The sequence below is a fragment of the Coturnix japonica genome, unplaced genomic scaffold (assembly GCF_054131305.1).
Source record: "Coturnix japonica strain WE unplaced genomic scaffold, WE-NBRP24 Scf049, whole genome shotgun sequence".
Lineage (NCBI taxonomy): Eukaryota > Metazoa > Chordata > Aves > Galliformes > Phasianidae > Coturnix > Coturnix japonica.
Genome location: NW_028188952.1, coordinates 1,381,313 through 1,489,615, shown reverse-complemented (window position 1 = coordinate 1,489,615; position 108,303 = coordinate 1,381,313). Strand labels below are relative to the sequence as shown.

At 58.2% G+C, this 108,303-nt stretch overlaps 16 protein-coding genes and 1 long non-coding RNA gene across 46 annotated transcripts; 5 read left to right on the top strand and 12 right to left on the bottom strand.

Annotated features, from left to right (window-relative positions):
• Nucleotides 1-1,045: 1,045 nt before the first annotated feature.
• On the bottom strand, nt 1,046-2,988 carry CSF3 (colony stimulating factor 3). Its single transcript, XM_015885560.3, has 5 exons — nt 2,843-2,988; nt 2,521-2,684; nt 2,136-2,243; nt 1,880-2,026; nt 1,046-1,803 (listed from the first exon to the last, which is right to left on the bottom strand). The coding sequence occupies exons 1-5, from the start codon at nt 2,856-2,858 to the stop codon at nt 1,633-1,635; spliced, it is 606 nt and encodes a 201-aa protein (XP_015741046.1). The 5' UTR covers nt 2,859-2,988; the 3' UTR covers nt 1,046-1,632.
• A 1,433-nt stretch (nt 2,989-4,421) lies between these two features.
• On the bottom strand, nt 4,422-8,762 carry PSMD3 (proteasome 26S subunit, non-ATPase 3). Its single transcript, XM_015885945.3, has 12 exons — nt 8,559-8,762; nt 7,678-7,868; nt 7,228-7,365; nt 6,912-7,048; nt 6,643-6,833; nt 6,388-6,491; nt 6,177-6,291; nt 5,785-5,904; nt 5,601-5,704; nt 5,236-5,391; nt 5,012-5,062; nt 4,422-4,923 (listed from the first exon to the last, which is right to left on the bottom strand). Exons 1-12 carry the CDS (start codon nt 8,731-8,733, stop codon nt 4,846-4,848), a joined length of 1,560 nt encoding a protein of 519 aa, XP_015741431.1. The 5' UTR covers nt 8,734-8,762; the 3' UTR covers nt 4,422-4,845.
• Nucleotides 8,763-9,717: 955 nt separating this feature from the next.
• Nucleotides 9,718-14,384, bottom strand: GSDMA (gasdermin A). Of its 2 annotated transcripts, none has more exons than XM_015885981.3 (10): nt 14,212-14,384; nt 12,561-12,801; nt 12,239-12,470; nt 11,640-11,805; nt 11,463-11,556; nt 11,165-11,212; nt 10,744-10,898; nt 10,367-10,517; nt 10,116-10,189; nt 9,718-9,982 (listed from the first exon to the last, which is right to left on the bottom strand). In XM_015885981.3, the coding sequence occupies exons 2-10, from the start codon at nt 12,772-12,774 to the stop codon at nt 9,770-9,772; spliced, it is 1,347 nt and encodes a 448-aa protein (XP_015741467.2). In that variant the 5' UTR covers nt 12,775-12,801; nt 14,212-14,384; the 3' UTR covers nt 9,718-9,769. The 2 variants fall into 2 exon arrangements, with proteins under 2 accessions (XP_015741467.2, XP_015741468.2); XM_015885982.3 differs by having other exon boundaries at nt 12,239-12,449; nt 14,212-14,379.
• Nucleotides 14,385-14,815: 431 nt separating this feature from the next.
• Nucleotides 14,816-21,644, bottom strand: ORMDL3 (ORMDL sphingolipid biosynthesis regulator 3). Of its 2 annotated transcripts, none has more exons than XM_015885895.3 (4): nt 21,568-21,644; nt 18,646-18,841; nt 17,837-17,988; nt 14,816-17,745 (listed from the first exon to the last, which is right to left on the bottom strand). In XM_015885895.3, exons 2-4 carry the CDS (start codon nt 18,817-18,819, stop codon nt 17,610-17,612), a joined length of 462 nt encoding a protein of 153 aa, XP_015741381.2. In that variant the 5' UTR covers nt 18,820-18,841; nt 21,568-21,644; the 3' UTR covers nt 14,816-17,609. The 2 variants fall into 2 exon arrangements, with proteins under 2 accessions (XP_015741381.2, XP_085388681.1); XM_085532555.1 differs by lacking the exon at nt 21,568-21,644 and adding an exon at nt 18,930-19,044.
• Nucleotides 21,645-23,625: 1,981 nt separating this feature from the next.
• LRRC3C (leucine rich repeat containing 3C) lies at nt 23,626-28,433 on the top strand. The gene is made up of 2 exons (XM_032440916.2): nt 23,626-24,459; nt 26,370-28,433. Exons 1-2 carry the CDS (start codon nt 23,769-23,771, stop codon nt 27,230-27,232), a joined length of 1,554 nt encoding a protein of 517 aa, XP_032296807.2. The 5' UTR covers nt 23,626-23,768; the 3' UTR covers nt 27,233-28,433.
• A 2,904-nt stretch (nt 28,434-31,337) lies between these two features.
• ZPBP2 (zona pellucida binding protein 2) lies at nt 31,338-35,228 on the bottom strand. Its single transcript, XM_015885968.3, has 8 exons — nt 35,108-35,228; nt 34,688-34,762; nt 34,184-34,309; nt 33,529-33,690; nt 32,795-33,013; nt 32,201-32,286; nt 31,576-31,753; nt 31,338-31,461 (listed from the first exon to the last, which is right to left on the bottom strand). The coding sequence occupies exons 1-8, from the start codon at nt 35,211-35,213 to the stop codon at nt 31,361-31,363; spliced, it is 1,053 nt and encodes a 350-aa protein (XP_015741454.1). The 5' UTR covers nt 35,214-35,228; the 3' UTR covers nt 31,338-31,360.
• On the top strand, nt 32,729-55,226 carry IKZF3 (IKAROS family zinc finger 3). Of its 8 annotated transcripts, none has more exons than XM_085532545.1 (9): nt 35,940-36,774; nt 37,236-37,398; nt 39,352-39,405; nt 39,612-39,722; nt 44,403-44,660; nt 45,305-45,472; nt 46,764-46,880; nt 50,274-50,390; nt 53,027-55,226. In XM_085532545.1, exons 3-9 carry the CDS (start codon nt 39,366-39,368, stop codon nt 53,698-53,700), a joined length of 1,485 nt encoding a protein of 494 aa, XP_085388671.1. In that variant the 5' UTR covers nt 35,940-36,774; nt 37,236-37,398; nt 39,352-39,365; the 3' UTR covers nt 53,701-55,226. The 8 variants fall into 8 exon arrangements, with proteins under 8 accessions (XP_015741450.2, XP_085388673.1, XP_085388671.1 ...); XM_085532546.1 differs by lacking the exon at nt 35,940-36,774 and adding an exon at nt 36,843-37,033; XM_015885964.3 differs by lacking the exons at nt 35,940-36,774; nt 37,236-37,398 and adding an exon at nt 32,729-33,117.
• On the bottom strand, nt 53,957-59,928 carry LOC107325277 (retinol dehydrogenase 8). 7 transcript variants are annotated; one of them, XM_085532548.1, is made up of 8 exons: nt 59,715-59,928; nt 59,479-59,640; nt 58,878-59,057; nt 58,711-58,804; nt 58,457-58,640; nt 57,707-57,910; nt 57,346-57,523; nt 53,957-55,247 (listed from the first exon to the last, which is right to left on the bottom strand). In XM_085532548.1, the coding sequence occupies exons 1-7, from the start codon at nt 59,815-59,817 to the stop codon at nt 57,368-57,370; spliced, it is 1,083 nt and encodes a 360-aa protein (XP_085388674.1). In that variant the 5' UTR covers nt 59,818-59,928; the 3' UTR covers nt 53,957-55,247; nt 57,346-57,367. The 7 variants fall into 7 exon arrangements, with proteins under 7 accessions (XP_085388674.1, XP_085388675.1, XP_085388679.1 ...); XM_085532549.1 differs by having other exon boundaries at nt 53,957-54,126; XM_085532553.1 differs by having other exon boundaries at nt 59,479-59,609; nt 59,715-59,849.
• A 148-nt stretch (nt 59,929-60,076) lies between these two features.
• GRB7 (growth factor receptor bound protein 7) lies at nt 60,077-65,336 on the bottom strand. 6 transcript variants are annotated; one of them, XM_015885865.3, is made up of 15 exons: nt 65,246-65,336; nt 63,324-63,468; nt 63,098-63,242; nt 62,873-63,029; nt 62,653-62,774; nt 62,498-62,575; nt 62,215-62,352; nt 62,030-62,140; nt 61,824-61,922; nt 61,582-61,662; nt 61,379-61,495; nt 61,241-61,301; nt 61,059-61,146; nt 60,740-60,833; nt 60,077-60,665 (listed from the first exon to the last, which is right to left on the bottom strand). In XM_015885865.3, the coding sequence occupies exons 2-15, from the start codon at nt 63,458-63,460 to the stop codon at nt 60,519-60,521; spliced, it is 1,575 nt and encodes a 524-aa protein (XP_015741351.2). In that variant the 5' UTR covers nt 63,461-63,468; nt 65,246-65,336; the 3' UTR covers nt 60,077-60,518. The 6 variants fall into 6 exon arrangements, with proteins under 6 accessions (XP_015741351.2, XP_015741352.2, XP_032296779.2 ...); XM_015885866.2 differs by having other exon boundaries at nt 61,379-61,492; nt 65,246-65,316; XM_032440888.2 differs by having other exon boundaries at nt 62,030-62,077; nt 65,246-65,316.
• A 48-nt stretch (nt 65,337-65,384) lies between these two features.
• MIEN1 (migration and invasion enhancer 1) lies at nt 65,385-68,083 on the top strand. 2 transcript variants are annotated; one of them, XM_015885867.2, is made up of 5 exons: nt 65,385-65,490; nt 66,124-66,350; nt 66,919-67,016; nt 67,150-67,226; nt 67,317-68,083. In XM_015885867.2, the coding sequence occupies exons 1-5, from the start codon at nt 65,461-65,463 to the stop codon at nt 67,398-67,400; spliced, it is 516 nt and encodes a 171-aa protein (XP_015741353.2). In that variant the 5' UTR covers nt 65,385-65,460; the 3' UTR covers nt 67,401-68,083. The 2 variants fall into 2 exon arrangements, with proteins under 2 accessions (XP_015741353.2, XP_085388670.1); XM_085532544.1 differs by lacking the exon at nt 65,385-65,490 and having other exon boundaries at nt 66,214-66,339.
• A 147-nt stretch (nt 68,084-68,230) lies between these two features.
• On the bottom strand, nt 68,231-77,775 carry ERBB2 (erb-b2 receptor tyrosine kinase 2). The gene is made up of 27 exons (XM_015885863.3): nt 77,598-77,775; nt 75,360-75,511; nt 75,097-75,265; nt 74,581-74,718; nt 74,427-74,495; nt 74,044-74,156; nt 73,649-73,790; nt 73,452-73,568; nt 73,102-73,228; nt 72,950-73,023; nt 72,769-72,859; nt 72,188-72,387; nt 71,970-72,102; nt 71,787-71,877; nt 71,536-71,696; nt 71,410-71,457; nt 71,186-71,324; nt 70,992-71,114; nt 70,819-70,917; nt 70,563-70,748; nt 70,341-70,496; nt 70,191-70,266; nt 69,971-70,117; nt 69,799-69,896; nt 69,555-69,725; nt 69,175-69,430; nt 68,231-69,102 (listed from the first exon to the last, which is right to left on the bottom strand). The coding sequence occupies exons 1-27, from the start codon at nt 77,680-77,682 to the stop codon at nt 68,759-68,761; spliced, it is 3,705 nt and encodes a 1,234-aa protein (XP_015741349.2). The 5' UTR covers nt 77,683-77,775; the 3' UTR covers nt 68,231-68,758.
• Nucleotides 77,776-78,838: 1,063 nt separating this feature from the next.
• Nucleotides 78,839-82,606, top strand: PGAP3 (post-GPI attachment to proteins phospholipase 3). 2 transcript variants are annotated; one of them, XM_085532543.1, is made up of 8 exons: nt 78,839-79,062; nt 79,871-79,968; nt 80,056-80,208; nt 80,319-80,381; nt 80,459-80,520; nt 80,717-80,853; nt 80,988-81,192; nt 82,470-82,606. In XM_085532543.1, the coding sequence occupies exons 1-8, from the start codon at nt 78,864-78,866 to the stop codon at nt 82,486-82,488; spliced, it is 936 nt and encodes a 311-aa protein (XP_085388669.1). In that variant the 5' UTR covers nt 78,839-78,863; the 3' UTR covers nt 82,489-82,606. The 2 variants fall into 2 exon arrangements, with proteins under 2 accessions (XP_085388669.1, XP_015741440.3); XM_015885954.3 differs by lacking the exon at nt 82,470-82,606 and adding an exon at nt 81,423-82,081.
• PNMT (phenylethanolamine N-methyltransferase) lies at nt 82,291-84,241 on the bottom strand. Its single transcript, XM_015885957.3, has 3 exons — nt 83,939-84,241; nt 83,639-83,846; nt 82,291-82,836 (listed from the first exon to the last, which is right to left on the bottom strand). The coding sequence occupies exons 1-3, from the start codon at nt 84,090-84,092 to the stop codon at nt 82,401-82,403; spliced, it is 798 nt and encodes a 265-aa protein (XP_015741443.2). The 5' UTR covers nt 84,093-84,241; the 3' UTR covers nt 82,291-82,400.
• An 829-nt stretch (nt 84,242-85,070) lies between these two features.
• On the bottom strand, nt 85,071-86,401 carry TCAP (titin-cap). Its single transcript, XM_015885958.3, has 2 exons — nt 86,212-86,401; nt 85,071-85,651 (listed from the first exon to the last, which is right to left on the bottom strand). Exons 1-2 carry the CDS (start codon nt 86,358-86,360, stop codon nt 85,396-85,398), a joined length of 405 nt encoding a protein of 134 aa, XP_015741444.2. The 5' UTR covers nt 86,361-86,401; the 3' UTR covers nt 85,071-85,395.
• A 762-nt stretch (nt 86,402-87,163) lies between these two features.
• Nucleotides 87,164-104,002, bottom strand: STARD3 (StAR related lipid transfer domain containing 3). Of its 4 annotated transcripts, none has more exons than XM_085532367.1 (15): nt 103,544-104,002; nt 100,443-100,723; nt 97,760-97,837; nt 97,426-97,503; nt 97,281-97,334; nt 97,051-97,168; nt 95,846-95,944; nt 95,144-95,199; nt 94,384-94,476; nt 93,124-93,186; nt 92,038-92,133; nt 91,437-91,516; nt 90,979-91,083; nt 89,652-89,745; nt 87,164-87,932 (listed from the first exon to the last, which is right to left on the bottom strand). In XM_085532367.1, exons 2-15 carry the CDS (start codon nt 100,656-100,658, stop codon nt 87,828-87,830), a joined length of 1,335 nt encoding a protein of 444 aa, XP_085388493.1. In that variant the 5' UTR covers nt 100,659-100,723; nt 103,544-104,002; the 3' UTR covers nt 87,164-87,827. The 4 variants fall into 4 exon arrangements, with proteins under 4 accessions (XP_085388493.1, XP_015741346.1, XP_015741345.1 ...); XM_015885860.3 differs by having other exon boundaries at nt 103,854-104,002; XM_015885859.3 differs by having other exon boundaries at nt 103,951-104,002.
• On the top strand, nt 94,724-97,022 carry LOC146752255 (uncharacterized). Its single transcript, XR_014940776.1, has 3 exons — nt 94,724-94,859; nt 96,678-96,782; nt 96,895-97,022. It is a non-coding gene; the product is annotated as an uncharacterized LOC146752255 (long non-coding RNA).
• A 155-nt stretch (nt 104,003-104,157) lies between the features above and the next one.
• On the bottom strand, nt 104,158-107,776 carry PPP1R1B (protein phosphatase 1 regulatory inhibitor subunit 1B). 5 transcript variants are annotated; one of them, XM_085532372.1, is made up of 8 exons: nt 107,570-107,776; nt 106,790-106,849; nt 106,326-106,364; nt 105,726-105,798; nt 105,367-105,495; nt 105,080-105,145; nt 104,619-104,759; nt 104,158-104,545 (listed from the first exon to the last, which is right to left on the bottom strand). In XM_085532372.1, the coding sequence occupies exons 1-8, from the start codon at nt 107,648-107,650 to the stop codon at nt 104,466-104,468; spliced, it is 669 nt and encodes a 222-aa protein (XP_085388498.1). In that variant the 5' UTR covers nt 107,651-107,776; the 3' UTR covers nt 104,158-104,465. The 5 variants fall into 5 exon arrangements, with proteins under 5 accessions (XP_085388498.1, XP_015741348.2, XP_085388495.1 ...); XM_015885862.3 differs by having other exon boundaries at nt 106,326-106,348; nt 106,789-106,849; nt 107,570-107,760; XM_085532369.1 differs by having other exon boundaries at nt 106,326-106,355; nt 107,570-107,759.
• Between the last annotated feature and the right edge of the window lie 527 nt (nt 107,777-108,303).

The window sequence follows — 108,303 nt, the reverse complement described above, 5'->3', positions numbered from 1 at the left end:
GAAATTCCTCCGTGTGAGTTCACCCCACGACCCCGCAGTGAGCACAGCGGGCAGTGAGTAACAGAGCAGCGCTCAGCTGCCCCACAGATTGACACCAAAGCCCCCCACCTTGGGCAGCTCTGAGCCCCACAGTGGGGTTTGCAGCCCCCCGGTCCCCAGCACGCAGTGGCACTGACCCCCCCCACACCTCTTTACCGTTAACACGGAGCAAAGAGCAGCTGCTCCATCGCTCTGTCAATATTTGCAGCCCTGTGCTCAGCTTTGGCCCTTCCCAGCGCTTCACCTTCCAGGAAAGGGTTGGAGCCGGGAGAAGGGGTTTCCTGTAAGCGCTGATAAGCCGGGGCAGGAAGGAGCGCTGCTGCTGTTGGCTGAGGGCTGGTGGGGCGCAGAGTGAGCTCAATCCGTGCTGGGAAGGGGGGCGGGGGGGGGTTGGAACAGGGGACCCGCAGCTCAGCCCCGGTTCGGTTCGGTTCGGTGCGGGGATGGCGACGGTCACAGGATGTGAGCACGGGACGGGCACGAGGCAGCGGGTGGGGATGCAGGGACAGCCCGCAGTGAGGCAGCAGCCGCGTGGTGTTGGGGAGCGGCCGGGGATGCCCATGGGGGGGTTTGGGGGGGCTCTCCCGGCCCCGCTGTGCGCCCTCAGCGCGTCCCCGTGGCTGCCCAGCTCCCTTCTCTCCCTGATGGAGCATCCACAGCGGCTGAGGGGCAAAGAACTCCCGGGGGGGAGAGATACCACCATCACCATCACCATCATCACCACCATCACCGCCGCTTCCCCTGCTGCAGCCCGTCCGGAGCTCACAGCTGCGGTGCTTTCTAAGAACCCTCTGCCCACGCAGCAGCACAGGATGGGGAGAGGAAACAGCCCCCGGATCACATCCTGCGCCCCACGCGTCCCCTCCCCGTTGCCACACCAAGATCTGGGCTCAGCCCTTTGCTTTGCCCTCCCCACATCCCCGGCCCCGCTGCGCTCGGGGGACTCTGAGACATCGGGGGGTCCCGGAGCCGCAGCCCTGTCCCATAGAATATCACCCAGCTCAGCTGTTGGAGCCCAAATCGACTTTATTTCCATCGTTGTGACATATATAAAAAGCAGCACGAGCTGCTCTTGGGGCCGACCCAGCTGCAGGAATAAATACAGTACGAAACAGCGCTGGGAGGACCGGGAGCAGCCGGGAGATTCTGAGACACGAATGTAGGCGTAGGAGGGGGCACAAATAAGTTACGCTGCAATAAATAGGAGCCGAGTGCGGGCAGAGCGGAGCCTCAGCCCCAACGGTGGGACCCCACCCCGGGCCGTTCCCCTCCTCACCAACAGCGGATAAATTCCGCTCCTAGAAACGAGCCCGACGGCGGCGACATCGCGGCCCCGTCGCTGCATCCCCTGGCGGTGGGTGAGGGATCCCGGTGGGGTCGCCGAGCTCAGCCCGGCTCAATCCTCGTAGCAGAGATACGCTTGTGTTTAAATATTAAACATGGCTGGTGCTGCACAGAGACCCGTGCACGGACGGCGGCGCAGGGCCGGCACCCTGCGTGGGGGCTGGGGGGGGGCGGCGGGACCCCAACCCCCCCGGCCGGATAAATATTAAATAGCCATAAATATTAAATAAGCGGGGAAGGGCGGCGGGGTCAGAGCCGGGCGAGGTGGCGCAGCGCTCGGTACGCCGTCTCCAGGAAGCGCTGGAAGTTGGCGAGGATGAAGAATCCTCCGACCTGCTGCTGGAAACGGGTGGAAAAAGCGGGCGGGGGGCTGCGCTGCTGGGCGGGGAGAGTCACCGTGTCCAGGCCCAGATCCTCCATCTGCGGGACACAGAAGCGGCGTCACCGACGGCTCCGGACCGTCCCCGTGTCCCCCCGTGTCCCGCCCCGTCCTCACCTGCTGCTGGATGTTGGACGACAGGTTGGCGGCGTCCAACTGCAGCGTCTCCACCAGCGCCGTGTGCTCGGGCAGCAGCTGCAGGACGGTGCCCAGCGAGTCGTGGTACGAGTGTAACCCGGCTCGGATCTGACCGAAACAAACCTCCTGCGGGGGAACGGCGATGGATTTGATTTGGGGTGGGGGGGGGTTGGTGATTAGAGCCCAGCCGGGCTGAGGCCGGGGCGGCTCGTTACACGGGTGGGCGCCCACTCACCGCCTGGAAGCCGCGTTTGTGGCACTGATCCAGCGGTGCCTGCATGAGGGGGGGGTCCGGCCGGACCAGCTGCAGCTCTTCCTCCGTGCACAGCTGGAAGGTGTCACACTGTGGGTGAGGATGAGTCAGAGCTGCAGAGTCTGGGACACCCCGTGAGGCTGCCAGGGCACAGCGACACCCCCGGGGGATGCGGGACCCCCCCCCAGCTCTGTGTGTATGAGCTCAGGGCAGCGACCTGCTGCTCAATGCAGGGATGGAGAGCAGCGTGGGGAGGGCCGAGCAGTGCAGGGATGGATGGGATGGGATGGGTGTGGGGAGGCCGCTGGTCAGAGCCCCATAGAGCCGATAAGGTGGGAGGGGAAGGTCGGGTTATGGGGCCACTCACCACCACGCGCTGCAGAGCGGCCACGTCCCCCCTGATCTTGCGGGTGAACTCCAGGTTCTTGTGCAGGAAGAGCTGGAAGTCGTGGTCCCCTGAGAGCTCGGCCAGAGGAGCCCCATGAAGCGCCTGCCACAGGGCGCCCAGCACCAGCGCCAGCGCCAGCACATCTGCAGGACAGCGGGTCAACACAACGGAGCAATGGGGACCCCCCCAATGGATGGGGGTACAAAGGAGAACAGGGAGGGGATGGAGGAGATGCTGGGAGGGTGGAAGGGCTGCGGCCCCACGTGCCCCCCGGTGCCACCCATGGGTCTGTGGTACTCACGGGTGAGGCAGCACATGGTGCACAGCTCCGTGTCTCCTCCTGCAGCACAGCCCGGCCCGGCTCGGTGCCCTGCCCCGCTCTGCGCGCCCTCATCGATCGGGGCATTTTATAGAGGGCTGTGGGGATTCACACCGATGTGGCAACAGTGCTGATTGCTTCATTGTCTTAATCACCAGCATGCAAATCCCGGGCTCTGGGTGCTCCTGTGCTGCGCTGCAATGGGGCTTTCCTGGTGCTGCAGTGCCACCGAAGCACAGCGGTGCCCGGCCGAACGCTGGTGGTGGGCAGTGCTGGTGCTGCACCAGTGCCCGGTTACAGCTGGTCACTCATTAACCAGCTCTGGCAGGGACGGTGGCTCTCAGCCCATGCGGAGCCCCTCACCGTGGTGTCAATGTGGCTGCGGGACCATCATGGCCACAGGACCCAGGAGAGACCAGCCCTGAGTCCCCTGGCAGCACCAACACCGGGCAGCACCGTGCCCGGCCCCCACATGAACCCTCCCTGCCGGCCCCTTCGGGGAAGCAGCGCCCAGGGGCAGCCCCGGGGGGGTTGGCCGGTCCCAGCCCCCCCGTAGTGACGTGGGTTCTGGGTTGGGGCCAGTTGCAGTGAGTGATTCCAAGAGGATCTTATGGGCCGACGCCAGCTGGGCCAGCTGCTGCCGGGCACTGGGACCCTGCGCTGTCTGGGTGCTCACAGGGTTGGGGTGCAGCCATGGATGGGGTCACCCCACACAGCCCCCAATAGGAGAAGCCAGGAGGCCTCACCCAGCACAACACAGTGTTAACTCTGAAGCCTAATGATGCCGGACCCCCACCAGCATAAAGGCTCTGCCTGAAGCTCGTGGTGCTGTGATCCCATCTGTGTGCTGGATCCCTCCAGCCCCACAGGGAGCAGCCGGGGCCGTTCTCAGCACAGCGGATGTTGTGTGATCGCCGTTCCTCGAGCAGCTCTGCTGCCTCAGCAGGTCAGTGCTGGGCAGGAATTGGGGGCTGCTTCAGGGTGGGGTTGAATCAGCACCCACGGGGCCCAAAGCCCCCACCAGGCTTCCAAGGAAGGAAGTGGCAGCCGGACCCGAAACCCCGTGGGTGGCAGCGTGGGGTCAGCACAACGTGCTGCGGTTCTGCCTCGTGGCCGCTCTTCCTCTGCTGACCCTCAGCCCCCTCCCAGCATCCGCCAGGAAGTCACCACTTCCTGGGTGTCCCCGCAGGCTGCCGGCCCGGCTCACAGCCCCGTCCTGACCCACAGACCCCACCGTGTTCCTAGAGCAGGGATGGGGCTGTTCCCATTCCCTGGAGCTGCTCCATGCTGGAGGCACAGCCCCTGGCTGTCAGCCCAGCATTGGAGTGCTGGGACATCCCCATGTTTCCCCCCTTCCATTGAGCACAGCTGCTCCCAGCTGCCAGCAGCACCCGGCCGTGTTGCCCCCATCCCATCTCCATCCCCATCTGTTCCCTGTGGGACACACAGGCCCCACTCCATCCCCTTTCCCATTGGGAATGGGAGGATGGGGCAGCGTGGGGTCCCAGCAGAGCTCCTCCCTCTCCAAGCACAACAAACCCACGGCAGGAGGACAGGGGGGTGTTTTTCCAACTTTTATTTTAAAGTCATAATTGAAGCTTAACAAAGTCTGACCCCTCGATCAGTGCAAGAGCCGCGGGGGGGTAACAGTGATGCCCAGGGAGCCCAGCTACCGCAGCCCCAGCCCCAGCAGCTCCCACTCTCTGGCTGTATTGTGCTCCTCGCGGGGCTCAGCAACAACTGACCACAGGCGACCTCAAAAGAATGTTTGTTTTTTGGGGGTTCCCCTCTGTGGGTGAGGGAACAGGAGCTCAGGGCCTGTGGTTGGGGGCTGATGAACCCCGCGTGCCCCCCGCTCCCAGTACAGACATGCAGGTACTTATAAAAGAAAGGCAGAGGGGGGGACTGGGGCCGCGTGGGGCAGCTCTCCCTCAGACAGCATCTTCCTTAAGGACAAATAAAAAAACACAGAGCCAGGCCAGAGGTCACGGGAAACCGTCGTCATCGTCCTCTGCCATTTCCTTGGCAAACTCCAGGTCCTGCTGCTCGCGCTCCCGGCGCTCCTGGAAAGCAAAGGTCAATGTTGGGGATGGGGCTGTGAAATGAGCCTGGTGCCCTCATGGTCCCGACAATGAGAGGGTGAGAGCTCACCTCTGCAGATTCCAAGTCCTTGTTGTAAGATTTGGGAGGGAATCTCATGGCCTGGAAAGCCAAACAAGAGAAGCTGTGAGCTGGGAAGTGCTTCCGCTCTGCCCCGCTGTCCTTCCACTCACAGCAGCTCTATTGCAGACTGAGCCAAACCGCCTCCTCCTTCTGTACCACCCCTGTGCCCCCTCAGCCCCCCCGGGGTCCTCATAGAGCTGCTCCGTGCTCACCTTGACTGACATGTTGTGGATGTCGAGGCAGAAGGAGATGCGCTGGTGGAACGCCAGCTGGGGCTCCCGGGTGGAATAGATGTCAATCATCTCCTTTGACTGCACGTAACCCTTCTCGTGGTTAATGCTGGCCTCAATCACGCCGTCCCGGATGGCCTGAGAGCCAGAGGGTGAGTGGTCAGGGCAGCAAAGGAAGGTGTTGGGGAGTGGTGGGCTCAGGACAGTGCACAGAGATGGGAGTTGGTGCCCTCAGCACCCCCAGAGCAGCACAACTAAGAACCAGCAGCCCTGGGAAGGGAATGTGTTGGGGAAGGGCAGGAGAGGCCCAGCAGGAGGCAGAGGGATGAGGAATCCTGCACAGATACCTTGGCAACAATGAACTCTGCATCCTCGGGGCTGTCCAGCTGCAGCTTCTGGGCAATGTCAGCCAGGGAGATGCGGGAGTAGGAGAGGCTGATCATGCGGACACCTGGGGGGGAGGAAAAACAGGAGTGGAGCCCCACACCATGCAGAGCAGGGCGGCTGCCTCCCACCCACCACCCCTCCTACCCGTCTTGATGACGTTGTGCCTCAACCGAATGATCAGCGTGTAGGTGCCGTCAGCCTGGAACTTGTCCCCAAACTGATCCAGGACTTGGTTGAACTTGGCCAGGTTTCCAGTCCTGACGGCTGCAAAGGGGGGAAAGAAGAGAAGAAAATGTGTGAGGGAGGGAAGGAGGGAAGGCCGGGGTGTGGTGGGAAGCACAAAGCTGCCATCAGCCCCCTCCAAGAGGAAAGGAGAAGCCGGCCCTTCAGAAACTGCTGACTGCTGCAGCAAACTGGCACCGCTCAGACTGAGGAGAGGAACCCCCGACACCCCCCCAAACCAGCCACGACTTTCCTCGAAGTGGAGCACCCTGTGCCAAGGGATGGGGGCAGGGGAACAGACAGCAGCAGCGTACCCTGAGTCAGCAGGAAGTACGGCATGAGCGAGCGCTTCAGGGACGGCTGCCTGAACTGCAGCCTGTCCGGGATCTCCCCCAGCAGCAGCTCCACCACGATGAGCAGCTTGTGCACCTTGCATAGAAATAGGAACAGCCCCTGAGCTCCCAAAGCTGGGAGAACCCAGGGGCAGCTTCCTTATGGAGTGTGGGACACCAGGTTCCTGCTTACTGTCTGCTTGAAGCCAACAGCTGTGTGCTGCGGTGCCTTCCGCAGAGCATTCGTCATGGTTCTCCTGGCCTCCGAGTACTCCAGCTGAATGGCTTTGATGCGCCCTGGGAGAGGGATGGGAGTGTTCACATGGGGCTGGAGGTGTTTGGGATAAGCAGATCTGACCGAATGGGGCTTTGCATCCTGCCTGAAAGCTCCATCCCCAGCTGCTCCAGGGGGTTCTCAGTGGGACCGCAATCCTGAGCTGCATCTCACCTGTGTAATAGAGGTACCGGGCCCACTCGTTGTTGTTGGCCTGCTCGGGAAACACCGACTTGGAGACGAGTTTCTCTGCTTGGTCGTAGAGGTTGTAGTGGAGATAATTCCTCAGCAGCAGGTTGAGCAGCGTGGCCTGACCGTCTGCATCGTGGCGCAGCGTGGCCGTCCGCAGCCGGGCGTGTAAGAAGCTGCAGGGAAGGGACAGAGTGTGCAGGGAGGGGGGGAGAGAACACAGGGAGAGCTTGGCCTTGCGGGGTTGGCCGTACCTCCTGACCACATCGAGTTTATTCAGGAACTCATAGATGCGGGAGTGGTAGTAATAACACTTTGCCACCACCAGGTCAAGGGCCCGGCGGTTCTGGGAGCTGATCTTTTGCATCAGGTCGTCAGATACTTTCTGAGCCTGCGGGAAGGAAAATGAAGTCAGAGAAAAGGAATCGCAGCCCAGGAGGAGCAGGAGGAGCCCAGAGGCTGCTCCAGGCTGGAATAGATGGGAGCTGCTGAGGGAGGCAGGTCCCTGAGGCTCCCCCCTTTTGCCACACAAAGGGCTCAGGTTTGGAGCTGCACCTGGGGGCTCCTCACCTCTGGATATCTCTTGCTGTTCATCAGGTAGATAACGAGGAGGAGCTGCAGGTAAACCTCCACCTCTGGCAAGAGAGGAGCTGAGGCCGCTTTCCCCATCCGAGGGCGGAACTGCAGCTCAGCTTCTGTGTCCATGGGCTGCGGGGGGGAGAGAGACGCTGAACATCAGCCTGGCCCAACCAAAACCCACATCATGTCCTACTCAGCCCTGTGCCCTCATTACCCCCGTGTCCCTCATTACCCCTCTATCCCCCTTGATACCCCCCTATCACCCTCATTACCCCTCTCACTGTCCCCCTATCCCCCTCATCACCCCCATGTCCCCCCCATTGCCCCAAACCCCTCCCCTCATTGCCCTCCCTGCCGCCCTGTCCCTCCCATTGCCCCCCTGCCCCACACAGCAGCGCTGTATTGGCTCCCTATGGGCACAGCTCCGTCCCATCGCCTCACCTCCTCCAGGAAGCTGAGAAGGAAATCCCTGACGGTGCTGTTAGAGGTGAAGAATCCATTGACGGCCTTATGCAGCACGTTGGCGTTCAGGCGGCGGGACGTGGACGGCAGCGCCCGCAGCGCCCGCAGGACGTAACGGGGCTCCTTCCCGGACACAGCCTTCTCCAGCTGCTTCACGTGCTCCTTAATGTCTGCAGGACACAGGGGGGGGCACATAGGGTCTCATGGGGTCTCAATGGGTCCCAATGGGTCTCAGTGCATCTCATGGGGTCCCAATGGGTCTCATAAAGTCTCAATGGGTCCCACAGGATCTCAATAGGTCTCATGGGGTCTCAATGTATCTCATGGGGTCTTAATGGATCTCGTGGGGTCTCAATGGGTCTCATGGGTCCCAGTGGGTCTCAATGGGTTCCAAGGGGTCCTAATGTGTCTCATGGGGTTTCAATGGGTCCCAGTGGGTCTCAATGGGGTCTCGTGGGGTCTCAATGCATCTCATAGGTCTCAGTGGGTCTCAATGGGTCTCAGTGGGGGGTCTCAATGCATCTCATGGGGTCTTATGGGTCTCAATGGATCTCATGGGTCTCATAAAGTCTCAGTGGGTCTCATGGGATCTCAATGGGTCTCAGTGGATCTCATGGGGTCCCAATAGGTCTCAATGGGTCCCATGGGGTCTCAATGCATCTCAGTGGGGTCTCAATGGAGTCTCAATGCATCTCATGGGGTCTTATGGGTCTCAATGGGTCCCACTGGGTCTCATGGGGTCCCAGTAGATCTCAATGGGGTCCCATGGGGTCCCAATGGTTCCCAATGGCTCTCAATGTGTCCCATCCCCGTTCCCCCCCGTTCCCCACAGGCCCCATCACCCCGCTCCCCCCGCTCACCCTCCAACGTGACGGCATCCACCTCCCGCTGTGGCTGCCGTTCCCCTCCCGTTTCCCCCGCCGTCCCCGTGGCCGTTTCCTCCTTCATCTCCACATCTGGCGGTGCTGGTGGCGGCCCGTCCGGAGGCGCCTTGGCCTTGTCCCCGCGCCGCCGGGCCGCCCCGTCCTGCTTCATGGCCGGTGACACTGCAACACGCGCGGGGCGAGTCGGGACGGGGCAGGAGCGATCAATCGCCGACCGAACCTACCGGCCAGACATGAGCGATCGAGAGCCGAACTCGGCGACTCTCGGGTATTTCCGGAAAGAGAGATCGGGAAGTTCCGGAAAGCTCTCGGGTGTTTCCGGCTGGCTCTCGGCTTATTCCGCCGGTTTATTGGGGCTGTGTGTGGCTGGCCGGGCTGAGCTTTCAAATAGGGACAAATAGAGATATATAGGGACTCAAATAGGGACAAATAGAGATATATAGGGACTCAAATAGGGGCATATAGGGACAAATAAGAGACATATCGTGACATATAGGGACAAATAGGGACATATAGGGACAAATAAGAGACATATAGTGACATATAGGGACAAATAGGGACATATAGGGACAAATAAGAGACATATAGTGACATATAGGGACAAATAGAGACATATAGGGACTCAAATAGGGACAAATACGGACTCAAATAGGGACATATAGAGACATATAGGGACAAATAGGGACATATAGAGACATAGAGACATACAGGGACAAATAGGGACAAATACAGACTCAAATAGGGACATATAGGGACAAATAGGGACATATAGGGACTCCAATAGGGACATATAGGGACATACAGGTTCTCAAATAGAGACATATAGGGACAAATAGAGACATATAGGGACGTACAGGGACTTCAATAGGGACAAATAGAGACATATATGGACAAATAGGGACATATAGGGACAAACAGAGACTCAAATAGGGACATATAGGGACAAATAGAGACTCAAATAGGGACAAACAGGGACTTAAATAGGGACACAAGCACTGCAGCTCTGCACTCTGCTGGTTCCGCTCCCTTAAGCCTCCTTGGAAATGAATGAGAAAAGCATCACGAAGCTCTTAAATCAACCAACCAACCAACACCCCGCCGTGCTGTGCGTGCAACGCGAATCAACTCGGCGCAATTGCTTTTTAATCACCTTTTAATCACCTTGCAATCAGCAGCACCCCCGGCCCCTATGGGGCAGTGCAGTGCAGGCAGTGCAGCGCATGCAGGGCTGCATACAGAGCTGCAAGGGATGGGAAGCTCAACTCTTTGCAGTTCCCCTGCAGTTGCACCCCGCTCAGCTCCAGCTCGGCCGCTGTCAGATGCTGCTGCTGCTCACTGAAGGATGAGAGCAAACCGGCTGCATTGCTGCTCTCCCTGTTCTGCTGCAGGATGCTCCTCACCTTTGCAACAACAGAAAGCAGCACGATTACACCACGCTGTATCTGCCACCTGCAGGCAGAGCCCTTCCCATCATAGGGAGGTTGCTTTGCTGGTACCACGCTTTGCTGTGAGCCAAGCTGTGTATTTCCTCACCACTTTAAGCTGTTGGGGCACAATCTTCTCATCCCAAGACTCCAGCAATAGCAGCAGCTGAGCCTCCGTGAGCTCTGCAGAATGGAAAGAGATTTGTGCCACGAAGGCAGCAATGGGAGAGGTGAGAATAGGGACCGTCCTGCATTGGATGCTCGTGTGCTCAGCAGTGCTTTGGGCACTTCAAACTGCATGCATTGCATGGCACCCCTGGGGGATGAGTGAAAGCATTGCCCTGTGCCTGCAGCCCTTACCATTGAAGGCATCCAGGGTGTAGGAGATGGCTTCTGTCAGGCCGAGGAGGTCACAACGTGCAGAAGCCTTAAGTGTGCTGAGCAGGGCTGCTAAGTCTGGGCTCTGTGTTGTCAGCTCGCAGTTCTCAGGGTCATCCAGGATGGTTTCCATCTGCGAGGGAAAGGGGAGGAACCCTCAGGGCTTATGGAAGGTCCCACGAAGGGTTTTATTGTGATACAGAACTAAATAGGTGGAGAATCCCATCATCTCTGTGACTGTGGGTGGTGATAAAGGGCAGGTGAAGGTGGTGAGCTGTGCCACAGCTGCCTGCACAAAGCACCTGCTGATGTGATAACAGATAACACTTAGAAACAGATAACTTAGAACCCCCCCTTGCCTTCTCGGTCAGCTCCTCCAGGAGGTTCCTGTCTCTCATCACAGCTTTGATGGACTTTACAACGATGACGTTCAGCTCATCGTCCAGCTGGGACAGAACACCACACTTCTCCTTCACTTCTTTCTCCAGTGCCTCAACTTCTCTGTGTGCAGAACCTGCAGGCCAGAAAGTGCCCAAATATCCCACATTTAACCAAGGCAATTGTGCAGTGAGTTCAATGCCAGCCCCATCTTTAGAACCTGAAACACTTTGAATATCAACAAAGCAAAGAATGCTCAGCTTTGGGTTGATGGTTGTGGCTCAGCTTGTAGGCAGCAATCAGCAGCCAGCACTGCTTTGGGGCTTTGTGTGTGTCCAAAGAGATCCCATCATCCCCAAATGGGATGCAGTGCAAATGGAAGTACTGTAATACAGCACTTACCATCAGCTACAAACGTTGGTTGTTTGTGCTCTGGGAGATGGTTGAGACCTGTAACAAATAGAGATGGAACTGCTGGCTTAGGAAACACTTGGTGCTGGTTCTGGGCTGGAGGTTCAGGTTCTGCCCTGAGCTTTGGGTCAGCTCTGGGTTGACCAAAGGATGCATTAAGGCACGTGCAGATTCAAACTGCTTCTGTCACAGATCTGTGTTTGCAGACGAGCTCAGCACATCAAAGAACCCCTCTGCTCTGCTGCAGTGTTTCCTGGATGGAGGATTTGGGGGTTTCTGTGTCTCTTACCCCACGCTGCATCCTCAATGGTCAGCTGTATGGCCCTGAATGCCAGCGTGCAGCCCCTGGGTATGGTGATGCTCTGTTTGCTCCCAGTGATGCCCTGGTCAGTGAGAAACCCATTACTGGGCTGAGTGAGGTGCAGGGTTGGGGAGGATGGGATCTTGAGTAGAGGAGAAGGCAAACCTTAGCAGAGAACTTGGCATAAAGCTGAGCCATGAACTTGGCCTCTGCCTCCGTGGATTCCTCATATCTGGCCTCCTCTGAGGTCTCGATGGTCTCATGAATGACATATAAGTTCTGTCTCGCCTTCCTGAGCTGCTCAATGAAGGTGTGCTTCGTGTTGATCTTCCTAAAGGAGAGGAGGGATGCAGAACCTGCTGAACACGTCACATCAAACATGGGTTGTGTCGCAGCAGCGTAACCTGCTTAGAGCTGCAGCCTCGTGGTTGTGTTCCTTGTGTTCTACAGCATGGAAATGCTGCAGCGGGGGGGTCTGGGAGGGGAAAAAGGGGTTCAGAAACAGGCTGTAATTCCTGAGGGGGCCCACGAGGAGCTGTGGATGATCTGCATGGAGGCGTTCTGCTTCCTGAATGCAAAGCTGCCAGCAGTACAGGGCTGTGCAATGGGTCTGAGGGCTGGGATGAGAGGTGATAAAGTGTGTGTGGTTACAGCAATGCACGGCCTGTTGGCTTTGATTTTGGCTTTGGCTGTTGGAAAACCACCGTGTGTGTGATGGAGAGGTGTAAACTGGGGGGTGCAGTCTGCCTTTGTGTGTTCCTTACCTTTCTTCTTTCAGTGCCTCAAGTTTGGGTACCAGGATGTGCTTCTTTTCCAGCTTGATGTGCCACTGCTTGGACGTTGAGGCAGCTCCTCCCAGTTCTACTTCTGCAGGGTCAATGGGGATGCTCAGGGTCCCATCCACTCTGTCTTTGATGCTTCCTGTGGTTGTGAACTCCCGTGGGCCGTGACTGTCTGTGCTGGGAAGGAGGGACTCTGCAATGGAGCCCCGTGTTACTGCAAGAGTGATTACAAGGACAGCCATGAGCCCTCAGTTGGCCACAGAGAGAAAGCAGAGTGATGCAGAATGATAAACATGGGCTTTACCAGCACCATTCTCCTCCTGTCCAGGCAGCAGCACATCATGGAACCTGTATTCTGTCCGTCTGTACGAAGGAAATGGATGGAATCTGGTTTTCCTTTTCTTTCGAACCAGGCACAGGAGCCTGAAATGGTCTTGGTCCGAGATGCTGTGGACAGGAACCAGATCCCCTGTGGGATCCATTTGCTTTGCCACTTTTTGGGTGATCTTTTTAAACATTCTGCAGCAGCTTTATGGATTCTCAGCCTTAGGGGAGAAGATGCACAGGATGAGGATACGAGTAGGAAGTGACAACAAAATATCTTCCAATATTGGAGGATAACAACCCCCCCCCAACCAAAGAATACAACCTGTGTGAGGTTACTCTCAGAAGGCGCATGGAGAGGTCCTGCTAGCAGCTATGTCTTGCTAATTAGCCTTATTCAGGCTCATCCCCATATGGGGATGGAGCTTTGTAGTTGGAGCCCATGGCTGCTCTTCCAGCAGACCCTTTATTGGTCATGTGCACCATCACACAGCACAACAACCTGAGCTGGGCACAACTGTTTAACCACCTGCTGGGATCCCCAGTGCTTTAATGAATGCATTGCTCTCATAGAGGCTTCAAGAAAGCAGATATTGAGCAACCTCTTGCTGTTCTGATGTTGTTGCTTCGTTGTGCTTCTGCATTTCTCCCCGTGTTGGTGCCCGGCAGATCTCTGTTGTTTTGAAACCAAATGTTGGGAAAACGATTTGGTCAAAGTCTTTAAGGAAGTGAAAGTGATGGAGGTGATGGGCTGAGGAAGGAGGAGCACTTGTTCTGTGCCAGAATGTTCCTCAGCATTTTGGGGATGGATGGATGGACACCAACCCCCCCCCAGACCCCAACATCCCCACCCCTCTCCCTGCATCCCTATGGGGCGGATGGGAACTGCTGTTGCATTATTAGTTCTCCAAGCAGAACTTTGGTTCTGCTTATTGGCCTTCAGTGACACGTCAGTAGAAGTGAGATAAGCTTTGATTTACGAGCAAAGCAGCTTCCTTTAACTAAGGAGGAAGATGTGCTGTGCTGTGCTGTGCTGTGCTGTGCTGTGCTGTGCTGTGCTCTGCTGTGCTCTGCTGTGCCTTCTGTGTGCTGCTGCTTCACTGTGTCGTGCTCAGAAGGAATGGATCCCATTCAACACCAACAGTTTGCTCTCCTCCCTCCCTAAAGGAGCACATTGTCACGTCCTGCCCGGGGAGGGTGACCAGATTCACAAACCCTCTTGGTTCCATTAAGGACACTCAGATCCAAATGCAGACGTAACCGGTTCTCATTAAAGCTGACTGTAAAAGTATTGGCACTCTCAAAGTTCTGTCTGTCAGAGCTGTGAGGATAAACTGTGACTTTATAGGAAGTTGAAATAAGCCTCGGTTGCTTAACTTTATGAGGAGAAAGAAAGACAAAATGGGGGAGGAAGGAGAGAAGAGAAGGGAATGGGTGGAGAGGGGAACCGTGGGTCTGTGCTCCAGCTCTGATTCAGATAATGGGGGACTTTGGGCTGTGGGAGCACTCAGCCTTAAGTCTCAAAGTTCTCAAGTCCCAGGAGGAGCTGGGGAGGGACTTTGGACAGTGGGAGAGAAGAGTGGGGCGGCAGAGTGGGGCAGCCCTCCCCCCATCCGTGGGGCAGCTCTTACCTGGAGCCTGTGGGGGGATGTGGGGCTCTGTGCTGCAGGAGTGGGACCGGCTGGTTGCGATGCCTGCAGTGCTTGCAATGCTTGCAATGCTTGCAATGCTTGCACTGCCTCCCGTACTTGCTGGCTTTGCTATGTGGGCCTCCTGCCAGCCCGGAACTGCCTGCCCAATAAGGAAAGAAGCACTGATATAACCCCAGCCCTGAACTTTTCTCGCCGTCACTTCTGCTGTCGTGCTGTTCCAGCAGCTGTGGGCACCTTGCACTCGATCCCTGTGTACCTTGTTCCTGGGCTGTAGGACTTTGCTTCTGTTGTGGTTCTGTTTGGCAGTTACGCAGGGATGAGGAGCAGGACGTGCTGGTGAAGGTAGCACGGTTGGGTTGTGGTTGGATTTGATGACCTTGGAGGTCTTTTGCAACCTGAGCAATTCTGTGATGCTCAGCTGGGGGTTGGAGTTGGACTGGGGGGGTCCGTTCTGGCCCCTCCAGCTCTGCAGTCCATGAGGTTCCAGCTCTGCCACATCCTTTGCCTGGTTGGGCTGCAGTCACAGTGAGCATCAATGAGCAGAAGTGCCCAGGTGGGAATGCAAGGAGCTGGAGTCTGGTTATTACATGAATACTCACTTTATTAGTTTCTCTTAGAAGGCTTTACAAAGGAGTAATAAAAATATTCACACATGTTTTAGAAAGTTCCCTACACGAGACTTCAGCATCCACAGCAAAAAGGAAGGGCTGCTGGAAGAAAGAAACCAACAAAGCAAACCCAAACCCTAAAACTCCGTCCAATGGCAGAACGTTGTGTTCAAACAAAACCAGCCCCATCAAAATAATGGAGCTGAGATTGATCCAAGGCAACGCAAAGGCCTGCATGCTTAAAATATATGCCACTCAATGGTAGAGCCATGGAAGTCCCAGTAAGAAACAGCAACGCATCCATCATGGTAACACAACTGCTGTCCCCCTTTATCAAGGGCCAGTACTATCTGCCATGTAACCCCAATGGGGACACCTGTGTAATTCTATGTTAACCACTCCAGCTAAACAAAGTGGGGAAAGTTTGCCATCATAATGAAGGCTTTGTCCCATGAGAACTTCTGGACTCAGGGCCTGAAAACCTGCCTTTGCCAGAAGTCTGTAATTCCAGTCCATGTTGTTTTATTGATGCTCTTTCATGGAGCAGAACAGAATCAGGTGTCCGTCGTGTCAGCCAACAGCACAAATAATGCAGGCTCCAAACCCCAGCAGCAACACTGAGCTGAGCCCCAAAACTGCTCTGAGCTGGGGTAACTTGTACACTCAATACATCCTATGGATGGGAGTCGAGGTTTTAAGCTAAAGCACCCTCAATATAACAACTACTTTTGCTGCAAGAAAGCTTTTATTTCCTCCTTTCATATCATGCCTAAAGGAGTAGTGTCTCTTCTCCTGGAGGTTTACCACTGGGGTATGGGTTCATGTGCTGTCAGGCATTCAGACCTGCTGGGCTGCCCTGTGAGCATCCCAGGCCCTGGTGCTGTTCATCCCTTCCTAATTTCCAAAGCACTGATGAACAAAATAGGTTTGTTATGAAGAAAAAAGAAAGAAAAGGAAGTATTCCTCCCCCTCCGCCCAAAGTCATTGTCTGGTAGCTTAAAGAGTCCGTCAGCTTTAGGGTCTGTAGTACCGTAACTCAAGCAGCAGCCCTTGTGTCGTGGTGGTTTAACCCCCACCCCGTCGGGTACCCCAAACTTCTGCCAAACTCTCACTGGAGATCAGCGCTCAAATCCCAACCCGGCTCTTCTTCCACCTTCTTCAAGGCTTCCTTTGCACTTAAAACATTCCCATTGCTCAACAACTGTTAAATAATGACCCCATGCATCCCAGCATGGCTCCCAGCTACATTAAGTGTTTTCTCCCTTCACTGCAGCAGCCTGCTAAGTACGGGATAGAAATAAAGCCTAATACTATGCATGGAGTACTACCAGATCTTATATAGTAGATCTTGGAGCTTCTCTATGCCCTATGCCCAGACCCTCATACAGAACTCAATATCCACTTTGACTTCTCAAGCCAGACTTGGCTAATTAAGAACAAACCCAGCACATTTAAAATGCCTTCACCACTGCCAACGTGAGACAACGTAAGCACTGAGACAACAACAAAAGAATGCAGGCTGGTGGAAGGGAAAGCATCAGCAAAACCACATTTCATCCAGCACAAAACCTGCAAGAAAAAAGCATCTCAGCCAGGAAACCCAAACCTGCAGCCCCACAACCCTCCCTTGTTCCAGCGGTGGTTGGAGGGGGGTGAAGGCTTGAGTTTATTCCTATACAAAACCATCTGTTGTCTTTGGTGACCTGAGCACCCTTCTCTGGGGCAGGTCAGTGCTGCTGGTGCTGCTCCTCGGCGCTGCTCTGCTCCCTCCCCATTGGCAGCCATCAGCCCTGGGGGTCTGCGGTGCTTCGTGGAGGTTTTCATGCCGAGTTCATTGGAGAGCTGGCAGATCTCATTAACAGCTACGTGGGCTGAGGAGACTGAGGATGGAGGAGGAGAACTCAAATCGCTGCCACCCAGCTCTCAAGCAGCCGTTCAGCTCTCACATGGTCTGAATCCATCAGTCTTTGGTTCCTCCCAGGCACCTCAGTCGTTATAATGAGCTGCACCTCAGCCCTTCATCCCAACACTTCGCTGCCAAAGGGCTTGAAAAGCTGAGCAGTTTGGGCTGGGAAGCAAAGTTACCCAAACTGGAAGTAACAGCTGCGAGTTGGGACCTTCCCCTGACCCAGATGGATGGTTCCGAAGGGAGCAGACAGTCGTCTCAAAGCGCAGCCTGTTTCTTCTTTCCTCTACTGCTTTGAGTAGAACAGCTTCCTTCCTCGGTGCCATAAAAGCTTTCGACATCAAACTGTGTCATTCTGTTCCCCTCCCTTCTCTTCCTCTGCCCAAGAAATGGAACCAAAACCCAAAACCATCAAATAATGGGAGAGTTTGGCTGCGTCCCTTTCCATTTCCCCGCGGATCGCTTTAAAGCACCAAAGCTTCAGAAAGGGAAGTAATGTTAAAGTGCATTTACCACAGCAATAGTACCAGCACTAAAAGCTTTCCCCCTCACCCCTGTTCTCATCGCATCTGGGATAGATGAAAACCTTCCCGCGATTCATCCTCGTTGTACCTTGGAGTCTCGGTGTATCTGCATCTAATGATGATGCTGGAATAAAAGAAGCCCAGCATCCTGCTCCTGGCTAAACTCTACTCTGGAGCTTCTTTAGGTTTATTGGGCATGAGGATCCAGCATGCGGTGTATGTCTATTGGGTACTGCGTTTAAAACAGCTGCTGTGAAACTATCCCAGTGTGTGTGGGCAGGGGGGGGACGGGAGCAGGGAGGAGGAACCTCCATGAGCTCCACTGCTCCTCCATCTGCTTCAGTACTTGTTGATCCCAAAGATCCGCACTCCATGGAACTGAGGCAGTTTGGGGATCAGGACGCTCATCAGGGAGATGGTGTTGATGACGAAGTGTATCCGGTCGTACTTGGTGTAAAAGCTGGTTAGAAAATACCTGCAAAGAAAGAGAGAATGCAAAGAGACACTGAATGACAGCACGCCGTGTGCTCTGCCTCCCGCTTGCTTTGCTCCCCTGCAGCACTCACAGCACGATGGGCATGATGGTCAGGAACTTGCGGGATGCTGTGAACTGCACGCCATAATCCATCTGCTCCCAGTGCGTCAGCAGCCTCGCCTTGCCCTGGTCTGGCGTCTCAAAAGGGGTTCCTTTCACCGTGTGTAGGAAGATGTACATGCTCTGCAGAGAACACAGATACAGGGTGAGATGTGAGTGGTGTTACAGCCCCCCCCCCCAGCAATGGTTCAGCTTCAGACAGGGGAGCAATGAGGGGCTGTGTAAGATTGCAGCAGCACTTTGCTCCGCTAGAGGGATGCATCACCAGCGCTGTGAACCCAAAGCAGCCACAGGAAGCTGAGCTGGCTCTGCCTTGGCTGCTAAGAGCAACGCCTGCCTGGGCTGTAAGCAAAGGGAGCTGTGAGATTACAGCACTCGGGATTATTGCACTGTGCAGCAGCAATGCTCAGTGCTGTCTGAAAGTGCTGCTGGAGCTGCAGGCAGAAAGGATGCGTTGCTGTCTTATAGATAAGCAGTGTTGGGCTCAGCCCTGTCTTTAACACACAGCCCTCGCTGCCCTCAGCTCCCCTCTGTTCCCAAGGCCAAAGGTTGAGCAGGGCAAGGAGCTGGGTGAAATGCAGGCGGCTGTGCTGCACTCAGCCCCCAGCAGTCATAGCTCTGGGTTTATGTGTTCATGTATTTTTATATCACTGGAGATAAGACAAGCAATCCCAAGGATGGATTCACCACTGGGATGCTCTCAGATGTTAACATAAAGGACACGAAATTGATGGCCACAGCTCCAAAGTATTTTGCCTCTTTGAGCTGGGGTTGGCTTACCATGTTGTGAATGATGTTGGTAAGAGTCCAAACCACGGGGACGCTGAAGAAGGGGATGCTCAGGAGCACGACGTGCAGCAGCCCGATGCCAAGGATGTAGGACAGCCAGATGCCCCGGCTGTTCATCACGCGGGTGTTGGGGTTCACCTCGCTGTGTGCTGTTCCCACGTTCATATTGGCTCTTGTTTTCACCCCTCTGAAACAAAACCAGAGGCAGGTCCGTGCTCAGGTCACTGTTTTCATCCATGTTTCACAGCTTACTGGGGAGCTGAGAGCTGTCTTACCAATGATCAGGGATTACAGGAAAGAGCTGCTGTAATGCAGGATATCTTTGCACAGAGATCAGGGAAGGTCTTGCATAAAACACTCAGCCTGTTTCCCAAGGAAATAATACAGCCTGTCCCTTGCACAGCAGATCCCAAAGCAATGACTTCTCCCTGATGTTCAGCCTCGTGCTTTTGCTGCTTTGCTTTCCACAGCTGAAAACCAAAGCAAGCTGCTGTTCTGTCCAGCTCTTGGTCTCAGGAGGCGAGTCCACGCCAGATCTGACATTATGCTCTGGATGTTCCTGCCAGCTACTCCGAGTTCCCTTTCTAAGTGCTGGGCCTGGTTTGTTTCAGCAGCTGCTGTGCTCTGAGCCTGCCTGCTGCTCACTCACACAGCACGTGTGCAGCTCTGGGATGCTCGCTGCTGAGCTGATGGATGCTCCCATGTCTCTACTGCCACTCAGGGAGCTTCAGGTCTGGAATAGGTTTGTGTTTAGGAGGAAAGAGCCTCTGGATCTGCAGGTTGCTGGGTTAGTGGCTGTCAGCTCTGGGTACAAAGCAGCCTGGTAGGGGGGCAGGATTGGAGATGGAGGTCAGTGCTGGGAGAGCAGCTCCATCCTCAGTGTGGCCACAGCCCTGAATGACTCTCAGAAGGAAACATGGGGGTTGTGCTGAAGTCTAAGAGGAGGTGAAGATGTCCCACTATGGGGGGAAAGGGAAAAAGGGAAGGAAGAAAAGCAACCACCGCTGTGGAATGCGTAAACAGGAGAGCTGCCTGCCAGACAGGAGAAATAATCCTCCCAGATATTGGTGAGGCCTCAGCTGGAGTGATGTCCAGTTCTGCTGGAGGGAGTCCAGGGCAGAGCTGTGAGAATGAGCAGAGGTGTAGGAAAAACATGACCTGCAAGGCCACGCCGGAGGAAACGGCTTTGTTTAGTCTAGAGAACACTCAAAGGAGAGCTGATGGATGGACCCCAAATGCATGAAGGATCCCTGCAGAGAATGGGGACCAAACATGGGGTGAAGTGTGCAATGGGGGTTCAGAGCAATGCAGGAACACAGAGCTGATGTGGGATAAAGTGCAGCTTCTGTCTGGGATGAACCATGGCTCTAATGGCACTAAAAACCAATGAGCAACTGCTCCGTGCTGCTGTCTGCCAAGCAGGGCAGCTGTGCACTGCAGTGGGGTGGCAAAGGGCGAAGCTGAATGTGAAGCAATTCTCCTCTGCCTCAGTTTCCTCACTCGCTGCAGTGATTGGGGTGGTGAAGCTCTCATTAATACAGCACAGGAGGTTAATTTGTTCTTGCAAGAGAGCAGTGGGGAGGTCAAGCATTAGGCCACGCGATAACACTTTGTGTTCTTCCAATTTGGCCTTTTCCAGCTTAAAAAAGCCTTTCCTTGGTGAATCTTTTTCCATTTCCAGACTCGTGTTTGCAGCCCTGGCCTGAGCTCTTTGCTCACTTCAGATTGCACACTGAGCTTTGCACGTTATTGCACAAGCCCGGCTGAGAGCAAGCTCCCAAACACAGCTCCCAAACAAACACAGCTCCCATGCACAGCTCCCCGCCCCCAGCCCAGATCCCTCCTCGTTTGCTCTCTGATTTTACACTGGGGATTTATTCACCTGCAGACAGAAAGAAACCCCAAAGCCAACCACAAAAGCAGGAGGACGTCCAGGAGCTGCACTGCTCTGAGCTGCAACTTCCCAGCTGTGCAGTGTTGGGTCCTGGCAGGGCAACGTTCCCCCAGGCTGAGGGTGAAGGTCAGCGCCGTGCTGACGTCTGTGCTGAGCACAGCTGGATGTGAGCAGAGCCCTGCCATGGGGGATTGGGGCCTTTCCTCACTGCTCACACTGACACACACATGGGTCCCGCTGCTGTTCTGCCCTGTGGCACAACTGACACCAGCACTTCACACTCACGTTGTTGTCGTGACCCACAGCCCCCATAGAGCAGCCCGTGCATCCCTCACCTCCTGCTTTGCCCCCAAAGGAGCATCCCCACCTCCTGCTCCGTTCTGCCACCCAACAAACACATCACCCCGGTTGCTGTGCTGGCTCCGCAGCTCCTGCATGGGGCTTTATCAGAGCGCTGCAGAGATGGGGAGGGCGGCAGGTGCTTATCTCGGTCGATCTGCTCGTTCCCAGCCACGCAGGAGATTCCGATCCGACGGCCGGAGCCGCGATCCCAATCTCTGGCAGCAGCAAATCCCCAACTCCCGAGAGAACGAGTATTTCAAAGCCTTCCTTTGCAAGATGGCAACGCCGTTTGAACGGGCGGATCGGAGACGGCAGCAAACACGGCCGGGATCGGACGGCGGTGGGAAACGGCCGCGGGGTGGGAAACTCCGCACACAAAGGAAGCGCTACAAGTGAACGAGCTCGGTGCGACCCGGAGCTGCACACAAAGCCCTGGCCCCATCCCAACAGCGGCACGGCTCGGCTCGGCACAGCACGGCACAGCACGGCACAGCACGGCACAACACGGAACGGCTCGGCACGGCACAGCACGGCTCGGCCCTCTGCCCCGCAGCGCCCACCGAGCCCCGCTCCCACCGCCCGACCCTCCCCGTCTCCCATCCCCGACGGCCCCGCAGCGCGGAGCTGCACCGCGTGCCCCGCACAACCGGCCGGTCCCGCACCCGGCCCGCACTCACCGCCCGGCCCGGATCCTCCAGCCCCGGCTCGGCCCGGGATCTCCGCCGTTCTCCCGGCGGACACCTCGGCACGGCCCGCCCCGCCGCCCGGCACCACGGGAGCTGTAGTGCGGCAGCGCCGTGCGGGGATGGAGGGGGGCGGTGCGGGAGCGGAGCTGTGCGGGGCAGCGCTGCGCCGTGACGGTACAGCGGGGCGGCCGGGGGGTCCTTGTGCCCTTTGGGGTCGGTGCTGTGCGTGCTCTGCTCCGGTGTTGGTTCGCTTCTCTTGTTGTAGCCATAATTAACGGCCCGTGATGCGTGAAGCACCGCGCGGTGTTCGGGTGTAACATGGAAATGGAGTTAATTTGCGGATTAACCAGGGAAGAGAGTGATGCAGAGTTATACTGAGTTACACCCACTGAACGTAGCACAGTGTGTGCTGCTGGCTGAGCAGCTTTAGCTCTTGGGGTTCATTGGAGTTTTGGGTGGGAATATCGGGATGTCGGCTCCAGCTGTTGGCATTTCGGATCCCCTGCATTTTGTGCATGGAGGGATGCGGTCACCTCAGCACCTGCAGCCCTGCTATCCGTGCTATCGGTGCTCAGTGACCCCGCATCTCGGTGCATGCACTGCACCATGCATGGCTGAGGGCCGGGGGCTGCATTGTTGGGTACCATCTGTCCCCGGCCTTTGTCAGCGCATCCATCGCTGCTCTCCCCACGTGCAGCCATCTGTGCAGGCTTTGTGCACGCTCAGCTCCTGCCGGGGAGCAGCGGAGGGTGCAGAACGGCGGAGCCGCTCGGCGGGGTGTTTTTCAGGCAGCTTTGAGGTCGTTCGGTGCTGAAGCCCCCAACCCCCCCCCACCAGCTGCTCGTAGAGCTCAGCGCCTCGTGTGCGCCCTCATGGGCCGGAGGATGGATCCGGCACATCGCTGCTGCTGGGTGGGACCGGGGCATCCTGAGCATCACACAGCAGCATCTCCCTGCCCACAGACACAGCTTCCCCTGCCGGCTGCTCCTGGAGGACCTCGGCCTTGTGGGGACCTGGAAAACCCACCCGCATCGTCCCGGTGCTGCAGGGATGCTGTAGCGGAGGCGGGATCCCTCGGGAGCAGCCCTGCTTTGCAGGGGAGCCACGCACACGGCAGCTCTATTTTTATCCCCTCTCCTGCCTGGCTGAGCAGCTCCCTCTGCGCGGTGACATCTAATTTAGCAGCTTCCCCACACCCCGCTGACTCCGCACGTGAGGGGGAAGCACAATGCGGCGGCTATTTTTAAACGCCCATAAATATTAATCCCACTCGGTGATGCTGCAGCAGCTTCTCTCGCTGCTGGTGGGAGTGCAGGGCGGGCATCCTCTCCCTGGGCTCCCCAGCCTGCATTTATCCCCCCCCTCCCAGGGAACCCCAGCGTTTGGGGGTGCAGTGGTCCTTGGGGGGGGGGGGATTAGGGCCAATGCTTGGACTGTGCAGTGGGGTCCACACTCCCCTTCTGTTTGCTGGCCCCCGATGCTGGCTCTATAGAGCCGTGGTGGCAGGGAGGAGCTGATGCTGGCTGATTTTAGCCAGCCGTGCCGCTGCAGCAATGGGAAGGGGTCTGCACAGGGCTGTGCTGCACTGCAGCCTCGTGTTTTTGGGCTCTGCGTGATGTGGGAAGGATGGAGACCCTGTGGCATCGCTGCTGGGGTGAATGGGGCTTCTCCAGCCAAGCAGGGAGAGATGAATGGGCTGAGGGCCTGGGAGCAGCCAGTGCTTCCCCAGCTTCAGTCCCGGCCCCATCCCAGCACAGTGTGGGTCTCTGCTCCAGCCTCAGGTGGGGGCACGGATCTTCCTCCTGCCAGCACCGGATGGGAGCGGACCCACACGGTGTGTGCCGACCTCTGGGCCCACAGACCCGCACTGGCAGCCCCGCACCGGGCCTGGCTCCAGCCGTGCTGTGCTCGGGGCGGCTGCCGTCAGGTTGTGTTCTGCTAATGGGGCCGAGACGCAGCCCAGGCGCCTCGTAACCCGTTTATCCTCCCCGAGCAGCGGGGGAGTCTCAGCGCACGGTCTCACCAAGGAGAGCCGCGGACCAACGTCCTTGTTGGCAGCACGGCAAGGGCACGGCCTTCGGCCCCACGTCCCCGGAGCCCGGTGTGCCGTAGGGACGAGCCCCAGTACCAGCTGCCCGCTGGGGGCGGCCCCGGACCGGAGCACCGGAGCCCGGTAACGGCGGCCGCTCTCCATGGTCCTGAGCCGGCCTCGGTGCCGGTCCACTCGCCGGTCCACCGAACCCTGGGCTGGGCGGCTCGCGGCAGGGCTGGGGACCCGCACCGGTACCCGCAGGGCTCCGCCCGCCTCGCTGCCCGCCGCGGCTCGGGTTTCCCCGAGTAAGCGATGCCGGTGCCGACGGGAGGCGGCGGGCAGGGGGGGGTCACGCTCCGTGGCGGAGGGGGGAGAACCGGGGGGCGATTCCGCTCTCTCTGGGGCGGTGGGGAACGGGGGCAGCCCCGGGCTGCGGGGAGCGGAGGGAAGGCAGAGCCCGGCTCCGGACAGCGCCGTTCCCACAAGGGGTCCCGGGGATCCCGAATGCTCCGTTGGTTGTGACCGCCCAGAGCCCCGAGCTTGGGGGGTCCCGGACGCTCCCGGCGGGGTTCTCCCCGTGTCCCCCCAGGAAGGAGTCCCGCGGCTCAGCCTCGACACGAACCGGGGGTGGACGGGAGCCGGGGGCGAGGCGGGGGTGCCAGGAGCCGTGCAGCCCCCCCGGCGGGGCGGGCCGGGGGCGGGGAGCCCCGGGGAGGCCCGGCCGGTGGAGCCCGCCCACCGGCCCCGCCGCCGCCGCCGCCGCCGGCTCCGGGCCCGCCGCGCTGCGCGGGGCGCGGCCGCTCCGGCCCGGGGCGCGGGGCCGCTCCGTCGCCGCGGGGTGCGCACGGCAGGTGAGTCCGCACCGGGAACCCGCAGCCCGGTGCTCCCCGGTACTCTCCCGCTTCGGGAGGGGCAGGGCGGGAGGCGGCGGGCGGGGTCGGGGGGGGGGTCCCCGGCAGCGCCGCGCTGAGCTTCCCCCGGGGAATTACCGGGGCTTCCCTCGCCCGCAACGCCCCCGGTGCGGAGCGCAGCCGGAGCTGGAGCGGGGCCGGGGGGAACCCCGGGCATCCCCGGCTGTTCCAGGTGCACGGCGGCTCCTGCTGCTCGCACAGCCCCGACCCCAACGCTGCCGTCCCCGGCATCTCCACGGCTGGGCAGGAGCTGCCCTCGGTGCCGCGCGTGGTCCGGAGAGCCGCGATAGGAGCCCCGTGACCCCCCCGTGGGGTCCTCGAGAACCTCATCCCCCCGGGGGGCTTCCTCAGCTCCCGGTTCCTTCCCGAATCACCGATCCCGGCTCATTTGGATCCGTTTCAGCCGTTCCCAGTCCCGGGCTCAATCCTCGGGTTACTTCTGGCAGCCTTGGGGGGATGGTTTCCCGTCCGTGCGGCGGTGCCGGTGTGGGGCTGATGGTGCCGGTGTGGGGCTGATGGTGCCGGTGTGGGGCTGATGGTGCCGGTGTGGGGCTGGCGGTGCCGGTGTGGGGCTGATGGTGCCGGTGTGGGGCTGATGGTGCCGGTGTGGGGCTGGCGGTGCCGGTGTGGGGCTGGCCGTGCCGGTGTGGGGCTGGCGGTGCCGGTGTGGGGCTGATGGTGCCGGTGCCCTCCGGCTGCTCTGAGCTCTGTTCCCCTCTCGGGGCTGCCCGCAATGGGGTTCTCGGGGTCGTCTCCGTGCAGGCGCGACCTTGGGGCGTCTTGGTGCAGCTGCACCGAGTTACGGCGCCGAGCAGAGAACAGACAGAGCTGTGCCCGTGCCCCAGCCCAGCCCCGGCAGCCCCCCCCCCACAGCCCCAACAGCCCCCGGGATGGCTCTGGGGGGAGCTCAGGACCCCAGCCCCCAAAGAGCCGCCTCCACAGGTGGGGAGAAGGACATGGGACACCTCCACCCCGGGGCTGCCTGTGCTGGGCAGGGCTGTCACAGTGGAGCTGTGCTGCCAGGCTGCCCTTCCATGCCCCTGTCATTGATTGTAGGATGCTCGCAGGGTTTTTGCATCCTGCCTTGATTGCGCCGCTGCCCCTCAGCGCGGTGGGAGCTGTGCAGGGGAAGGTTGAGCAGCTCGTGCCCTCGGACGTGGCCTTATCTGCTGCCACCACCCTGGGAACTCGCTAAGAGCTCAGCTCCTGTGAATTTCCTTTTTCTGTTTTTTGTTTCTTTCCTGCTGACGTTTTTCCCCTCCGGAATAAAGGGCTGGATGGGGACCATGGTTACGGGGTGGTGTGGGCAGCTGGCCCTGGGGCCGGCGTGGCACCGTGCAGGGCACAGCACAGCCACCCCCCTGCCCCAGCACCCTCCAACCCGACACCCCATAGAAAACACGGCACCTGCCCACATCAGCCCTGGCAGCTCTGGGGAGCGGATCCCCCGAGCCAGCATCCAGCCTCCATCGACCCCTCGCTGCTGGGGAACCTGCTGGCTGCCTGCTGTCCCCTGGGCCCTGCCTGCAGCTCTCCCGGAGCTCTGCAGGATGCGCTGGCTTCAGGCAGCTCGCACTGCCGGTGACCTTGGCGGGGATCTCACCCCCGCCTCCGGCTCAGCCCGAGCCGTGGCCGTTTGTTACAGCCCAGCTGCTGCACAGGAGACGTGCGGTGGCTCAGCCCCTCGGGAACTAATCCCGCAGCGCAGGAGCCCCGTGAGCTGCCGCTGGTTGTGGGGGGGACCAGCAAACCGCGCTGCCCGCCCCCCATCCCCATCCCGCTGGGAGCAGCGGGTGGGCGCAGTTCCCCTTGGGCACCTCAGCCTGACGCTGTGCCTTTGGTGTCCCCAGATGTGCCTCCTGCAGCCCGAAGCACCGCGGGTGAGAGACGAGGGGCCGGCGGCTGCGTGACGGAGCTGGACCGGCACCACGGCACCACGGCAGCGGCGGAGCGGAGCGTCCTGCGCCCCACAGCCATGGGGCTGCTCGTGCAGGGCGTCCTGCTGCTGTCCTGCCTGCACGCCGCCGCCTTCCCCAGGGGATGCTACCCCTCGGAGGAGGAGGGGCTGAAGACCTTCCGCTGCAGCAACGCCCGGCTGACAGAGGTCCCCAAAGACATCCCCAACGACACCAACAAGCTCTACCTGGACTCCAACCGCATCCCTTTCCTGCCCCGCGATGCCTTCCGGGACCTGCCGCTGCTGCTGGAGCTGGACCTGTCCCATAACGCTATTGCAGCCATTGAGAGCGGGGCGTTCCGCGGGCTGGCCGACCACCTGCGCTCTCTGGACCTGTCCTCCAACAGGCTGGTGTCGCTCAGCAAAGACGTCCTGAGCAACGTGAAGGCCAAGGTGAATCTGTCCAACAACCCCTGGCTGTGTGACTGCCGCCTGCAGGAGCTGATCCGAGCCGTGGACCTGGTGGCAGGATCCTCTACCGGCATCGTCTGCGACTCGGCGCTGCAAGAGGAGCACGTGGGCAAAGCCTTCGTGCAGGTGATCACCGACACGGACTTCTGCAACGTGTATAAAAAGACCACAGACATTGCCATGCTGGTCACCATGTTCGGCTGGTTCGCCATGGTGATCTCCTACCTGGTGTACTACGTCAGGCAGAACCAGGAGGACGCGCGGCGGCACTTGGAGTACCTCAAATCGCTGCCCAGCAAACAGCGGCACTCGGAGGAGTCGTCCACCATCAGCACCGTGGTGTGAGCGGGGCTGGGGGAGGTGGGACGTCATGGCAGCCCTGGGGAGTGGTGTCCAATGGGGGCAGCGAGAGAACTCGGCCGTGGTGGGGAGTGATAATGGGGTCCCAGTTCTTGGTTCCAGGCAATGTGAGAAGGGAGAACTGAGTGTGCCCCCACCACGCGGCACCGCTCCGGATGTTGGGACTTGGTGTGGAACTGATTTCCTTTGTAGCCATCCCCGGTTTGTGGGTGACATTGAGGTTTTAACCCCTCCTGTTTGCCCTGGGGATGTTCCTGGAGCTGTGGGGCAATGAGGGGTCAGGGCTGTGGGGTGGATAGATGGGGATGGGGGATGTTGTGGTGGGGAGTGGATCCAGCTCCCACCTCCTGAGCTGGAGCTGCCGCCCCATTGCTGCTGATGGGCACCAGGGGTGAAGCAGGGACCCCCCCTCTAAGTGTTAAGGTGAAAATGGGATCAGAACCCCCGGGCTGTGCCCTGTGCTGATGGCGGTGGGTGCTGACGGGGGTCTGAGGACACACGGGGTCGGTGCTTTGGGTCAGTGCACCCCCCTGCGGCTCCGCTCTCTCTCAAGGACTCACGGCTGCGACCACTCACTGTGACAGCGCTGGGATGGGGCAGAGGCAGCTGCTCCTCCTCCTCCTCCCACTCCCTGCGCCGCTGCCAGGAGCCCAAACGTCCCCTCGGCCCCACATGTCCCTTTCTGACACTCTCCATTGGGCTCCTGGGGTTGGCATCAGGGATGGGGCACACAGGGTCCACGTGGAGCCGTGGGGTGAAGGCAGCCCATTGCCTGCTCCTTTGGCTCCCGTCTCTGGTTTTGTCCTTTTTTAAACCAACTGAAGCTCAACTGCCTTAATTCACCAAGAGCACCAACCAAAGCTGCACCAACACCTCCTGCAGCGCCTGCCCCACACATCTGGGGCTGGCAGGGCTCGGGCCCCCTCCATCCCTCCAGTGCCCGGTGCCTATGGACGGGGCTGTAGGGAGCGGTGCCCGCACCCTCCACAAGTGCCTACACCCCCAGCACAGCCCCAATGCACAAACAACCTCGTCTCAGCCCTCTGCCCCCTCCCCATGTTGGAGAACAGGGGTGGGGGGGGGAACCGGACCGAGCCCCCGGGGCACCATCTCCCAAGGAGTGTTTTGTTTAAGGGACCTTTTACGTTCTTACTTTATATGACAATAAATTGGCTTTTACTTTGGAGACTGTGGTGGTCGTGCCTCACACCAGTGCTGCTCATGTCGGGGACCCCCAGTGACCCCCCCCCAGCCATGAGGAGGGGATGAAGGTGCCTGTATCTCTGTCATACCTGCAGGGCTCTGCTGCTGGTGGGGCTCTCAGAAACAGGACACTGCAGGTAACTCTATCTTGGCTTGGAATTAATGAGCCCTGGTGGCTCAGGTCACCTCACCGTGCTCCATCCTCGTGGCTGCTGCACTGCTCCCTGCCCACCCACCCCCATCAGAGCAGAGCAGGGCCATAATGTGACCCAGGGGTCAGGGCTGATCCGTCCCCATTCTCCCTATGAGGTCAGCAGCGCTGTGCTGAGAGGGGGCACCAGGAGGTGTGTGATCCCAGTCCTAAAGCAGAGCGACAGCTCCAGCTTGCAGGACCTCACCCACCCCCTCACCCGGCTGCCCCCGGCCCCAAGCAGATGGCAGCAGCCCCATAAGCAGATTGCAGCCCCCCCTGCTCCTGCTGGTTCCCCCTGTGGGGTTGTGTAGCACCGGGCTGCTGGCTGGGGGTGTCCCTGGCACCCACCTTTGTGGTGCTGCCCCATGGAGCATCCTCCAGCCCCCGTCCCAGTGCCCCCACTTTGCTCCTGGCCTGGCTGCTATTGGGATGGGTGGAGTGGGATCAGGATGGGTCCTCCCAGCACCTTGGAACGTTGAGTTCTGGGTGATTTGTTTCTGTCTATGCTCCAGATTTACCAGCTGGGATCAGTGATGGCCGAGTGAGCAGTGTCCTGTCAGCCCCATATCTCTGTTATGATGCTGTGGCTGCAGTGCAGCCCTTCGTTAGCAGCACCTCTAATGGCCCCAGATTCTGTCCCAGGGTTGGGGGTGCTGTGTTTGCAGCAGGGGCTGCATTGGATGGTGAAGCAAATCCCTTTGGGTTTTGGCACCACCAGGTCCTGAGCCTCCCAGTGATTGGATTTAGCAGAGGGAAGGAAGGATGCCTGAGAGTTTAATTTCCACAATTATACAAAATATTTATCAATAATTAGAACGGATGGTGGCAATTAAGCAGTGATGAAGGCCGACCCACACTTTGCCAGCAGCCCTCCAGCTCCGGTGGATCGTATTTAGTTCTTTTCAACACACAGAGAAAAATCCATTTACTGCAGCACTGCTGCCAACAGCGACTCATGGCGATGCAAAGGGAGCATTAATCCCTCCAGGCTGCCCTTATGGGGACGGGGCTGAGAGGAGAACATGGGCAGGCAGAGGGTTGAGAGCACTGCGGGTCCATAGGGGAGGTGTGGGGGAGGTTTGAGGGAGGTTTTGGGTAGAATCTGGGGTAGATTTGGGGTGGATTTGGAGAGGATTACAGGGAGAGTTGGGGGTGTTTAGGAGGGCATTCTTGGAGAGGGTTTTAGGAGGACTCTGGAGCCTTTCTGTGGGTACATGGGGAGGTTTGTGGGGGCTGAGACCCTCCCTGGGAGCTGTTGGGGCTGTGGGAGAGAAAAGTCCCTGTCCTGTAGGTGTGCACTGTGTCCTGCATGCTCTGATGGCACCGACTCCTCTGCAGTGTGAAGCCCAAAGGTTTGATTCACTTTTCCATGTTCTTAAGGCTGAGTTGTTGAGGGAGTTTGCTCCAACCCCACAGCTTTAAATGGGGGTAGGGGGGGGTGGTGAACCCTGAATGGTGCTCAGTGCCCCCCTGCTGCTTCCTCACCTGACAGCTGATGGCTGTGACGTTCCTCTGCTGGCAATGAGGAGCTCAGGGAGCAGAGCCCTTCTGCTGCGTCCCCCCGAGCGGCGTGGGGTCCATTTGGCAGCAGTGGCAGCCACCCCACGGGCCGTTCAGATGCACATGATGATGATCCTATGATATTCTATGACATCTTCTCCATCAGCACCGAATAAGCGATGATTCCTTAAAGCTCTGAGCACCGTCTGTGCCCACACGGCCTTCTGCTGCCCGGCTGTCAGCACGGATAAGCTGAACTGGGCAGAATCTGGTTGTTTTTTTGGATGAATACCCACAGAGGGATGGCTGGGTGCTGTGGGGAGTCACTGAGAGGGAGCTGCTCTTCTGTGTGAGCTGGCACTGCACAGAGCCAGGCTGATGGTGCAGAGCTCTATGGCTGAGTGTGGGTTCAGTCCCCTGTGGTCTGAGCTGGAGCTGCTGCATGGTGGGACCTCAGGGGCTGCTCAGCTTCCATAGGGGCTGGGAACTCTCCTGTGCCCCCTGGGGGGGTTTGGGGGCAGACAGGAGGGCGGCAGGTCTGTTGAATGGATGGAGTTCTGTGCTGTGGGATGGGTGGGAAGGCAGCACTTCTGGGGATGGACTGAGAGCACTGGGAGTGGAATCTGTCCTAATGCTGCTTAATGAGCAAAAGAATCGATTGCAGATACAGCAGCTTGCCTTCCAAAGTGGACAGGAGCAAAATCTTTGCTGAGCAGAGAGCTCTCCTGTTATCTCGGGGCTTTGAAAGCTCTTATCTCGACCCGCTGCTGATCCTGGGAGCTCGCAGCTGCTGTGCAGTGAGTGGGGCCGTGCCACAGGTACTTGAATGGAGGGAGGGAAGGGCGCAGAGGAAAACAAAGGGAAGCGCTTTAGTGTTCCTAAATGGTGAGGATTTGGTACTTCACACCTCTGAGTAACTCATGGGATTGTGGCACAAATAACCTCATCCTGCTCTTTGTCCTCAGAGCACAGTGTGGTGGTTGGGGTCACCCCCAGGGAGCAGCAGCGGCTTCGTGACACACACACATTGCTTGACCCTGAATGAACGCCCCATTTTATGCCTGAATACAGGAAATGCAGGAGGGGTGTGTGAGCGGAGGAGCTCAGCTGCTGCTCAGGCTGCACGTAGAGCTCCAGGACCAGCAGCTCGGCACCAAGAGGCCACCAGAAAAACAACGCTGCTTTCCCACCTCTGGTCTCTTCATTCTGTTCCACATTCACGGGCAGGACGTGGCTCCGTACCCCACTCTGCGTTGCCCCACACACGGCCTGCATCTGCCAGAGCTATTGGGGCTGTACGTCCCAGGGCTGCACACCACTGCAAAGAGAAACAGAGAGCATCAACCTCCCCAAAGGCTGAATGGGAACCCCCAGCACCGATGGCTGAGTGCCCTCTGATGGCAGCAATGGGACCCAATGGATGCCCTGTTACCGCAGCAGCCAGCGCAGCTCCGGTGGGTGATGTTGTTCCTCCCAAAGCCTGGACGGCAGCTGTCGATGGAGGTCACTGACAAGCTGCCCTCCACGTAATGGATGGTGGGAACAGCCCGAAATTGGTGCTTCAGGGCGTATGTCTGCTTCCTGAAGAACTCCCTTATTCGATCCTTTGCCTGAAGTGCAGAAATGGGGAGGAAAGGAAGAGAAGAATCCATGGGTTAGGGGTTAAAAAAGGCTTAACGGAGGGGGAAAGGAAAGCAGGGCTGGGGACAGGCAGCCCATGGGAAGGTGGAGGTAACCCAGCTCAGAGCTCAGTGCTTCACATTGCATTCCATTTACTGAATGGCAGATATGAGGTTTGGGCCAGAGAACAGAAGATCTGCTGATGGAAATGTTTGTATCCGATTCCTTACACGGCAGACGGAACCCTTTTCTGTTTTTTAAGTGGATCAGTCTGACCTTTTAAAGGCAAATTCCCATCCGGAATTGAATTATCTGAGCTCCATCAGCTGCCAGTGCATTAATCCCAGTGATTAATCCCAATCCCAGCTCTGAGGCTGACGGGTGACCCCACGGCAGGGCAGGGGGTTGGGGTGCAGAGGGTCCAGATGGCACAGAACCTCCTGAGCTCTGCGGTTCGTGGCGTCGTCACAGTCCCGAGGGAGGCGGTAGCAGAGATCTTCCCATCCCGGAGCGAAGGGATTCACTGCGGGGGGAGGGAGATGGATGGCGGTGGGTGTTCCCTGGGGAACCCCCTGCAGCCAAAGTCCTGCCGGAGCCTTTGGGTTCGTTTCAGGAGGAAATGGGATTCTGCGCTGTTTGCTGGTCAACCCCTCACACGCCCCCCCCCCCCCCCCCATCCCCTTCGTTTCCCTCTCGTGAAGGACGGGGGTTTCTTTGCCCCTGGGATCGGGAGCGGTAATAGGGGGGGGGGGAGCAGGGGATGACACGGGGTTGTCCCTCAGCTCCTCGGCTGCATCGGGCTGAGCTCACAACGGGACTTCGGGGCTTCGGAGCTCCGCTTTGCTCGGTGCGCTCTGAGCGCTCCAAAGCGAGTTCTGGCTCCATCTGTGGGCTGGGAATGGAAAGAGCAGCGGCTGCGGTGGGGAACGGCCTCGTGGGGGGGGGGGGGGTGAGTGTGTGGGTGCCGGGATCCTCTCATAGTGTTCAGGGCCACAAACCATCGCTCCTCCGCGAGCACCGAGTTCTGTTACCCTGAAATGTGATGAAGAGCTCGTTCGGGGAGCCCCGCTGGGGAGCCTCGAGGGAATGGCAGGTGGATGAGGGTCCCTCCACGCGGCACGTCAGGTCGGAGATGAGGTTCTCCAGGATCTTCTTCAGCTCCTCCACGAACCGATCGTTGGCTGCCAGCTCACATCCCTTCACATTGAAACGGACCGAGATCTGGTACACGTGGCTGGCTTCCCTGTACGCTGCCAGGAACAGGAGGGGAGTGGAGCTCAGGCCGGTGCCCACCTTACCTTCACATCTGTGTGCTTTGTAGCTGAGATGCAGGCTGTTATTCACACCTAAACACGTGAGTAGTTGACCCATTAACAAAGCTGGGCTCTCACAGCCTGCAAGGGGCTCCTTGGTTTGGAATGAACAAGGTTTTGTGTTGGAGTTACAAAGCTCTGCTCCTGAATGGTGAAACCAAGGAGGGGCAGGAGGTGAAATAAACCATCTGCGGTGCTGTGGTATGGATGGGGGTGATGTGAGGTTGGGTGCTGGATAACAGAGGCTGAGTGGGGTTGGGGTCACAGCACTGTCCTGGTTTGCAGATGCTGCGTGGCACCGTGTGTAGGTGGGATGGTATATTTGAGTATGCACAGGGATAGGATGTTAGGGATAGAGTGTTGTCTCTCCATTTACCAAGCTTTGAAATCCACAGGCCCTGCCACAAACCCAACAAACCACAAGGGCTGAGTGCATCAGTTTGCCATCTTACCGTACACCATGAACCTGTAGGTAGAGGTCACATCTAGTTCTTCTTGTGCTGAGGTTTCTATGATTTTGTGGGACAGTACACACGTGTAGGCTCCAGACATGGACTCCTGGAAGCCCAACAGCACCAGCTCCCCAGAGTCCGTGAGATTCACGTATCCTTTCCCTAGGATGGAAGCAGAAGGGATGTGGTGGCTGGGAATACACGGTGTCCTGTGCTCTGCCCATCTGGAGCTCTCAAAGAGGAGGAGGTGTGTGGTGATGTTCTGTGGTTCTTTTAGTCTGAAATAGGCTGAGTTGGAGCTCTGGTTCTTGGGACAAGTCGCCCTTCATCCCAAGCATTTCAGAAGGAGAAAGGAAATGAATTCTGAAGTCAGAATTGGGGGCACAAACCTGAGGGCTGTGTGATGCTTTGGCCCCGCTGCACCATTGCAGAGCGGCATCAATAGGAAGAAGGAAAATGTGATTTTTTGGGTATTCAGCCATTTGTGCTCAGCTTTTCCCCTCGTAAGGAGAGGTGTGTTGGTTTTCTGCCCCACTTTCCCTCATTCTCACCCCCAGGGGCTGCTTCCACACCTCCCTGTGAGTGCTTTGGAAATGGTGACTCAGGCAGTGGGAGAAGAGTGGAAACCCCACGTGGGCAGCTCTGAGCTTCTCACCTTGTAAATTCCTCCCATCTGGGCCAGTCCACGAGTACTTGGGATCTATCATTTCTTCTTGAGAAATAGACAGATCCGTACACGCCAGGAAAGGGCTGTTGGTGAACATTTTAACATACACGTTCTCTGCAATAGGAGAGAGGGGAAAAGAAATAAATGATGTGAGATGTTGATGTTGAATGAAGCCACAAAATACTTGGGAACACACACAATGGGAGGTCAAGCTTGAAGCAGCATAAAGGAGCATCCCCAGGTGCTGGGAGCTGACTGAGGGCTGGACCCAGAGCAGCAGTTAAGGCACTGAGGGTCCATCCTTCATTTAGACATCACTTCTTCCCCTGCAGCACCAGCTCATGCCTTCCCATTGCTGAGTGCCATCAGGGTGGTGCTCTGGGGTGCAGCTCTGGTCGTGTTGCTGGCTGTGAATGCTTATGGTACCTCACTGCCATCCCAGGAGCCTTCTGAGACCTCACACTGTGTGTCAGTGCAGTCAGGTGGGTTTACCTGCACGATGAGCGTTGCCGTAGATCAGGTTCCTTGGGAAAAAGCCAATAGAAAATTGTTCTTCCTCCGATGCCACTTTTGATGTAGGGAAAAGAATGAAGAATATTACAGGCAGGAATCCAGCCGTGCAGCTGTTTGCTCTGTCCTGGCAGGATTCTGCTGCCTGTTTCCCCCCCTCCCCTCCCAAAAGACTCAGCAGGATGGTGGTGATTTGATGCCTTTATCAGGAGGGCTTCTGTGGGCTCAAGGCAGCCCCTCCAGCACTGTGCTGGGGGGACCACAACCAGACCCTTCCCCACCCCATGGCTGTCACTGAGTGCTGAAGGACCTTCCCATGAGTTGCCCCCATCCATCCCTCAGCCTCTCCCACATCCCCTGTGCCCCCCTGGGAGGGGTTGTGCCTTCTGCCCCCCTTGCTACCTCCACCCGGAGCGCCCTGACATGCCTCCACCATCACTGCTATGATGGCCACCATCTCCAGCAGGGCTCGATGGGGGGAGCTCAGCCTCCCACCACTCCCTGCCATGCCAACCCTGTTCAACGGCCACTGCTGTGTGAGGCCAACGGACAGGGGTTCCAACTGGGGGGGGGTTCCAATTGGGGGGGGGTTCCAACGGCCCTTCTAACCCTCCTCTCACCACCACTGGGGCTGCCCCACACAGGGCCTCAATGGAGGGGATCCCAACCCTACAGAGCCCTGCTGGGAGGAGGGATCCCAGCCCCACATTATCCTTCCTCAACCCAATGCTCTTGTGATTGGCTTTGTTTTTCAATTAGCAGCACTCTTTCATGGAGAAAAGCAGATAACAAGAGCCTCGTTCTCATCTTATCTCCATTGAAACTCGGGTGCTCCAAAGAGTGGAGTCCATTCCACGTGGCCCCAAGTCCAAGGAGCCACCATGTGTGGGTGTCACAGCCCGAGGAGATCGGTGGTGGTTTATGTGACGTGTCAACAGCATCGGGGCTACTGACACCCAAAGGAAACCACGTGGGAAGGTTAACTGTGTGCGTGGGCACGGCTGTGTGCAGTTGTCACACGGGTGGTGGATCCTGGGGTAGAAATGGCACTTTGTGTTATTACAGTTTTTCTTTAATCTGATGAATTCGCACTTGGAGATGTGAGCTGGAGGAGGCTGTTGGCCAGCTCCGGGTGGGGTGAATGGCTGGGATCCATGGGATCCTTTGGCTGGGATCCTTGGCTCTACCCCCCTGGAGTCATGGAGTTGTTTGAATTGGAGCCCCCCAGAGGCTGCCTGGCCCCATCCCTGCACTAAATGGGGGCACCCACAGCTCCATCAGGAGCTCAGAGCCCATCCCCTGACCCTGGTTGTCTGCAGAGCATCACCACCACCCTGCCAACCTGTACCAGCACCTCACCACTCTTATCTGTAATTATCTTTTTCCTTATATCCAGGTTAAATCTCCTCTCTTTCAGTTGGAAACCATTTCCCCTTGTCCTGCCACATCAGGCTCTGCAGCACGATTTGCTTATGAAGGAAAATGGATCACTCTGGGTTTTTTCTTTTAACGAGGCTGGAAATAGGCTCCACAAAATGCCCCAACAGAGCCGGGTTCACCCCACGCTGCCCCTATTCCTCGGTGAGAGGCTGTTGCTTGAGTTCTGCTGGGACTCTTCAGCCCGGATTCCCCTCTGTGTTAATGACTCGAGGGTTTGGTTATTCCGAATGAGCTGCAGTTTTCTATTGGAAAGCATCGGCGTCCTTTGGGTTCTACAACGCGTGTTTGCATTGCAGTAATATCTCACACACGATCTGACTTAGCTGGGACTGCCCGAGGGCTGCCACCGTATCTCAGCAGCAGTTCTGCTCTCCGTGGCTTCGTTTCCTCCCTCTTGTAGCTGCAGTTGCTGAAGAAGTCGCTTTGCCTTCCTGTTTTGGTGCTTTTAGGAGCTAACGTGGAAACAGCCCTTTGGGTTCGGGGCTGTGCGTGGGGTGGAGGATCAGCTCGAGTGGCTGAGGTTGTATTCAGGGATGGAATCGGTGTAGAAGGCGGCGTCAAACAGCGTTACCTCCGGGTGTGACAAGTGCTGCACAGCCTTGTTTCCATGGGTCCCGAGTGCTGCTGAGGTCAGTGGGAAATCCGTGAGGAGCACGAGGGGCTGCGTTGCTTTGCTCGGTGCGTGGACGTGGGAGATTTCCTGCAGGGCTGGGGCCGGGCCGGGCTGTTTTCTCTTGGTGTATTGAGAGGAGGAAGGGGCTGAGTCCGCTCCGTGCTGTGCTCAAAGGGCTGATGGCAAAGGGGATGTAAAAGGGCATCAGCTCTGCAGCGCTGTCGGGTGGAGAAGTAAGAAGGCAATGGTGTGGCTCTCGCTTGGGAAGCAGAGAGGTAAGGTCGTCCCAGCCCCAGCCGTGCCCACCCCGCAACCTACGGCTCCTTTTTCAGCTAAAATCCGTGTAGATCGTTCTGTTGCTTCTATGGCCGGGCCGGGCTGCAGGACGGGGCACTGACGTGGCTGCTCATTGCGGTGCATCGCCGCTCCTTTAACGACCCATTTGAATATTCGTGCTCGCTTTGCCTCCTGGCGCAGCGCACGGGAGGACCGAGGACGGCTCTCAGGGGCACAGAAACGGCACTTCTGCTTCCTAACACAGCTCTGTGCTCGGCTGCAGCCACGGCACCCGGTGTCATCCCGGTGCCCGGTGCCCACCCGGTGGCTCTCGGACCCATCTCTACCAGGACCGACGTGCTGTGTGAGTTCCCACCTCGTGTCTTTGGAAGGCAGGGGAGAAGCGCAGTGTTTGTGCAGGACTTGGGGATGGTGGCACGTGTGTTCAGAGCTGTGAGGGATTGGGATCGGAGTATCTGAGTTGGGAAAGAGGCCTGAGATTGAATGTTGATGCCGGGGGTTGAATACTGAGATGCTGCTAAGCCTACAGGGAGCTTCTTCAGGTGGATATAGCACAGGGAAGGAGGGATGAGTGGATGCTTCACCCTCTGCCATGCTTTCATAGTGGTGGCTGAGTCCTGCTGGTCACAGCGAGCTGTTAAAGCAGCGCCAGCCAGATAAAGCAACCAATGGACCAATGGGGACTTGGCCCTCTTGACTAAGCATTGATTATATCCAGAGCTGTGAGGATTTGTTTAATGAAGTGTCTGTATTATTTGGGTGTGAAGTCAGAATCCACAGCAGGGAGAGCTTTCTCTGTGTGCTGTGCATTGAGGTTTCCATGTCGGTTCTCTGGGTACAGTTGGGCCCATTTGCCTCTCTGCACTTCACGCTTCCTGCTATGGTAAAATGAAACGAAGGCAAATTAGAAGCTTTAAATATGAGGTAATTGGGTATTTCTTATGCGGATGGAGTGAATATTTGAACTTCTTGTTGTCCAGTGCTGTGACTTCTCTTATGACAGAGGTAAAATTTAGGGCTCTGAGAAGAGAAGCTGCACAAAAAGCTTGTGCTCGTGCAAGGACAGGAGGTCTGGTTTAATTATTTCATAGCTGGCAATAGTTCACAGCTCATCCACAGCCCCAGGAGCTCGGGCTGCTGATGGTTTGGGTCAATGCAACATCCATCCCCACCACCTCTCCTTTTCTTCTTGCCCTTCTTGCTCATGGAGGGTAATGGGAACGACGTGCAGCACAGAATCACACAACAGAACCACTCAGAATGGAGAAGACCACAATGAGCAAATCCAACCCACCACCCACACCACATCCCCCAGCACAGCTCTGAGACCCAGTGCTGAGAAATGGGTGCGGATTGCTCATCTTTAGGGCTGCAATGGAGCCAAATGAGGAGCTGTGCTGGGTGGATCTGGCTTTGCTTTCCTTGTTGGATGGATCTGGCTTTTCTTTCCTTGTTGGATGGATCTGGCTTTGCTTTCCTTGTTGGATGGATCTGGTTTTGATCTCTTTGTTGGGCTCATCCACCCATGCAGCTCTGGGCGGCCCTGTCTGAATATTCCATCTCTCTACATGGAGTTAACAGAGCTTTATATGTTGACGTTGTGGAGACCACAGACATGTTCCATGTGTGGTGGTGGCACAGATAGATAGCAATGAGGTGAATGTGGCTGCGGTTGCCACCTCCTGGCCCAGCTTTTACCTGACTACCAGGAATGGGCTTTGTTCCTCCTGGGGCCACTCCTGGGCTATGTGCAAAGCAGAGGAAAGATGTTCAGATCTGTTAAGGAAAAAGAGAGAGGGAAAGAAGGAGGAAGGAAACAGATGGCTGTGAAACCATGAGGAGGGTGAAGCCTGGAAGCCAGCCTGCAACTGCAGGGCTCTGTGGGCTCCAGCATCCCATGGGATCCCCATCACAGCTCCTAGATGGGAATTGGACTCGTGTCAGTGCCAACAGGGTCTGTTCTTGTCTATGGAATAAGAACTGTGGCTCTTCCAGGTGCTTTCTGCTCCATTGGTGTCACTGCTTGTGGGGCACAGAGGGGGATGCGCAGTGGAGAGAGCGAGTTGGTTCTGAGCTATAGACTGTACTGAGAGCAGGAAATGCAGAGCTTCTCAATTGGGACGCACATAAACGCCTGTACACTGAAAGGTGATGATCGTCAGGTAACGATTTGAGTTTTGCTCTTTCAGTTTTGCTTCCAACGAAGAAGAAAACGGAGCTCTCAGATTAACAACTGAACAGGGAGAGGTTTTAGTAACCTGGAGTGGCTCAGGGTGGTTTTCTGTCCCTTTTGCAGATTCAAGGAGCAACATGGACCTCAGCAATCCCCAGGAGCAGCCCAAGGCCTCAGGTACAGCCCCAGGAACTTCCCTTTTGATTATTTGATTTATTAAAGATTTGGTTCCCACCATGTCTGGGAATCTGGGCAACAAATTCACTCCATGTCATTGCATTGGGTGCAGCAATAAAGAGCAATGCTGGGGGTTGGGGTGATGGCTTGGAAACAGTGCAGCAGAAATAGTCGTTTCTTTTCACAGCTTGCTTTGCTTTTTGCAGAGGGACAAGAGGTTCTGGAGGAGTGTGACCTGAACAAAGGGCAGGAGGTGGAGGGCACGGATAATGCGGAGGAGCTGAAGGAGCACAGTCAGTCCAATGGAGAAGCAGGAGGTACGGTGACATTCCTGCCTGGAATGGATGAGCTGTGTGTGTCCTGGGGGGCAGGAATGAGAGGCAATGGGGGCTGGGGGTGATGCCAGCACAGCAGTGCTGTGACGTGCTGTGGCTGTGGTTAGTTGTTCTTATCTATCACATGAATTCATGCTTGCTGCAGGATACTTGGTTTGGGATGTTCAATGGGTGCCCCATCCCTGGAGCTGCTCCAGGCTCTGTTGGTTCCTTGTCAGTCTGATCTAGATCTTGGCAGCCCTTCCCATGGCAGGGGGATGGAATTGGGTGATCTCGAGGTCCCCTCCAACCCAAACCATTCTGTGGTTCTGTGATTCAATGATTCAATGTTGGGCCACAACAAAATGTTTGGGTTTCCAACTTGTCTGTTATTGAAGCTGTGTACATTGAAGCGTCTGGGCCAGTGGGTTCTGCTCCGCTGACCCTAAAAAGGGATGTTTCACATTTAAAACTATTGAACGTGGAAAGCTGGAGCCTTTCCTACACCCAGCGGCATCTGATGTTGCCCTCAGATTCCAAAGCACATAAAGCATTGCCAACCATTTATCCACCCTACTGCTATTCTATAGAACCACAGACTCTTAGGATCACTGAGGCTCGAGGAGACCTCCAAGATCATCCCATCCAACTGCCCACCTACCACCAATACCTCCCAACGACACCACATCCCATAATACAACATAATACATAATACATCTCAATGCTGTGAGGTGCAGTGACTCCCTGGGCTCTCACTGCAGCACCTGACGGCTCCTTTGGAGAAGCTTTCTCCTCATATCCAACCACATCAGCTCTGCTTTCCCCTCTTTCATGCTCACCCCGAGCAGGGGCAGGTTTGCTTCAACCCCTCCTGGAGCTGCTGAGCATGTGGGCTGTGTTTGTTCTGCACTGCAGCTGCTGGAGGTGGGATGCTGCACAGCCAACATAGAGCAACCCATCCTACAGTGCAACCCTGCGGAAGGGCTCCGGCAGCTGCAAGCAGGAGGTTGAAGTGATGGGGAAATTCAAAGCATGATGGAAAACATGCACATAACAATTAAAAAAAAAAAGCAAAAAAGCAAAAAAAAAAAGCCCTTCTTTTGCCTAGAGGGGATGGAAGCTGCACTGCGGTGCACACGTGTGCGCTCACTGCAGCCCTATGAGCAGCACTCGTTTCCTGTGTCTGCTCAGAGGGTGCTGGGGGGGGGGGTGCCCTGTGTCCCCCATTTCTCTGTGCAGCCCAGAGCTGATGAACCCTTTAGTTTAAGACTCAGGTGGAAAGAAAAGGTGTTGCATCCCGGGGGACCAAACCCAAAGGAACCCAGGGACCCAGACACAAGGGTCTGGTTGCTTTGTGCCTCAGTTCCCCCATCCGAGACTGAAGCTATTATGGTGTATGGATGTCAGCTCCCATCCATGCTTATGAAATGCGACAATCCAAGCCTGGTGGTGGCTGTAAGGCTGAGGAGGGACATGGGGGGGCTGCACTGAGCTCCCACCGAGCCCTGAGCTCACGCACTTATCAGCCCGGGGAGGAAGCGCCTCGTTTTATCAGCGCATTCCATCTCCGAGCGCTGCGCCCGGGGTTATCTCGCGGCATCAGCGCTGCCGTGCAGCCCTGCGGGGCTCTGCGTGGGGGCACGGAGCGGGGAGGCACCGCGCTGCTGTCAGCCCTGCGCCGGGTGGGAATGCTGCGTGGAGCAGGAGCCATCGGCTGCCCCTGGGATGGGGCTGGTGTGGGGCAGAGCAGTTCTCCCCCCCCCCTGCAGTGTTTGCCCCCCTGCCCCATCGAGGCAGTGATGTGGGGTTGGTTGGTGAGATGCTCGGGGTCAGAGTGTGGGGTGCTCTCACTGTGGGGTTACACCTCCCCTTTATTAGCAGTTCCATCCATCTCAGTGTCTCTCAGACTGAAAGTCCTATAGAAATGAACTTCTGGGTTGGCAGAAAGTTGGTGATAGATGGGAAATGTCAGACAGGCAATTGAAGACACAGGTCTGAATGCAGACTCTTAATTAACCCCCCCTCAGTGTCTGAACAAAGCGCTTTAAGGAGCTGTGGTTGGGTTTGGGCTCAACCCACATCGCCTCTGAGGTAACAGGCGTTGTTCTACGTCTAAAAGTCGTGTCATTCTTGTAATAATTGTACAACAACATCGACCACATTGGACATGGTGTGACCTTGGTGACTCCCAAAAGGACTGTGGGTCCGGGAAGGGGCAGCCCCTGTATGGCCATGGATCTGTGCAGCTGCTTTGGGTTAATTAATACTGACAGAACCACACACCCTTTACACGCACAGACTCAGCATCCTGTACCCCGATCCCAATCCCATCCACAGCCGTCAGCACCCACTAAACTGTCCGTCTGCTTCCACAATTTGTTTAATTGGCTGCTTAGGAAGTGGCAGTCGAGAAGCTCTTTTCCCTTTTCCCTCTTTTATTTCTTTTCCCTATAATCTGACAGAACATCTGCACCGCGAGGCGCTCATTATCTCCCAATGGGCGCAGCAAATCAGCGGCACCATTAAAGTGCCACATCGCTGTGATTGAGTCCCTTTGTGTCCCCCCCTCCCGTGGACTTTTTACACGTGTGGAGGTGTCACAGTGAGATTTCACCCCATTGCAGCTCCTTTAGTGGCTCCCAATGCTCCACCTGGTGCTTCTCTGTGGCCCAAACTTTGCTCCACAGCGATGCAAACCCTGTACATCTATTTCTCTATGTTTGATGCTGTGTTAAGTATAATTAAGGGGTGTGTGATTATATACATGGGGAGGGGGTCCCTCTGAGCCTTCCTCTCTGATGCAGCCCCTGTTTCTCCCTGCTGTTGGTGCTGCTGGATGGGGCGCACACAGCGCTGCTCACACGGTGACTCACCCTGCAGCAGCCGCTGCTTTGTGTTGGATTTTTTCCAGAACTCATTGTTTTTACAGTGTTTCAGGTGAAACAAAAATATGACTCTGGAGCCCGTCTTTCATCTTGCAGCCACCTCCCCAGGAAGCGAAACCCCGCGCTCAGCCCTCCTGCCTTTGCTTTGCTGCGTGCCGCTGCTCTCTGCCCCGTGCTGCCCTGAGCTGAGCGTGGTTCTGGCTGCAGCTCTCCTGAGATAACAACCCAGCTGTGTTATTGCTGGGGGTAGCTGTTGTTTGCCCTCCGTTCCTCGCCCCTTTCTGCTTGCTGTTGATTTCCTCTTGCTTAAGAAGGACCAGCCTAGAAACTCCCGATCCCATCGCGATGGGGTGTGTGGGTGGCATGTCGCACCCTTCTCCCCATCTCACAGAGCTCTCTGTGCCTCTGGCGGTGCATGGAGACAACGCTGGGGCTGGAGAAGGGCTGTGGTTGTGCCAGACCCCCCCAGCCCCATGGTTCAGTCTGGGCTGACCTCACTCCTTGTGTTCTATTGGAGGTTTCCTCTTTATCTCCATCCTCTCCCATGTCAGGGTCTGTCCCACTGCAGATGATGGTGTGAGGGTGGAAAAACTCCAATGCTTGTAATGTATCTGGTTTGATAAAAGCCTCTTCCTCAGTGCTGCTGCTCTGTGCTCTCAGCCACCGGAGGGGGGGGGATGGTTTCCATTGAGGTTCTTCAGATGCCCACGTGTGATTGAAGTGCGGTGTTGGGATGCAGATGGGGTGAGCTGTGCTCCAGGAGGCAGTAAAGCATGGCTCAAATTTATCCACGTGCTCCATAAACAAATAGTGCATGGACTGAGTGCATCCCTCTGCACCACGTGGCAGTAATGCATGGCAAGCAGTTCGTGTGCAATTTTATGGAAGTATTCATTGCCAGGCTTTTATTTTTCAGCGCTGCTTTTATGTCACCGTCTCCTTTTCGCCACCGCTGCTGTTTGTTCTCAGCATTTGATGTGGTTTATTACTCAGAACCGGAGCTAATACACACTCAGCAGCCCAAGTTCTGCACTTGGAGAAGGGATCAGTGATTCAGCGCCGCGCTCACTGCCCAACCCTCCACTTGACAGAGCAGCACGAGAGCACTGCTTTACACTGCATGCAATAGATTTCATCTCCTGATGCTTCTCCTCACCCAACTCGAGGCAGAACTCAAGGCTCAGCCATAGCACGGACAGAACAGTGGGTGTTAGGCAGGATGAAAGCTGCTCCATCAATTGGGAAGGATTGTAAGAGCAGTGCTGTGATGCTGGAGTTGATAGGGAAAGGAGATTTGGGCATCACCAACAGAATTAATTGAACAGAATTAATTGATGGGAGCGTTTACCCTGAGATCACTGGAGGTCTTAGCAGAGCAGATGCAGTTCTTGGCCGTGCTTGAAGCGCCGCAGGACATTTCCAATGCCATTCTCTGTTCCCACCTTGCAGGAACAGCCCGTGGCTTTAATTCCTGTGGGTTATTCTGGGTTGTACACATCAGTGCTTCCCTCTGCATCCTGAGCAGCAGCACCCTGTGTGTGTTTTGCACTGCGTGATGCTTTTATCACCTGCAGAAGGAAATAATCCACCCAAGGTACCAACAGGGCTTATCTCAGTGAGGACACGTGGCACGTGGGGATTTGGGTCTGACCGTGTTTCTTTATCTTGCTGAGGTTAAGCAAAACTCTTGTGGAGACGACTGATAGAAGTTTATGTAATTTTTGGTGGGTATTTTATCTAAGATGTTCTTTCCCCCCCCCCATCCCTCCCCTACTTTTGTGCTTTGTTTTGCCTGCAGATGATGTTAAAGTGAAAAATGAATACGGTGACAGAGAGGAGAGTGCTTTAAGTTCTGAACGCATGGAAACCCCAGAAGAATCTGAAATACCTTACAGCTACCCCAGAGAATACAACGAATATGAAGGCATTAAGCTGGAAAGACACCTGGGCTCCTATGACAACTCCAGGCCGGCGGGTGGGAAGATGACCTGCGATATCTGCGGCTTAGCCTGCATCAGCCTCAATGTCTTGATGGTTCATAAGCGTAGCCACACTGGTAAATATCCCACCTTCTTCTTCGAGACCTAAATACTGAAAGGATGACGGTCTGGGATGCAGAGAGGAAGCTGAGGTTGGGCTTTGCTGGTTCCCCTCATAGGGATCTCTGGCAAATCACTCACGTTTCTGTGCCTCACTTTACCCACTCAGCCCTATTGGGACTCCCATGTCACAGCAGCACATTGGTGAGGCGTTTTAAGGATTTTGGATGAAAGGCACTGTGTCATTGAAGTATTTCAGCCCCAACACACGGGTTAGATGGTTTCTGTGCTGCCATTTCCAGTCTATGTGCTGTGCTTCTCTTTGTGCCGTTCTCATGCAACAAACCAACGAGCATCTTTGGTTCTGAGCTGCAAGATTAAGAGTTCTTCTTTTCATTCTAAAAGTTGCTGGCTTGTTGGAATCAGCCTCCTCCAGACCACTCCTTTCCATGGAAAACCTGTGCAGTGGTTTCCATACGTGTGTTATGAGAAGCTCTGACACTAGAGCTGCACCCAACTCCCACTGAAGCCAGCGGAAGGGCTGTGTGTTTCTGTAGACAGAAATTGATCTCATTCTTTCCCCTTCCAAAAAGGAAAGGGTACGAGGACGGCGCGATACCCACATAACCATTAAATGTCCTTTTTTGTATGTCATTTTAAGGTGAGCGGCCATTCCAGTGTAATCAGTGCGGAGCTTCCTTTACTCAGAAGGGTAACCTCCTCCGCCACATTAAGCTACATACAGGGGAAAAACCTTTTAAATGTCATCTTTGCAGTTATGCCTGCCAGAGGAGGGATGCGCTAACGGGTCACTTAAGGACACATTCTGGTAAGTGACTTCAAAGGCACTTCATGTGTTTCAGATGTGTGTCACCAGGACACGGCGTGCAGAGAATAGTCAGCAAAGTCTGCGCAACCAAAGTGGTTTTGAGGAGCTGGCAAAGAGCAGTGACTGCTCCCTGCCATGGGACCCAATGGGACCCAATGGGACTCAATGGGACTCAATGGGACACAATGGGACCCAACTGAATCCAGTGAGACTCAGTGGGTCTTAAAGAGACCCAATGGAACTCAGTGGGACTTGGTAGGACTCGGTGGAACCCAGTGAGACTCAATGGGACCCAGTGGAACCCAATGGGATCCAATGGAACCCAATGGGACCCAATGGAACCCAATAGGGCCATCCTGGGACTTGACTCTGCCCCAGATGTGCTCCAACACCTGTAGGAGCAGAACCAAAGGCAGCGTTGATGCCGGTAGCACCTCAGTGCTGGGTAGTGCCTTTCATCTGAACTTCTTAACCTGCTCCACAAATGCGATGGGATCCCTCAGGTTTGGTGTAGGGCTTTGTGTCCATTGCACAGGTGGGAGAAATGGAGGCACAGAGTTGAGGTGACGAGAAGAACAAGCTGGGTAGAAATGGATGAATTCCTCCAATTCTTAAAGAGCCAGACCACGCTGCCCTTTGATTTCCTGTCTTATGAGGGGGCCCAGAAAGACAGCAGATGTTCTAAATGATAGATATTATCTCTGCACAGAGCTAGCAAAAATAAAAACCCAAACCTCACACAGAATCAAAGCTGAAATTAAGATTTACCTGATGTGAGTGAATGAGATGGGTCTGGCCAAGAGCCAGAGCAGTTGTTGTCACCGTACCCCCACAGCACATCGTGCTCCCAACACGGCATAAAGAAAGTGAACTAGGAACGCGATGTGCTTTCCGATAAGGTCATTTGAAAATGAACTGAACCCACAAATGGTTTTGTTTTGGTCTCATTTTTATCACTTTCATGAAATCCTTAAAGAATTCAGTGCAGACGGAGCAATGCTGGGCAGGTGGGATGTAGTAACTTGTTGCTATTCTGCACTGGGAGGTGATGCTGAGGGGAGCTGCCAGCTCAGGTCAGCCCTCAGGGAGCTTAGGGACTAGGAGGGCTTTGCAGGAGCCCTAATATAACCCCAGTAACTCCAATTTTATGGCAGTTTCCATGCTCATAAGCCCAACAGGAATGCAAAGCATTCTCCACGTGCCGAATATTAGCTTGCCAGCAGCACTACACCTGAGTGCCGGGGTGGCTGGGTGTTCCTGCAGGTATTTCACTCTCCCCTCCATTTCACAGTGGAGAAGCCCTACAAATGTGAGTTCTGTGGCCGGAGCTACAAGCAGAGGAGCTCTCTGGAGGAGCACAAGGAGCGGTGCCGCACGTACCTGCAGAACACTGGAGGGTGTGAGCCAGGTGAGTGCCTCGCATGGCCGGCAGGGCTCTGCTCTCTCTCATTCTGCTACTTACAAACAGGGTGGCTGGTGAGATGTCAGCTCGTGGCTTTGCTCCAATGGCTTCTAGGAACTCAGGGGTTCAGTGTCTCCCAAAGGGTTTGGTTCAATGCACCCCTGGGCAGCCAGCAGCAGATCCCAAGCTGTGCCCAAATAACCCACAGCAATATGGTCACAACTCCATGCGATGGGGATACGTACTCCATGCAGGGAAGGTCTGTGTGTCATGCACTGATAAACCACCCTGAAGAAGCTCTGGTAGAACAGGGCTCGTGGAGCTGCCTCTTTCCAGCAAGCAATTATTGCTTTACAGCATCAGTAAAAGGAGCTGGCTGTGTGAGCGTCAGCAAGTTTTGGTTTTCATGAGAACTTGTGCACGCTGTGACTGTGGTTTTGTGTTACAGTACACACTGTCACGATGGCAATCACCCCAGGGTGTCCACCGCGGGAAAATGGAAAACATGATACCACCCTCCATCTCTGCTCATACACCATTCTCATGGCTCACATTCATTTCAGAATAGCGGTGCCTCTCTTATCCAGGCTGCGAGTGGCAGCGCCTCAAAGTGGTCGCGGAGGAAATGCGAGTTTCCAGCACACGATGTGGCTGTGATCTCAGCCCTCCTGGAAACACAGGGCAGGGTTTCTCATGGAGAACAAACAGGAACTCCTGTCCTGATGGGGTGTTTTATTTGCATTCAGTTTTCCATCAGCATCGCGGAGCAGAGGGGGATCTCAGTGGGTTGGTTGGTGCTTCTGAGTTGTTTTTCCCCTCCCAAAGAGGAGAACTTTGTGCTCATTTCTAACATCACTTTCAGACTTCTGACCCTTTTCCCATTGCCCCCATTGCAGTCCTTTCTCCCTTCCCACACGGAGCCATCTCTGTGCGCTGCTGCCCATATAACCCAATCACCACCAAGCACCAGCACTGCTGTTCCCATCCTGCTTGCTTTTTAACACGAGGTTTGCACGTTCCTGGCCCAGCAGCATGGAAACACCTCTGAAGAGCAGCTTCATGCAGCAGCATTGCTCGAGCACCGCTCAGGCCCCGATAATGATCTCTGGTTGCGTTGTTCTCATTGCACAATAACCCGCCTCGGCTCCACTCTCCATTATTTAGTGACCACACTGAGAAGAGGCAGGAAGCAATGCCTCTAATTCGAGCTCGGCTTTGTGCTTGAGGGTTTTGAATACAATGCCCACACGTTCTAAAAATGACACTCGCATTTATGGGGTGAGAGAAACCACGCTATGGAAACAGCACACTATGGGAGAGGTGCTGCTGTCCGTGCTCTGCACAGCGACCGGAGCTGGGGAGGGGGGATGTTGTTTGCAGAGGTTCTTGCAGCATCTGTAGAGATGCTGCTGATTTCTGGCTGTGCTGTTGGACCATTCAGCTTGCAGGGTGTTCCTATACCATGTTCTGAAAGGGGCTGAGTGCTTCAGGGCTTTGGGGTTTCTTTATGACTGCTCAGCTCTCAGTGTAACTGTGAGCAAAGCTCTCAGTGTAACTTTTTGCCGGTCAAACCTGACATTTATGTTTAGATGCGTGTTTTAATTAGATCATGAGTTCTTTAAATCAGAGTTGGAGTGTGGAGTGGGATCTGCTGCTGGGTATGGGCATGGCAGGAGGAGATGGGGAGGTCATGGCAAATGATGGGGCACGGTGACATGCAGGCATTAGCATGTCCTTATCTATGGCAGATGTGGATTTTCTTTTAAAGAAATAATGGTTATGAATGACTCGGCATCATGACTGAATCACAGTAGGATCTGACTGTGCTGGGGAAGCTCAGAGCATGAGCTGCTATTATCTGAAGGCAACCCAAAGTGCTCAGAAAGGATCAGACAATTTGTGGAGCAGAAGTTCCAGAATGAAAAGCCCCACAAGGTGCTGCTGCCCCGGCTGCCCTGACTCATCACAGGAGCTGGCAGCAACGTGCATGAGGCAGGAGCTGCACAAACATCACCGACCCGTTCTGGCTGAGGTTTGGTGAGTCATGTTTTGTGCTGCCTGAAACCCATCTGATACCGACTGCAGTCACAATAAACACGTGAGGAAGAGCTGGGAGGTCTGTAGGGAAGTGCAGCACGTGGAGCTATGGAAGGGTGGTGGTGCACCTTGGTGTCTTGAGCTGAGCAAACTGTAATTTAAGCCCAGCACTGAATAGAACTGCACTTAGCAGGACTGAGGTGACAGCAGTGTTTAAATCACTGCTCTCTGGTGCCGCTTCTCTCTCACATAGCTGATGCTGCATGTATTTCAGGTATCTCTGTGCTCCACTAAGAGTCACTATTCCTACCTTGGTATTGCCTTGGGAAAGCAAATTGCTCTTCCCAGTTCTCCTTAGGCAGCAAACCCCAAAAGGAAGGGACAAGCTCTGTAAAGGCATCCAGCTGTCACTGCTGTGGTCCCTAACACTGCAGCCCTCCGTGCTCCTTTAATAGCAAAGCAGCACCACCGATACTCGTTGGTTTTTAGGGGTGAAGCTGCAGCAGTTATGCTCGTTATTAGTTGGGCAGTTGTGAGATGAGGTGGCAGCGTGGCTGACCCCGCTCTGATGCTCTGCAGCTGTTTCCCTGTAGCAGTGGGCACTGGAGGAGAGCTCTGGGGAATAGGAGGATCCTCAGGACACACCGTGGTCCAAGGACTGTGGTCCAGGGACACCCAAGGCTCAAGGGAGGGATCCCAGAGCACACGTGCACTTCTCTGAGAAGCCTGGGAGCTTTGAATTGGCTTTAAAACACCAAATGCTTCCAAGTGTGCCAAAATAGAGAGCATTCTCTATTTACATAGAGAGAAGAGATGGAGCAGGGAGGATGCTTGAAAAGATGGGCTGTAAGGAATGGTGGTGGGCTGTGTGAGCTCAGTGGGACACTGCAATGTTATGTGGCTTCTCAACCCAGTGAAGGAGCCCAGTGAGTGATCTCTGGAGTGGGGCTGAGCGCTGGGTGGGAGCCCAGGCTGGTTCTGCAGGTGTCTGCAGCTCTTACTCAAAGCAAAAAGGCCAACGGAGCTCCGGCTCCAGCAGCGCGATGTGATGCTCTGCAGCCCCCCGTCCAGCCCGCTGGGCTCACGCTTCCCTTTGCTTTGGTTTTGCACAGCGCTGTCTTTGCTCAGCGCTGCTCCTGCTGATTGCTGCGGTGCCCACCGCACACAGAGCAGCAGCGACCGAAAAAGCAACGACCCACCTTAACAACAGACCTCCAAACTGTTTCCTGCTCATGACTGGGGTGAACTCCGGAGATTAAACCCTTCACTTCTTCCTTTTCTTTTTTTCTTTTTCCCTTTTCACCCATTTTTGTTTTGTCTTTTTTTTATTCTTCTTCTTCCTTTTTGCCTTTTTCAACCCAGCCAACGCGGAGTCAAGGCACATCAAGGCTGAGATGGGGACCGAGAGAGCCCTGGTGCTGGACAGGCTGGCGAGCAACGTGGCGAAGAGAAAAAGCTCCATGCCCCAGAAATTCATTGGTAAGAACAAAAACCTTCTCGTGCGCAACTGCTGAGCCTGCAGAGATGGGCAGCAGCCCATGGTGAGCTCCTCTGTGCTCTGCCAGTGTCCTCTCCAAGCTCACAGCCCAGCAGAATGGGGTAGACAAAGCAGCAGCTGTTTTCTCGTGGTTTGAGCAATTTGCTGTAGATTTTGGGTTTAAAAGACTCTATTCTTTGGATGCTTGAGAACTGATGCTGCTCTGCTTTGTCCCTACGTGTGCAGCAGTTTCTCCCTCTCAAGCTCCCATGTTCTGTGCTCTGTATCTGTGCGTTTGGAATGTTCTCTGCTGGGTTCTTTCTAGGTGGTGAACAGTGAAGGTCGGTGCTGTTGGGAGCACTCCTTCTGGGCAATAGGATTCTTGCTGCATGCACATGCAGGATGAGGCCCAGGGACGGAAAGGCATGAAGTCTCTGTTAGTCATCTGCTGAGCTTCAACATGGTTAAAAAAAATATTAAGCCCTTTCTTGTGGTCACTTAAGCTGCAGGATGTTTCCATAGGGTTCTCTTTGCATTTAATTCTATATGATCAGGCTTGCACCCTGGGCTCCTGAATGCAGGTCTGGCAGGTTGTGTCAGTGATCCCCTTGGCTGTCTCATGTTAATTTCATTTAATTCTGGGAAAGGAAGATGCAGTTCTTGTGTCCCAAACTGAGACCTGACTTAGGAGCTCTATAGCTAGGGATGGGTAAGGTTGGATTCAGGGGTTCAGGGTTAGGATTAAGGTTAAGGTGAGGTTTAGGGTCAGGGTTAGCTCTGGGCTTTCAGCATTTGTAAAGGTTGCTCACATTTATTCAGACATCTCAACATGCATTTTAGATGTCACCTCTTAGCTCAGAGGTGAAGCAGCTCCAGCTCACGTTGTCTGAGCGCCTTTGGGTACTCAGCGCTGAATGTGTTGGCTGAGAATCGGACCTCAGATGTCACACTGTGATTCAAAACATTAATGCAAATGTTTTTTGAAAACCTTCAGCTTCCTTTTTCTAATGCTGAGCTTTATCATTCTGTGTTTCACGTCTTGCTGTAGATTTACACTTTTCATTGACCCAAATCAACACCAGCAGCGCAGCTGATGCCTTTCTGCCCGTTCCCACCATCCGAGCATCTGCTCATAGACCTCTGCTTCCTCCTTTGCAAAACCAGCCTTTCCCCGAGACCATTGGCTTGTATGTTTCTCATGGTGGTGAAGGATGAGAAGTGGGCAGCCCTTAGTGTGGCAGGAAGCCGCTGCCCTCCCTGTTCCCAGTGTCCACACCTCATTGCATTGCAAGAACCGAAGTGTGTTTTAGAGTGAGCACAGCAGACGTGTCATCTGCTACGGCTCAAGTGTGAATTCTGATGGGGATGCTCAGCTGGCTGCTCTGTAAGCCAACAAGGACTCCCATGCATTCAACCTTCAATTTCACCTTTTGCAGCAACTCTGTGTTGCTTCCTGTGGCAGCTTCACTCAGAATAATGCATTCAGTTTTCCCCTTGCAAAGGTAAAACATCCCAGTGTTGGGCATGGCATGACCCGTCCCATCACCATACACTCCTTTCCCTATTCTTTGCCCTCAGTTTTCTCTCCAAATCTATAGGGAGTTCTGTGTATTTTTGCTATTGCCACACATGTGTGTATGTGTGTGTTGGGTTTTTTTTTCTTTCACTTTTTTCACATCTCACTTGCCCGGAACTGCTCTATGAGTCACCCAAATGTGCTATATCACTTTGTTGCCTTCTGTGTGAAGATGGATCACAGGTTGGCTGAGGGCTGGAAGCAGTTACTCTTGTGGTTCTTTAACCTTTCTGAGTGTTTTATAAGAGAAACGTGAGCTCCTGGTTTTCTGCAGTGAAACCTGAAGAGTTTCATACACATTGAGTCATGGTGTTGACAGGTGACTGATAAACATCTGCACTTCTCCAGTTACCGTAACTAAGAGATTTAGTGGATCTGATGCTTGAAAGCCTCTTGCACTTCATCCTTCTTATTTTTTGTTGCTGTTGAGTGAACGATTCTGTTTCACGTAACCGCAGAATTCGGTTAGTTATTTCTAGATACTCATCAAAAAAGGGACTCGAGCTCTTCTGGGTGCAGTTTTCTCCCCTCTTTGCACCTGGTGCTGAGGCTTTGCTGTGTTGCCCACACCACCAATGTCCCCTCCTGGAGACCAGGGCACAGATGGGGTCGCACTCAAATCCCAAATGCCAACCCAAGAGCTCACAAAGCTCCATAGCACCCATAGAGGGGACACATCTTTTCCCTCTTTTGCTCACCCTCCATTGGGTTCTACATGTTCTACAGATGCTGTGTCCATGTAGATAACTGTTAGATGTCTGAAAACCTCTATTGAGGTTGAAGACAACTGGGCAGGCTGTGATAGTCAGCAGGTAATGGAGGAAATGGGTTTCATTGTCTAACGACATGTTAACATCTAACGGCATGTAAAGAAAAACTGTTGGTTGAGTGCAGAGTAACGTGGGCTGCATCCAATCTCTGCTGGTGTTGATGTGAGAAGTCTTGCACACGATGTTATCCATTTTTGCAGCATATTTTTCATTCCCTTTTGCTTCCCAGAGGCTGCAGATCTTCCATAGCACCATCACCCCCCTCTAACACGATGCAACTCCTCTCCTGTAGGTGAGAAACGACACAGCTTTGACGTCAATTACAACTCATCCTTCGTCTACGAGAAGGAAGGCGACATAGTACCGGGCCGCATGATGGACCAGGCCATCAACAATGCCATCTCCTTCCTGGGGGCTGAAGCCCTGCGCCCTTTGGTTCAGACCCCCCCGGCGCCCACCCCTGAGATGGTCCCCGTCATCAGCACGCTGTACCCCATCGCTCTGCCCCGTGCCGACGTGCCCAACGGCAGCGATGAGAAGAGCCACGTCCCATTGCGGGAGCGCGCCCTGTCCCCCAACAACAGTGGCCACGACTCCACGGACACAGACAGCAACCATGAGGAGCGGCCCAACCCCCCCTTCCCTCAGGGTCCGGTGCTCCCTGTACCCCGTAATGGCCTGCCAGCCCTGAAAGATTTCCCCCGGCCCTACGACATCATCAAACCGCCGGCCGTGTGCCCGCGCGACGCCTTCAAGGTCATCAACAAGGAAGGGGAGGCCATCGGGGCGTACCGCTGCGACCACTGCCGAGTGCTCTTTTTGGATTACGTGATGTTCACCATCCACATGGGCTGCCACGGCTTCCGTGACCCCTTCGAGTGCAACGTCTGTGGGTACCGCAGCCATGATCGGTACGAGTTCTCCTCGCACATCGCGCGCGGGGAGCACCGTGTGCTGCTCAAATAGGTGGGCATCTCCCAGGGCATCAGAGGAAGGGAACCCACCTGGGCTTAAAGGGCTCAAACAAACATCAGCTCCTGTGTTTTTCTATGCCTGTTTCGAGTGCCGAAAGGCGATGACGCCTTTACGTTTCTATTATTCTTTTTAACAAGATTACTCCGTGTTTTGTAGCATCCATGCCTAGCTGCTGTGCTGAGCAGTACTGTATAATTACCAGAGGCACAGACCGGTTTTTATATGAACTTGATGAAGATTAAGAGTGGTTTTCTTTATTTTTTTAACGTGCATTTGTTTTCATGGTGTGTGCTTTAATGGCGCAAAAGGCTTTTGTTCCCTGCCGCCATCCGCTCTGCTTGGTCAGATGTATAGGAAGAACTTGTTCTTGCTGTCACAGCCCCAATGGTCTCATCACCAAAACACAGAAATATTCACCTGGGGGGGATCATTCATTCAATTTTAGAGGTGTCTTCCTGGTCTGAAGCACACACAGTCCCACCCTGTGCCCTCCGTGTCCCCATGGCCACCAATCACAGAGCCACCCATCCTACAGCAGCACCGGGAGATCTCAGCACTGTATGTGGGGCTGTGCAGCCCCATCGTGTTGGACGTGGGGATCTCCCTGGGGGTGGAAGGTGCTGCTTTGCAACACGAGCATCGGTGATGACTCTGAAGATGGTTTGTAACACGGTTCTTCTCATCTAATCACTGCTCTGCAGCTGTGTCATTAGTCACGGTGTGGGAGATGGGTGTGATAACGGTTCTGCTGAGAGTGGTTATTCCTGGCAAAGTGTTTCTGCATGGGCACGATGTGTTCCCGTGGGCTTTTTGTGTCCCCTATGCAGCTCCATACCAACACTGCTTTGGTCTTTGTCAGTGTGATATCTGCGGTGGTCCCTCTGCAAAGGGGGTTGGGGTGCAGAGCTCCAGAAGGAAGGTATTTGGTCAGAAATACCTGGTTTGATTCTGCCCTTGGCCTTGCTCTGTTCCCTCGGTACCGCCTCCCTCAAGCTCAAGGTACAAAGTGAGAATTCTGTTCATTTTTTTCCCCACTAATCACGGAATCATTTCAGTTGGAAAAGATCTTGGAGATCATTGAGTCCAACCAAGGCCATGTCCCAGGAAGGATAGATCAGCTGCCTTGCAGAGCGCTGCAGGAGCACAAGATCCTGCTTATCCATGGAGCTAAGGAAGGAGAATTGATGCTTTGTGCTTGGGAAGGCTCAGAGCAGTCCCCTCTTTGGCCACTGCTCTGCTCAGCACCCATTCCCTTGTGCTGCTCCATGGGGACGCAGTGGTTCCCTGTACTCGGAGAGCTCAGCTGGAGCAGCACTGTGGGTTCTGTGGGACTCAGGAGGAACCCAAAGGCACCATTTCCCACTACGGCACCGTTGTGTTGTTGTGCTCTCAGGACAGGGTTCTTGTTTCGGTTCAGCCCGTGCTGCCTGGCGTTAATGAGTGGTTGCTCATTGCTGTTGAACAATGACATATTGTGGAACTTCGACCCAGTCATCTATTAAAATATGGTGTGTGTCTCCACGTGTACCATTTCTCTGCTGTGTCCGGGAAAAAAGGAAAGAACATGACACTGAACCAGACTGAGCAAAGCGTGGGCAGCTGGGATCACCTTCCCTTGCATGTCCCGCAGCCCCAGGGCTGTCCCTGCCTCAGCTCCTCCCTACTGAATTGATGCTTTAATGTGTGAAACCCCCCCTGCCCACACCCAAAGGCCCTTAGAAGCCCCAGATGTTCAGTTGGTGTTATGACAGAGAGATCCCTATCGCCTGCTGTGCTGTGATAGAGCAGAGGGGAACTCGTTTCGCCCATTGTGTTGAAACTCAGTCCGTGGTGCATGAAACGTCCCCTCCAGCTGTGGGGCTGTGTATGGGAGGTGAGTGGGGTCACAGCACCTCATCCTGTGGGTCTCTGCTCTCCAGTGTCTCCCCAGGACCCACTGCTTTGTGCTGCCCCACTGTGACCTTCCCAGCTCCCCAAAGCCATGGGGCAATGGGGCTTGAGCCCAGCCCTGTGTTGTCTCTGGAGTGAAGCCATGTGCTCAGTGCTGTGGTGGGGGCAGTGGTTACACGTCCTTCCCTGTGCCCCCATTGCTGCCCCAATGCCAGCAGGGTTATATCTGGCCCCACATTTGCATTGCGGCGAGCCGGCGCACCTGGGCCACCAGTGCAGCCCTTGGGGGAGTGATGAGGGCACTGGGGGGGGGGCTGGCAATTGTCACACATGGGGACAGGAAAGTCCCGGCAGACGCTTGTTTATAGCAGAGCTGTTCCCCCTGGGGCACAGCCTGCACCCAGGGAGCTCATGCAGGGTGGGGAAGATGCTCCTTAGCCCTGACTTTGTCTCCCCAGTGGTGCACCCCATGGCAGCTCCCCATCTCCTCTTCCTGCTGCTTGGTTCCCCCTTCCTACAGCAGCTGGAGGGGAAGCCGATGGACACCCCCAGCTCTGCAGCATCGGGGCTGATCCATCCCCTGCCCTGAGGAACAACCTCACTGCTGCTCCCATCAGGCTGGGGGCACTGTGGGGGCCCTGCCCTCCCCCTGCCCCATTCCTCATGGTTGTGACACTGTGCTGGGGGCCCCCCCTTGCTGTTCCCCCCCCCCCCGTCTCTGCCCCCTGGAGCGGAGAAAGTTAGTCAAATCTTCAGAAACCACAGCGGGGGGGTGGTGGCGGGGGTTGATGTGTCTGCATTGAAGGCTTTGATGTCACCCCTGCAGTCCCACAGGTGCTGCTCAGTTGCCATAGCCCCGGGACGGGGGAGGGTGGGGGGGTTGCTGTTGTCCCCATGGCCGCTTTGTCATTGACTTGTGCAAGACACGAGGGGAATCATGCAAAAATATTTCCTTCTCCATCCTGTCCCCAAAGCACCCAGAGCTAACAGGGCTGGGGAGGACACGTGCATGGTACGGGCAAGGGCACAGTGCTGGTGCATGGAGCACAGTGTTGGTGCATGGGGTGCAGTGTTGGGAGCATGGGGCATTGCGTTGATCCATGGGGTCAGTGCTGCAGCTGCCATCAATTTCATGTGCATGGGGTGGGGGTCCTGGAGCAGGGCAGGGGGGGCTTCATGCTGGGCCCTGAGGCAGTGCCAGCAGTGCATCCCTGCAGCAGGAAGCACAGTGGGAGCCAGGAAGGTTTCTGAGAAGTAGAGCTGACCTGTGCCGGGCCTCCCTGCGGTTTCCCCCTGCTCTCACCTCCCAGCTCAGTCACGCCACACGCTCACGCACCAGTTCACAGCTCAGGAGGGGCAGCTCTGGTTGCTCCCCCCCACCAGCACCCCTCTGAGAGCCCCTGGGTGCTGTGAAGTGCTGGGACACCCCAGTACACCAAGCAGCCCCTGCTCCTGGTTCTTGGTTTGTGTCTGTCCTGCACCCACTGCACCCAGCACTCATCCTGTACCATGCACCCACCCTGTACCCTGGGGACTCCATGTTCACCCTGTGCACCCAGCTCCCATTTATATCCCAGAGCTCCTGCAGCTGACCCAGCAGTGCCCTGTGTCCCCTCCGTGCTGCCCTGGTGTTGTGGGGCTCCTCATGGAGCTGGGGGGGAAGCACAATGCTGACCAACCCAATTTATTGCCAGCTGGGTGCACTGCTGACCTGTTGCATTGCTGCCAACCCGGTGCATTGCTAACCTGGTGCATTTCCAGCCCCACATCAGAGGCTCGGAGAAGGAAGCCAGGGGGTCTGTGGCACTGAATGCCCATGGATGGAGGAGCCTCGGGGGGAGGAATGATGCAGCTGACGGCCCTTCCCAGCCCTGTCACGGCCGCTGCGCTCTCGGAGGAAGCCGCTGCTCTCTTTCACCCGGCGCTGTTAAAAATACCTCTCCCGATTTTAATACAGCTGCTATTTCAGGCTGGGAGCAGGAAGTGAAACCACACGGCTCCCAGCCCCACTTGCCCCTCGCAGCCCCCCTGGGCCACCCTTGGCTGAACCCCATCCAGGGTAAAAACGAGTCTATTTGAAGCCCAGCAGCCGGGCGCCAGCTTTCACCTTCTGTGCCTTCCAGCGCAGCAGGCGGATGGCGCGCAGCCCGAGCCGCAGCACGGCGCTGTATTTGAACACCAGTTTGTAGAAGGCCTCGGTCATGAGAGCACCGCTGGGGTCGGCGTGTTTCAGTGCAGCCATCGGGGTGTACGCCGCATTGGTCTGGTGTCGGAAGGGCGGCCGGGCCGCCTCGATCACCCGCAATGTGTGCTGCACGTGAGGACATCACGGTCCCCTTCCTGCCCCTGTCCCCACATCCAGCCCCGCTCCCAGCCCCTCATATCAATCCCATCATCTCCATCCCCGTCCTCATTTCTATACCATTTCCGTTCTCATCCCCATTCTATTCCCACTCTCATCCACATCATCTCCATCCCATCCCCATCCTGTTTCCACCACCCTTCCATCCCTATCACATCCCCATTCCCATCCCACTCCCACTCACATCTCTATACCATTTCCATTCCCATCCTCATCCCCATCATTCACAGTCCTTCCCTATCACAATCCCATTCCCACCCAAATTTCCATTCCAATTCCCATTCTCATCCCCATCTCCATCCCACCACCACCCATCCTCACCACATTCCCATCCCATCCCCATCACCATCCCCATCCCCACCCCACTTTGGGGGATTTTGAGGAGCGGGAGGAAGGATTCAACACAGGAGATGCCAGCACCCAATTGCTGCTCCCCATTAGTGCTAATTGAGTTCTCCTGCCTCCTCACATCCCACCCTGCAGCTCTGCCATCACCTCTGCGATGTCCTCAGGGCTCTGCCCCAGGCTGGCAAAGACATCCCTGGAGTTCCTCAGGTAGAGGTCGGTGAAGATGGCTGCAGTCTCAGGGTCGGTCTGTGAGTAGTCGGCGCGCTCAGCCTCCTCGTACACCTTGGTCTCAAACTCAGTGGTCACCGGCCCCGGCTCCACCAGGCTGATGCTGCAGGGGAGGATGCTGTGAAGGATGGTAGCTGAGCCCCCACCCCCCACCCCCTCAGCCCCACACTCACGCCACGTTGAAGCGCAGCGCCTGCACCACCAGGCTCTCACAAAAACCCTCCACGGCGAACTTGGAGGCAGCATAGACGTCATTGAAGACGATGCCTGGGTGAGGAATGGTGGTTGGGGGTGTGCAGGGTGAGGACCCCCCCCCACAGTGCCCCGTCCCCCCCAGTACCCTGCAGCCCCATCACGCTGCTGATGACCACGATGTGGCCGCTGCGACGACGCTTCATGTCAGGCAAAACCTCCTTCACCAGGCGCACCAGCCCAAAGAAGTTGGTGTCCATCAGCCCCTGCATGGCCGCCAGGCTCTGGCACTCCAGTGGCCCAATCATCCCCACGCCGGCGTTGCTGACTGTGGGGTGCAAGGGGGAAAAGGGCAGGCTGAGGTCCATAGAACCCATGGAATGGTGAGGACTTTGGCACAGAGGTGTGGGATGCCCTCCCCCCCCACCCCCAGGAATGGGGGTCCCTGGCACAAAGGGACTGTGCTGTGCTTAGTGTGGGATGTCCCCAGCACGTGGGGCACTGCTGGCCCAGGGGCTCCTGGTGCACAGGGAGGGTCCCCAGTGCCACATGGGGGGAGGGTACTCAGCATGGGATGTCCCCATTGTATGGAGTAATTAACCCACATGCAGAATGCTCCTGGCGCATGGAATGCCCCCAGCATGGCGTGTCCCTTGTGCAGGATGCCCCCAGCATGGGATACCCCTGGTTCACGGAGCATTTCTCATCCTATGCTCCGTGCTGCAGGGCCATACAGGGATGTGGCTCACCCAGAACATCAATGTGGCGCCCAGGGATGCTGTCGAGGCAGGCGCGGATGGACGCCTCATCACACACATCCAGCTGCTTCACCTCCAGCGTCCGGCCCAGCGCTGACCCTGCCGCCTCCACCAGCGCTCCGCTGCGGGACACGTTCCTCACCGTGGCAATGACTGAGGGGGGGCACAGGAGGGATCAGCCCCCCGCCCTCCCCATTTGCACCATTGGGACCCCCTGTTCTGCTCACCTCGGAAGCGGCGCTGCTTGTCCCGTGCCAGGCGCACCGCCAGCGCCAGCCCGATGCCGGATGAGCAGCCGGTGATCAGCACGGTGCGGGGAGCCATGGCCATGGCCTCACCACCCACCCCATGGCTTTAATAGCTACTGGCCCCAAATCCCAGCTCTAATCCCCCCTCCCCGCTAATCCTCCCCAGCTCTGGGATTTATGGGGCCGCGTGGCTGAGCTGCACGTGGTGCACAGAGGGGCCTTTGTGTGGCACTGGGGGGCTCTGCAGGGATGTGGCAGTGTGGGGGTGCTGCTGCCATGCAATGGGGCTGACCCCCCTGGCCTGGTGTGAGGATGGCATTGGAAAGGGGAGAAACGGGAGCTCTGAAAAAATAACGTTTATTCTCACTTTGTATAAAACACATCACAGTTCGACTGGCCTTGGGTTGGGGGGGGGTTCATGGGGAGATGTGGTGGGGACCCCAAGCCCCGCATCCTCCTGATTGGGAGGGAACATGAGCCCCCTGGAGATGGGGATGAGGGGTCTGCAGCCATGACCCCATGAGAAGGAGGGGCTGGTGCTGGTGGGGACAAAGTGCAAGAGTGTGAGGGGCCACAGCAGTGGGGTGTGGGGTGAGCCCCCCTGGCCCCTCCTGCGCTCACTGCTGCGAGTGGTGCCCTGGTGCGCTGGCAGGGACGTGCTGCACCGTGTTGGCTGTGTCGAGCTGTGCCAGCACTGCTGCATGGTGCCGAGCTGTGCCAACATATGACAGCAATGCATGGTGCCATGCTGAGCTGTGCCGAGCCGTGCCAGCAGCGCCGGGCTCATAGGGCCACACAGGTGCAGTAGTGCCGCAGCTTGCAGGGCAGGATGCCACGGTTGATCTGGTGGAACTCCACGAGCTGGATGAGGTCAGCAAAGCGGGTCTGTCCGTCGTCCATGGTGAAGTAGAGCCGCCCTTCCTCCTCACTCTGCCAGACAGGTGAGCATCAGGCCCGGCTGTGCCCCCACCCCCCCATATCCCTCCCACAGCCATGATACTCACTGGCAGGATGAGATAGTGCTTGACTTTCTGCAGGTGGCACAGGGACAGCACGAAGCCCTTGGGGTTACGCTGGCTCTCCCGCACCAGGAACACGCTGTGAACCCCAGAGCAGAGTCACCCCAAAGCCCCAAGGGACCCTGTGTGACCCCTCTGTCTCCCTCCACCTTGGGATCCTATTCCCCCACCCCACCCCCCTGGCTCCAGGACCTCCCTATACCCCCTGTAAACCCTCTATGAGCTGTGGGACCCTGTGACCCCCCAGGGGCTGTGTGCACCTCAGGGCTCCCTGATCCCCTCTACAACCCCCCCAGTTCTGTACCCATCCACCAGCCCCTGGCGGCCAATGAGCTGCTGGGTGTCCTCCCGTGAGATTCGCCCGTGGAACCACGGCTGGGTGCGATGGATGGCTGCGGGCAGAGGAGAGGGTCATCAGAAGGGGACCCCAGGCAGGGACCCTCATAGTGGGGGTCTCCATGCTCCTCCCCTATGGGCTCTGCTCACCAGCACTGAGTGGGGAGCTCTGGCAGGCAGCAGGCAGGCTGTACCGGTGCGTTGTCTTCTTCTGTCCGTGCAAAGCAAGCAGCAGAGTGAGCACACAGCGAGGAGGGGTCCCACTCCCAGCCCGTGCCCCCCACTCACCCTCCAGGCCTGCGCCTCCTCCAGCACCGCTGTCAGCACCTCGCTGGGGTTCTCAATCACCCGCCCTGTGCACCCTGAGAAGTCCATGGCCACCAGCGCGCTGTCTGACACGCTCTGCTGTGGGGACAGTGACAGCGAGCTTAGAGGAGGGGGGGGCTCCCCATGGGTCAGGGCTACACCTGGAGGGGGTGGGGGGCACTCACCAGAGGTGTGGGGGTGATCCAGGGGTGCTGGCTCAGACGCGCTTGTGCTTGCTGGTAGTTGCGGTAGAGCTGCATGCCATACTGGGGGTGCCCCAGGGGGGGCATGGAGGTGTGAGTATCCCAGTACACTGCAGCATCCCCCAGCCTCACCCACTGCCCTCCCATCACCCTCAGCATCCCACCATCTCCTCTTCAGCATCACTCTGGTACATCCCGGTGCTTCCCACTGCCCTCCAGCTCACCTTAAAGAGGCGGAACGCTGCCATCCAGCAGGTCCGACTCTGCTCATCCTCACTGCAGAGCAGCTTCAGGCCCTTCACCCCACTGCGCACCTTGTAGGGCTGCGGGGAGAAGCCAGATCCATTACAGAGAAGCCCTACATCCCTATCACCCCTCGGTGGGCAAAGACCCCCTGCAGAGCTGGGTAGGGTGCCCAGGAGGGTCTCACCTTGATGCAGAACCCAAACTCGGTGGGTGTCCCATAGTGCTTCTTGCCCTGTGTCACGTAGTAGATGTTGGACTCGGTGAGGTCGGCGAAGTACTGCAGGTGCCGGGGGTCCTGGGGCCGGGGAGGGGGCATCAGGGGCTGCCCCCACTGCCTCCGGGCTCGGGGTGCCCTTGGCTGCAGCTCACCTTGGACGTGCCCTTGGTGGAGTAGTAGAGCCCCGAGCGGCGTAGGGAGAAGTAGAAACGCTTCCAGACCTTACGGCTGGCCTCACGCAGCTGCAGGAAGCCCTGCACCTCGGGGCAGCTCCTGGAGTTCAGGAAGTTCTGTGGGGAGACAGGGGCTGAGGGGTGGCCGAGCACAGTGGGGCCTCATGGCACGGATCAGTCCCCATGCCAAAGTTGGGCCCCAGTGTCATGGTTGTGTCCCCATGGCTTTATTGAGTCCTCAAGGAGCCCAGTGCCAACATACCTGGATGAGCTCCGAGTGCGCCATGCTCTTGTTTGCCTCCAGGCAGCTGGACACCATCACCTCGGGGAAGAGGGACTGCTGGGGGGGACAGGAGGGTCAGGAGACCCCCGTGTCTCTCCATGGGGCACAGGGGCCCTGCGGGGTGGCTCACGTACCGCGTTGCTCTTGAAGAGCTCGTACTTGGCAAAGTTCTTGCGGAAGACGAAGCGGCTGTCGGCACCGAGGGGCCACGCGCTCTGCACCTCCACCACCGACTCGTGGTCCTCCAGGCAGCGCTCTGTGGGGACAGGGGCTCAGTGGGGTCCATGCCATGCCATGCCGTGCCATGCCATGCCATGCCGTGCCATGCCGTGCTATGCCAGGCTGTGAGCTCACCCAGTGCCAGGTGCTGGTGCAGCTCCACCAGGGCCCAGCTGTGGTCATATAACGCGTGTGTCCTTTGCACCAGCATCTCGCAGAGCTGCCGCGCTGTTGTGCCCGCTGACACCTCCAACGAGCGGCACGACCCGTCCTCACTGAACACCTTCACCAGCTGCGGGGCCATGGGGGGTCAGTTATACTGCAGGGGGCCCCAGGAGCCCCCCCAGACCCACCACTTACATGACAGGCGCCTTCACGGGGTGGTCCCTGCCCGCCGGGGGGGCTGTTGAGGATGGGTGAGTTGGAAGGGCTGCAGAGCTCGGGGAAGGGGTTGGGGATGTTGGGCAGAGATGAGGCACGTGGCTCCTCCTCTGACAGCGGCCGGCTGTGGGGCAGAAAAGAGCTGAGACCCCCATCTACTCCCCCAACCCACCCCACACCGCAGGGCTGAGCCCCTCGCACCCACCTGCTGCTGTGGATGAAGAGGGGCTGCGAGCGGCGCAGGTCAGTGGCGGGCGGCCCCTCGCCCACATCCCCCTCCTGCTCCACGCTGCCCACCCCGGGGGGGTCCCGGATGCAGCTCTGCTGGGCCCCCCCGTCCATGGCATCATCTGTGGGGCAGAGAATGGGGGCTGCAGCTGACACCCACCCCTGTGGGGTTTCATTGATGCTGTGAGTCAGTGTGGGGCTGACTCAGCACCGCTCCACCTGCCCCCCCAGCACCTCTGGCTCCTGCCCACCGCCGGGGGGCTGCCCAACGAGTTGGCACGGCAGCGAAAGGCACAACCCCATAGGAGACAATGGAGAATCTCCCACGCATCCACTCCCCACTGGGAAGCGCTACGGTGCTCCAGCATCACCAGGGGGGGATCGGGGGTGCCAAAGGGGTGGGTGAGGAGGGATGAACTGAGCCGAACCGGGCTGAACTGAGCCGGACCGAGCTGAGAGCAGCCAAATGGGCTGAACCGGAGTGAGCCGAGCCGGGCTGTGCCGTGTTGTGCCGGGATGAGCCGCACCGTGAGCACCTCGTCGGCAGAACCGTCGTGACGTCTCGGTACGGCCCAGCCCAGCCCAGCCACCTCCTCGGGTCCGGACAAACCAGTTCTGGAGGCCGCTCCCATCTCCAGCTCACCGTGCTGGCATCCAACGGGGCCGGGGGCGACGAGACGGAGACCGACGTGGGAACGGCCCCCAGCCGCGCCGCCCTCGCCCCGTCGCCCCGCGCCCGGTGCCGGCCCCGCACATGGACGGGATGCGGGGACACCGCGATGCTCCAGGGGACCCCGCTCGGTTCGGCACAGCCTGGTACGGTTCGGTGTGTGTTGGCACGGCCCGGCCCGGCACACGCTGCCCGGGACAAGCAGAAGCAAAGCCCGGTGCGGCACACGGAACACACGGAACACACGCGTGTGACACGGCGCTGTGCCCGGGGTTAATCATTCACTCCATCCTCACTTCCCGATGGTGACGGTGTAGGATCCAAGTCCACGGGCGGGCGGGCACCGGGGGGGGGGGGGGACCCTGCCTGCATCCCATCCCCATCCCATCCCATCCCATCCCATCCCATCCCATCCCATCCCCATCCCATCCCCATCATTATCCCAGCCCCATCCCACTGCTCTGTCCCCTCACCCCCAAACCCCTCCAGCTCTGGGTGTTGTGGGTTTGGTGTCCCTGCCCAGTCCTCATAAAGGTGTTGGGGGTGGATGGGGACCCCACAGAGCCCCCCCTACCCCCCCGCCACCAGCCCCTCACCATGGCCTCAGGTTACCCCGACCTGGTGGCTGCGATGGGGTTGTGACAGCAATGGGGGGACATGGAGTGTCCGTGGGGTTTGGGATGAAGGGAAGGCCTTAGGGCTATGGGGTGGGGGGGAGCAGGGCCACTGGGGTTAAGGGAAAAGGCACCAGGGCTGTGGGGCAGGGGGGTGGGGGTCACTGAGGTGTATCCCATGGGGTCAACAAAGTCAAGGATTGGTTCCAAGGGCCACTACAGTTATGGGGTGATACTGCCGGGATTGTTGGTATTAAGGGATGGGATCTGAGGGCCTCTAAGGTTAAAGGGACGGGATCTCAGGGCCACCAGGAGGAAAGGGGGGGATCCCAGGGCCACCAATGCTATAGGGCACAGTTCCCAGGGCCCCATCCTATGGGCTGGGGTTGGAGGGTCACCCAGGCTATAGGGCCGGGGTCCCATGGGCTGTAGGTGAGGGCCCAGTGTGTTCCAGTGCCGTAGAACTGGGATTGCTGTGGTTATGGGGTGTTGGAAGCAGAGGAGGAAGAAGAGCCGGGATGAACAAGAGGAAAAGGGGCAGATGGGGGATATGGGAGCAGCAGCCGGTGGGTCCCACAGCACAGAGACCCCCCCCCCCTCTAACCCCGCTCCTACCTGCAGCTCTCGCCGCTTCCTGCCGCCCTCCCGCCGGACCGACCGGGCATTCCTGTTCTTCCCCGGCTTTATCTACCTGCGCCAGCGCCCGCCCCCGCCTGACATCACCGCACCGGGGCGGCCGCGGCCCCACAACAACGGCCCCACGTTGGCCCCCACCCCGAGGATGGGAACGACGCAGCTTCGGTCCCGATGGGGATGGGGAGCTTCCTACAATGCGATGGGGGACCCCGAGGCCGGACAAGGTGTGGGTGGGATGCGGGATGGGGGGTGTCATCCCCTGCCCCACCCCTGCCCCGTGGGGTGGGCAGCCAAAGGTGTGGGGTGAGACCCTACAGTGGGAGCCATGTGTGGGGGCTGGATTGGGGATGGGGGTCCCCAGTGGCATCTCTGGGGGTCTCCTGGGCGATATGTGGGGCACACATGGCTGGGGATGCATTGAGGTGCCCATGGGGTCTCCATGGGGGGTGTGGGGTCGCCGTGGGGGCCAGGGGTGTCCCCGTGGATTTGGGGGCCTGCCCCATTGCAGGGATCCCTGTGGGGTCCTGGGGGTCCCTGAGGGTCATCGAGTGTCCAGAGGGGGGTCCCCACAGGGCAGCCCTCCATAGAGAATCCCGAGGGTCCCATGGGGTCCCATGAGGGTCCTGTGGGGCTGTGGGTCACACTGGGAGGGTCTCATAACAGGGAGCTGTGCGAGGGTCCCACGGGTGCAGTGCAGGCTGGGCGGTGCTGTGCACATCGCCGGGGGTCTGTGGGGATCCCGGAGGGTCCCTGTGTCCCCAGGGGGTCCCTGTGTCCCCACCGGGTCCCACTGAGTCCCCCCGAGGTCCCCAGGGGGCAGCGGGATGCTCGGTGCAATGCGCCCCTCCCACCACCAGGGGGCGATGGAGCAGCGGGAGCGGAGCAGACAAGAGGGCGGTATAGCGAGGCCGGAAGCTCCGTGTCACGAGGCGGCACCCGGAAGTAGCGGCAGCGGGGTGGCCATGAGCAGCAGCGGCGGCGACGGAGCGGGGTCAGATGGGACCGAACCCGGTGATGGCTGCGGTAACGGTTCCGGTTCCGGTTCCGGTTCGGAGCGGCGGGTCCATATTATGGTGGAGTATTGGTGAGGGGCGGCTGCATCGGGGGGGGGCGGAGATGGGGTGAAAGAGGGTGGGGGGCTACGGCCTCGTTGTGGGGCTGTGGGTCGGGCTGTGGGTCTGGTTGTAGGTCAGGCTGTGGGGCTGTGTGTCTGTCTATGGGGCTGTGGGTCGGGCTGTGGGTCTGGCTATGGGGCTGTGGGTCTGGCTATGGGGCTGTGGGGCTGTGGGTCGGGCTGTGGGTCGGGCTGTGGGGCTATGGGTCTGACTGTGGGGCTGTGGGGCTGGCTATGGGGCTGTGGGTCAGGCTGTGGGGTTATGGGTCTGGCTGTGGGGCTATGGGTCTGGCTGTGGGGCTATGGGTCTGGCTGTGGGGCTATGGGTCTGGCTGTGGGGCTATGGGTCTGGCTGTGGGGCTATGGGTCTGGCTGTGGGGCTATGGGTCAGGCTATGGGGCTATGGGTCTGGCTGTAGGGCTGTGGGTCAGGCTATGGGGTATGGGTCTGGCTGTAGGGCTGTGGGTCAGGCTATGGTGCTATGGGTCAGGCTGTGGGTCGGGGTGGGTTCAGCTTTGGGGTCCATTCCCACCCACAGTGAACCCTGCGGTTTCGGGGCCACCTACGAGGAGCTGGCGAGTGCCGTGAGGGAGGAATATCCCGACATCGAGATCGAGTCCCGCCTGGGGGGCACCGGTGAGATCCGGGGGGGGGGGGGGGTTCTGTGTTGTGTTGTGTCCCCATCCAGCTATGGGTGCTGGTTTGGGGCGGTGGGGATGGGGGTTTGGGAGGGGGGATGTAGCTGATGGTTCTGTCTGTTTCCCACAAGGAGCCTTTGAGATTGAGATCAACGGGCAGCTGGTTTTCTCCAAGCTGGAGAATGGAGGTTTTCCCTACGAGAAGGATGTGAGTCCCCCATGGTGCCCCCTGGGATGGGTGGGCTCAGTGTTATGGGGCAGCTGAGACCCACACGTGTCCCCCCCCCCATGTCCACAGCTGATGGAAGCCATCCGCAGAGCCAGGAATGGGGAACCGCTGCACAAGATCACCAACAGCCGCCCCCCCTGCGTCCTCCTGTAGCCCTGCAGCTGCTGGGGGTCTCCTGTCCCCCCTCAGCGCCCCCCTATTGCTCCCCATTAACCACCTGCAGCCCTGGGGGGCTGCCCCATGGTGCTGCTGTCACTGCTCCAGCTCTGCCCATCCCCTGAGGCCACATTCACAACACATGGGCTGTAACGTGGCACTGACCTGCTCCCCTCCTGCCCCTCCTGACAACAGCAGCACTGTGGGGTGGGGGGGCTCATTCTCAGCCCCTGTTGTGATTTGGGGACCTGTGCAGCCAGTGAACACCAGCCCAACCCCATCACAGGGGACTCGGCTGCTTCAGGGCTCCCAAAGGTTTATGCAGAGGAACGTGAACTCGAGTGTGGTTTGTTAATGATTCCAGCTCCTCTGGTCACTGTTTAAACAGCTACGAGGGCAGCAGGGACCGGCTGGTTATAGGAACCCCTGCTTGGCTCCATCCCCACAGCCCCAGGGTTCATTTAACAGCCACGAGCTTCCCCTGCTGCCCCGTTCCCAGGCTCCCAGCTCTCCCCCTCCCCACATCATGACTCTGCCCTTGGGGCAGCTGAGCCCAGGGCAGCGTGGCAGAGCCCTGGTGCCCATCCCCTATTGGTGCCCATCCCCTATTGGTGCCCATCCCCTATTTATGATGTACTGTCTGTGGGCCCAGTGCTGAATAAAGGATGGAGGTAAACGTGGCTCCTCTTCCCCTGTGTCCCTGCAGAGCGTGGGGGGGATCCAGGCAATGATTAGGGCAGCTGCCCCATTCTTGGCTATCAGGGCTTTCCCTGCAGTGAGAGCAGCAGATGGAGGAGATGGGAGCAAACCACGCAGACAAAGTGGAGTAGAAAAAAAACCAAAAAACCATCTACAATGATGAAATATACATCCAGGTGTGACACTGTCAGCTTAATGGGAACCCAGCAGGAGCCCAGGCAGCCCCGTGTCCACCTGCTCAGTGCAAGTCAATGTGTCCAGCGCTGCTGGGCGCCGGTGGGGAGGGGGCTGGGGGCACAGGGGTGGTGGGGGGCTCTGGGACAGCAGCAGCGTGGTCCAGGTGTATCCAGGGTGTATACAGGTGTATCCAGGTGTATGGTGATGGGGCTCCCAGTCCTGTTGATGCTGCTTCCTCCTTCCTCCAGGAACCGTGTGGGGTTGGAGCATCCATCTCAGTGGGGCTTTGGGGCTCCTTTTGGGGGTCCTCTGTGCCCCCCCCCGTGCTGCTGCGCCGTCTCACAGTGCTCTATGCTCTCCTGCAGTATAGGGCACCCCCATGATTGGGGACAGTCCTGCCCCCACATCCATCGCCGGCCTCGTGCCGTCCCTCCCCAAGCTGCCTCGGTGAAAGGGGGGGGTCCGTATGTGGCCCTGCCCTACACAGCCACGTCCTCAGGCTCAGCCAAACCCAGGTACTCCGGGTTCTCAGCTGCCGGCGTGGAGCTGGGCCCACCCTCAGGGCTCCCAGCTTTGGGGGGGTCCTGGTTCCAGTAGTAGGGGTTGTCGAAGGCCTGGCTGAAGGCTGTGGGGACCGGCAGCCCCGGGGGGGCCAAGTACTCGGGGTTCTCCACGGCGTGGCCAAAGGGCCCCAGGAAGGGATGCTTGGTGTCCTTGATGAGCCCGTTCTTGCCTTGGTGGCCCTTGGGCTTGTCTGGTGGGGATGGTGGTGCACAGGGGAGCCGGGGGGGTGACGGCAGCTCCCCAGCCTGATTCACGTACTCTGCAGGGAAAAGGGATGTCAGCAGCCAAACAGGGTCCTCGCCCCCCTCCCCAGGGTCCCATATTGCCCTACCTGGCATAGTGGTATGTGGGGCTGGGGTGGTGAAGCCCTCAGGGTCCAGACCTTCACTCTCATCCCCCGGCAGCGCGGTGGGGTCCTCACTGTACCGTGTGGCTGGGGGGCTCGGCAGGGCTCCCTTGGCCCCAACATCCACCTCCAGAGCCTCCGGCACGGGGCACTCCGGCCCCTCCACCAGGTTCTGCGGTGGGAAGGGGAAGGCGGCTGATTCCTCCCCCTCTGTCGTGTCAGCTGGGGTCTCTGCTGTGCTCTGAGGAGGCAAAGGGCACGGAGTCGGGCACGGTGCTATAGGGTCTATAGGGTCTGTGGGTGGCAGTAGAGAACTTGCACCCTGTGCGCCCTGCAGCAGCACGATGCCCCAGGTCAGCCCTTACCCGCGTGGAGGAGATACGGCTGCGGTACGCGGTGGAGGTCTCAGCACTGAAGAAGCCCTGGTGAGGGACCAGGTATTCCTCAGCATCCACCAGGTCATCCATGTCCTCCTCCTCCAGCAGCGCCCGGTAGAAGGTGCTGTCCATGTTGCTGGGCAGCCCGATCATGTCGTTCTGGGGGTCAGGGGGGGCTGTCAGTGCCCGTTGGGGCAATGCTGAAGGCGAGACCCCCCTGAGACCCCATTACCTGGATGACCACAAAGCGCTGGGGGTCGCGGGCCATGCGGGAGAACTCAGTGACCAGCTCACGGAACTTGGGCCGGCACTCAGAGTCGATCATCCAGCCTGGGGCAGAGCCGAGCACCGTGAGGGTGGTGTTGGGGTCCTGGCCCCCACGTCCCCATGTCCCCCCCACTCACATTTCACCATGATCATATAGACATCGATGGTGCAGATGGGCGGCTGCGGCAGCCGCTCGCCTTTCTCCAGCAGGTCGGGGATCTCTCGTGCCGGGATCCCATCGTAAGGTTTCGCCCCGAAGGTCATCAGCTCCCACACGGTGACGCCTGAGGACATGGGGACGTGGGGTAAGTGCTGGTTTGGGACCCCCTGCCCCCCACAGCCACCATAGGGACGCACCGTAGCTCCAGACATCGCTCTGGTGGGTGAAGCGCCGGCGCAGGATGGACTCCAACGCCATCCACTTGATGGGGACCTGGGTGGGTGGAAGGAGTGAGCGGGACCCTCAGGGGACACCGCGCTCCCTGTCGCCCCATCCCCATGTCCCACCTTGCCCCCATCCGCGTGGTACTCGGTCTCATCGATATCCAGCAGCCGTGCCAGCCCAAAGTCGGTGATTTTGACGTGGTTGGGGCTCTTGACCAGGACGTTGCGAGCAGCCAAGTCACGGTGCACCAGCCTCACCTCCTCCAGGTAGCTCATCCCCTGGGCAGCAGGCGTTAAGCCCCACATCTACATCCCCCCCACAGCCCCTCAGCAGCCCCCTCTTACCTTGGCGATCTGCACACACCAGTTGAGCAGGTCCTGGGATCCGATGCGGTCTTTGTTCTCCCTCACATAGTCCAACAAGCAGCCGTAGGGCATCAGCTGCGTCACCAGCTGCACCGTGGAGGTCAGGCAGATGCCCAGCAGCCTCGACACGTAGGGGCTGCCCACCCCGGCCATCACATAGGCTTCCTGCAGGCAGCACAGATGGGTCAGGTTGGCACCGACTCCCCAGCCCCGTGCCCACCTCCACTGCACTCACATCCAGGATCTCCTTGTTGGCTTTGGGTGATGTGTTCTCCCGCAACACCTTGATGGCCACCGGGATCTTCACGCTCTCCCCATCGGGGATCCAGATGCCCTATGGGGGGTGGGGGGTCGGTGAGTGAGGACACAGATGGTGCCATCCCACTGACTGTGCCTCCCACCCCTCACCTTATAGACAGTGCCGAAAGCGCCGGAGCCCAAAACCTTCACTTTCTTCAGCTCCGTCTCCTTGAGGATGCGCATCTGTGCTTGGTTGGGGAGGGCCCCACTGGGCGTCAGCGGCTCCACCAGCTGCAAGGGACAAGTGGGTGAGGAGGGACAACACTCTGAGCCCCCCCCCCAGGGTCATCCAGTCCCCCCACCTCAGTCTCCTGCAGCAGCCGCCTCATGGTGTGTTTCCTCTCCTGCTGCCGCCGGCGCTTGACGCAGACGACGGTGATGAGCAGAAGGACGACGACCAGCAGAGCCCCCACCACACCAGCAATGATGGATGTCACCTGGCTGCAGGACGGGAGGTGACAGGGGACGTGGGGATGGGGTCACCCCCTGATGATCCCCTATGGGAGGGGGGTACCCACAGTGGTACCTTGGCTTCTGGTCCACGGGGCAGCCGTCCTCATCCCGGATGGTGCACCTGATAGAACACGGGGTGGGTGAGCATCCCACAGCCCCAACACACACACACACACACACCTGGGCACTGTGTACTCACGAGTGGGTGCAGTTGGTGGGGCAGAGCTGGCAGACCCCCTCCTCGTCTGGGTACTTCCAGATGGGCACAAAGGAGGCATCCACCTTTACCCCGCTGGGGCAGCGCCGCACACACTGCTGCCCATCCTTATAGTGCGCGCATGCCACGCACTGATCCGCATCCTGCAGGGTGGGGGGCAAGGAAGGGTGGGGGGTGAGGGACCTGGCAGCAGTGCCATCCCCATGCTGGTGTCCCCATGTCCCCGTGCTCACCGATCCAAAGCAGGTCTCGGTGCCATTCTGTGGCTGGCACTCAGGGTGGCAGGGCAGGCAGCGCGTGCCGTTGGCGTGCTCCCGGATGGCGCTATGGGATGGTGGGAATTGAATGGGGTTGGGGTTGATACAGAAGAGTGTCCCCCTCCTCCCTGCTGGGCTCAGCCCGACCCCATTGCTCACCCATCCAGCAGGTTGCAGGAGGCCACGCACTCCTGGCCCCGCAGGAAGCGCTCACAGGAGACACATTGTGTGGGGCCGGGCCCCCAGCAGTGCCCGTGGGCACAGAGGTGGAAGCACACCAGGCCCTCGCTCTCTGGGGAGATCAGGCACAGTGTTACCCCCAGCCCGGCTCCAGGGACCACAAGCAGGACTGGGGGTGGGGTTAGGGGGATCCTCACCACACAGCTCGGGGGCTTTATTGTGGGTCTGGAAGAGGTGCTGGCGGGGGTGGCGGAAGATGTTGTCCCATGGCACCTTCTGGAGGAAGCAGAGCTGGGGGTTGTGATGGATGAGCACCATCCCGCTGCTGATCTCCTGCAGGGCACGCAGCCCCAGCGCCCGCACTGCCAGGTCCTGCAGCGTCAGTGAGTAGGCACCGCTGCCAGGACACAGAAAGGTGAGCACCCACATCACCCCCGGGTCCCCCATCACATCCCCTTTAGGTCCCATCCCCTTTAGATCCCCCATCACATCCCCTTTAGGTCCCCATCCCCTTTAGGTCCCCATCCCCTTTAGGTCCCCCATCACATCCCCTTTAGGTCCCCATCCCCTTTAGGTCCCCCATCACATCCCCTTTAGGTCCCATCCCCTTTAGGTCCCCCATCACATCCCCTGTAGGTCCCCATTCCCTGTAGGTCCCCATCCCCTTTAGGTCCCCATCCCCTTTAGGTCCCCATCCCCTTTAGGTCTCATCCCCTTTAGGTCCCCATCCCCTTTAGATCCCCCATCACATCCCCTTTAGGTCCCCATCCCCTCTCACTTGTGCAGCACACGGCCACGGATGACACGCAGGTTCTGGAAGACGCCCAGGTCATCCATATCGGGTGGCCAGGCAGCAATGTACAGGTAACCTGGGGGAGGGAAGGAGGGGGACACAAGTGTGAGCACTGCTCGCTTTGTGCCCTCAGCTCAGGGCTGTGTCCCCATCCCTGTGCACTCACCCGTCAGCTCCTCCAGGCTCTCAAAGACTGACAGCATCTGGGGGTCCAGGGGGGCTGTGTTGGTGCTTGGGTCGCTGTAGGAGGTAGGACAGGGGGTGTTTGTGGGGGGGGGTCCCGATGGTTCCATCTGGGATGGGGTGTGCAGTGCTTACCCAGCGAAGGTCTCGGGCAGGAAGGCCAGGCTGCCAAAGATCTTGGTGCAGCCAGCAAAGTGCCGGATGTTGGAGGCATTGACAGCACGGACTCCCTTGAGGAAATCCACCCCCAGCCCGTAGCACACTGCGGGGGCACAGAGGGGATGGCAGAGTCACCAGGATCCCCCCCAAAGCGCTGCCTGCCCGGCCCCATTCTGCAGCCGCCCCCAGGGCACAGCAGCCCCTTTGCTCCATTGGATCCCCAGTGGTTCTCCAGCACCGCCCCAGTGCTGCAGAGCTTCCCAGTGAATAGCAGCCCCCCCAGAACCCCCCCAGCCGCAAAACCAGGACCCCTCCTGGGCGCTCACCCTCTGGGCAGGGCTTGCTGCACTTCTCACACTTCTGCACGTTGTTGACTGTCACCTCCTGACTGTTCTGGGGGCAGACGAGGGTGCAGGAGCCCACCTCTGTGGCCAGGTAGTTATCTAAGAGGGAAGGAAGGGGACAGGATGGTCAGAGCTGGGGAAGGAGCTGCTCAGAGCCCTGCCCACCCCCCAGCACTCACAGGGGCACTGGCTGACACAGCTGGCACCGAAGGTGTAACGTCCATCGCGGTTGGGCACCGACTCGAAGGTGTCAGAGTTGTAGATGACGAGGGGGGGGCAGTGCAGCTCACAAATCCCGCTCCGGTTGAAGTTCAGACAGGCCTGGGAATAAGGGGGGGGGGATCCAGCCATCAGCCCCCCTGTGTTTGGGGGAGTCCCCTGCCCACCCCCCCATCCCATCCCATCCCATTCCATCCCATCCCATCCCACGGTTCCCATTTTACCCTATGGGTTACCATCTCATCCTACCCCACTGTGTCCCATCCTTTCCTGCTGGGCCCCATCCCATCCCATCCCATCCCATCCCATCCCATCCCATCCCATCCCATCCCATCCCATCCCATCCCATCCCCACCAGGCAGTCGGAGTGTTTGGGGCCGGTGCAGCCCGCAGCACATTGCTCATGGCAGCAGTCTGTCGGCTTCGTGCCCTTACAGCGTGGGCACCCGTGGCAGATGCTGTTGGTCACTGTGAGGAGAAAAGAGGGGGCACAATGGGATGGGGACCCCTCCCCTAAAAGGAGTGGTAAGGGGCTGTGGGGTAGGCGGCATCCCAAAGGGGAAGGGATTGTGGGAAGCTCTGGAGAAGGGGTTTGTGGACAAGGAGCATGGTGATGGGGGGCACAAGTGGGGGTCCCCAAGGTGGGGATCTGGGTGCTACATGGGGTGAATGGAGCAGCAATGTGGAACTTCTATAGGGTTTCCTATGGGGCGGGGCTCCAGGCAGCCCCATACTCACAGGTCTGGCAGTCCTGTGGGCTCTCACCCCAGCAGTGCCCTTCAGCACACAGCGCCCGGCAGTCGGGACCTGCAGGGGGATGGATGGCATCAATAGGGAGCTGGGGGGGGGTGGCACCATCTCTTATCCCCTCCCCAGCCTTTGGGCTGCTCACAGGTTCGGCTGCGGCTGCTCTCCACGTGGATCTCAGTGCGCAGCTCGTTGTGCCGGTGGAAGATGTCGGCCCATAGAATGGTCTCCTGGAAGCAGAGCTGGGGGTTCCCCTCAATGTGTACCCCCCCCTTCAGGATCTCTGTATGGGGGGGGGACGAAAGAGCTGCCATCAGTATGGGGGCACAGCTCTGTAGGGTCACCCGGCCCCACACAGCAGCTTGGAGTCCCCACACAGAGACTAAAAGGGCTGCAGAGAATCTGGGGAGGGGACTAATGGGGGTGTAGGGACAGGACAGGGTTATAAGCTAAAAGAGATTCATTGCTATGAGGGCACAGAGCTGTGGGTACCCCCTCCCCAGCAGTGCTCAGGTCCAGGGTGGGGGGCACCGGGCTGTGGGGGGGTCCCTGTGACATGGGGTGGGGATGGATGGGGTTTGGGGCCATTCCAATCCAAACCACGCAGTGATTCGATACCTGCAGCCCCCACAAGGACCCTCTGCCCATATCTGCCCCCTACCTGTGAGCTGCCTCATGCCGAGCTGCCGCAGCCCCACATTGCCCAGCACGGTCAATGCGTAGCGCTCCTGGAACAGCTGCGTCCCACGGATGATCCGCAGCCCCTGCAGCCCCACGGCGCTCACCTGGTTCTCAGCGATCAGCACGTAGCCCTGCACCTCCTTGATGTCCTGCAGGGGGGGGTGGGCACGGCGGTGAGACCCCCACGGTGCCCCCATGTCCCCCCCCATCCCTTCCCATCCACGTATCCCCGAATCCTCGCACCTGGAGGAAGGTGGTGTCGGCGCCGGGGGGCAGGTAGGTGAGCTCCAGGTTACCCTGCACCACTTGGCAGCCCTGGTACAGGTGCCGCAGGGTCTCGTAGTGGCTCTCGGGGCTGGAGGGCTGCAGCAGCTTCATGTCGGTACCGGTGCACACTGCGGGGATGGATCGGGATGTATTGGGGGGGGGTTGGGGGGTGGGAGGGGTCAGCCGAGGCCGGTCGGGCCATCGCCCCCGCGGGATCCGGCCGCAGGAAACGCTGCGGCTGCTGACGGTTATCGGCTCCCAAAAACTTCCGATGGGTTTCCGATGGGCTTCCTGAGCGGCCCCGGGTGTGATGTGGGGACGGGGGAAGCGGGACGCACGGGGATACAGCGGGATACAAGGGGATACACGAGGATACAAGGGGATACACGGCGATACAAGGGGATACACGGGGATGCGGACCCGCTGCCCCCACGTCGGCAGCAGCCACGACCCCCATTGAGCGCCCACGTCCAGCACTGGGTGGGCCCCCACAGCCCGCACCGGGGGGCCCCGAATGGGGCGGGGGCCGCGGATCAGGAATGCGGTGTATCCCGCAGTGCCCCCACGCCGCCGGGGGGTGGGGGGAGAACCGAGACAACACGCGATTGTTGAGCGGCCCCGAATGGCCGCGTCCCATGGCCGCCCCGCTCCGACCCCCCCTCACTGCTGTCCCCGTTCGTGGCGGTGGGGCCGGGAGGGGCGGGTCGTGGTGAGTCACGGCGCTGGGGCGGCCCGGTCCGGCCGCAACGTCCCGCCTGGAACCGCCTTTTCAGGTCGGGCGTGTTTGGGGAGCGAGCGGGGTGACGCAGAACGGCCCAGCCCCGGCACCGCCCGCGGCCCCCGGCGCCCCACAACCACGCGGGACAGACCCCCCCCCACGGCCCCGATGTGGGCTGGGGTCCCACCGCGTCCCTCGAGACCCTCACGGTGCCCCCCGTGCTTCTCCTTGAGCGGGGTCACCGCGTTGTCCCCGTTGTCCCCGCTCTCGTTTGGTCGCCCCCAACACCGACCCCTCGGCTCCACCATCGCCGCCCTTATGGGAACACAGCGGCGGGGGTTGGGGGCGCTCTGCCCTCGGTGCGGCGGGGGCCGTGCGGGGTCTGAATGACGGCCCCCGGTGCCGGCAGCTGCCACGAGGCCGTGGGACAAACCGGGCTGTAGCCGCCCCCAACGACCCCAGCGGCCCCCGAACGTCCACAAGGGAAAACTGTGCCCCCGGAGCTGCCCGTGTTGGACGGGGAGGTGGGGACAGCCCGGTGCCCCCACCCCGGAGCGAACGGCCAAAGCTCAAGGTCTGCTCCACCTGCTGCGTGCGGGCACGGGATGGACACGGTGCTGCCAGGGCCCAGGGAAGGCGGGGGGGACGGATCCCGGTTCGGTCTCAGTTCCATCGCCTCCCCGGGGTTGGGGCTGGGGTCAGCGGTGGGGACGGGCCAGCACTCGGAGCTCGGGTTCCAGGGCGATGGGAGCAGCAAGGACCCACCGAGACCCCATTTATTGCACCGGGAGCCCCACATCCACCGGGGGGTGGCGGTGGGGCCGATGCCCGTCCCGTCCCCGCTCCGACCGAGGCCCCGCGGCGCTGGATCGTGCCCCGGCTGCTCCCGTCGGGCCGGGCAGGGCGCGGCACCTCGAGAATGTGGATGGGAGCGACCGGCGGGGACGCACCCCCCGCCCACCCGCACCGAGCGGCACCGCCGCCGCCCCGGGGCCCATCCGCGCCCCGAAACCGGCTCCATAAACCGGGGATTGGGGGGCGGGGGGGGCTGTCCCGGCAGTGGGGGCTCTCGTGGCACCTCTCGTGATTGCGGGACCCCGGTAAAGCGGGTCCAGCCCACGCAGCCGGTGGGGACGGGGCTTTTTTTTGGGTCTCCAAACCCTCGAGTGGAGGCACCGGGGGGCACCGGGGGGGGGGCACCGAGCGGAGCGGCCGCCCCCGGCCCCGCGTCTCCCGGCTCAGCCCAATCCCGCGTGGGAACGGCGAGAGGGAGGGGCTGCCCACGGCGGGGGGGGGGGGGGGGGCAACCGGGACGGGGGGTCTGTGGGGGAGGGGGGTCGCTTTGAACCGCAGATCCCCAGCAGCCCCGTTGTTACCCCCGTTATCCCCGTTACCCCCAAACCTTCCACTCCCCGCACCGGATCCCAGTTCTCCCCGCACAACTCCGTTCCGATCCCGCCGTTCCCCCCCCCCGCTGCCCGTCGGGGCGGACCCACCTTCGGTGGCGGCTGCGGGGCAGAACGAGGCGAGGAGCAGCGATAAGAGCACGGGGCACAACGGGCGGCCCCGGGGGTCGGTCATGGCGCTTCAGGACGGGCTGCGGCCCATGGCCCCGCACCGGACGCTCCGGGAAAGTTTGCGGTGCGGTTCCGCCGCGCTCCCGGGCTCCACCTCGCGGGGACGCGCCGCGCGCTCCCGCCCACAAAGCGCGTTCACGAGGGATGGAAGCGGCGGGTCCGTCCCGGTACAACCGGGTGTAACGGGGGGGTCCCGGTGGCACCGAACTCGGACATTGGGGGGTCGCGATGTCCCGGGCAGCACCGGAACCGCCAGTACCGGGAGCAGCGGGATAAAGGCAGCACTGAACCGGGGGTATCCGGTACCGGGGGTCGCACCGTAATGGACACGGGGAGGTTCCGGTGCTCCCGGTCACCCCGTCCCGGTGTCGGTCACTCCACGCCGTTATAGCGGATGGGGACAGCGGATATATAGGGATATATAGGGGATATATAGGGGTATATAGGGATATATAGGGGTATATGTAGGGGATACATAGGGATACATAGGGATATATAGGGGATATACAGGGGTATATAGGGGATATATAGGGATATATAGGGGTATATAGGGATATATAGGGATATATAGGGGATATATAGGGGTATATAGGGGATATATAGGGGATATATAGGGGTATATAGGGATATATAGGGATATATAGGGGATATACAAGGATATATAGGGAATATATAGGGATATATAGGGGATATATAGGGTTATATAGGGATATGTAGGAATATATAGGGATATGTAGGAATATATAGGGATATATATGGATATATAGGGAATATATAGGGGATATAGGGATATATAGGGGCTATATAGGGATATATAGGGGATATATAGGGGATATATAGGGATATATAAGGATATATATGGATATATATGGATATATATGGGTATATAAGGGATATATAGGGATGTATAGGGATATATAGGGGATATATAGGGATATATACAACGGGCACGGCCGCCCAACCGGGCCTAGGCCTTGCCGAGTCCTCCGAAGCCCCCCACCATCACGGGGCGATATATCCCGTGAGCCTTTGCGGTGAGCGCCCAAGTGTGAATGTGGATTTCCCATGATGCTCCACTCCTGCAGGATGGCTGTTTTCACGTGGTGCCCGCAGGGGGCGCTATATCCCGTGATGCTTTGCGCCACCTCCACTTCCGGGGCGGGCCGGAAGCCGCGCCGTGCGGCCATGGGGAGCGGCGGGGCGGCTCGGGCCGCTCTGTTCCTGTTACTGGGAGCGGCGGCGGCACCGGGCCCGGCCCGGGGCTCTCAGGGTGACCGGGAGCCGCTGTACCGAGAGTGCCTGGGCCGCTGCGAGCGGCGGAACTGCTCCGGGGCGGCGCTGCGGCACTTCCGGGCCCGGCAGCCGCTTTACATGGGCCTGACAGGTACCGCCCCCGCTGCGCGCTCATTGGCTGACGGTCCAGGAGGCTCCGCCCACTTTTCCATCAGGCCACGCCCACTTGTCGAGCAGGCCACGCCCACTGCACGTGGAGGGGGGGCCGGAATGGGAGCAATGGGGGGGAATGGGATGGAATGGGATATAATGGGATGTAATGGGATGTAATGGGATGTAATGGAATATACTGGGATGTACTGGGCTGTAATGGGATGGAATGGGATGGAGTGGGATATACTGGGATGGAATGGGATATAATGGGATGGAATGGGATATAATGGGATGTAATGGGATATAATGGGATATAATGGGATGTAATGGGATATACTGGGATGGAATGGGATGTAATGGGATGTACTGGGCTGTAATGGGATGTAATGGGATGTAATGGGATGTAATGGAATATACTGAGATGTACTGGGCTGGAATGGGATGGAATGGGATGGAGTGGGATATACTGGGATGGAATGGGATATAATGGGATGTAATAGGCTGTAATGGGATATACTGGGATGTAATGGGATATAATGAGATGTAATGGGATATAATGGGATATAATGGGATGTAATGGGATATACTGGGATGGAATGGGATGTAATGGGCTGTAATGGGCTGTACTGGGGGGCACAGAGCTGTACTGGGCTGTACTGGGCTGTACTGGGGAGACCTGGAGCCTTCTTGGCCATACCAACCCGGTGTCCTGATGCTCATTGTCCTGAGTGGGGTTGGATGTGGCTGCAGGGGGGGGGAACGCTCTGATCCCCCACCCCACTGACCCTCCTGCTCCCCATCCCCAGGCTGGACGTGCCCCGATGACTGTAAGTACGAGTGCATGTGGCGCACAGTGCGGCTCTATGTACAGGGCGGCCGCCGCGTCCCGCAGTTCCATGGCAAGGTGAGTATGGGGGGGTTGGGGAGGGGGCAGGTTTGGGGTCCCCTGTGTCCCCTCCATCCCACTGACCCCCCATGTCCCTTTTCGCAGTGGCCCTTTTCCAGGTTCCTCTTTGTCCAGGAACCAGCCTCAGCCTTGGCCTCCCTCCTCAATGGCCTGGCCAGCTTCCTGATGCTGCTGCGTTACAAAGCTGCCGTGCCCCCCACCTCCCCCATGTATCCCACCTGCGTCGCCTTTGCCTGGGTAAGTCCCTTCCTTCCCTTCCCCATCAGAGCATTAAAGACATTCAGGAGCCACCACTGCAGTGACCACGTCCATCCCCTGCCTGCAGCTCCGCTCTGTGCTCCCCACAGGTCTCAGTCAACGCCTGGTTCTGGTCCACCGTCTTCCACACCCGGGACACGGCGCTGACAGAGGTGAGGGGTCCCCATCCCCACCTTATGGGGGGCTCCGGGTGCATCTCTGGGTCCTGAGCCCCCCCCCTGCCCTGCAGAAACTCGACTATTTCTGCGCCTCAGCTGTTGTCCTGCACTCCGTGTATCTGTGCTGGGTCAGGTGAGCAGCATCCCAGCATGGGGACAGTGCTGTGTGTGGGGCTGGGCTGTGTCACTGCATGGGGACAGTGCTGTGTGTGGGGCTGGGCTGTCACTACATGGGGTCAGTGCTGTGTATGGGGCTGGGTTGTGTCACTACATGGGGTCAGTGCTGTGTATGGGGCTGGGTTGTGTCACTGTTCTCCTCCTGCCCACAGGACGATGGGGCTGCAGCGTCCGGCCTTAATCGGCATCTTCAGGGCCTTCCTCCTCCTCTTCCTCGCCTGCCATATCTCCTACCTGACTCTCGTCCGCTTTGATTACGGCTACAACATGGCTGCAAACGTGGCCATTGGTGAGAGCTGGGGTGGGGGATGTGGGATCAATGGGATCAATGGGATCAATGGGATAAATGGGATCAGGGTAGGGGCCAAGTGGACACAATGGGGTGAGAGTGAGGACCACTGCCCCCTTCTTTTCCCCTTTTAGGGCTCCTCAACCTGCTGTGGTGGTTGTGGTGGTGCCTGAGGAACCGGCCCCGCCTGCCCCACGTCTGGAAGTGTGCGGTGGTGGTGCTGCTGCTGCAGGCTGGGGCTCTGCTCGAGCTCCTCGACTTCCCCCCCCTCTTCTGGGTGCTGGACGCCCACGCCCTCTGGCACATCAGCACCGTGCCCCTCAACATCCTCTTTTACAGGTGAGGGCTATGCATGAAATGGGGGGGGGGCTCTTTTGCACTTGGGGTGCTGTGTTCCCCCTCTTGAAATGGGGATGTTCAGAGCCCTTGTCTTGCTCCTGGCTGCTGGGAGTGCTCTGAGGTCTGACTGGGCTCCAGTAGCTTTTGGGGCCCCCTCGTGCCCCCATCTCCTGACCCCAATGAACCAACCTGCCCCCCCCCCCAGCCCGATCTCCCCTCCCTCCCCACAGCTTCCTGGTGGATGACAGCCTCTACCTCCTGAAGGCCAACTCGGACCTCTCCAAAGTGGACTAGAGCAGCGGGGGGGGGATGACACACTGCGTGCCCCCCCCAGGGCCCTGCCCAACGTGCCAAATTCCTCCCCCCCTCCCCATACCCCCTCCCCATGGATCCCCTTTTCCCCCTGCCTTCTGAGTTGTGCTTTCCTTTCTATCACTGTCTTGTATGGGGGCCGGGAGCCCCTCTATGGGGGAAGTTGGGGGGGGGGCATCGGACCCCCCCGGCTGCTGATGCTGAGCCTGTTTTTCCTGCTGTGGATCCAGGCAGCCGCGAGGTGGCAATGGCTGCTGGGGCTGCAGGTTGGGGGGGGGGACGTGGGTGTCTGGGGGAGGCTGAGCACATGGGGGGGGTCCCATGGGGGGGGTGATGGTGCCTGGGGAACAAGGGGGGTAAGGGGGTGTGCTGTGCTGCCTTGCCCGGCCCTGCTTGCTGCTGGGTGGGTTCAGTATAGAGGGGACAGTGCAATGTGTGGGGTCAGAGCGGTGCCTTGGGGTGGGGGGATTGACCCCCGTGCAGCCCTTGGGGCTGCACCCCCCCCCACCCCAGCAGGGTGCAGCCCCCCCCAGCAGGCTGTGCCCTGTGCTGTGAATAAAGCTGGAATTCAACCTGTGCTCTGTGCCCCCCGTCCTGCTTTGCACCCCTCCATTGCTCCATGGGCACTGCAAACCCAGCCCCGCTCTGCTCCCATCTCCCCACACCCTATTTCCAACCTCTCCCCCCTCTTGGTACCCCCCACCTCAAGATGCAGTGCCCCCCATTTCCCTCATCCCCATTTTACCCCATAATGTGCCCCTATACCTTTACGCCTCCCCAGTGCCATGCAATGCTCAGCTCAGGCTTTATTATGGGATGCAATGGGGATGGGACGGCAGGATTTGGGAGCACAGCATCTGCCTAAATGTGGGGGTGGGATGCAGGGAGGGGGGGGCTCAGCCTTCCAGTGCTTTCTGTGCATGGACAAAGAAAACCCCGTCCACATCATCCACTCCGGTGCGCAGCGCTGGGGGCATGGAATAGGATCGGAAATCACGGAGGGTGAATCCAGCATCGCTCAGAGCCCCACGAACATCATCCTCAACCAGCGGCACCACGGGCAGCCGAGCAGCTCCAGCCAGGTAGAAGGATTCCCCCAGAGCCCCCAGCAGCACAACGTGCCCCCCCGGGCGCAGCATTGAGCTGACGTTCAGCAGCGCTCGGCCGAACGATGCTCGGTCGGGGCTGACGGCTTCAAGGCAGAAGGTGGAGAGTAAAGCGTCGGCCGGAGGGTGCAGAGGAGAACCGAGAGGGTCCGAACGGTGCACGTCGATGGGGAGGATGCGCCGCAGGCGGCACCGCAAGCGCCGCTCCTTGTCCTGCCAGGGCTCCCTGCGTTGGGATGGAGAGGAGGGGAGGGAGAGGGGGGCTGTGGGGCTGGGGTCCTGCAGGGAGCAACCTGGCATCAATAGGGGTATGGGGCTGGGGTCCTGCAGGGAGCAGCCTGGTGTCAATAGGGGTATGGGGCTGGGGTCCTGCAGGGAGCAGCCTGGTGTCAATAGGGGTATGGGGCTGGGGTCCTGCAGGGGGCAGCCTGGTGTCAATAGGGGTATGGGGCTGGGGTCCTGCAGGGGGCAGCCTGGTGTCAATAGGGGTATGGGGCTGGGGTCCTACAGGGAGCAGCCTGGTGTCAATAGGGGTATGGGGCTGCGGTCCTGCAGTGCCGCAGCCAAGGGGATGTGGGGACAGGATCCCATAGCAATCAACCTGACATCTGCAGAGATATAAGGGCAGGATCCTACAGGGATCAGCACGGCGTCTGTGGGGATGGGACCCTGGGGGGATACAGGGGTGGGATCCCATAGAGATTGGCCCAGCATCATCAGGGTTATGGGGATGGGATCCTGCAGGGATCAGCGCAGCATCAGCCTGGTGTGAATGGAGATGTGGGGCTGGGGATCAGATGCAGGGTTACAGCATTGGGATCCTACAGGGACCAGCACGGAGCTGGGGATGGGATCCCAAAGGAACCTCATGGGATCAGCACTATGGGATCACAACCCACAGAATCCAAAGGGCCGCGATCTGCAGGGACAGGGCATGAAGCTCCATGGGGTCATGGGGCTGAGTTCCTATGGGGTTTTAGGGCTTTAGGGGCCACATCCCACCCCACACCCCCCCCATCCCACCCTACCCGCGCCCCTCGATCTTGCAGACGTGCCGGATGAAGGGGCTCCAATCGAAGGCTCCGGGCTCACCCCGCACCCAACGCCGCAGCTCCTCCCTGTTCACCTCCAAGTAATCGGTGGCCACGACCTCCTCGAAGTGATCGCAGGCGCTCAGCAGCTGGTAGATGGTGGGACCCGAACCCACATCGATGAGCGTGCGCCCACAGATCTCACCTGGAGGGGTAAAGAATGAGGATCCCATTGTGAGTCATGGGATGGGGGCAGGATGCTCTGTGCCCCCTCACCCTGTGCCTCAGTTTCCCCACCGCTGGCGAAGGTCTCGGCCAAACATCTCAGCTTCCAGGGCACCACAAACTCCTCGGAGCTGAAGTCGGCGCGGGGGGGCATGTAGTTGTTGTGCAGGTAGGAGATGGGGTCGAAGCGTGCGTAGCCCTCCCGGATGGAATCCAGGCTGCTCATGGTGGGGGCTGAGCTGTGCCAATGCTGCGGCCCATTTATAGCCCCGATAACCAACGGGGAGGGGGAGGAAGGTGAGTTATGGCAGCGGCTGCTCGGCGCTGATTGCAGCCGTCCATCGTGGATAACCAGGTTAGTGTCAGCGCCCGCGGCCGGAGCCGGCCCTGCTGTGCCCCCCCCCCCATAACCATGTGGGTGCTGCAGCCTACAGGGTGGTGCTGGATCTGGGGGTGTCCCAGCACCAAAGTGGGAGCGTGAGCACCCCAATGGGGATGCTCTGACCCCCCTGTGTGTGGCATAGGGTTGGGATGGGGCTGGGGGAGGTGGGGATGGAGTGGGGACAGGAATGGGAATGAGGACTGGGATAAGGAAGGCAGGGAGATAAGGGCAGAGATGGGGTCTGGTCTGTCCATCACTGCTGAGCTGAGTGTGATGGAGCTCAGCCCCTGGCAGGATCTGGCCACACCAACCCCGTCCAGCTCCCTGTGCCCTCCTTGTGCCAGCAGCCGGGGATGTGGGGCGCTGCTGCTTGTGGGGCCGGGTGAGGGAAGGGGTGAAGGTGGTGAAGCCCCACAGACAGTGAGTGGGGATGGATGGGGATGGATGGGGATGGGCACAGGGCCTGGCGGGGACCCAGGGACAGCAGGATCCATCCAGGAGGGAACAGCTAATCTGGGCGCTGGCACAAGGACCATCCAGAACCCTGGCATGGGCTGGTAAGGGGGGAGGGGGGACATGGTTATATAAGAGATCTGCCCCCCACACCCGCTCACCTAACCCACATCTGACATCTATGGGCTGTGTCCGAGCTTCCCCAGTTCCCTACAGGGTTGTTGTCCCCATCCCCAGGTCAGAAGGGGACAAACAGGGGGGCACAGCCCCACAGACAGGCCAATGCTCTAGGGCTGATCTGGGCCATAGAAATGGGGGGGGGGGGGTCTGGTATCCCCCATTCAAACCACCACAGCTGGAGCCGCAGGGCCAGGCTGCACCTTTTATTGCAATACAAAGAAATTCACATCTGTACAAAACAACACAACGCTGCTGTGTCTCCCCTCCCCTGCCCCGGGGGGGGGGGGCTCAGATCACCCCATCCTCGCTCCCTTCTCTCTGCCAGGGGCTCCACGTCCCATCCGCGCCCCGTCCCCACCGGCCTCTGCTGCCCACTGCAGGGTGGGCGCCCACCTCCACATCCCCCCACCTTCCTCCTCCATCTTCGGGGGCTGCGGCGAACAACGAGCTTCAGGACCCTCCTGCCGCCGCCCCCCAACCTCATCCCGTTCCCCGAGCCCCCCACCCACCGCCTTCAACCCCTTTGGGCTTCGTGGGAGAGGGAACGGGACAGGGTCCGTCTGAGCCCCGGTTTGGATCCACGCAGGTCTGAGGGGGCGAAAAGGGGCAGCGGGAGGGTGCGGGCGTATGGGAGGAGATGCTGGGCCAGGGGCTGCCCCATGACGCCCACCCTCACGACGCCCCACGGTGAGCGCTGTGTCAACACCCGCGTCTCCCCGCGCTGCTCCAGCGACTCGCGGCGCTGCTGGTCCACCTCCCTCCGGCACCACCTGGACACACGGAGCTCATGGGGGGGGTGTGAAGGTCCCCGGCCTCATCCCACCCTATGGGGACCCCTGTGGCTTCCCAAACCCTCCAGCACCGTTTGGAGACCCCCCTGTCCCGCCCCACCTCATAGGGACCCACTGATATCCATCCCTGTGTTCCCCATTGATGCTGCAGAAGCCCATCGTTCTCTATTCACCTTCATGAAGACCCTTGGAACCTCCCCCCGCCCCCTTAAAACAACCCCCAGGACCTTCACAACCACATGGGAAGCTTCGAGCCCCCCACCCACAACCCTCTCACTGCACAGACACCACCCGGCTCCACGAGACCCCCCAAATTGCCCCACGGGGACCCCCCCAGCCCCACAAAGCCCCCAACACATCACACATCCACCCAGCCTCCTCCATCCCCATATAGACCCCCATAGAACCCCCCAAGATCCTCCCAGTCCCATGGGGCAGCCACAGCACCCCCAAGACCTCCCCATCATCAGATCTCCCTCACTCCCCCCACCCTATAGGGACCCCACAACCCTCGGGGACCCCCCAGCGGTGCCGCTCACCCCTCCTCAGGCCGGGTGCTGAGCTCCAGGTCCAACCACTCAGCACTGAAGGACTCTCTGCGCCCCACATCCTCCTCCTGGACTCTGCAGCCCAGTTGTGCCCCACAGAGCAGCCCCCCGCTGCGGACCACCGTGCTCGGCCCCCACATCCTCACAGCGCTCCCAGCGGTGGCTTCTGCTGCCCCGAGTCCTCCCTCCCCTCTTTTATGGCCCCACGGAGGCTATTTTGGGACGTGTCACTGGCACCGAGGGGACGGGAGGGTGCCAAGGGGCAAAGCAGCGGGGGGTGGCATTGAGGGACATGTGCGTCACCTTGTGTGAGCCCATCAGGCTCAGCCCCATGTGCCCCATGACGTGTCCTCAATGGGATGTGCCCCCCCCCCCCGTGAATATGATGGACCCCAGAGGTGACAAAGGTCCCGTGGGTGTGTGTCACCAGCCCCCCCATCCCAACCCCATCCCAACCCCTGTAGGACCACCATGGTCCCATCCTGCTGCCCCCCCCCCCCTCCCAGCTGTGCCATGCGAGCTGGCAGTGGGGTGCTGGCTTTGGCCCCCCCCGCTGGGCTATTTGTAGGGCCAACAGATGGGGGCTGTGGACAGACGGGTGCTCACAGGGTGCCAGCGGGCACAGCTCAGGGAGCCGGGCCATGGGACGGGCTGGGGGGGCACCACGCTGCAGCCCCCTCCCCTTCAGAGGAACAGGAGCAACACTGGGACTATGGGGCAGAACTGGGACACCCAGCCAGAGCCCTGCATGGGGGATGGAAGGATGCTCCATGCCCCTGCCTTAGTGCCACTGCAGGGCAGGGGGCAGTGACCCCCACGGGCAGTGGGCCCATAGGAGCCCTGGGCACGTTCCTTTTGCCTGCCCCCCTCCCTCTCCCTCCCAGGCAGCTCCTCTTGCTTTTATCTGATCGAGTTACAAAGGGCAACCAGGAAAGCAGCGGGCTGCAAACAGTGCAAGGCTCTTTATTTTGACAGATGCCAGCCAGAGGTGCCCCCCGGTACCAACAGGCAACGGTAGAGGGGGCAGAGACCCCAAGCCGAGCCCCTGGGGGGGTCCATGGGTGCTCCCCCCCCCATGCTGCTGCTGTGTGCACCCAGGTATGGGCAGCTCCCATCACAGAGCACAACGTGGCAGCAGTGCAGGTAGCACGAAGCTGTGCTCGCCCCCACAGCCCCAGGGGAAGGCAGAAGGCTCCGAGCCCACAGCCTGCAGGGCTGCATGCAGGGGGGGCTCTAAATGAGCTTAGGAGAACCCCATGGCGGGGGGGGGCAGCCACAAGGGATTGCCCCAAGGGTCCCCACAGCAGCCCCCCCACCCAGGAGCTGTGCTTTGTCCCCATGTGTGAGTGGCACATGACAGGGGATGGATCTGTGTGCTCACCCTGAGCGGCTTCTCCTCCCTCATCCTCAGCACAGCAGCCTGGGGGTGTCAATGAGCCCCCAGACCCAACGTGGGGGGAGATGGAGCACAGGGCAGATCCCAGGCTCAGGGCAGAGCAGGACAGGGGTTGGACACCCTCCATATGGCAGCTCCAGGGCTCCGGTTCAGAGAGGAGCAGCCCCCCCTGCCCACCCACAGCGAGTCCAGCAGGGGCAGAGCACAGCACTCAGGGTTTGTTGCAGAGCTCAGCGACCCTCTGCCGCAGGTGGAAGGCAAACTCAAACATGGTGGCTGCCAGGCTCTGGTGGATGAGGTACCGGGGCAGGCGACCCTGCAAGGAGAGCAGAGGAAACAGTCCATAAGTGAGGGTAGCAATGAAACGAGTGGAAAACCCCCATAGGACCCCCCTATGGGGTGCTCCCAAGGTGTGGGGATGGTCCCCCCTCCAGCTCGGGGCTGCACACCGCAGCGTGGAGCTGCTGCTGCTGCTCTCAGGGTGTTGGATCCGGGGGAGGAACTGAACCACGTTTTGATTTCCCTAAAAAGCCCCGCACGACTCAGCCCCTGCTCCATTATCTCCTATAAGAAAATCAGCCCAGCTCTGCGGGGGAAGGCAGCAGCACTGGGCTGGGAGCGGGGCAGGTGCTGAGGTAGAGAGGGAGGAGGGGAGTCACATCCCATTGCCCAGGGCACAGGAGAAGCCCCATGGATGTGGGGCAGGGCTTTTCCTCCACCCTTTGGGGCTGGGACTGTGGACATAGGGGCCATTTTGGGCACCTCTCCAAACTGAGCTGCGGGTGAAGCAGCAGCACAGACACAAACACACACACGTGTGCAACCCTTGCCCTTCGTTGGAGGAAGGGATGAGCCATGAGCTATAAATACCCCATCAGGGCCAAAGGAAATACCAAGGCAGCACCAAGGAGGGGTCTGAGCAGCAGCAGAACCCTTCAGGAAGATGGTGGAAGCAGTTATTAATAGAAATGCTGGAGCATTTCTTCCAGCAGCAGCAGGAGAGCACTCACTCCCCATCCTGGAAAGCACGAGGGGGGGGGAACCCCCCTTTCCCAGCTCAGTTGTACAAGATGGAGCTCATTTCCCCCCACCCCAGCTCACTACAGAGGGAGGGGGTGGAGGAGAGACACCTGCACCAAGGAAAAGCACCTCCAGCACCAACCCTGTGCCAAGCAGAGCCAGGGCCAGCGGGGCCAGGCACCAGCCGTGCCACAGCCCAGCCACGGAGCTGCCAAGAGGATCTGAGGATCTCCTCCACGAAGGCTGTTCAGAGCCCAATGCAAGGAGCACACAGTAGCTGAGCTGCTCTGTAGGAGGGGAGGGCCGTGGGAGGGGAGGGGGCCGCGCAGCGTTGCAGTGCTGATGAATGGAGCCTTTGTGCTCGCTGCTGCAGCGCCGTTTCCACACCAACCTTGGCACGATTCAGTGCAGGAAGAAAACAGGGCAATGCCCCCCCCCCCCTTCAGGCTCCCTGCCTGCTGCCTTTGTCCCGGCCACCAGCAAGGACTCTGCATGCAGCTCTGCAAATAGCTCCGGATTTGGGTCACGGTGTGTGGCCGCAGCCCTGCAGCTCCACGGGTTGTCTGTGTTTGTGCCGAGGTGTCTGGGAGCAAATGATTCATCCCTGCAGTAGGTTCCTGGGAGCAGCAGGCAGCCAGGCAACACTTCCATGTCCAACTAATGCTGGACTCCAAAGAGAATGAAATCACCTCTTCCCAATCCGGCACAGAGGTGAAGCCCCAAAACCAAGACCTGTCAGGTAAGGAATGGTTTCCCAGCCCTACACTGGGGGAAACTTCAGGGGGGAAAGAGGGAGATGATCAAGTTCTGCCTACAAAGCTCAGGTCCCACTGCTACAGCCTCAAGCTGTGCCCAGGGGAGGCTTGCAGTGTAACAGCAGCCCCTGCACTGCCCAGCTGGGAACACAGGGCAGGTCCTCAGCACCCATCCTGTGATACACAGAGCTCTAGAAGCACACAGATGAGCTCTGCTGGGGTTGGGACGCAGCCATGGCACTCACACAGCAGTGCTTTACCTTCAGGTCAGTGTTTAGAATCCAGATAAAAGTGCAGACCCGGGGGTTGCTGGGGCACTTCAATACGATGAATCCTCCAGGTCCGTTCTCACCCCTGCAAAGAAACAACAGCACCAAATCAAGCTGGGAAGGCACTCATTGCATTGCACTGACCCCACACTGACTCCTGCAGCCACAGCCCCTTGTCTGACTGCAAGGACAGGAGCCCAGAGGGGCACAAGTAGATGCTTGGAGTGTCCAGGAAGGAATCTGGCTTGACTGTGGGCACACAAACAAACACAGTTTGCCCAGCAGACTTCCCACATTAGCAGTGCTGGGGCTGTCACCAGGCTGCCTCCAAACCTCTGGCCTGGCCAACACCATCACTGCATTACTGGGTGTGTTTGGGGAATGGGTCCCTGGGGAAGCACCCAGGGAGAACACACGGTCAGGCTGAGCTCAGGGCACATCACTGTGTCTCTGCAGCCCCCAGATCCATCCTCACACCATCTGAGCATCTCAGAGACAAGAGCTCTGCTTGCACACACAGCCCAAATACAGATTTATTTCCCTTCCCTGCTTGGGAACATGCACTATTTTTTGCTGCATACATTTGTTAACAGATTTTTCTAGGCCCCCGAAGTCTCCAGCTCTTAAATAGACTGAGGCGGCTCTAACATCTCTGAGTTAAAATGTCAATTACTTTAACCAGATTATTAGGAAAAACAAAGTCAGTGCGTGAAGTGGCACAGCTGGGCCCCAGGCAGCAGCACAGGCAGTAACAAGGAGCCTTGTGTGATGAGACCAGCCCTGCCGAGATCCATCAGCAGCTGCATGAAACCAGCCCTGCAGAAAGGGAGAGGCCAGGACCCCACTGGTGCTCCAGGAGCTTTCCCACCCCAACGCAGCTCATTTCACCCCCAGGTCCGTCCCTCGGTGCCTGCAGGCTTTAAAGTCAGTAAGTGAGAAGCAAAAGGCATCTGAGAGGCTCATAGAAAGACGTGGGCAGCTGCTCACTGCCCCTCCAAAATGGCAGCTGGCCCCGTTTGGGAATTGGCTGCTACACAAACAGGATGCAGAAGGGGTTGGGGTTTGTGCTGTTACTGTCGGCACCTCCATTCCCCAGAGCAGAGTTGGGAAACGCCCGAGCAGCACTCAACAGCACAGAGCGTTTCTTTAACAAAGGAAGAAGAACAAGGGAAGCAAAGGTTTGGTTCCACAAATAGATTCACTTCCTGCCAACGGTGCCAGAAAGACAGCAGGGTTCTCATTTATGTGGCTCTCTGCCCTAAGCTTAAGCAAAGCGCGGGTCGGATATCAGCTGAAATAAACAAATAAAGGCTCTTACCTGACATACTTGGAGAGTGGAGGCTTCAGGTTGTGCGTGGTCGACATCCCTGAGGAAATGTACCTGTCTCTCCTTCTCTCGATCCGCCTCACGTTCACAAAATCCCTGAGCAAAGAAAAGGGCAACGACGGCTTTGAAATGTGCATGAGACTTTGAAGGGACAGAGCACGTGGGCTGGGACTGCTGGGGAAGGATGTGGCAGAGGTATGTCAACATATGGACACAATGCAGGCAGTATGGATAGCATGGAGGCAGAGGGAGAGATTGGGACAGATTCTGAGCTATGGGACTCCTGCCATAAGTGTCTGGAGGGGATTTGAGGGGCTCCCGGCCTTAGGGATGTCACCCAGCCCTGCTGGGAGCATCACATGCCGGCCCTCACTGTGGTCAGAAGCTTCTCTCTGTGTTTTATAGGATGGTCTTCAGAGGCTCAGGACAATAAAGGCAAAGAAACTGACCTGGGGGAAACGACACCGCCTGCAGCCCCGGCTGCCACGTCGTATGAAACGATCGTGTTGTCTTCAACCCGCTGCAAGATCTGGGAGAAAAGAAAGAGAAGAAGAACTCAGCCTGAGTGCCCGCAGGTGCCAACAGCTGGGCACTGCAGCCCCTCACAGCTGGGAGCACACAGAGCAGCTCCAGCAGCTGATGGGGGTGGTTCAGGGGGGGCAGGGGATGAGCTCTGTGGCAGTGCACACACACAGGTTTGTCTGCTGCCCCTCCACCTTTCTTGGGGGGGTAATAACAGGCGTTCCCTTTGGATCCCCACCACGTCGGCAGTGCCAAACGGCACCAAGCAGAAGCAGGCTTGGCTCAGGCACTGGCCCAGCTCCCTGCCCACCTCGTGGGCTTTTGGATGGGCACAGCCACACAGCTGGCTGCCGTGGAGCATTCGGATCGTACGGATGAGCAGCAGAGATTTAATGCCTCGGTGATTCTGATCCAGCTAAACTCCAACAGGGTCTGGGCACCACTGACAGCCGGTGCTGGGCTGGGAAGCTGCAGCTCTCCGCTTCAAGGAGCTCCTGTGATTAAGCCATCTTTGTCCGGCACGCTCACCTGGCAAGCTGCCACTGTTCTGTTCCACAGGATCATCTTCTCGGGTTGGAGAATAACCTCCTGGTAAACTGTTTCAGCAGAGCACTGCAGGAAAGCCTGAGGACAGAGACAGAGCAGTCAGCCAGCACCCTGCTCCACATGGGGAAGATTATCTCTAAGGAACACGGAGCAGATCAGAAAGGACAAGTGGGAGGAAGCAGGAGGACAGTGGTGAGGCCGCAAAGCCAATGTTGTTACCCACTGCCAAAGAGGGAGAAGGGCACGAATGGGGATCAGAACTAGGGATCAGCAGCAGCTGAACCTGATGGAAAGGGGGACAAGCATCCATCCACACCACGGCCACACAGGCAGAATGATCTCAGGCCCCTCTGCCCCCTCTCCGCCCTTCTCAGCAATTCAGCTGCACGTGCAATTGCTTTGGAAAGTCACCAAAAAGATTCCCAGGACTCCAGCACAGCTAACGTTCATTTCTCCACGTCCCCGTGGGACTGGGGATGTTCGGAAGCAAACAGTTAATGCAGCAGAGCGGGACCATCCAGCTTTGCCTCACCAACACAGAGCTGCTCCTCCAGCAGCTCTGCCAGCGAGGCAGCATATGCACTGGAACAAAGAAAAGCCACCGCAGCACCAATGCTTCATTAAAACGTGGTTTACAGCCAAACCACTCCAGTGAGAGGGCACAGAGCACGGCACTTCCGAGCGGCTCTTCTCAATGCCAGGCAGCAGCAGACGCACGCTCAGCCCTGGTCTTGCTGGCAATTAGTTGCAATTAGCCTCCTTGGTCAGATTAGTCCTAGATGCTGGGGTTGGAAACGAGTCTTGCAGTCACCTGCTCCCACTTCCACCAGCAAAGAGTGGGGCCCAGCATATTTGCTGGGGAGTTTGTCTGCCAGCCAAGGGGTTTTCCTGGAGAGATTCCCTAACGCGTGCAGAGCAGTTCATCTGTCTCAAGCAAAGACAGTACTCTGCAGGCTGACCTGTGCTGCCAGGGCCAGCAGAGAGAGGGAAAGCTGAGCCGTGGCTCCAAGCAGAGCAGTGTTTGTATGTATCACACAGGCTGAGGAAGCGAAACGGGAAGGCTCTTACCTTTAAAATAAAGGTCTTGCCATGGAAAGGTATTTCAAAAGTGTAAACAACATCACCAAAGTCCTGTGCAAGAAACAAGAAAGTTTCATTTGTGTTGGCAAAATAACATCAAGTGCTGCTACATAAGGTAAAGCCTGCTGGTCTCTGGGCTCCAGCACCATCCCATAGGGCCATTGTTGGCCCCAAACTGCTCCTGCTCCCCCACGCCAGGCAATAGGAACGGCACTGAGCCCACTTCAGATGCCCATGCACAAATTTCCATAAACAAACCGACATCCAGAGAAGCAGCAGTGATGAGACAGGAAAAGAATCCACCCCGTGCCAGCCCGCAAACTCCGTTTCAAGGTCAAATTCTCTTTGCAGCAAGCTACCAGCACCAGCGTATGAGAGAGGGCTTAGTTTGCCAGCACTGCTGTTGTTACCTACATCTGAGAAGAGACTCCCTGGAGGGGTTAGGGATGGACAGATGATAACCTTTCATCATTAGCCCTGTGTTAAACTCTGATTAGTCTATTTAAATCCATCCCCCTTTGGATAAAGAAAACAATCTGCCCAGCTAGTTTGGCATCAAACAATGGATCACTTGACAGGGGAATTTTAAATACCAGATGAGACTGCAGTTTGCAGGACTCTCACCTCAACTGCATTGCAAGTCCACAAGTGGAAAACAAGGTTGATTTTAGGGGGTTTGGGGGGGCTGAGGCACTAGCACTTTTATGCCACTCTACAGAGAGAAAGGAGCCTTAGCTACCGCAGTAAACCTTGCTGTAGCTTGAGGAAAAACACACGGCAGGGCTCCCTGATACACATTCCAATGTCCACAGTGCCTCTGTCCTGAGGGTTGTACACACAGCCTTGGGGTGGGGTAGGAGCTTCCCGTGCCCCACACACTCCTGGCTCCAAGAATGGTTGTAGCCCAAGCAGCCCGAGCCTCCCTAGAGCCTGCTGTGTCCCTAAAAGCACAACACTCTGCAGCCCTCACACCCACCAAAGGTGAGCTGCCCACCCCTGCCAGCCTGGAGGAGTGACGGGGCTCTCTCTCGTCAAACGGGAAGGCAATTAAACATCTAATTAAATAAGAGGGGATTTTACATTTAACTGAGCTGGAATAGATTCCTAATTCAATCAGGTAATTGTAACGCTTGTTAATTTTTCATGTTGCAAGGAGGTTTCAAAAGCCTCATTTGTCCTCCAGTTTTTGCTAAGCCATCCGTGCTTTTTGCCAGCGCTGCCCAGCACTGGGGTGTGGGGAACACTTACATTGTTTTTCTCAAACTTCCAGTTCTCCTCCTGGGCGAGGATTTGGTCCACAACTTCCATGGCTTCTTTGCCTTGTCGGACGTATTCTTTCTCCTAGGAGAGAAAGGAAGATTTCAACTAGCAGGGTTTGCAGAAAAAGCCCCATGTTGTGTGTACAAGATTTGCTACCCGGCTCCCAGGGCTGGCAGAGGGAAATGGGCTACTTCCCATCACCACACCACACCAATCTCTTAAATCCAGGGCACAGAGGCCTCATTTTGGAGCCTGAAGTCACGCTTCCTGCCCTGGCTTGCATCCACACACCAGCTGCGCCCACCAGCAACTCTCTTGCCTTAGTGTAAGGGTTTCCAGCAGGCAAAGGGCTGCGAGGTGCATAGAGCTTCCTTCTGTGGAAGTGCCAGAACTGGAGCTGAACAGCAGCAGAACCACTTGGAAAGCAGCACAGAGAAGCGTGTGCCCAGCCAGACTTCAGGGAGGTTAGGAACCACCCTGCCTGCTAGAATCCAGCAAGGATGGTCAAGGTAGTGCCCTTCTGGTACATGACTGCATGACCAGGGATGGGGAGAGAGGCAGAGCTGGAGCCACATCCCTGAGGGATGCTGCAGGGGAGAAGCTGGCTAATGCTGAGTGTCAATGAGAACCCCTCGTGCTGCAGCCACGATGCCACTGCTCCCAGGAGCCATAGGGCAGGCACAGCACCTCAACCAAACAGCCCCAGACAAAGGGCTGGGACACGAGGGACAGGATTGTCTCTATTTACCTGAGCTGTCAGTGCTTTCCTTCCCGGACCTTCCTCATCCGACTCATTGTCCGACCCTTGGGTGAAACACAAATTAACACACAGGTAACAAAGAGCCTATTTGTACATCTCTCCCCCCAACCTTCCCACGGATCAAACAATGCTACCAGAGGGTGTAACCCCAGCACAGCCCAGATCCTGTCTCCCCCAGTGCAGAGCTGGCTGCCAGGTGCTGCTCTGCTCCCAGCCAGGCTGGGGGCACTGAGTGTGCCCTGGGTGTCAGCAACACTGGGACAAGTGCTCTGGCAGATGCCTGCTGGCTGCTGAGCAGGGATGGTCTCACAGCCAGCACAAGGCAGCAGCACTCTGCCAACTCTGACCCTCACCTGCTCTCAGCGATTCACCCCTGTGCCCTCACACTGAGGGCAGAGTTTAACCACAAGCACTTTAATTGCAGCTTAAGAGCATTTAACTCCAAGACCACAAAACACTCTCATTTCCCCACAGAGTCAAAGCCAGGCTGAGCATGACCCTGCTCTTCCACGGCACCATGGCAGCAGGGCACCAGCATGGGGCAAAGACAGGCTCTGCAGCACCCGTTTTTGGAGGCCTCGCTGCCTCCCTCTACCAAGAGCTGGGCTGATGAGACAGAGCTCAGACAGAGTGCAGCAATAGGGGCAAGGAGCTTCCAGAGGAGCGTGGGATGGGAGCAGAGCATGTTACCTGCAAAGGACTCCGGCGGGGAGTAGAACTGCCCATCAGAAAGGGCTCCAGGGTACAGCAGGGGCCCACGGGCAGCCGCAGCCTGAGCTGCCAGGTACCCTGTGAAGCAGAGCAGGTTTCACATGCAATGTCCTAAACAAGGGGGGCCGGGGACCCCATTTTCCCCACTCCAGGCCTCCCCTCTCCAGCCTCCCAGCCACTTTTTGCCAGACACAGTTGCTCTGCCCACACTGACACCAGCCAGCCCACAAGCTTTTCAGCTCCTATTGCCTCATCTTTTGTTTGAGACATTTTATCTGCATGGAGATCAATGGGCTCTTTTGCCTGTCAAATCCAAAGGCGATTAAGCATCTAATTAAATAAGAGCTTCCCCTGGAAGCAATTTGGAACCCGAGCCTAATCCAATAGAGGCATTAAACACTTGATCATTTTTCATCTTAAAGCCTCCTTGCAAGACCCAAACATCCTCTGGTGTTTTCCAGTCATTCAGTGCATTTCTGATCCAGCCTCACTTGACAAATACTCCTCAGTCTATGTGCCATTTCCCAGTCCTCTTTCGTCAGAGAAGCCTGGGAGAACGACTAAGCCCTAGTGCTGTAATAGCACTGCTGCTTCACATTACAGCTGCATTACACAGACCGAGCACCCACTCCCTAGAAGGACCCTTGGAAGGGACAGGTGCTTCGCCACACGCAGTCATTTGTGGAGCATTAGGTCAGAGAGACTCAGTCCCAGTTTAATCTGACCTCGATGACTAGAGACTGTGAAATCTCACACACAGTAACCCCTGCTGCTCCCCTGTAATAGATCTTTACACCGTTCCTCTCCAAAGGTCTCCAGCCCAGATCTGAAGATAGACCTCACGAGCTGGAGAGTCCCGCAATCCGCCTGGCATTCGTCCCACTGTTTCAAAACATTTCCACTGATGTGGATGGAGGTGAGCTCTGTTTCCGTCTGGCTTCAGTATCCAGACGCTGGAGAATTTGGCATGTTTTTCTCTTCTCAATTAAAAGATGCTTTTCATAATTTGGTATATTCTTCCCTTGAAGGGACTCGTATACTGTAACAGAATTGAATCAGCCACTTCCCGTCACAGCCAGCCTGGAGATCACTTCTCCATTGCTGCCAAGGTGCTGCCAAAGCAGCAGAAAGCCCAAACGTGGTGGCCTGTTCTGCTGCTCCTGCCAAGGGAGCAGAATACTTACATCGTTCCTCTTCTGCTTCCTGAGTGAGGACTTTAAAATCCAGGAACCAAGTCTCTAACCAAGCAATGACAAAGGAGACGATGGGAAGTAAGTAACCAAACGCCCCTTTGGTGAGAAGCTGAGTGGGAGAGAAAAAAAAGAAGCAAAAGTCCCAGTGAGTTTACAATAAAATGGAAACAGAAGCGAGATGCAATCACAAAGCAATCCCCTGTGAGCACAAGGAAACCAACCTCAGAGAGGATGACCTTCACGATCAGGAAGGCACTGGATATCAACGTGGTGACCTGGAAAATAAAGATCACGTAGGTCAGACCTTGGTGAACTCTAAGCAAGGAGTTTTAACTGAAAACAGGAAAGCCAAAATTGCTTTCTTACCGCTATGACCCACCAGTGGCGCAGCCTTACGATCGCATAGGCCAGCAGCAACACAAAAAATCGGAAGAAAGCCAAGACCTTTCAAAACAAAAAGCCATTGATGTAGATGGTGTCCTTGTCCCCATGCCAGGTTGCTGGAAGGATGCAGCCTCCTGGGACCTCAGCAGCTACAGCCAGGTGGGGTCAGTGGTGCAGCAGGGTGGGCTGTGATCTGCCCAAGTGCTGGGCCAGGAGCAGCAGGGATGCAGGAGACCCCCAGCCCTCTCCACCCACCCCACAGCCAAACCACAGCTCCAAGCTATTTGCCCCATTGGCAGCAGGCTGGGATACTCACAAATATGTCAAAGAAAGAGGTCTTGAAATTGTACTCGAAGATTTCGTTCTTCAAGTTCTTCTGAATGCCATCCTTGGTCTGAAGAGGAGGCAGGAAATGAGAAAGCTATTGAGTGCAATGATAAGAAACTAATGATAGAAAGAACCCGGCCAAGCGGAGTCCAGAGGCTACTGCTGGGTCAGGTTATGCATCAGGCATACAAATGTACAGTGCAGGATCCTCTGCTGGCACAGAACCACAGGAGGATGCAGCAGCATATTACTGCTTCTGCACTGAAGGCAGCCGGGGCTGCAGCAGCACAATGCTACATCAGACACTTCTCTATGGGGCTTCCTCACGTGGAAGAGCTGTTATTTGGCTCAGCACATCCCATGGCAGCAGATCACCACCCCCACAGCCTAAAGCCCTTTGTCTCCTGCAGCCCCCACTTTGTGCCCATCACTTCCACGTGAGATTCCGGGGACAGACTTCAGTTGTACAGGAGGAAACAGGGCAGGTGAAAAGCCCCAGAAAGCACTTTTGGACACCCAAAACACCTGCCTTGTGACATGGCAGGAGAGGGGTCCAAAGGCCATAAACACACACAAGAAACACATGGAAAACCTGAAGAAGCAAAACCAGGATTCTGCAGGATTGTAAGAGGGCGTGGAAAAACCTCAAAGAGCTCTTCTATCTCACCCCAAAAAAATGTGGGGCATGAAAGCCTCGATGCTTTTGACACCATAAATCTTGTTCTCGGGAGCTTGGAATCTCTGTTTATGAGGAAGTGGATGGCTCAGGTAACTGGAACAAATGCTTCACCTTTAGGCTATTGGTTTGAATGCAGCCCAGCTGGCCTGGAAGCTGGTATATGCTGACAGCTGTTTGATGATCTGTGAGAAACAAGTTGGTGGATCTCAGGCCAGTTCTTGGCAGACTGGTGCCCTGGCACCCTCTCGTCAGACAGTCCAAGGACAGACGAGGCAGCCATTGGGAAGTGGTCCCTCTAGGTCAGGGCTGCTGCTTAACAGTTTGAGGGGGGTGGTGAGCAGTTCTGCACTGCTGCTTTAGATGTGAGGCTGCAGGGCTTGCACCAGACAGCAGCCACCAAACAAATCTCAGTACATCCTGAACTGAAAGGGACCCACGGAGCCTCTTCCCAACAGCACAGCTCTGACAGGAGATGTTAGAGGGGGAACAGGGCTCAACTTTGAATTATGATTTTTGGGAAGTGTTTCTGTTTAAATCTATGCTGTTGCCTTGAACAAGAAGAGCTGATTGAGGCACCTCTTTGTCTCTGAGAGCAGCGAGCTCGCAGAATGACAGTTTGCAGGAGACAGACATTTAACGAGGGCCCATTTGTTCAGCTTATCTTGCAGCAAAGGAAACCATTTGATAAAAAAAGCATTAGTCACGATATAAACTCATTGCTCTTCATAACTAGGCAAATAAGTCGTCCTAATAGCCTTAAATATGCAGCATCTCGGCTCGGGGCCTAAATATCACCAGTTAGTCACTCATTAATGGCTACCTGCAAGACCTACGCTCAGAATTACCCTGACGACCACGCTGCCAGAGCGTTTCCCCAGGGCTGCAGGTTGGGATTTGCAGAAAAGCACCGTTTTGGAGAGCCCAGAGAAGCAAGAAGGGAGCAGGAGGCTGGGGGTCCATGGCACCATCGGAATCACAGGAATGCTGCCCCAGAGCAGCTGTGCTTACACGAGGCTGCGGGGGTCACTGCAGCCTCTTGGCAGAGCGCGGGGTGATGGAGCTGCTGGCCGAGGCAATCCTTTATGTGCAGACACCGCAGGAGATAAGCTGGGCAGAGATAAGAGCCGCTAAGTGAGCGCAGGATCCAGTGCTGATAAACAAAGGCCAGACACCGGAGGGCTGCCTGCAGAAGCAGTGGGGTCTATCTGATCATCTTGTCTTTCCAATCAGGCTGTTCTGTGGGAGGACATCGAGTACCTGTAACTCGAAACCCATTCCCTGCGTGGCCAAACTAGTTGGGGCTGGTATAGGGGGAAAAAAAATACATAAACGTAGCCCTGGGAACAACTTTAACCTGACGAGATTGAAGTAAATAAACTAAATTTCCTTGTTCGTTGCAACAGTTGACAGAGAACAAACGCAGCACCCCGTGCTGGCATGAAACCTCTGCAGAGGGGACAGAAACCGCCAGCTCCTTTGTGGCAGAGCGGCACCTCCAGTTCACAGAGGCAGAGATTAGCAGCAGCAATCTGGGTCCAAAGCTCAAAGCCCTTTTTGTCTGTGCCTTCCAGCTGGGTGGGGAGACGAAGGTCTGCGCTCCCCTCCTCACCCTCCGAGGCTTCCAGAACAGGGCTCTCAGCAAAGCTGGCAGCCTGCTTGGCACACGGAGAGAGCAGCTTCTCTTTAAGAGGGCAGGAGAGAAACTTGGCTAATGGCTCACCCTCAGATCTCATTACATGACAACACCCAGCACTGCATGCGTGGTGTCAACGACCCCGTGCAGCCACAAAGGGGCCCACTTGCAGGAAATGAGCTGGACTTCAGCTAGCACTGACTGTGCACTGATTTCTCAGCCAGTGCAAATCAGAGAGCGCTGGGAAGAGCAAACAAAGACTTGGCCTGAGACTTCTGAAACACAGCAATTAACGCAGAGGAAGCCCAAAGCACAACTTAAGAAGGGAAAGACTCCACACCTTTGCTTTTCCCAACTTACGTTCAATTCGATTATCCACAACAAAGAGATGAAGAGCAGATCGAAGGTGACAAAGAGGCAGAAAGTCCTCCTCACGTCCGAGATGGCTTTCCTCTTCTCTGGATTGAAGTAGCAGTATGGGGAGAAGCCCTGGCTCTGGGAAAGCGAGGTGCTGATGGATGCAATGGCTGGGAGGCTCCGTTCCAGGTCGTGCTGCAGGTCTGTCGGCTTGCTCATCCTTGGCCCAAGTAACTTGGGGCCTACGTCACTCAGGGCCACATCTGCAGAGCCACCAGCATCACCTGTAGGGAAACAACACGGGAAGCCTGGGGGAGCAATGCCACAGCCTTAGGCCCAGTGGTGTCACCCTCCTGTTCTCAGCAGTGCTGCCAGCTGCAGGCAGGCAAACACAGAAAGGTAACATGCACGTGATACCCGTCCTCCAGGCACACAATCCCATTACCAGCTCAGCTGGATTCTGTCTGCTTTACACCGTTCCTATTGGAAAAAGCCAACCCCGTGTCATGGTTTCTCAGTTTTCCACTGGTATCCCACATCATGTCACAGAAACCAGGCTGAACTGTGACATGCTGCCTTTTAGGTTAGCACAAAGCACTGGAGAGCTCACCCAGAGCTTTCACCCTGTCCCTTCCACCAGCACAGGGGACCCCATCCCTTCTGCCCGAGACAAACTGGCCACCAACAGCTCTATGGCAGGGATCAACCACATTGGTGCTGGTTCTGGTGGTGCTGTGTGTACAGCTGCCACGTGAGTGGGTCGATGTGCCGAGGCTGACGCCTGTTTTCAGGCAGCTTTGCCAGCCATTGTGTGAAAACATTTCCCTTCCATCAGCAGTGCACAAAGAGGCTGCTGTGTTAACGAAGCAGCTGAGCACACGCCTGAGACAAACAGGGAGGAAAGTGCCAAAGCAAGGGGCTGCTGTCCCCAGATTTCCACCTCACTGTGATCCACAGCTACGGCACCATCAGGACAAACTCATTCCCTCCAAAATCCTCACGTGCAGAGACTTTTGGCCTCCAAACAACTGTGTTTGTTACCGGATTAGCTGCTGCCCCAACAGCTCTGCTTACTCTTGTTTTACTACAGCAAGTCTCGCTGAAAACCAAGAGGCTGCAGCCAGAGCTGCCCAAGGGACACCATAGACACTCTAAGGAACCCCACAGCCACCTTAAATGACACCATAGCCACCCCAAAGGACCCCATATCTGCCTTAAGGGACCCCATAGCCACCCTACAGGACCCTAATGCCCAGGACTACACCCAGAACCACAGGAAGAGGCAGCCACCACATGCTGGGACAAAGGCAGGAGCTGCCCCACACTGCTGCAAACACAACCCCGGGTCTGTGTGCAAGCAGCTCCTGAGTGCAGCCCTCAGGGACAGAGAGGAGGAAGGAGGGAGGGAGCTGAGGCTGTCAGGTCCCCAGCAGCAGCTCCCTGCAGCCCTGCGGAAGGAGCTGAGGATGTGTCACTTTGGATCAACCACAGTCAGTGCTGCCATGAACGAGGGGTCCATCTCAAACTGAGAAAAGTTCCAGACATCTGTGAGTGCTAAATAATAGATTGCCTGATGCGCGGGGCTGCCGCCTTCTCCGTGGCAGAGTGTCACCGTTCTCCACTCAAACAGCACTTTGCACTTAGGCAGCCCCCGCAACTTCAGAGCGCTTTAAGCTCACCCTGTGAGATGCTCAGCCCTGATCCCCCACGGTGACAGGGACATCCCTGGCTCTCGTTGGCCTAAAGCCATCGATTATTCAGCCCCAGCTTTCCAGGTGAGAGCTGACGCCTGTCCTGAGGCCAGTATAGAGATCTGGGGAGGAAGCAGTGAGAAGGGCTTTACCTTCAGAGGCACAGAAACATTGAATATGGCAGAATATTTTCAGCTCAGATGGGGCTGTTCCACCACAGGGTAAAAAGGGCAGTGGGCAGAGGCTGCTCTGAGCACATCTAAGGTGCCTTTTCCCAGGTGAATTACTGAGCATTCAGAGCCACGATGCACACCAACATCACTGCAATGGGGACCTGCTGGGGCTCCAAAAGCTCTGGAGACAAAACCATGTTCCTTTACTGGAGAAAAAAGCCAAAAGCAACATGAGCCCTATCCCTGGAAAGGCTGCAGCAGCCCCCTCACAGCCCGCAGCCTCTCCCCTTCCACTCCTGCCTTTTAGATTCAAATCACAAGCTTCTCATTAGCACACGTTTGCATGCTAATGACATGTCTTACAGCAAGAAGCCTTTCCATCTTGTGACACCGCTTCTCCTTTCCTCCCGCGCCCCCAACTTCCTATTAATGTGCCTTCTCGGCTCACATGACGACTTCAACAGCTAATTGTCATGTCACCTCTTTTGATAGTGACAAGCCTTTGCACCAAACGCTGCACTGAAGTGCCTGGAAAGCGAGGGAGGGCTGCTTTAAAGCTGCAGATGCTTCACCAGCTGCTGACACGTGTCTGAGCTTCCTAAGGGAAAGGCCACACTCACAACAACTGCCCTTCTGCCCTGTGCTGTCCCTGACCCCGTCAGCCCCATAAGACCCCCGTCAGACCCCATAAAACCCCCGTCAGACCCCATAAGACCCCCGTCAGACCCCATAAGACCCCCGTCAGCCCCATAAGACCCCCGTCAGACCCCATAACAGCCCCGTCAGACCCCATAACAGCCCCGTCAGACCCCATAACAGCCCCGTCAGCCCCAGCCCCACTGCTCTGTTTGTGAGCTGGGCTCTCACGGCAGCATAAGACCCCACAGGGGCTTCATCCCCCTTCCAGCTGCACCAGCCTCAGGACCCCCCCCCCCCTCCTTTGCACATCCAGGCTCAGTGCAGCTCACATAAGGAATAACTGAGAGGGCTCTGGCCCCAAAGAGCAGCTCAAGATCCCACCCCAAGCCGGCAGCTCAGACAGAGCCTGTGTGTTGATGTGCTCGCTGTGCAATCATCCTTTGGTTCCAGTAATGCCCATCGGTGCCTCAGAATCACAACGCGGACATGAGGAAGCCCACAAAGGAAACTTCCCTTTGGGTTCAATGAGTGAGTCCAGGAGCTCCCAGGTGATGAGGGGCAGCGGCTGATCCCCATCACAAGGCACAGATCAATGTCTCACCCGCTTCCAAAGGGGCAACACGGGCAGTTCCCGGCCCCGCAGCCCCGGGGTCTCAACCAGCCGCTGTATGAGCGCGGTCCCGCCGCTCCCACCCCGTTACAACGGGGATCCCATAGACAGGAGCTGAGTCCCCCCGCACCGACCCGGCTGTACCCGCTGCCGGTACCGGAGCCTGGAGGGTCGGGGTAGGCCTCGGTGTGTGGGGGGGGTAAAACACTACGGGATAACGGCGCCCAACGGGACGGCCCCGCTCCAGAAACACCGCGAAGAAACCGGAACCGGAGCCTCGTAACGAAGGTACCGGCCTTACCGGCCTTTTGCTGCAGCTCGGAGCTCAATCCCAGGACGGTTCCGCTCCTCAAAGCCCCGGTACCGACCCCCCCCTCCCCCCTCGGTCCGCCCGGTACCTGCCGACAGCCACCACCGCGACCAGGCCCTACCGGAAGTACTCCCCGCTACGAGCTACTTCCGGTCCCACCACCACCTCTAAACCCGGAAGTGAAACTCGGCCGCAAACATGGCGGACAGCGGGGGAGAGGAGCGGGGCGGAACCACCGGCACCGGGAAACACGCGGCCCATCCCGGCCCCCACCGCCCCAAACACGGGCCCAGCGCTCTGTACAGTTGTTTATTGCGGCCACTGCTGCCATGCGGGGGGGGCGCGGGGCAGGCCCCGGTTGTAGGACCGCAGCCTCATCGCCAGCCCCAGTGATATGGGAACGGGGCGAGGCCTCGGTCCCACCGACCAGGCCGCGATCCATGCGGGGACACACGCGAAGCTCCGGCTCCGAGCTGGGCCGGGGGGCGAAGCGATGTGGGCCGGGCCATAGGGGGCCATAGGGGCCATAGGGGCCATAGGGGGCTATATGGGGCCATAGGGGGCCATAGGGGACCATAGGGGGCCATAGGGGGGCAGGCCCGGCTAGCTGGTGCCCAATGGGACCGGGGAACGGCGGCGCTCCGTCCCAGCCAGACCAACGTGCCGCCGCTCCTCGCTGTGCTCTGAAGGTAACACGGGCTCAGCCGGGGGTCCTGCTGCCATCCAAGGGGGCAGGGACCCCCCCCAGCCCCGTACCGCTGCCGTCATCCGGCTCCTCCTCGTCACCTTCGCCCCCTTCGGGATCCTCGGGGTCTTCGGGGATGTCAGACACCGTCAGCGCCTTCAGGTCCTCGCTGCGCTCAGAGATGCCGCCCGCAAAGGAAACCTTCTGCCCCCCTGGGGATGATGGGCAACCATGGGGGGGGACGGCCACTGGGCTGCCCCACAGTGACCCCGACCCACATCGGCCTCACAGGGTTCCCTGTTCCCGAGCTGGCCCCATCCATCACCTCGTCCTCAGAGGGTCCCCAATGTCACCACAATGTCCCCAACCTTACAATTTCCTTGGCCCCATCCCAGCAGTGTCCCCATCCTCAGAGTTCCCATCCATGCAGGGTTACAGTCTCCATAGTGGAACCATCCCCAGCCCCTTCCCACCCCAGTCTCACAGTGTCCCCAAACCCTCATTGTTCCCATCCCCGTGGTGTCCCCATTACCTTTCCTCTTGTGTGCCTTGGTGGCAGGGAAGACGCTCCTCTCGGCTCTGGTCTGGCTCCCCAGGGCTTCTCAGAAGGGCAGAGATGAGCCCAGGGCAGAGGAGACAAACCTCCCCCCCCAGAGCCAACACGGCCGGGGGGACCGGCTGCCATCAGCACGGCTCCAGGACGTGGCAGGGGACACTGCAGCCCCTGTCCCCCCACAGCAGCTGGCAGCCCCCAGTCCCATGTCCTGACACCCCCCAGGCTGCAGCTGCCTTTATCCCCCTGTCCCCCATCCCTCTTACCAGACTCGAGGGCGCTGTCTGGGTCGCAGGCGCGGGCCAGCTCGGGGTCCCCATCATCAGGTTCTCCATCAGAGCTGTCCCCCGTCCCCATGCCACTCTCCAGGTGGGACTGCACGATGCGCTGCACCGCTGTGGGGCACCGACATCAGCCCCCACTCTGGCTCCGGGAGCACTGGGAAGCACTGGGAGAGGCACAGGGGTGCGGCGTGCCCAGCTCCCCCATCCCATTGCTCTGCGCCCACCCCATATGTCCCCCCTCCCTCAGTTTCTCCATCCAGATACCAGCAACCTGGGGGCTCATCCAGCTCCAGGAGCTGCTAAAAGTCCCCTGGGGGGGACCCGGCCTTTGGGGATGGTACCTTTGAGCGAGGGCGGTGTGTAGGCACAAGGATTGGTCCTCTTTGGTTTCAGCAGGCAGCCCTCACCGGATCGCTGCAGGACAGAGCAACCAGCATTGGGGACAGGGACACGGCCACTCCCGCATCGGGGACACCCGTGACCCCACAAGGACTAAGTGCCATATGGGGATCTTACTGTGGGAGTCTAGGGAAGAGCCCCTACAGGGGCACTTTGCTCAGGGTCCCACACTGGGGGCTGTGGGATGAGACCCCTGAGGTTGGGACTCTGTAAGAGCGCCCTGCAATGGGGACCTGAGGTTGAGCCCCAATGTAGTGTCCGTGTGATGGGGACGCTGCACTAGAGACCGGGGGGTCGGTGATGAGGACTCGAGCTCCACCAGGTCCCTGTGTCGCAGCCTGACCCCAGTCCCGTCCCCGCAACGCCGTGTGTCCGCCCCCAGGGGCCGGGAGAGGGCAGGGAAGCGATAAGCGCTGGGACGGGGCCGGGCGGCAGCAGCACGATAACACGGCGGTGACTGCACTGAGGGGAGGCTGCACCAGGGAGGCTCAGGGGGAGGCTGGGGGCTGTTGTAGGGACAGAGGTGCACGGCACCCACTCACCTGGTAGGGCAGGGACTCGTCCTCTCCATCCGCAGCGCCAGGAGAGAATGGGTGGGTAGGACGGGTGCTGGAGCTGCAGCCCCTGCCCTGGCCCCGCTGCCCCATCCTGTGTGTGACCCCCACACCCCCCACCCCGCCACCGTGTCCCATCCCTGACATCCCATAGCAGACGTGACACCACATCCCATCCTTGTCACTGAGCTCCCATCCCTGCCACCGTGTCCCATTCCAACCACAACATCCCATTCACGGACACCTGTCCCACCTCCACCCCCACATCCCATCCCTTCCACCCCATCCCACCTGTGGCACCTCGTCCCATCCCTGTTGCCTTATCCCATCCCTGCCCACACCTCCCAGCCCTGGAGCAGCTGCCTCTGCCCCCAGGGCCACCCAATGTATCCATCCCCCCCTGCCCGTCCCCCCCATCCCCATCCTGGTGCCAGTCCGTGTCCTGGCTCACCTGGGGATGAGTGCTCGGAGAGCTGGAACAGCATGGCAGGTGTGGGCCTCCGCCGGCGGATCTGAGGCACAGCAGTGTCATTCTATCCCCTGTCCCCTACCCTGAGCCCCATCGTGTCCCCACCCCATGGGGTGCTCAGTAGCACAGGGCAGGGGACAGGTGCGGTGCCCCACGGAGGGGCCATGTCCCCATCTCAGGGTCCCCATGTTGTCCCCTACCTCCCCCAACCCCTCACAGCCCACAGCCCCACACAGTTGTGGGTACACAGGAGCCGTGTCCTGGGGGTGCTCCCTCAGGCTGGGCACAGCCTTCATTGTCCCCGGTCTTGTCCCGTTCTGTTCTTGTCCATTCCTGTCCGCTCTGTCCCAGCCGTTCCCTTCTGTCCCGTTCTTGTCCTGCCCTATTCCCACGCATAACTCCTGCACTAAACTGCTGCTGGCTGGCACAGGACCTCGAGCACTTTGTCCTGTCCCTACGTCTCCCATCCCCTTCCCCGTCCCTTCCTCTCTGTGCCCCCATCCCATCCATCCCCTCCCCCTCATCTCCTCCATCCCTTATCCCCCCCAGTCCTCATCCCTCTCTCCCCGTCCCATCCCTTCCCTCTCATCCCTCTCATCCCTGTCCTGTCCCCTGCCCAGCTCTCCTCCACCTCGGGGCACCCATGGGACACCACCGGCACCAGCACCACCCTCACCCCCCGGTCTCTCTCTACCCGGGGTCAGCAGAAACACGGTGCCACGCTGAGGATCCCACAGTGACCCCACTGTCACCCTGCGCTCACCATCTCCACGGCGCGGGGGTCCAGCTGGCTGGGGGGGGCCGGCACCGAGAACTGGATCTTCTTGCGGTCCTTGGGGTCCATGGCTGCAGGGTCTGTGCTGCTGCCCGCTGCCACACGGAGTTCGGCAGCGCCCGGGCTGAGCACGGTAAGGACTGAGCGGCGGGAGGTGGGGAAGGCAGAGCCGCGAGGAGGAGGAGGAGGAGGAGGAAGGAGAGGGAGGGAGGACACGGCTCCTACCAGCGCGCTGCATTATTCATCCCCCGGGCAGGGGGGCTGAGGCCATGGATAATGAGCCCTCGGGGAGCCCGGGAGGGGGGCTCGAGCCTGCCGGGCCCCTTAACCCGTTCCCCACCGGGGGGGCCCACGGCAGTGGCTGCGTGGGACGGGACGGGGCTGTGTGTGGCTGTGGGCTTCTGAGTGCTTGGAGCCTCGGTTTCCCTGCAAACTGGAGGGCAGCGTGGGCAGCCTGGCTGGGTGGGTCACTGTGGGGCACAGCTTTGGGGGCTGCCCCATGGCATGGGGACTCCTACTGTGGAACAAGGTCTGCCTGGGAGACGTGGCCAGCCCCACGGGGGACATCTGTGCAGACAGATCCTGTGGGCACATCAGGACACAGCATTCTGAAATGTCCCACTGCCCTTGTGCTGCGGGTCCCCACACCACCATGAGCCGTGATCCAGGACCAGAAGCCCATTCTGTCACCCCACGCTCTGGAACGTTGTGGTTTTCCCCAT

Excerpts from the sequence above, each read along its gene's own strand:
- LRRC3C (XM_032440916.2), top strand. The coding sequence starts at position 23,769 with ATGGTCCTGAGCCGGCCTCGGTGCCGGTCCACTCGCCGGTCCACCGAA. Across the intron at positions 24,460-26,369 it reads CCGCGGGGTGCGCACGGCAG|ATGTGCCTCCTGCAGCCCGA; the intron begins GTGAGTCCGCAC and ends TGGTGTCCCCAG.
- PSMD3 (XM_015885945.3), bottom strand. The coding sequence starts at position 8,733 with ATGAAGCAGGACGGGGCGGCCCGGCGGCGCGGGGACAAGGCCAAGGCG. Across the intron at positions 7,366-7,677 it reads TTCTCAGCTTCCTGGAGGAG|CCCATGGACACAGAAGCTGA; the intron begins GTGAGGCGATGG and ends TCCCCCCCGCAG. Across the intron at positions 6,492-6,642 it reads CCGGTACCTCTATTACACAG|GGCGCATCAAAGCCATTCAG; the intron begins GTGAGATGCAGC and ends TCCCTCTCCCAG.
- TCAP (XM_015885958.3), bottom strand. The coding sequence starts at position 86,360 with ATGTGGGGGCCGAGCACGGTGGTCCGCAGCGGGGGGCTGCTCTGTGGG. Across the intron at positions 85,652-86,211 it reads AGCACCCGGCCTGAGGAGGG|GTGGTGCCGGAGGGAGGTGG; the intron begins GTGAGCGGCACC and ends CCGTGTGTCCAG.
- ERBB2 (XM_015885863.3), bottom strand. The coding sequence starts at position 77,682 with ATGACCGACCCCCGGGGCCGCCCGTTGTGCCCCGTGCTCTTATCGCTG. Across the intron at positions 70,267-70,340 it reads ACCACGCGGATGGGGGCAAG|GTCCCCATCAAGTGGATGGC; the intron begins GTGGGACATGGG and ends CCACCCACCCAG. Across the intron at positions 69,726-69,798 it reads AGCGCTTTGTGGTCATCCAG|AACGACATGATCGGGCTGCC; the intron begins GTAATGGGGTCT and ends CCTGACCCCCAG.
- PNMT (XM_015885957.3), bottom strand. The coding sequence starts at position 84,092 with ATGAGCAGCCTGGATTCCATCCGGGAGGGCTACGCACGCTTCGACCCC. Across the intron at positions 83,847-83,938 it reads GGCCGAGACCTTCGCCAGCG|GTGAGATCTGTGGGCGCACG; the intron begins GTGGGGAAACTG and ends TTACCCCTCCAG. Across the intron at positions 82,837-83,638 it reads TGCAAGATCGAGGGGCGCGG|GGAGCCCTGGCAGGACAAGG; the intron begins GTAGGGTGGGAT and ends ATCCCAACGCAG.
- PGAP3 (XM_015885954.3), top strand. The coding sequence starts at position 78,864 with ATGGGGAGCGGCGGGGCGGCTCGGGCCGCTCTGTTCCTGTTACTGGGA. Across the intron at positions 80,209-80,318 it reads CCTGCGTCGCCTTTGCCTGG|GTCTCAGTCAACGCCTGGTT; the intron begins GTAAGTCCCTTC and ends TGCTCCCCACAG. Across the intron at positions 81,193-81,422 it reads CTCAACATCCTCTTTTACAG|CTTCCTGGTGGATGACAGCC; the intron begins GTGAGGGCTATG and ends CCCTCCCCACAG.
- ORMDL3 (XM_015885895.3), bottom strand. The coding sequence starts at position 18,819 with ATGAACGTGGGAACAGCACACAGCGAGGTGAACCCCAACACCCGCGTG. Across the intron at positions 17,989-18,645 it reads CCAACATCATTCACAACATG|AGCATGTACATCTTCCTACA; the intron begins GTAAGCCAACCC and ends TGTTCTCTGCAG. Across the intron at positions 17,746-17,836 it reads ACCATCATGCCCATCGTGCT|GTATTTTCTAACCAGCTTTT; the intron begins GTGAGTGCTGCA and ends CTTTCTTTGCAG.
- LOC107325277 (XM_085532548.1), bottom strand. The coding sequence starts at position 59,817 with ATGGCCATGGCTCCCCGCACCGTGCTGATCACCGGCTGCTCATCCGGC. Across the intron at positions 58,805-58,877 it reads CAGCGTGATGGGGCTGCAGG|GCATCGTCTTCAATGACGTC; the intron begins GTACTGGGGGGG and ends TTCCTCACCCAG. Across the intron at positions 58,641-58,710 it reads GCGCTGCGCTTCAACGTGGC|CATCAGCCTGGTGGAGCCGG; the intron begins GTGAGTGTGGGG and ends CCTCCCCTGCAG.
- GSDMA (XM_015885981.3), bottom strand. The coding sequence starts at position 12,774 with ATGTTTAAAAAGATCACCCAAAAAGTGGCAAAGCAAATGGATCCCACA. Across the intron at positions 12,471-12,560 it reads ACAGGAGGAGAATGGTGCTG|TAACACGGGGCTCCATTGCA; the intron begins GTAAAGCCCATG and ends TCACTCTTGCAG. Across the intron at positions 10,518-10,743 it reads TGGAGGAGCTGACCGAGAAG|ATGGAAACCATCCTGGATGA; the intron begins GCAAGGGGGGGT and ends TTTCCCTCGCAG.
- ZPBP2 (XM_015885968.3), bottom strand. The coding sequence starts at position 35,213 with ATGGCAGGGAGTGGTGGGAGGCTGAGCTCCCCCCATCGAGCCCTGCTG. Across the intron at positions 34,310-34,687 it reads CGGCAACGCTCATCGTGCAG|AGAACGTGTATGTTAAAATG; the intron begins GTAAACCCACCT and ends CTCCTATTGCAG. Across the intron at positions 31,462-31,575 it reads GAGCTGCGCTGGCTGCTGCG|TGGTGTGCAGCCCTGGGACG; the intron begins GTAACAGGGCAT and ends TTCTCTTTGCAG.
- GRB7 (XM_015885865.3), bottom strand. The coding sequence starts at position 63,460 with ATGGACGGGGGGGCCCAGCAGAGCTGCATCCGGGACCCCCCCGGGGTG. Across the intron at positions 62,576-62,652 it reads AGCTCTTCAAGAGCAACGCG|CAGTCCCTCTTCCCCGAGGT; the intron begins GTACGTGAGCCA and ends TGTCCCCCCCAG. Across the intron at positions 62,141-62,214 it reads CCACCAAGGGCACGTCCAAG|GACCCCCGGCACCTGCAGTA; the intron begins GTGAGCTGCAGC and ends CCCCGGCCCCAG.
- STARD3 (XM_085532367.1), bottom strand. The coding sequence starts at position 100,658 with ATGAGCAAGCCGACAGACCTGCAGCACGACCTGGAACGGAGCCTCCCA. Across the intron at positions 97,335-97,425 it reads GCCACTGGTGGGTCATAGCG|GTCACCACGTTGATATCCAG; the intron begins GTAAGAAAGCAA and ends TTTATTTTCCAG. Across the intron at positions 94,477-95,143 it reads GGAAAGCACTGACAGCTCAG|GAGAAAGAATACGTCCGACA; the intron begins GTAAATAGAGAC and ends TTTCTCTCCTAG.
- PPP1R1B (XM_085532372.1), bottom strand. The coding sequence starts at position 107,650 with ATGGACCCCAAGGACCGCAAGAAGATCCAGTTCTCGGTGCCGGCCCCC. Across the intron at positions 105,496-105,725 it reads CACACCGCCCTCGCTCAAAG|CGGTGCAGCGCATCGTGCAG; the intron begins GTACCATCCCCA and ends GGTGCCCCACAG. Across the intron at positions 104,760-105,079 it reads CAAGGCACACAAGAGGAAAG|GGGGGCAGAAGGTTTCCTTT; the intron begins GTAATGGGGACA and ends CATCATCCCCAG.
- MIEN1 (XM_015885867.2), top strand. The coding sequence starts at position 65,461 with ATGCGATGGGGGACCCCGAGGCCGGACAAG. Across the intron at positions 67,017-67,149 it reads GTCCCGCCTGGGGGGCACCG|GAGCCTTTGAGATTGAGATC; the intron begins GTGAGATCCGGG and ends GTTTCCCACAAG. Across the intron at positions 67,227-67,316 it reads GTTTTCCCTACGAGAAGGAT|CTGATGGAAGCCATCCGCAG; the intron begins GTGAGTCCCCCA and ends CCATGTCCACAG.
- CSF3 (XM_015885560.3), bottom strand. Across the intron at positions 2,244-2,520 it reads CCGCTCTGCAGCGCGTGGTG|TGTGACACCTTCCAGCTGTG; the intron begins GTGAGTGGCCCC and ends CCTCACCCACAG. Across the intron at positions 1,804-1,879 it reads CGTCCAACATCCAGCAGCAG|ATGGAGGATCTGGGCCTGGA; the intron begins GTGAGGACGGGG and ends TGTGTCCCGCAG.
- IKZF3 (XM_032440909.2), top strand. The coding sequence starts at position 37,003 with ATGGTGTGGCTCTCGCTTGGGAAGCAGAGAG. Across the intron at positions 39,406-39,611 it reads GGAGCAGCCCAAGGCCTCAG|AGGGACAAGAGGTTCTGGAG; the intron begins GTACAGCCCCAG and ends TGCTTTTTGCAG. Across the intron at positions 44,661-45,304 it reads TCATAAGCGTAGCCACACTG|GTGAGCGGCCATTCCAGTGT; the intron begins GTAAATATCCCA and ends TGTCATTTTAAG.